We start from the raw sequence: 144,179 nt of genomic DNA, 5'->3' as shown, positions 1-144,179 counted from the left end.
TCAAATATTTGAGGATTATAATATTTATTATGTTATGTACGTAGTTTTGATCCTAATCATTATCTACATAAGAAGATATTTTTTTATATTAAATAGTATATTAACCAAATATGAAATAAAAAACTTGATCAAGAGATAAAGCAAAACGATTTGCTTCTGGCCAACATGTATAAATTTTAGTCAGTTCCTCATCAAACCTCCAAATGTTAAGCATATATCATAGACACAACACATATATATTAATATACCTTAATATTATTGTAACTAACTAACTATGTACTGAAAGTCAAAGGTAAATAACACAGAAAAAGAAAACTCATTAAAAAATTATCTTCTTTTAAAACGCAAATGTTTAAACGATTTTATTTACACCTTTTTTTAAGTTATGTTACATATTGCCATATAAATGTTAATTATCCTATTAAATTCCGTTAATATCCGCCCTGATTACGTGACGGTTAAGTATTGAATATCACCACGTAATAAATTTATTCAGGCAACTTTTCTTAAGTTTTTTCTTTTCTTTTGTTTTTAGATACCATTAATAAATAGAGAAAATATTAACATTAATAACTGATGACAAGAATACGGATCATAATCCTACATTGCTTTCCATCTATCACATTTTAAAAATATTATAATATAGTCTGTTATATTATAGTCTGTATTTGCTACCTCTAAGTAGAACAAATGTATGTGTATGTATGTATATAGTCAGCTTTTAACCATCGTAAATATAGGTTTTATTTGTCTGTTTGTAACTTTTATTAATGGCCCCTAGCTGCATCTGTCAAACCTTTTGGATCTGCCGAATTTATAATTTTTTATATATTTTTATTGTACCTTAACAATTTATATAAAAATTTCTAATTCATTTTAGTTGAGTTTTAGTTTTTTGTTGCATACAAATAATGATTAATTTTCTTGCTTTCTCTTTTTCACTACCTCAGATATAATAACTGACACATTTTTTTTCTGTTTTTTTTCTGATGCTACCTGCTACTAGTTGAGTAGCTTAAAAACTTATATTTATTTGATTCGTAGTATTATGTTGTTTATATAAGTTATTTAAATTAAACTTCACTTTTTAAATTTAAAGTTGCTGCAATTTTACCATTTCATTTTATTCATTAAATTACCTATAATGTTTATTTTTCTCAGAAATATAAAAACTAAAATTTGAATTATCAGATTTTATATTACTAGACAGATTTACCCTTGTAACCTTGACAAGGGTAAATGTTTCAAAATCAAAATGTTTCAAGTCATTAAACATTGGAAAAGTGCTATAGAGATTGATTTCGGTTGGTAAATTTCTGCAACCGTTATCAACTGTAAGTTAACAATAACTGTTCTAGAGGCTTATATACTAGAGGTGTGTGACGTTCGATCAAATATAAGGTACATTAAATCTTGCAGTACTCTGACAGTAAGGGTCTCTAAATGTTATTGGTTTTGTGTGATTTAAGTTACTTTCAAAAATCTGCCTTTGTTCCAGTATTGCTTCTTCCACAAAGTATTTGCTTTAGACCAATATATGTATATAGTGGCCATTGGACCATTGGTATTCTGCTATTCATGATCTGGAAATTTCTCCTTTCCCAGTCGACTTTTAATGTCTTGACTTCCAGTGGTCACTTGGTCTTGCCTATGTATGACTCTCCAAATTCACAGAAGATTTGGTGTACACAGTTCTTGACATCCACTAGGCTTGGTCTTCGATACTAAACCCCGCATTTTGAAGTAAAAACAGTCTTGATGTTGCCATTTCTCCTTATTTTCTCTAAAGTAATGCAGGATCCTCCAGTTACTGTAAATCTTTCCTTAATATTTCTGCTACTTTCCTAATAGTTGAATTTATTAGTTTGCTTGGATACCCGTAATGTGCTTTAATTACCTGTTCAGATCAATATTGTTCTTGCGTATTGTGGGAATTTTTCTACACATTGAATAATTTCTGCCTTTGTTGAACTAGTGTAAATTGGTTGTAATGTATACGATATATTGATGTTTTTAGGCGTCTATTATCGTTCTTTACGACAACATCTAGTCGACCTTGAAAGTTTGGAATTTTTAATTTTTCGGGTATACCCCCCCGTATCGATTTTTTTCACCAAAACTTGATTCTTTTCGAAATCAAACTAAGTATACCAGCGTCTTATTTGGGTCACCTAGATTACGAAAACACCGGGTTATAACAGGATCCGAGCAGAACTAAGGGCATGAGAGCACTTTGAAAATCCTGAAAAAGTCATTTTCGACGTCCGTTTTTGAGGCCAAAAATGGGCATCAAAAATGCCATATCTCAGCTACTAGAAAAGCTACGAGCTTGCGGATGATCTCGTTGGATTCAGAACGAGAAAACTAAGACAAAACCGTTGGAATTTTCCCGATAGCTCCCATAGAAGCCGAGATATCGACCTTCAAAGTTTAGAATTCTTTATTTTTCGAGTATACCCCCCCGTATCGAATTTTTTCAACAAAAATTGTTTTTTTTTCGAAAACAAACTAAGTATACCAGCGTCTTATTTGGGTCACCTAGATTACGAAAACACTGGGTTATAATAGGATCCGAGCAGAACTAAGGGAATGAGAGCACTTTGAAAATCCTGAAAAAGTCGTTTTCGACGTCCGTTTTTGAGGCCAAAAATGGGCATCAAAAATGTCATATCTCTGAACTACCGTGCTGAATCAGTTTCCAACATTATCGTGAACTTGATGTTTGGCCTAATATTATCGATGTGCTCCAGAAAGCTTGTTAGCTCTGTATCCCTTTTGTCCCTAATAGTAAATGTGTCATCGACATATTTTTCCAAAAGGTCTATTACTTTTACTGAGGCTGTGAAAATTAGACTATATCTCAATTTGTCAGTCTTAACTTGATCAACCTTCTGCTTGATATCATATGCCAAAATAATATAAAAAAAATTATAATAAAATAATAGATTTGTGACAGCGAAGTAACTAGCAAAAACAGTTTCCAGATAAATCAAGCAAAGAAAGAAATAAAAGATCTGAAAATGTTATAAAATCAGTCGTTTCTCAAAAACTCTCCCATCATTAAAATGACTCAAACACTGATAATTTAAATGCCACAGTAGCTTCGTTTCTAAATCTGGCTTAACTGATTCCGCACACAATTGTGTGTAAATTTTCGTTTTCCGCCACCGGCTCGCCTCGTACACTAGTTTCGGTTAATTGAAGAATATTTTATCATAAATTTCGTTATTTGAGCGGTCGAAGATTGCCCGGATCGATTGTTTCAAACTTTATGTACCCGGTGCAATTTAAATATAATAAGGACCGATTCCGTGGAAATAATATTTATTTATGTATATCTATTTGGGCATAATCTGCTTGATTGTTATTAAAGACGAAAGTAAAATAACATTACAAATGGCAGTAAAGAACGGATTAAGTAAACAAATGTCAGCACCTACGGTATCACTTAAGGCAAATCCATCAAGAGGGTTTTGTTTGGGTAAAGTGTTAAGCCTAATCCTCACTGACCGTCGGTCATCTGCGTTAAATCCTCAACTGGAACGTAATCTCGACGTTTAGTAATCGGTTATATTAATATACAAGGGCTTATGTATAGGTACCCGAGATCTGTTGTAATTTATTTTAAGCAAATAAGGTATTATTAAGGCTTTAAGAAGAGAGTTACAAATTACGTGAATAATTGGCTTTTTCCAAGCGTGAAAATAAATTTCAACTTTTTTATTTAATTGCTTTTGCGATTTCTTTTTTGCTATCCTAAAAGTTTTAATAGTTTAAGGCTTTTTACTTTTTATCTGATTTTTAAAAGTAATAAAAAATCGAATTATTATAAATATGTGTTTTTACATGTGACAAAATGCATAAAATTTTATATAAATTAACATTACAACATTAAATAAAAATTAAATACCAATGTTCGGACCACTTTGATACCTCTTTATTCTCCAATACAGTGCCGCAAATCTCTACGGACTATAATAATTATACATAATTTCATTGGTGTAAAATATTTGTTTCTATTCAGCTAAGATTCGTTAGGCTTGAGTGCAAAAATCCAATTAGTCAAAATTATAAATGATTTGAAATAAAAAGTGGGAATAAAATATAAAATTTATGTATAGGGAAAATATTTTTTTTGAGTTGTAAGCTCATTAAAAAAGACATCAATTAAGACTCCCCATTAAGAATATTGTTAAAGCTTAAAGTACTTTCACGATAATTATCTACTGTTATTCTTGGCAGGTGAATTTTTCATTAAAATCCTAATAACTCATATTCATCATCTATACCTTAAAATGAAGAACTTGTAGATCCATGTCATGCCAAAGCAAAGAAAACCCCTTTAAAGCTCGTTCTTTATTACCGATCATTAGTATAATTAAAAATTACTTTTCAGGATATTATCAGTAAGATACGAACCTCTTCTAGTTAAGATAAGGGAGGGCTTCTCAAAATCGCAGGAGTACTTCAACCGCCTCCTAATTATTCATCATTACTATCGTTATAAGTTATTTCTAACAGATACTGCAAGTATTTCTAAATATATCAAGAAATATATGGAGTATATTAATTGATTGATAGTGATTAGATTGATATTGACATTAGATTGATAGTGCTTTTGGAAGATGGTAAGCCTAAAACTAAGATGTGCTCATAACATTATTAAGTTCTAAAAGTATTTAAAAAATTGATAAATATTTTCAACGTTGTAACATACACTCATCTTATTAAAATAATAGATCTATTAGCGTTTTCCTTAAAGTGTAAGGAACTTCGAAATATATTTTCAAAAGAAAATTTTTTAAGCAATTGAAGTGATGATATTTGACCGATCCTCCAGCACAAGATTCTATGAAAAAAATGTTAACGTTTTTCCTTACCAGTTTTATACTAAACAAAAAATTTTATACAAACAACCTTGGAAAGGTACATAAAAATGGAAGGCAATCCTGAAGAAATTGTGAATTCTTCTCTGGGACGCAAAATTGTCTTTTCACAAGAAATGGAATCGCTCCTCGCAAAGCATTGCTTAGAAATGGATAGAAATTTTTTTGGTATTACACAAAAAGATGTGTGCAGATTGGCATATAGCTTATGCAAAGCTAATAATATAAAAAATCCATTTAGCGTAGCCAAAGAATCTGCTGGGAAGAAATGGTTTGCCAGCTTTCTGTCAAGGCACAAAGAATTATCATTACGAACTCCTCAAGGAATATCATATGCACGAATTAAATCCTTCACTAGAGAAATTGTTGCAGCATTTTTTGATTTGTATGAGCCACTTCCTGAAAAAATAAATCACAAGCCCGTTAATGTCGTAGGAAAAAAATTAAAAAAAAACAAATCGGTGCTATTACCTCCGCTAAGCGTGGGTCTTTGTTAACCACAGTTATGTGTTTTAGTGCAACAGGAGTATACATACCGCCCTTTATAATTTTCCCACGAAAAAACATGAAAATGGAGCTTATGAATGGTAATCCTCCAGGATCAAAATATGCGTGCCATATATCTGGCTGGATCCAGCAAGAAATATTTGTGGAATGGCTTCGCCTTTTTATTAATCTGACAAAGCCTAGCTCTGATGATCCAGTGGTTTTAATACTTGACGGCCATTATTCCCACACAAAAAATTTGGAGGTCATAACTGTGGCGCGAGAAAATTATGTTCACATAATATGCCTTCCACCACATTTTTGGGAAAGGCTACATAAAAGCGGCCACCATGGACACGGCCATCAAGGGCTTTAGAAAAACTTGTTTCCTCCTGACAATATTCTTGAATGTTCCCTCCTGGCAGAAACATATTTAAAGAACATGACTTTGTGGCAGAAGTGCAGGATATGTCTGGTGAAGAACTAGTAGAAGCAGAAACAGATCAGGAAGAAAATATAGAAATAGAAACAATAGAGGATGAATTAGATAACAACGAGCCAAAAGAAAAAAGCTCCGAGAGACGGATTACCCCGGAGAGACAGATTACTGCTTTGAAACAGGTTACTCCTGAAAATTTAATGCCTGTTCCAACTACTTCTAAAGATTTTATTAAAAAAAAAGAGTACAAGAAGCGGTAAAGCTGCGGTTATAACTAGCACGCCCTACAAAGAAGAATTGGAAAGCAGCATGGAAAAAGAAAATTACCCTCAACTTCGGGCACTAAAAGAAAAATTAGTTATTTAAAACCAAACCAGCAGAAAAAAAATAAATTGTCAGTGGCTAAACAAAAACGAAAAAATAGAAAATCAGTATCCTGCTGTTCTTCTTCTTCAGACTCGGCTCCTGAACCGGAATATCAAGATGAGGAAGATGCGATTTGTATATTTTGCGAAATTCCATTTTCTGAAGATGTCAGAGGTAAGGAATGGGTGAAGTGCCAAGGCTGCTTCAAGTGAGCTCACGTTGAGTGTGCTGGTTGTGAAAGAAGCCACTATACTTGTGACTTCTGCGTTACAAAATAGATTTGTTTTGTCTTTTTGGTTGCATGTAACTTTTAGGTATTTACTTTTTTTTAATAGTACGTATTATTTTTTTAGTTTTTTCTAAATAAATAATACTTTTATACAAAAAAAACAAACATATTTTGGTTATTTTTAGTTTCTACATATTAAATTGGGTACCCCATATTAGGAGACTTTCCTCTACACTCATACAATAAGATCTAAAGAAGACCTAAAACTAAGCGACCAAACCATTATAAAAATGTAAATGGTAGGATGTTAAACCTAGTTTGTTGTGATCTTGGGGTCTTTGCAAACTGAACATCATGTACTAATATATTACCTTTAGTCGATTAAATCTCAGCCACCATTCTTTTTAATTAAATATTATTTTAAAAAACATTCAAACTTTGAAAAACTCAACAAATACTCTGCAATATCATTATGGTAAAACTGATTTTATTGCCTTAAAAAGACATATAAGTTAAATCAGTTAGATTGCAATAAAGATACATGGTTGTAGCAGATTTCAGTTGTTTTTTTTTAAGAAATGTTTTTTTTCCATCTACAGATCTAGAAATAGACGTAATGTTATCAAATATTATATTAGAAGTGGCTTTTAAGTGGTTGTGGTTTATGCTGATCCAACTTGGGCTCTTCCACCGAGTATCTTCTAGGCTTAATTTGCCGCTATCTTCGTCCGTTTACTTGTGAGGTGTAAAGTTTGGATTAAATATATCTTGGCATTATCACGTAGCAGAAATAGCTAAACCGGTTCTCAAAAAAATGGCTGTATAGAGCTCAACAGCTTTTAACGATTAACCAGGCTTAGATTCGTCCATCTCTTAAGTACTGCTCTCATATATGGAGCTCTGTACCAGGTGGTGTACATAGAAGGAAGTTGATGGACCTAATTTTCTTTTATTGATACCATCACGGTAGATGCTCTTCCAAACTAGCCCATTTACTTACAGCAATACACGCAATATTTACTTGACGGGCAGATGCGACTTCATAGCACTGGCGCTACTGGTATGTGCTACATGGTATTCGATTATTATAGGATTTGTCCTTTTATGCCAGTTTATTCTTTAAAATCTGATTCAAGAATCACTTGATTCTGAAACTAAAAAGTATCAGAGTTATGGGTAACTATTCAAGTGGCAAGGATCTACCAATTTTGACACTTATCACCTGGTAAGTATAAACATTTTTTTTGTTTAGTCTGGTATTCCTCAAAGTTAAATTTTTTATAAAATTTTCGATAATCGCTTAACTAAATAAAAACATCTATATACAAGTATATATGTAAGTATGTAACTTCTTGGTTTGGAGACTTTACAATGGACAAGGGAGGAAATCTTAAAACATGATAAGCCTAGACTTAGTATTGCCGTGAAACTATATGCTTATGTAGAAATGGCAAAAAAAACCTTTTATAGTATTACAAACAAATGTCACTTATTTTGGCAGGCACAAAACAATACTACTGTTCCCCTTTATTAAAACCTTAAGCATTTTTTAATAAAATATGATAAAATACTGTAGGCAGAAGTAAATATTCAAAATTAAATAAAACATCGCACATCGACGCAAGGAATGTTTGCCAGTGACGTCGTCAAAAAATATTTAGGGGGAGTATGGGGATAATCGACCACTTAAGAAAAAATCATTTCAATTAATAATATAGTAGGTATTGGGTCCTAATTTTTTCAAAGAAATATTAGTTTTGGGAATAGGAAAATCATGCATAAGTAGCAAAACATGTTTTAAAAAAGTTTAAGTTTTATTGAAAAAAATAGTGTTACCATATCTGGTCGATAATAACCATATGCATTGGGTAATATCGACCGTGCAATATAAAACGAGAAAAACAGTATAAACGCCTTTGTTTGATAAACATAATTCTGGAAAACAAATTACGTTATAAACTAAATAAACTTATATATAATATACTCAAATAAACACTGAAAAATTACCACTTTAGGGTTGGCAAAAATGACATATATACACCTGTATGATTTTCACCCCGGCACATTCAGCGTGCGAAAATTTTCCACAAGGACAGGTCACCCACCATTCCTTATCTTTTCCAAATTTCGTACATATGATGCATGGTTCAGTCGCTTCTTCCAGTTTTTGTACTTTCTTTGTATTCTTTTTTTTTGTTCTGATTACCACTGCTTATTATTTTTCTTTTTGCTCCTTTAGCTTCTACATCTTTCTTTCTGGCTTTCATTTTGTCCTTAACTTCCAATTCTTTTTTATTGGGAGTTGAAGTAAAGAATTGAGAGTGCGCTTTCTTTCGGTTATTTTCTACCGATCTTAAAAAGCGTGGCATTGGTTGAATATCTTCAAATGAGATAGTTGTACCAATAGTCCTGTCTGGTTCATTATCGGTGTCCTCATCGGTGAAAGAGATTAGACTTGCTTCCGAATCGCTGGAATCACTATCACTTTTATTTTGCTGTGGCTTCTTGAACTGACACAATCCAGATGGCTCTGGTTGAGGTTCGTTCATATCAGTAGTTGATGGGCATATGTTTTTTTTTTCTTTGTCGATATTGTTATGTTTCTTCCCTAATGTTTTGTTTTTTACTTTTTCTTGTGTTTCGTTTCCTTCCTCTTCTTCAATGTCAACAAATTCTTCTTCATTTATTACCTCTCGATTCATTGGGAATATTTCTGTGGTCTCAAATCCTTTTACACCCCTTTTGCTATTGTAGCTGTTTTATTGTATGCTTTTTTAAATAATTTAGCAATATCTGTCTGATCAATTTTTTGATAATTTCGAGCCTTTAAAAAATAATCACACTCACGATTATACGCGGTTTTTAAGGGCCCAAAAAAACAAACATCTAATGGCTGCAACCTGTGTGATGTGTGAAGAGGTAGGGTTACTATGTGATTTTAGCCCATCAGCTTCAATATTTTTTTAAATATATTGTCTTAAAATATTTTGCAGAATTCTTCTTTAAAGATACGATGTCAACTAGGTGGGACATTTTTCTCCTTATATTATTGGTTTTTATTGGTAACCGTATGCCGATGATCATAATTAAGTAATTTTTATGACATCTAAATTGAATCTTAACTACATCATATAAATTCGAATATTTCTACCCCAAAAATATTTTGTGGGTGCCACCTTCTCCCCACAAAAGGACAAACGGCAGTCATCAATTACCTCCACGGTCGAGTCACGTAGAAGAGTCCACCTCCTCCTCCCCGATCTCCACCTCCTCCCACTTGGTGGAAGTGGCCATATTTTTCGGTATCGAAAACAAAAGCCTGGCGTCTTCGAGATACATTTTTCATGTAAATGGTGTCCAATATCGCGCATAAAGCCCCTCGTTTACAATACATAAATCCGCGAAATCGAAGTAAGCCTTGGTCGAGGCGTTCGTTCTTGCCGGTCGGTTCTACACACACACACGCTCACACAGAGTCACCGCACACACCTTAAGCTGCCCGGATAAATCCGGGAGATTGCGGTTGGTTGATGGGAATTTTTAAAATGTATATACAAAATATAAATCCTTCTGGAAGAGAGACAGTAGGATTAGGGACGATAGGACACCGAGCCAGCTGAATTTCAAATTTTTCCGGGTCTTCTCAAATGATTTAGTGAATGTTTTGTTATTTTTTCTTCTAGATTTAAATTTTCTTTTGTCACACTTGTACTTAATTTACCTAATAAGACTTACAAATTGAATAAGTATTAAAGTAAAACTTGATGCGCATTAAATGATTAGCCTATTAAGGAGGTTTCAGCTCAAGAATTAAAATGCGCGCCATGCTTGAGAGTCATAATGTCACATGATTCTGACGTGATAGATCGAAAATTAACAGAAGGAAATTAATAAATATGGAGCATTACACGATAGAACAATACATTCTGATCTTAAAAAATTATTTAAAAAATGGTGAAAGTTTAATTACCACTGTTGGCAAATGGGTTCGTAAAGGGTCCAATGTTCGATCGAACTACTGTTCCTAATTCACTTACTGTGAAGCTTTATCAGTTTGGAACCTTTTGGCCTTGTCGGTAAAGCGCTTCAAAGCGATTAAAAAAAAACTCTCTAAACTATTAAGTGTAGTCAGGTCTTGTTACTTGAAGGGCCAAAGTTTAAATGCAAAAGAATAAGAGGATCAGTTTTTGGGCTCTTTGAGATGCTTCAAAGAGCCATGATGTGTTTATATAGTCGCTCTTAGCGAGTTACATAGTAAAAAAGATTTGCAGAAATAACCTTTGAAGATAATATCTATTAAAAAAAATAAATTCAATTTTATAAAATGCATAAACCTCAAATATAATATTTCTATCAGTTCCAGCCAATAGTAAAAAAGTTATATTGGCCAAGCAGCACACAAAGTCTACTACGAAATAAAATTATTTTATATTAGGAGCATATTAAACAATAAAATATTTCTTAACGGCTTTAATTAAAATAATTCCGTCTTATAAATAACCTTATTTTATAACGAAGCTTTATAGATAACTATGTGACAGTTTAATAAAATATTTTTATAATGCAATCAGTAATTTGGTATAAAGCATTTATAAAACAATCTTATATAACTATATTGTGTTAAGCACAATTTGTTATTTAGCTACTTAATTATAATTGTTTTATAAAAGTTTTGTAGTAAGTTATATTAGGTGAACGAAGATTTTATTATAAAACAAATTATTTTTAGTGACTTTATAGTTATGGGCATTATGTTTATAAAAATATTTTATTACACTCTCTAAAATATAATTTATATAGTATTTATAAAAAATTTATAAAATAAATATGTGATTTTATCCACAAAATTGTTGTTTAAAAAGATTTGAATTAATTTATGATATATGCTAAAATAGAATCTGTTTTTGTTTTTCTTGCCAATACGTATTCATAAAATATAATTTTTTTTTAAATGTTTAGAATTTCTTGTTGGAAAAACGTTAAAAATCCTAAAATTTTATAAGGAAAGTAAAGGAAATTCATCAGAATGCTGACAGATCAGATCAATGATAATGAAGTGGAAGCTATAAATAGTACCAATAAGATTAACGAACTTATACTGACATTTCTAAAAATATAGACACCAGGAGTGAGCTAAGGTTGTGGGCAATAAACTATAAAATAAGTCAAGATTTTTAATAAAGGTCAAATATTAAAAATAAATTTCAAATATTATTCCTTCAGATCTCTTAATAACAAATTATCCTCAAATTCAAACCTTTCCTCTTGAATTTTACACCTATAGCAATGGCCCTGCTGTTAAATAGTGACAGCATTTGCGAATCAAACAATTATATTTTAAGCGGATTCTTTATAAAATTAAAATATATATCACTTTTATTACAGATAAAATAATTATGTTATATTGGTGTTTCTTATAAAATTAAATTGATCTGTTCAATGACGCCATTTTTAATGACATTTATTAAGATTTATTTCCGCTATGTTGGCTATTACGAATTAAATTAAATGCCTATGCAATTTTAAGAAAAACATACATAAATTACGACTTAGTGATATTTCTAATTTATAAATGTATATAATATAAATGTATGGTAAATTTACCATTTTTTAAATCTTAATTTTAGGAAATTCTTTTCCACATAATAATCATTACAGCTATGATTAGCTAAGCCGCCATGATAGGTGTGATGTTGTATTCAATTTCGCCATTTATCTTTCGTTAAACTTTGTTAATTTTAATAATCTCTATATATGGATCTCAGCTTAATACAAGTTGTGTTAATTGAATTATTTAAATTATATAATTGTATTTATATAGTCTCAGAACTTAGTTATAAAACAATAATAAAACGCAAATAAAATAATTTTGTAAATGCTTTATTATGGACTTGAATTGATTTTATAAAACTATCTTGTATAAAAGTATTAAACGAGTTTAATAAAGTAAAAATATTTTATTAGCGTGGGCCCTTTTTGAGTTTATACACGATTTCTTTGACAACAAAGTTTTTTATTATGTTATACAGGGTATCTCACGACGAATAGACGCGATAAATATTTCGGAAACTAATTATTCAAAAATTTAGAAAATTTGGCAACATGGCACAGTCGATGGGGGCCACACAACTAAAATATTTTGACAGTTGTGACGTTTCCGGTTATACCGGAAATAGGTGTCAACTTCGTTATTTCAAATGTCACCCTGTATATTTTTACATCTTTGGCTTCCACGTGAAATTCTAGATATATTTTATGTATAATGTCCTATACCTAAGTGTTTTTGACAAATTTTTAATTTCATGTGACAAGCTATGTTTATAAGCCCTAACATAATTACCGATTACTCCCTTTCAGTAGCCTTTATTTATTGGTTAGTTTTGGTTTTATTTGAGAGGAAGGACCACTTTAAAAGACTATTTTAATATTTAACTAAAAAAACGATACAGGGGAGTCAAAAATTAGCATTAAAAATTAAAATGAAAAAAAAATCATTAAAAGTCATTTTTTTAAAAATAGAAACCCCCTATTTTTATCATGCTTCACGTTGCTGTTTTTGTATTAAAAAAAAACTTTGTGTATCAAATTAGTTGTGATCACCCGAGATCCCGCTAAGGTAAGAAGTATTTCATTTTGTGTAAAGTATCATGTACGAAATACCGTTGACAGAACCTTTCCTTTTTTCCCCTTCTCCCCGTAAACGAATATTTTCTGGATTCGCACAGTGGTTCAAAACGCCTGGAAATCTGGCCATAAATCGAATTGTCGGCCGATTTACTTGAAATTTTATATCTTAAGGTTTTTGGGTTCGTTAAATTCGATTTTGACATGAGAATCAATAAATTCAACATGGCGGATCCAAAATGGCGGACATTTCTTCGAAAAAAGATTGGATTCAGAACAAATCGCGCTAAAGGGGGGGTTCTTATGCTCGTTGAATTTGAATTTGATATCAGAATTAATATATTCAAAATGGTGAATCCAAAATGGCGTACATTTCTTCGAGAAAAAATCAGATTCACACCAAATTACGCTAAAGGGAGGTTTTTGTGCCCGTTGAATTCCAATTTGATATCAGAATTAATACATTCAAAATGGCGGGTCAAAAATAGCGGACATTTTTTTCCAAGAAATGAGCAGATTAACACCAAATTACGGTTAAGATGGGTTGTTATGTTCGCTCAATTCGAATCTGACATACAAGAGTCGTTATTGGAATGGTTCTGTTAATTATGAAATAAGAATATCTAATAATAAAAGTATATACAATTATGTTTGAAATAATGTTGATGTATAAAAGTAAAATACTGCTTACAATACAATACAAACTGGTTTTTTGCAAAAAAACGCCATTTTGAATTTAAAAAAATGAATATAATTTTCTAATTTGGCGACCCCGAAAACGTAAAGGAAAGTTGATTTTAATTCGAAACGCTATTTTTTTTATACAATTTGGCCGCCATTTTGTGTCCGCCATTTTGAATTTAGCGGCCCCAAAAACCTTAGGATATGTACATTTGACTTGATTCTCACACGTTTAGGGATTTTGTCCAGAAATATTGGATTTCAGACCAACACTGTCAATATTTCGGAAACTATCAGTTTTTGGACTAGATAACCTTATATAAAGTTAACCTTATTTTTAATTATCTTTATGAAAAATTGTAAAAATATGGGGTTTTTATTTAAAAAAATTGACTTTTAATGATTTTTTCATTTTAATTTTTAATGCTAGTTTTTGGCCCCCCTGTATCTTTTTTTTTAGCCAAATATTAAAATCGTCTTTTAAAGTGATCCTTCCTTTCAAATAAAACCAAAACTAACCAATAAATAAAGGCTACTAAAAGGGAGTAATCGGTAATTATGTTAGGGCTTATAAACATAGTTTTTCATATGAAATTAAAAATATGTCAGAAACGGTTACACTTAGGTATAGGACATTATACACAAAATATACCTAGAATTTCACGTGGAAGCCAAAAACGTAAAAATTTATAGGGTGTTTCATTTAAAATAACGAAGTTGACACCTGCTTCCGGTATAACCGGAAACGTGACAATTGTCAAAATATCTTAGTTGTGTGGCCCCCATCGACTCTGCCATGTTGCCAAATTTTCAACATTTTTAAATTATTAGTTTCCGAAATATTGATCGGGTCTATTCGTCGTGAGACACCCTGTATAGCGTGCTATATGATAATTTCAAGCACATTTGTGCTGCTTGTGTGGTTACGTGACCAAGAACTCTTTGTTAAAAATATGTAAAATGTAATTGTTTTTTTTTTTTTTAAGTAAACCGTAAATACCAAATTTCAACCGTAAGTAATGTACAATTTTATAAATTAAGGGAGAAAAACACTCTTTCTAGGCGATCCAAACACTATTAAGAAAATGATACGATGATATAGAAAAAGGTAGAAAAGTCGAATTCTGACTTATATATCACTATCTCAGTCCGAGAATTAGAAGAGTATTGGAAATGGAGAAATGTTTTTCGGGAATAATCTGACAAATTAGGGAAGAAAAACACTATTCCCAGGCGATTCAGACACTATTAAGAAAATGATGCGATGATATAAAAAAAGGTGGAAAAGTCGAATTCTTACTTATATATCCCTATCTCAGTCTGAGAATTAGAAGAGTGTGGAAATAAAGTTATGTTTTTCAAGTATAATCTGACAAATTTAAAAGAAAAATCAATATTTCCAGACAATCCAGACACTTAATTCTAAACAAAAATTTTCATGAGATCTTTTACCTAAAAATTAAAAAGCAATTGTTTTGTTCCAAAAAAAGAGAACCTGAATCACACAAAAAAAACAACAATCAAGAAAACAACCAAAAAAGGAAGCAACAAAGAAACAATCTTACAATTTTTGTTTCGTTTGGTCTTGCGGCAATATCCACCAAATTGACCCACCTCTCTTCATATCAGGGTTTGCTAGTAGAAGTTTACTTTCCTTTATCAGAACATCTTGTTGCAATATGCCCTGGTTTTCACAAGAGAAACACATACACTATTTTACCTTAATTCGTGGCGTAGTACAGGCGCGATGCTTCGAACTAATTTTATAATAGTTAAAAATAGCATCCGCGTTTAACTGAAGAGCCTTTTAATGCAACGCAAACACTGTTTAAATCTTTTGGAATCATCGCCTGTAATAGTTTTAAAATTCTACGTCCGAGAACTGCTTCTTTTAATATCTCCATAAGGCTCTAACACGTCTTGAAAACATCAACAAAAATTCTGTGCAAATATCCACCCAATAATCATGAGAGAATAGGTTGATCCGCTGCTCCTTTTCAGTGCATATGATAAACTAGTCACCAATATAGTTCCCGATAACTTATCAAACAAACAGCACCATCCTTCCAGATATGTAACATTTGCTTCTGTTTCAGTTTCATTCGTCAGGATATTTTCAGTCGATTGTTGACGGGCTGATCCCACTTCTGATGTCGGAGCTACACTTATTTTTTTGGTGTAAGACCACTTTTTAATACTTGTTAACACAAGAAAATATTAAAGAGAGATTTGACCAATAAAGTAATGCCAAAATGTCGACAATTGTCAGTACTATTCTTGGCTATGTTTCACTCTTTCGAACGTCGAATACTTAAATTAGAATCCAGACTAATAAAGAAAGCTTTAACGCTTTTGTGGTGACGCCGCAATAACCAGGAACTAAAATAAACAAATACTCTAATTTTAATCAAAATTTTATTTGAAATATCTGAAGCCGACATAAATACATAAAATTTTATACTTGTAGTTTAATTAGGAAAATCCAGAATTAGGGTAACCAGATATATATTAGCATTTACAGGACAGAAACTATACAATATTACTAATTATATTATATATTAAATAGTGCACCTATGTTATTTAATTAACCCTTAATATAATTTATTCCATTTAATTTGCAGGCTCTCGTCTCCCTTACAAAATTCAATTTCCTTCTATATCTCTCATCAGGGCGGAATTTTCACTAGCTAAATAACATCGAGCGCCTAAAAGTAATTAAAGCACTGTTGCCACGCCCTTGTTTCAAGGGTGCCACCAATGAGAATGGTTAATTGGATAATTAAAACTTTAGTCTTTATCTCATTCCTCATTTATGGAAATTGCGCCGCCAATAAGAATGGTTGATGATCTTTGTTAGCATTCGATAGGCTAACTTAGAGCACGTATAGAGAGAGATGTTTTTGTTTTAATTATTGTTATGAATACGTTTTACTCAATTATTTATTGAACGAACTACTAACTAGATGGAAATAAAATTTTTAAAGAAAGTTTTAAATTCACCATATAGCACGAATATATATTTCTTTTTAATAAGAGCCAGAAGCAAAAGAAAAAATCTCATTTCAGATCTGGCGTTCACATATTACCTCGCTTTCTGGCAATATTACTTACGCTGTTGCCAGATGCTGAATTAGTAAAAATTGGAAAATAGCATTGATTTTAGTGAAATTTCTCTAGACAATTTTTAAAAGTCTGTTACAGAGTAAAATACGATATTATTGAAAATCAGTAAATTAAGTTTATTATTTAAAAAAAAAAGTTTTTGTAAAATGGTATTTAACACGAAGAAGTTTTAGAGCATATTGTTAAATTCAAAGAACTTAAATTAGTATTTATGTAACAGCTATAATAAGAACACTATAAATATGATACGTAAATGTTAATTTTTGACGTAGTTATAAAAAATACAGAAAGTTTTATTTAAGAAAGAGTGTTCTGGTAAAAAAATAAAATTGATTTTCGTTTGAAATTCACACACTTTTATATTATTATAGACTGATTTGTTTATTAGTAATTAGAAAACATATTTAAGCAACAAAATTTGTAGTTAATTATTTTTTGGAAAAGAATATCATTTAGTGGTACACAATTGTTATTTTAGCAGCGATCTTTATATACTAGGTCTAAACCAGGAAGTTAAAGTAAATTTAGGCTTTAAATAGAAATAAAATCCATAGAAACTGTTTAAATTCATTTAAAAGGCTTTATTTAAAAAAAAAACAGGATGTCTTAGATTTCTCAGATATATGGGTTTGATACAGAATTTATTTATATTATATAGCAGTTAAATCTAGAGGTATCCATAGTCATATATAAAATCTTTTATATAGAGTTATGCGAAAGAAAATTTTCCATAAAAAAAGTTTTATTTTCTAAATTTGGAAAATTAAAAAGAAAATTAAAAAAATAGTAAGTATTTCAATCTATTATACAATGCAAGAAATTAACAAAAAAGTAAGAACCATAAATACAGATTTTTTGAAGACCTTTTAAAAAATTTTAACTTTTTACTTTTGTATCGTATCGTTTTGTAACAATAGGGAAGTAGTTTGTAGAAGTTATAAAGTTTTTCCAGTTTTGAGCTCAAGGTTTCCAAAGTCCAAAATTTTTCAAAAGAATTAAACAATTAAATAAATGCTTAGGAAAAGTTAAAATTATCTTTTTTTCAGTTTCTTAATTCGAAAAATGTATTTCACGACGTTTCTCTTTTTGTTTCAATTTTCTTAAAAATAGAATTATCTAAAGATTTTGTTCATTTATTTATTTTTAATTTGATTTTTTTATCAAAATAGTTTTTTGTAGACGATGGTAGAATTTTAGATGGGATTTATAGGTTTTACCAAATTTTCCGAGATTGAATCTAGAAGAACATCGCCTAGATTAAAAGAAATTTTACCCTATTAATATTTTTGCTAAAAAAATATAGCTACAAACTAAATAAATTTATATATACATCAACATTAAATACGAATTTTTGAATTTTGGCTAAAATTATGTCAAAAAACAGTGATGTCAAATAATTTTTTGTTATAAATATCTTACTTATTATAGGTCCTCATCTACCCTTATGGTTAGCTATATATAAACTAACTTTTTTGCTTTATTAAAGATATATTTATATTACCTTTAATTATAAACCAAATCAGTGACTTTAATAGCACAAATATGATTATGGGTAACTTTGATCTGCTTAAAGACTTCTTTTCTGATGTTAAAATTAAGAGCATTTTAAGCTCCTAAGGTTTTAGCCAAATTGTTAAAATTGCCACTATAAAAAAAATAGAAATTTTATAGAAAAAGTCCTATTGATTGACTACGTTATAACCAACAACAAAAGTTCACTACATTAGTACATTTGCCACCAAAAATTACTGATCATCCAGCAAAATAAACAAAATACCAACGTAATTATATATAAGGATCAAACTCAAACTCAAACTCAAAAATGATTTATTGTCATTATAAACATAGAAGTTGTAGACAAAGCCAATAGACGCACGTAAAACTAATTTAAAATAACATAAAATTATATAAAACTTTGAAAAATACTTAAATGCTAATCATTAAAAAATTCATCTAAACTATTATAGTAGCTTTACTAGCAAGAAATATTTTCGTCCTTGTACGTAGGCTTTTTTCAGTCTAAATTTGTCTTATTTCTAGTGGAAGTTTATTAAACAGCTTTCTACCTCCATATATGATAGAGCTACGGACAAGTTCAAAATGAGGAATGGGTAGCCTCAACAAACAATTTTGTCGCGTATTATAGTGGCTTCCTAAGTGGAGTTCCTGTTTATATTTTCTAAAAACTAAGCAAACTGTTTCCAAAATAAAAATACAACACAGGGTTAAAATATTATGACTTACAAAAAGCGGGCGACATGAGTTACGAGGCTTGGCCCCACATACATATCTAATGGCCCTTTTCTGGAGTACAAACACTGAACTAAAAAGTGACTTTGAACATGAACCCCAAAAGCAAATTCCATATCGAAGGTGCGACTCGATAATCGCGAAGTATGCAGATCTGGCGATGGAGAAATTAGGACTGGTGGCAATAACCCTTAGGGCGTAGCAGCCTGATGAGACTTTTCTACATACATTCACATTATGGTCTTCAAATTTAAGGAACTTGTCTATGGAAAGGCCCAAAAACTTACTGAACGGTGGCATGGTGATGGCTTCATTATTTAAACATATATCATTTGTATTACATTTAAAATTAAGGGTATTTGTTTTGGAAATATTAAATGTGAAAAAATTTGCATCACATCAGTCTTTTATTTTTAACAAATCTGCACGTATATTGGCCTCCATTTGAGAAACATCGTGTCCATCCATAATTATATAAGTAATAAGTTACAAGATTATTTGCTGAAAACAGCTTTGCAACAACAATATATCTATGTTAATCTAATAGTAGATGATTTTGTGACAGATGATACTGCAATCCTAAATAAGATGTGTCCCTTGGGGACAATTGTCAATAAATAAAAATTATTCAACGTATAATATTCGAAGTATGATGCGTGAAGGAAACCGATTATAAAAGGGGCAGTTTTTGTTAAAATTTAAGATACTTGGAGCAAGTATTAAAGAAAAAAAAATTATATAGTGAAAGAAGTCAGAACATAAAAAGAGAGTTTTTTACAGAGGCTATTGTTCAAAATAGAAATAATCCAAAAAGTTATGGAAACACCTAAAGACTCGTTTACCAGGAAAAATAAAAACTATGCCATTATGGATAGCGTTGACAATATTATTCAATATAAAACTCAGCTGTGGTATGGCTGATTTTACATACAAATAACTGCGGATTTAGTAATAGAATAGGCGAAAATTTAATACTACCAAACTCTTAATTTACAACGCCCTTGTACCTGCTCGTTTACAATTTAGTTTGACGTTACTCTATAACTTACGACAGTATAAAATCCAACAACTCGATAAAATTCAAATTAGGAAGATTTTATTTTGATTAATAGATGTAGAAATAGTCAGATTCTTAATTATATTCTATATACAGGTGTATAATAGTTATTAAGATTGAGAGGCTATTAAGAGGTTATATATTATATATAAAGAAATATTAGGGATAATTGATAATTTATTGTTAAATCATTAATTTCTTCAGTTATTGGTCTTGCTTCCATAGTTAGCTCATGCTAGGCCACACAGAATTACAGGCCAGCATGTAGCTCCGTCTCTATCTCTCTTTTAAATAACTCTCAAATTTATCTATATTTTTATGATGTACCTGAAATAGCACAAACTGTCAATGTAAATTGAAATGATCCACCTATGTTAATATATATTTCCGGGTAAATTCTACATAAAATTCTTGAAGGCGTTTTTTGCTATTCTTATAAGGAAAATCTTTAACGGGAAAAAATCCTAGAAATTAAAAATGATCAGAAATATGTATAAATATATATTTAAAAATTTGCGATCGTGGCTTCAAAATCAAAAAGTTTACAGTCTTATAAAGATATTCTCGTTAAACTAGTTAATAGAGCACATAATTTAAGTTTTTTCATTAGGATTGTGAGTTTTTATCAATTAAATTCAAAGTGTTTATAGATTTTACTTTTACAAAACGTAGAGAATTTTAAAACAATTCATGACAAAAAATTATTTTATAGCTTTTTTAATAGTAAAATAGATATCCATTTAACAGTAAAAAAGTAAAATTATAAATGGTGCATAAAAAATTATGAAATAAAAAAGTTAGGAATATTTACCACAAATCACATATCCGGCAACATTGCCACAATCCAAACGAAACAGTGATCCAAAGCCCGCTGGCTGCTCCTTCTTACTTCGAACCCATTAAAATTACCGCGGAGCTTTACACTGTACACTACGTTGCCACATTTATTAGAGCTTTATCTTAATAATGTTTATTTAATTATACAAGATGATATGAAATTCGTCTTTTTTTATTATTTAAATGTCTTTTATAGACAACAGCTAAATAATATTAATTTCATTTATAGGATAAATAAATATTTTAGTTAAAATTTTTTTGGGTGGTTTCAAATTAATTAATTTTTTATTCGTTTTTTTTTAATATGTATTGTAGTGTTGCGGCCTATTTAGGTACGTTAGATATAATTGTTGGTAAATAAATATTGGCTTAAAACACTTACATATTTTAAAACGTCTGCGCTATTATTTTATGAAGGTTAATAAGCTTTAAATTCCAGACTGAAGCTTCTTTTAATTAAAAACCCAAATAGAAGATTTACGGGTATCATTCATTTCTTATTTGAATTTTTGAAAGAAAATTTGAGAAATTTAGCTAAAATTGGCAACGTATAGGGTTGTATGTGTGTATATGATATACATACACACACATGCCGTTAGCGCGCGAAAAGAAGAAGAACGAAGCGAGTGGGGCGGGGCGAGCCCTGACCGGCGCGGGGGCGGAGACAATATGGCGGACGACAGTGCCCCCGTCGCCCTCCCGGGAGAAATTATAATTGCATACATAATGGGGATGTGTGAGTGTCGGGGTCCAGGGTCGCCTCCGTTTTTTTTTCCTTTTTAACTTACCAGTACCCTTCTGTTTGCTATATAATTTGAATTTGGGCAAATAGGGTTTACTTTTTTTAATACTGATAGACTGGTCGTGTTTAAAAATTAAAAAAAAAATTAATTTGGTAGTAGCTCTACTTTCAAAATGTGGCCCACACTGTTTACATTAATTAGATAATCAATTAGGAATGTATAATAAAAAAAAATTTATTAGTTCAAGTCTAAAGGCAAGAGAGATTAATAATTGCGAAGGATGCGGCCAGCGCAATATAAATGTTTGCTAGGTAGGTTATTTAATTATTATATTAAAAAAAATGAGGGTGTCACTGGGTTTCAAAACTGTACTCTCCAAAGCATTTGGATGAGTATGGTGGAAAATTCTTTGTCGAAGATCACCTTCAGATTTCACTGGCGTATCGTAAAGGCGTCATTTTCAAGTCAGAAAAAAAAATCTATGGTGATCTAGCCGGCCACGATACAAGTCCTGATCGGCCTATTCACTGGTCTGGATAAACTCGATATTTAGATGTGCTGTAACTAATAAACTAAAATGACCTGAAGCGTCGTCATCAATAAACCAGATATTTATGCGTGTTTGTAATGAAAAATCTTTCAGCAAAATAGGCTTCAAGAGATTGTAAATACCTTTGACCATTTAGTCAACGTGGTAACTCAACGGGCCCTATTAAATATTGTCCAATTATTCTCTTATAATAAATTTATTTGAAATTGTAGGTGGTGGATTTTTATTGCATAAGGGTTTTCATCTGCATAAATGTAAATATTATGTGAGTTAATCAGCCTATCCTTTCAAAATCATGCTTGGTCCAAAAATAATATTAACGAAGTGTTATGAACAAAATTGTACCCTTGCGTAGTCATTATTCGCCCTTAAACCATGTACTTTTTGCATGTGATATGGATGAAGGATTTCCTCTTGAAAAATGGTATTTACATACCTAACATAAACAGTTTTCAACGACAGAATCTAAAACATTTTTTCAACTTTTCAACATGAGCTTCACTATGTATCCACTAAAATCGTTTTTACTACTCAAAAACTAACTTAAAGTAAGGCTTTAATCGTTTCTTACCGGTTTCTTGTAATCGTTGATCAATATGTTGCAAACTCTTTGGAATAGCCAGGTGTGTCTATTAGGGAATCTGTCAGCGTACAATCTTCGGGCTTCTAAAGTATAATATCTTGCCAATCCATATATTAAATGCATATCAAAATATTCAACAAACTTATACTTCATGATGTTAATAATAATGCCCATGACATTATTATTATTATTATCATTAGCAACCATAGCAACACTACTTAGAAAGCAAGTTGATTATTATGTTAAAAAAATGTGTTATAATCATGGTACACATTGGAAATTTTAAAAACAAATAACTCTTAAACTATTAACCTTAGACACTTCTAACTATTGGAACTTTTATTTTGCGGAGATTTTTCAGTCAGTTGTTGTATACAGGGTAGCACAAGAAAGTTAGGATAAGTTATTTACCGAAATAGTGCTGTAAGTGCTGCCCTCTTTAAGTTTGGAGATAAACGGGCTCTTGACTAAAAAAAGTCTTCCTATACCGAGTGTTATGCAAAAATGTTTCTCAAGCAATAAGAATAAAATAGAAAATAAAATTGTAACTTGGATCTTAGCACTCTGTATCCCGCAAACTATTAACTTTTGGACTTAGTATGTTTGGGTCAATTCACATATTTTGGTTTCTAGTATCTCCAGTTTTGATATTTCCCAATCTTTCGCAGATACCCTGAATATTCACTCATTAATTAAGTTTGATTGAGGATATGAGTCTAAGACAAATGCAAGTCAGAGATATGCATTTACCCTAATTACTATTTATTGCAATTTAAACAAATATACACTTATTCAAAGAGATGACAAATGTCATGCAGAACCTTACCAAAAAAATAATTAAATCACAAGAAAAATTACATTATTGATTTTAGGTAAAGATTTCCAGGTAACCAATTCTGACTAGACCCTATAAGGTCTGGCAAATCATCATTAGACTGCAATGAACCCTACCCAATACCCTATAAAAACCCCTTATATCATGGTATATTTATCAGTTTTGTCATTAAATTATTTAAAAAAAAATAATAAAACATTAGGAAAAAATATATATTATACTATATAATTTACCTCTTGTTCGCCTCCCTTAATAGCCCCTTAGCATACCCTGTGTTTAGAAACTGATAGTGGTTAGTCGAAACTTGATGTTATCTAATAAAAACTTTACTCAAAGGGATTCTTTTCAAAAGACTTTCTAGAAGAAGATCGATACTAGACGATCTTATTTTTCTCTATGTGACTGCATGGTGCATAAATGAATCTGAAAAAAAATAATACATAGGAGTATAATACGACCATAACCATACAGGTCCATATTATCTAGATATTAGCAAAAGTATTATTAAGCAGTTGCTTCTAGCTAGCTTAAGTGAGATTTAAAAGCTGACGGAGATATGAGAAGCTTTATCTGTTAGTACCTCATTTTCCATAAATATGGTTTTTTGCTTCTGGTTTATTTCTACTTAAAAAATATATATTTTCCTTTTATATATTTTACTCAACAATTTTATTTTCTTATATTCTTTGTAAGTTTTCCTAACAAATACCATTTTTTATCATTTTTATTCTGATTCCACTTTCGTCATTGAAAAATTAAGCATGAACATATAGTACATTATTGAGAGATAATATATCTGAAAAATCATCTAAATTGCTGGAAATTTTTTAATAATAAGGTTCAATAAATATGTATATGTTTTATCTTCTTATATTTCAGAAAAATAATCTTTCACCCTAAAACCCAGCTTTTCTTTAATAACAATATATTAACTTAAAAATAATACATTGTGTACGTCACTGTTTTTTCCATAAACGAGAAAGTATAGTCTTTTTCTCTGGATAATTTACGGGAAGCGAGCGCTTTCGTTTCGCAATTCCGTTCGGGGAACGTTTTTTCGGGATCTCGGGACTCTCAGTTTATTGTATTAATTATCATCTAATCAACGTTATTTATGGCCCCGTTCTCAAGGACCTCTTTGTCCCAAGCATGAAATACAAAAAACACGATTGTGTTTCTTTGAGTATTATGGACTTGCAAACAATAGAAAGTTTTTGCAAAAAAATAAAATTGATTTCTTATTTAACCAAAACTTATTCTATTCTACGCTGTTTTTTAGAGTATTATGTAGAGACCTCTTATAAAAATGGTTTCTGGACATTTGTATAATAAACTGTTCATTAAAAATGCTTTTCTATTGAGTAAAAATCTCATGAAAATGCTTCAAATAGTTTTTGAATTATTTAGGACAAAGGTCTAGGAATTATATTTTTTAAGGAGACTTACAAAAACTGCTCTAACTCTCTCCATGTTTGAACTAAAAAAATGTTTTGTACATCAAATCTATTTAAGAACATCCTTTTATTATCCCTTAAAATGCACCAAACTATCTTGAGCAGTTTTTTAGTGGCACTCAGAAATGTATTCGTACTCATGCCTTGGATTATGGACCATAAAACAAGTGTCACTCAATAACTAGTAGAGGTATAAAAGGTATAAATAATAGTTTGCATAAAAAAATTGCCTTAACAGATTAATTTACTTGTATTTTTCTAAATTTTTTGTTGGTTTATTTCATTATTAATATCATTTTCAAGGATTTAGTTCTTGTGGTATATGCTTTGATTTGCAGATGTCCTTTCGTCATCTAAAGTCAACCCTTTAGTCAAAAAGTTTTTTTTATTTAAAAGACCATGAAATTATTAATTCGTTTATTCAACTCATTATTCAAATCTTAAAAGAAATAGTTTAATAAATTTTAAAAAAATTGAAATTTAATAATTTTTTTAATTTTAAAAATGAAAAGTTTCTTATAATTTGGCTATCGTGTTAAATATTATTTTAAATTATTTAAATTATGTCATAAATATCTATTTACAATCATTTATTAACACATAGATAAAAATATTTTAAATTTTAAGTAAAACTATTGATTTAACTATTTTGTCTTATAAAATAATCTATCAATTATAATTTTTAATTGTGATTTTATTCTACTTTTAAGAGAAATTTTTTGTTAAATTAGTATTTTATTCCTTCATTTTCATTATTTATTTGAAAAAATATTTTATATTAATTACTGATTATTTTCATAATTTTCTTAATTTTTAACATAAAAATCTTCCTTCATTTTGGTTATTTTGTTTTAATAGTCATTTTTAAATATTTCGACTATATATATTATAAATGCCTATTCACAAATATTTATTAACACATTTATAAATATTTAACATAAAAAATTATTTGGAAAATTATTTTATTTGACTAAATTCCTTATTTTTTCTTAAATTATTTCATATGTATTTCTTAAATTTAATAATGTAATTTAAAAAAAATTATTTAAAAAAATATTGTAATAAAACATAAACCCTAAAACTTTCTATCCTTTAAACGTTACTTTAAATTTCTTTATATTTAAACAGTAAAATTTTATTATACATTGATTTCTAATTTGCTTAATGTATTTCCAATGCTCTTTTGTGAGTGTTTTTTAGTATTTTTTGTTTAATTAATGCTTAATGTTTTAACAGATAATATAATTGCTTTTCTGGTTAACAGATGATATATTATCTGTTAACCAGAGTGTTTAGGTTCTTTGAAAGTTACATTTTTAAGCAGCGATTACAGAACAAAAATATTAAGTAAAATTTAATTAAAATATTAGATTTTTAAATTTAGATCATTCAAATAAATAATTAATATCATCGAATTGTGTAATTTCCTGAAAGGAATTTTAGTCCTTATTAATGCTCTTCAGATTTTTAAAGTTTACAGTTTGACTATTGGGTTTATTACTAACTAAAGACAAAGTCTAACACACCAAATAATGATCTGAAATATTATCAACTTATTTTAGTGTATCTTAGCACTACTTAGGAGTAAAAAGTTAAATAGCATAAGTACCTTTTATCGTTATTAGTTTAATGAGTTTGATAGTACCAAATTAAGATTTTTTAAAGCTTTTTTATTTAAAAAACTACTTTGTTTGAATTATTGCTCTGTGTATTCATAAACCACTGACAAGGGTAACCTGTGTTTATTCAGACAATTTAATTTAATACTCTATTCTACTGTATTTTGTTGAATAAACTTACTATTATCATCATTATTATTGACGTCAAAGATGCCGTATTTTACATTTAAAAATGTAATATATGTAGTAGCTTGGGATAATAATAAATTGGCTCAAATTAAAATAAACACACACAAAATTTTATTAAATAAAAAATAAAAAATTAAGATAAAAATATTTGTTTATGTCCTAAGTATCATTACTTAATGTCGATAGAAAAAAAAATCTGTTTTTTTACTGGCCCTATCCACTTACCCTATTTTAAATACAAGGGTATAAAAACTTATTAGTTCCCTAATATTTAACATTCAATTAAGTCCTAAAGTCTAATTTTCTTAAGGAATTTTCCATTGTATTTGGTTGACGTAACCTAATGGCTATTATCAAGTGTAAACTGACTGAATTAGTTAATAATGATTGGAGGTGCTCCCTAGCCGAAACGTTGTGCAAAATTTAAAATAAGGTCATTGGAAGCTCGAAAGTTTGACTTTATCATTTTATGAATGTCAGTCACTTAGAAAATTCAATCATATCATAATTTTGAAAAGAAATTAAATCTAGCTATCCCAAGGAATTAAACTTCTATTGTTTCATTGACTTTCATTTCTCATTGGCTAATATTTTGGACGCGTCATAACACGCCGTTCAATCATAATAAACGAATAAAATACCACAAACTATCCTGATACTGGCAAAATCCAAGCGAAAACCCAAAAGAAGACGAAGAAGATAATTTAGCGCTCCTTAATGTATCGCAGCAGCTCGCAGAGAAATGTACGGGGTCTTCGGGGGGACCTAAAGCAAACGGCGGGGGCAGAGCAGGGGGCCAAATATACACCCGAGCTAAATGGGCCCATTTGGAACACAATCGATACGATCCGTCATTGGCCGGGCTTTGATTCAAATCCTATTGGAGATATTTCCTTTTATATGGATTTAGGATAATGGATATTTCGCCGCCGAGCCTGAGTTGCTGCGAGTCTTCCTTTTTCAGGATATATAAGTTTAATTGGAAGTGGGCTACTTGGCTAAAGTTTTATAACTGCAGTTTTCAACTAACGGTGAAGCATATAGTTAGAGTTCTGCATCCTTAAAAATTCCAAGTTTTATTTAAAAATAAGAGGCCAGGTTCATGTAATTTTATTCCAAGAAATTTATTTTACTATATCTCTGCTTTTTTCCATAATAGTAATTCAAAAAAATAAAATATCGGAAAGTCTTCCATTTCTTAACAGTTAGTGCAAGCATCATCCTAGAATTTACTACTCACGAAATACGAATATACACTATAAAATTTTTTATTAAATATTCACCTGAACTCTCATTACTTGATACATTTTCATACCTAAACAAAAAAAAATAAATAAAAAGGGCGCTCTATCTTGCGGTTGACATATAGCGCACCTGTGCCATTCTGCGACCTTTTTATTTACATACAAATATATGTATGGGCCAAAGGCGAGGGCAAGGCTCTGTCTAAAAAGTTTCAGTCAACTCCGCTGAACTTACCCAATATTAAACATGTCTAAGGAAAGGTTTACTATTTAACAAAATATTCAATTAATGTATTTCTATTTAAGAACTCTTACTCCTCTTCCGCTTGTATGTTGTTGAAACTAATATAGTAAAAAGTTGTTTAGGTTCGTGCAGATTTTTCTAAAAAATTTTTTCGTAAAGTATAATGGTTTAAAAAGTTTACTAATTTGAGGGTCATAATATGGTCATAATATTTAGCAATTACTTTATTTACTCCAGCCGCTTCGACTTGACGTAGAATTACAACAGAAAAAAATTAAAACGAATTCTATCAAAAAGCCAGCAGGTACCTACATCCAAGTTATACAATAATGAAAGGATTAAGCTGTTTAAAAAATACAATAATTTGATAAGCATTTAGAAATAACTTAAAGAAAAATTAGACTGTTATTAAGACTTAAAAAAATAAAGTATGAAAAGTATATTTTATGTTTACTGTTAGTAAATTATACTTTGTAGGGCCCAAACTTGTTAATAACAATCTTTAATTACCATCTTTCTTATAAAAGGAAAAGACCAAGTTTTGATTCGATATACAACACTTAAACATTAAGTAGGAGTTCAATATAGTTTTTCTTTATGAAACATCAGCTTTAACAGGTTATGCTGCATCCAACTGGATACTTAAGTATACCTAAATAAAGATCACCCTACGCAAATATGATATACTACTAAATCTATTCTACAACGACTTTGTACATTGAAATCAAAAGCTGATACTGGTAGTTGCAAGGAACTGTAGTTTGGTATATCTATTAGCATCTGTAAAGAAAAACGCAATGTAGTATTAATTTCTTCTGATTCAGTCAATTTTTATCTATGCGCCACCCACCTCTGTTTTTGTTTTGGCAGTCTAGAAGGATCCAAAGAGATCGCCAATCCCTTTTTAATTCTGTCAAGTTCAGATTTAACATAGTCGATAATGTTAAATATAGCGTTATTGATACTAACAGCCTTTTAAAAATTATACTTATTTTTATTTAAAATTTTACTTTCAACCACATAATCAGAAAGTCTGAGACACTTGTCAAATAAGTTTTTTGTTGCAAATTCTCTTATTACACTTAGTTGCCGATAATTTCTTATTTCAGGTTTATTTTCTGGTTTATAAATAGGCACTCAATTTTTTTTTATTTAATTACTTTGAACAGAATCATGGATAAGGATTTAATTTATGATAGGCAAAAGTGGAACTAGTAGATATAAATAAATGTTTTTAATAAGTTATTAGCTAATATTCTCATGACCAGAAGAAGTATTATTTTTAAGAGTTGCGATACATAATATCGTTTCATTTTTTTAATGGCTTTATATCAAATAAAATTTATATTAGAAGTAATACTTAGATTACTTCCATTTTAGAAACTATTACTTTAAAGTAATTTAATGGCTGTTTTTTGTCCTGCATTTATGAAGAAATCAATCAGAATGTTTTATATTTTGAAGAGGTAAAACATCAAATCATCAGATTTTTACTTACTAGAATTTGCCGATTTATTTACTATCTTAAAAATCCTTTTAATATTATTTTTGTTAGCATTGATAATGTCACTGTGTATCTAGATTTTACTTCATTTGTAATTCGTTTTAGGTTGATTTTATAAGTCTTGTATCTACAAGTTTTCATGTTTATTCATTTCCTTTTTAGATAAATCACCTGTCTGAATAGAACTTATTTTAATAGCGCTCATAATTAAAGGTTTATATACAACTCTTTTATTTATGTTAAGGAAATAGTGTTTTACATTTCAAGGCATAGTTATTTACATAAACGACTCAAAACTGTGATAACATCCTACTAAGTTTCATTATCAAAAACTTAAAGGGGCTCTGACTGTTACTGTGTTAAGTTTGTTAATTACCTTCCAAGACATGTAAGATTACTAGAAAGTAAAATGTTTCTGTCTAAAATTAAAAATATAAAGTTTAAATTAAAAATTAAAAATTTAAGTTATTTTAAATATATAAAGTTACTTAATATATTTAAAATAACTTCACTGATATGTGATATATATATTTTTCTTAATTCTCGTTTTGATCATCTGTTTTAATATGTTTAGGTTTTAGTAAATGTAATTCAATTTTAATGACAACTTGTTGTTTAAATATTATTCTTAGTGTAAGTTTAAAAGTTTTACTTAATTAATTAATAGCAATTAAATTTTTTTCTTGCAAATAGAATAACTTAGTATACTTCACTCTTTCACCTGTATAAACATTCTACGTGTGTAATACTAAAAAATATTTAATTGGTTGATTGATAGGTTATTATAATTTTTTATTGTGAAGTTATAAAAAAATTGTGTAAAGGTCAGTTGTATTAATTTTTGTTACTACTGAAAATAGGTTTAAGTTGGCATTACTTTAGTTCTCTTTAACAAAAATATGGTCTCTGCAGGACAGATCCTGACAGTCTCTGCTAGACAATAAGTCATACAAATATTTTCTAAATAATAACTAATTTTTTTCCTGATTTTAGGCCAGTTTACCGTCTCCCGTTTAGTATATATTTACGAAACACCTACGAGGTCTGCTCCTGTCTCTTACCCCCTTCGAGCTGCCTCATCATCATTTTGGACCAGTGATGCCCGACTCTCAGCCCTGCTACTGTCTGAACGGATATCAAACGCGAACAGCCAATTCTCGAAATTGAAAAACCTATTAGGCAAAATGGGAAAACGTATAGTGAAACTGAATATATGGATATATATACGTGTTACTCACATGTGTGGCATTGCGAAAAAGAACGAGCGCTGTCCAGCAGACTGGAGGGGTTTTAATTGACAGGCAGATAAGTGAAAACTGGCAAGGGGCTCTAGGTAGAGTTAAGAAAAAGGAAATGTAATAATAAAAAAAATTATTAAGGTTGTGTATTTTGAGTTAAAAAAAAATCTGAGAGTCAAATCAGAAAACAATATATTTTGTCGGACCCACCCCAGGCAAAGAAAAAGGAAAAGACAAAGAAAACAAAATGTCTAATTTCGCTCCCCCATACCCCAACCCCCATTCCTTCCCGTATCTCTATCATCATATATGCAAGAGTTGTCCGGTGGCGTGGCGTTCCCGTATCGCTATCTCTGTTACACCATCGGCAATTAGGAAGTCGATCCTTTTTACTCCCCGGAGATTCATATTCCTTCATTTTCTTACTCGCTTTTCCCACTTCTTGTTGCCTTTATTTCCTAAAGAACCAGAGGGCCTACTATACATTTTAGTAATAATGCGACAAACATAGAAATTTTTGTAAGTAAAAAACGTTAGGAAAATTGGCATTAGATCATACAGACGGTTTATTCGTTCGAAAATATCGGTAAATAGGAGCTTTGAGTTTATGTCATAATTGTTTGTTTATATTTATCATGAGAGTTATCTTTATTTAAAAATATACTTAGGGCCTAGGTTATAAGTATTACTTTGGGTATCTTTAGGGTATTATTGTTACTACTTATTTGAAAATTTTTGGGTAGTATTACTTTAAATGTAAACATATTTATTGTCATGTAGCGCTTTCTTATTGCTATTAATTTTAACAAAGTTAGAAATAAATACAATTTTATTTTATTATTTATTATGAATATTTTTTTATAATTTTCTTTATTTGTTATAGTAATATTGCAAAAATGGCAGGGCGAATTACAATATTCTTAATATTAATTAGATTTTTTTATATATTTCTTGTTTCGTTAATATATTTTAAATTAAGAGCCTTTGTACATAAATTTAATATATTTTACTAGCAAATTTTGATCTGTGTAGTTTTAGCAATAGATTTTAAACGTAATAAACAAAATCTAATTTCATATGGTTTGCCTATATATTCTGTCTTGCAGTTTTAGGGTAATAATGAGTAAATATAAATTAAAATAAGTTTTGCTAAAATAACTTTCCATTTTTAATTTTATTTATTTATTTTCAAAATAAAGTAAGTCTGCAAAGAATCCTTGATCTATACCTTTTATTAAGTTTTAATTGTTTAGCACAAAACCTATTATAAACATATTTTTTCTTTATTTTATTTTATCCTTTATTTACATTAAAAATATCTTTGGCGCCCAACTTTTATTACTTGATTTAATTAATTCAATTTCAAATAGGTTTTATGAAAAAAACTAGCTTAAAAGCTTGGCTTCAAATCCCCCAAAGACCACATATCAATTGAATACGTGGTCGAATTGAATACTTAATAGAAGGAACATTTATTAATAGTAATGAATTCTAATGTGTCATTTTTGATGTTTACCAAACTATAATTTAAAATGATATTTAGACTTAAGAGAAGAAATTCTTCTAATGTCCTTTAAACCTTAGGTTGCACTAATTCCGAGTATCACATCAATACGGCATAATTACGCACTATTTTTTGCCTAATATAATGGCGATTTAATATATAACGCCTTTTAGCAACCATCATCAATTCCTTTGACCATTTTTTTACTGTACAGCCTGAAATTACGTCATGTAAACAAAAATTTATTTTTTTTCGAATTTCTCCGGAAACTATCGAATTTTTTTTTAAATTTTTAAACGGCGTTTTAAGTATAAGTTAATCAAATTCTGGACCTTCCAACCCCAATTTAAATGACTTTATATCTCCTATGGTTTCCAAGATTGCACTGGTCAATTTTGGAACACTTTGTATATAGGAGAAATATAAAAAAGTACTAGTATTGGAATAAAGTATTGGAATCTTAAAAAACATATACAGTTTCTATAAATATTATTATTACATAGATAAGCAACGATAACCCTAAAAATTATAGTAGAATGATGCTGGTCGTCTGAATAGCTTACAACTAATAAAATAACATTTTATAGTAATTCAAGAGATGACTCAAATATTAGATGCTGTTAAAAATTAAACTGTTCAATATGAATAAAGGAAAATAAATTGATAGTGTTGAGTTTTTGACTACGCTACAAAGCGGCAAAATATTAATATTTTTTTAGATATAGATAATCAGGGTAATGACTAAATGCTTAACTCTTGCAGTAACTGGTTCAAAAAAATAACATTTAAAAATAACGTTTGAATAATAAGTATGACCCAAAAAAGGCCAGGAAGAAAAATTAAAAACCCCAAAAGAAAATACTGTGAATATTTAATATCATTTCGTTTATTTTTAAAAACCGTCACATACATACACTATATATTGGGTGCGTCGTAGTACAATGAAATGTAATTCTAAAATATTATAATTCCAAGTAAATTTAAAATTAATAATATAATTAATCGACAAATTAAATATTAGGTAAAAAGTAATTGCCAAAGTTTGCTAAACAAAGCCAAACAGATGCAGTGAAATAAAAAGTAGGATAACATACAATAAAACCAATCTAAGAGAATACACTATAAAAAAACTGATGTTAATATTATTCTATACCTGGCTTTTGTAATAAGAATTTTCCAGCAGAATTGATTGCTAAGATCATATATGAATCCTACACAAGCGTTTTATATTTTCTGTATACCTGACATTTATTAAAGAGACATAAATATACAATATTAAAGTAATACGAGGGTTGGTATTTAGATTTTCAGCTTTGGCAACGCGTGTGTGAAAAAAAGTTGTCTTAGGTGACTTCAATTGTTTTCAAGAACGTTTTATCATTTAAGCACAACTTGAGTTGTTTCACAATAACTCAAATATACAAACGTTACTCCGTGACATATTCATAGGTTGATATGATACGTAACATAGATGGTGACTTTTGGAGATAATGCTCTATCCCTTAACACTGTGAAATATTGGTATATTCCAGTCATGTTCTATATTGACGTTTGCTCAGCGACTAAAGTCGTAAAGATCGCCTAAAACCAGTTGTTGTTACGGAAAACATTGGTGCTTTGTAAGAACTAGTCAAGCAAAATCGAGCTTGCTATGCGGATCCTATCATGAAATAAAATCATCCGTGGAGATCAGTATGACGAGGATCAATAGATTATAGACGTACGAGTATTTGGTGCGACAAAATATTGTAAAAATAAAATCCGTGAATACCAAGAGCTGGGTATACCATTCACAAAGTGCCGAATATTAGATCTACCCATGAGCTTAAACCAAAACAGCAATCTACTGTATAGGTCCTCCAAGACGAGATAAATTCAACAAAAGTTTGGATTGCTTATTTCTTTCCAATGTTTCCAATTTCCTGGACATTTTACAATTATTAGGTTACCGTGAAAGAGTGAATTCTAAATAATACATAAGCTTTTGTTTGTCATCAGTGCTCACTGAAATATAAAAAAAGAATGAAAAGTAAGTGGCTACGAAGGATCGTTAAAACAATGAAAGCTCTCCTACTTATTTGAAATAACTTCTTACTTGACATGCCAAAATGTTAAATTGATTGGATCTTACTATGGACAACCCTGATTGATTGACACGAAATGATTGGCTAATGAAATTGGCTGATGAAACTTGGCTAATATATAAAATTTGTTTTAAGTAGTCATTGACACTAATTATCATGCTATGAGAAATAAGTTACATCTATGTAATAAAATCTTTATTTCATAGAATATTTAAAATTTCTTTTTCCTGTTTTACCAATTATATTAACAATTTATGCTACTAATTTGCATGTTAATTTTGCATTTAGTGTATGTAGTAAGAAAGGGAACTTTTCTGAAATATATAACTTACAATTTGCAATAGCAGTGAGTTTGAAATACGATATATTATTAAAAATCTAAGGAAAAAAAAGATAATTTTTTCTAGCATGCCTAGAGTGTGCTGGGCGGAATTTTCATTTAACCTAGAGTTTTGCAGAATTAATTATTAAAATCGATAAAGTTCAAGAAAAATAAATGAATGAAGATTCCTTTCTTTAATTATTGTAAGTTATAAATGGCAAAAAAAAAGGTTATTGGACCTGGTAGTTTTATCTACGTGCCAGGAATTTTTAAGGTCGGACCTAAGTTTACGTCGATTTATCAAAATCGTCATTTCCTCGGCGTCCCCTTTACACCTCTTCCCTTTCCCTTCCTTAATTCCGTCGCTTTTTTATAAAAGGTCTTTCCGGTACCTGTCATAAAAAACGTTCATATTTCATATCCCTTGCAAAGAAAAAGGCCTGCCTTTATTAATACGGAGGTATAATTTATATTTGATTGAAGAAAATGGGGCGATTTTTTAAAACCCTAGCTAAAAATATTTTTTTTAGGTTTAAAGACGTTACTTTGACACTGAAACTAAGTTATTTTATTTTTAAGTTAAATTAATAATGCATATATTTAATTATATATCATTCTTAAGGACTTTTAATTATTAAAGGAAGAATCAATAGTTAAACATAGAATATTGATGCTCTCATTACAAGCCAGGGGGTTATTATCAAATTAAATGTCGATATTTTTATTAATATTAGCACGATGATTTTTATTAGATAAAAGTATTACCTTAGTTTTATTGGCATTTAATTTAAAAATTGTGTTGTTTCGAGTAGCGCAAGTTTTAGTTTAGGTCTCTATTTATACTCAGAAACCTGTTATATATTATCTGGATCGAAATAATGAATTAACTAAATATCGTCAGCGTACTGGTACACCGCTAAGCTCTTTACGACTAAAGGAAGATCTGAAGTATATAGCAAGAATAAAAGAGGTTCCAGAATCAATCCTTTAGGAACTTCAGAAATTATGAGGTTTAAATCGGAGTAATTATTATTAAACACCTACTTGTAGAGAGAGGACTTTAAAAAATTATATATAAAAAAAATTTAAATTTATTATTAATTATTCAAAACTCTTTACAGAGTTTTTAATTGTATTTAATTCATTTTCGAGACTCTATAATTTAATTATAGGCGCCACGCCCACTAATCAAGTCATAAGATCTCAAATGTCAGGGTGACCATTAAGATCCCAAAAAACATATAAGATTAGTGAATTTGATGCCTTATTAAATGCCATTAAAAATTTTAGAAATTCCAAATGTTTTTAAGTCAGTTGGTAGAAAGAACGAAAAATAATCTAATATTTTTTTTTAAGTCACCATATCCAGTGGCCGATAAAGTGCAAAGAAGAAAAAAGAAAAGAGTCAGTGTGCAATAAGGATAGAAAACGATAAACTTGTGAATTTCTACTGAGTTTACACGTTAAATTTACGAACTTCTGTAAACAAAATTTGTGTAACTTTTACTAATATTTTAAAATAAATATAATATCTATTATAGTATATAAAATTTAATTATTGTAGCCAACTGTTTTTGAATTACTAGGCATTTAATTTTTAATAATATAAAACATTGATAATTAACAGAGTTATTATTCTATTTATTATTTTAATGCTATGTTGAAATAAAATAAATGTTTTATAATTTTTTTTTTTTGAAAATCTAAAATTTTCTTGACGTGAAATTCCATATATTTTTTTTAAGAAAATTAAGCCAGTTATAGTAATCCGATAGATACAAGATATGTCAAAAATAAGTTTGGATTTAAAATTATAAAATCTTCTCTCTAAATTTTAATTTGAAAGTTTACATAACGTAATATTTTTCCAGATTAAAATGTTTTATCCTGTTTTTGCTGGACGTTTTTTTAATGTGAAATTCTAATGTAATATACTTATAATAAATAAAAGGCAAAATATTATTATTGACAAATATAATATATATTTTAAAGTCAAATTATCAAATTAAGTTCTGTCCTCTACAACAGTAATTTCTCTATTCCACACAATTCACTATTTTGTTCAAAATCTGTATTACTTTCTGATTTGCTATAAGCTCTATTTACTTTAATAAAAACCCTATGAAAAACGATATCCACTGAGATTTCCATTTTTCTTTCAGGAAATTTTTAAGCATTAAGCTATGCAGCTATACTTTATCCGATTTTCCGACTTTTCTGATTTCACTCACCAGTTACCCTTGAAATTGTACATGCTCTACATTTGCTTTATTTCTCCTCTGAAAGAGTTCAGGGATTTTCAGACTTCTTAAAAATAGCTCTATAATGGTGTTCGAGGGTTATTTTTCCGCATGTTAATTTATATCCCATATGTGACTATACTTGACGCCTCCAATCGTAGCCGGCCGCAAAGAAAGAACGGCCCGGAATAATCCAAAATAAACACAAACAAGATAAGCTCCTTTTCCCGAAAAAGCAATCGTTGTAAAAAGCGACCAATTTTTTAGGCAAACGAAGGCGAGAGACGGGATCCGGGAGAGCGAGAACGAGGCGAGGCGGCGGCCCTACGACGAAATATAGAACGAAATCTCGAAATTGCCGCTCTCGGGCATTCGAAAAAGCTTTTGTGCCTTTGATGATTCTCCTGCATCTCATTTTCGCGTATGTGAGAATCGAATTTGACGGCAAAGAGTGTTGAATACCAATTCAGGAGGGTTTCCTTCAGCTACGAGTGTCACTTCCCTTCACCGCCCCTCACTTTCTTTGCCGCCCCTTATCAAATCTTATTTGTTTTTTTCTTCTATGGCGCCCTCGTCTCTAATTTAATTGAACCAAATGCTGTCATGAAAAAAAAACTCAAGAATTGGTACATTTGAAAATTTTTCGGTGTAACAAGAAATTCTGGTTTTTAAAACACTTCTGCCGCTATTAATTAATGCAGGTTTGCGAACACTTCTAAGTATCTTTTCCTATCTCTGGTGATGTGTATTAATTCTCCTGTGGTTCCTATTAATATCGAATGTTTCATATTTTGAAGCTACAAGCCAAAACCTCTTTTTCTCTTTATTTTTCCTTTCATTAAAAGTTAGAGCAAACAGGACTTTTCGTTGCAAAACACATAACCCAGCTGCGGTGTTTTCAAATATAAAAAACAAAAATAACTGAGCAAATAGTACAAAAGTTTAAACTGATACTTTTTTAGGTTAATTTTAAAGTTTGGCAAATTTGTTTTTAGTTAATATTTAACCAATAGTGATGAATGATATTTATTAGGATAGATCAGGAAAAATTATACAGGATGTAATGGTTGATGGTACCTTAGACCTTTAAGGAGAACGAAAAATTGAATATTTTTTGAAAATCTGGCATCATGGATGCATATTTTTCACAATTTTTGTATTCAGCGGTAAAATCATAACTTTTGACCAACCCTGTATAACGTAGAACAAATGTTTATAGTGAAGACTAATGTACAATACTTCCGTAAGTTACACTCATAGTTTCAATTTTCTACGCATTCCAGTGCTGTAGTAATAAAAATTTATTTGCAGCTATGTTTTGGTCAAAAAAATAAAGAAAATAATTAATTTCTCGAAACCCACTAAAAATAGGTATAGGAACAATTTATACAAAAATAATAATAAAGTGATAGGGGATCTAAAACAATATACAGGATATTCCATTTAAAATAACAAAGTTGCTACTACTTTTTTGTATAAGCGGTAACGCTGCATTGCTAAATGTTAAAGTACTTTCGTATATCGTAAATAAATCGTTAGATCACTAAATAAAACCCATGATGCCAAATTTAAAAAAAAAATCAATTTTCCGTTCTCCGTAAACGTCCAGGTAAGGTACCAACAACCATCAATTACCCTGTATATTGGTAACTGTACATTTTACAGTGTAAGTCGTGAGGTACGCACGAAGTTCCAGGTGAGTATAGTACACGTAAAAATTTATTAAAAAACCCATAAAACTCCTATCCGAATCTCATTTGCTTTTTAATTAAATTCTTATTAAATTTTTTTAAATAGTTTAAGGCTTCTTATCACAAATGCTATATGTACCGATTTTTTGGTCTGTTTTGGTATTCTGACATATATTAGTGTCAGTGTCTTTGACGCGTTTATAAAATGCCACACATCTATTTAAATTTAAAATATGCAAATATGGTTTTTGTTTACGGCTTTTGTAATGAGAATGGTACAACTGCTGTTCAAGAATAATTAATTTAGAAAATTTAGTTTGTTTGTAATTACGCTATATTTTGAAAATAAATGAGAATGGCATAAGAACATATGGGTTTTTTTAAAATATTTTTATGTGTTTAATACTCACCTGGATTTTGGTGAATTCCTCCCAACTTACATTGTATATATTATATATAAATAAGTAGTTACCAGATATATTTAAAAGAAAAGCGAATACCGAAGATGTGGAGAAATGTACAAACAAATATGTACAAGCAAAATATGAATCTGGTAACCAATTAGGGAACCTGTTTCAAAAAACTGCCTGGTATTTTGAGGAGAAATACATGTGAAAAATATCTCAATACAGAATACAGGTGAAAAATTTACATTAATACTTTTTTAAAGATTCTTTTTAAATTTATTACCGGATACTTAGTTTTAACAACACCATCATTATTTTTATAAGCCTCATAGAGCAATGCTTAAATATCTCCTAATAAGGTATTATATTTACCCTCTTAATGTCTAGTCATTTGACCACCCTTTTCAACATTTATTGAAATATTTGAGAATTAATAAATTAAACTCTTGAAGTTGGATAGAGTATAGTTATGTTATGAATTGCCTTAAGACTGCGACTAATGTTTCTGCGCAACGTTTATTCATTGGAGATTAGTTTAGTAAGTCATGATATTATGTTACAAGTGAGATAAGCTTTTGCTTAGTAGATACAAATAATAGAATATAATTTTTGTATATTGTATCTCAAAATTTATGATTTTACTCTAAAGAGAATAATTACAATCACTATACCTATATTACCTGTTCAAATGTAATACCATAATATTTACTTTTATTTAATATGTTATTTAAGTGACCTGATAAATTGTTATTAGTTTTAAGGTTTAGTTGGGTAAATAGAGCTCAGAATTTTGCCTTTATGGTTCGTTTTATATTTTTGCCTTCTTCACAGCGATTTTTTTTTTCCTCGGATTATACAACTAAGGTTGGTCTTTTTTTACTATTTATCAAATTGGTTTTATTAATTATAAATGTATGTGCTTCTGAGTTATATTATAAATCATTGACTCTTTAAAACCAGTATATTTTGCACTTTTTGCAATAATATGTTATCCCTAAATAGTCTAGTATTTTTATTTTGGGTAGACAGTGTATATATGCAATAAACTGGTCCCAATAAAAAGATTTGGTCACAGTATTACTGCTTGTAATAATATACATCTGTTTATTATTTCTAAATCGCTGCATTTAGTTTTAAGTACTGTTGTCTTCTCTCAAAGTAACTTTTTGCTAAATTTTTACTCCATAATACTCCGAGCTATCCAAGTAGATATTATAGGAGACCAAATATCCATTGGGATAGCTAAAATACTCTACCTCTGTTCTTAATTTCTAGAATTTTTGTCTATTAATTACTAATTGGGCGCTTATTCTCAATTTTTGCTGTAAAACATTGTTATGTGTTATCGTGACACTCAACTGTTTAAAATATTTAGATATGCCTAAGAAAATATATATTTATATAATTTTGGTATTTTTTAATGAAAATATTAAAATAAAGGTTATTATGAGATGTTTTAGTATTAAAAAAATTGTTAAAGATTGTCATAATAAGTGAAAAAATAAGTATAATAATGTTTTTGTAAGTATTGTTTTTTTTCTCATACATTTTTTGTTCTCTTATAAGAATAGAGCCTAAAGCTTTACCTTCGAATTCTGTCATTTTGTTCATTTTCTTTCTTTAAAAAATGTTTTCTTAGAAACTTAAATATTTTTTTCAAATTTTTATCGGTTCTTTTTTTAAATCAAACATCAATTCATTTAATGCATATATAAAATAATAACCCTGTAATATCTTACTCAATACTACAAAAAAAAATCATTACAATTACGACAACCCTAGCAATTATTACGCCTAATTCTACATAATAAGAAGACAAAAAAAAACGAATAAATAAAACCACCCTTGGAACTCAAAACTATGAGAAAAAAAAGCGGCATCCTAGATCAAATGGATCTCATGTACGCATTATCTATACACCCTGGTTAACCCCTTTTGTTTGTCATTTTGCACGGTTAATACAATTATTGTTCTTACACGCGTTTAGAAAAAAAGGATACACATAAAAAACGCATCAGTTTTTTTGTTCTAAAGGGTCGCAACCCTAAGCAAATTAGCTTGAACGCATGCAAGGGGTTGTATATGGGTGGATAAGGGTAATGCGATCATAATATTATTTATGTGTAAAAATATAGGATAGGTTTTTAAAAATATACAGACTGAACCAGAAATCTTATTTAAATAAGAGTTAATTTGTATCTTTATAATAAAATATTAATTTTAGAATTTAATTTATATTTAACTTATTCTTTTAGCCTGAGATGAGAGCTACAACCTTTTGAACTCCTATAAACTACACAATTTTATTGTTGTGCAAACTGTATATTTTTCTACTATACAACGATTTATTTCGGGGTTTCTACTAAGCCAACTAAGGCGGCCACGTAAGTAATCCCGCGTTCATTTCTTCCCCACCTAGTCGGATACACTTAAGTTTTCACCCCACAGCATCGTCATCAGAACGATATAATAAAACACATAAAACACCGCGCCACAGAGAAAAACAAAGAGATTTAATAAGGCCATAACTCAAATCCTTCATTACATTATCTGGAGCCGAAAAACACGGCTACGGTATTGCTAAAAAAAGCGAGGGTGACCAATTCGGACCGTGGACCCCCCTTACTTCCCCTTTTCTTCTATTTTAGCTTTCTCTTTCGTTAGATGAACGTTAAGGATATTAGGCGAAGCATTGGCGCCCTTATATTAGCTAAATTAGTCAAATTTTTCTTTTTATTTTTAGATTTCACTACAATAATATGTTAACCTTGAGCATTAATAATTAGATAATACTTTTGGTAGCTCCTTGTATTTATGTGAATTCTTCAGAATTTCTTATTTGAATTTTAATTGTACAATAGCAAGTTTCCTTTACCTGATCATATGAATATGGGATTAAAATCTGATTTGAAAAGATCTCTAAAAATTATAGTAACCTTTGCTTTTTTACTCCAACTGCCAGATATCTCAAACTAGGAGAATTAAATCCTTTTTATATTCTATTTTCGTTTATAATATATAATTATATATTATAAATGATATTTATAGTAATAAACGAAATAATTTCCTTTTGTAAATAATTATTTTATGAAACTTAGGATAAACTAAATTGTATCAATTAACGTTTAATGATAAATAATTTTTTTTTAAGTGATTTTTTACATCAGAAGCTGACGTTCAACTAAAATTATCTATAACTTCCATGGATAACACACATAGTACACCAATGATATTTACGTTCAAGAAGGTTATATATTTTTTAGATTAATTATAAATTATAAAACAACGTTTGAACGCAAACTTTTTATGTTCATATTGTCTATTTTTTTTAGTTTGTTTTAGGAATTATGAAATCTATTTAACTTAATTAATAAATATAAATCATTATTTTACAAGGTATTTTTGAAGTAAATATTTTGAATAAACGTCTTTTATTATACACACCAAATTAATATAGTAGGCATAATTTAAATGTGTATGATTTTCAAAAAGATATAATATTAATTATACCGATAACATCATAGCAAAATGCGTAATAGCTTAAATTGCTTTTGCAGACATTTATAATAAATAGTTTTAAAGATTTTGCAATCAACATTACGAACAAAAAGAAGAAAAATACGAGGTTGAATACGGATTTACTTAAATAGTTGTGAACTCTAAATTTGACCATGCTTAGTATGTAGATACCGCTTAATGCTTTAAACCGTTAATTTATTTAGAACAATAAGTCAATGATGAACTCAAGTTGCAGTAATTTTTGCAACTGACATTTTTTCTATTAAAAAGTAGTGCTCAAAATACTATACTTTTTAAACCCAATTTTTACCGCAAAAGCCTCTCTGTTAAAGCTCTATACAATTAAATATAATTGAAATTAAAAAATATATACTTCACTAGATTTAGCAAATTTTAATGATGAAGTTTTCAATAAGGTTTTTAGCCTGCCATACATAGACAGGAAAGAAGAAATTTTATACTGAAAATCTACAATAATTTTTGTTCTTTCAATTAACAAACGACCAATTTATTATGTACGCCCCTGAATCCACTCCTCCCGCCCCTCCATTGCCGTCATCCTGTCGCTAAAGATTATTATAAGAAAACTGCCGCCCGCGTCTAATGGCTTTTCTCCCTTGCAACACATACATGAGTTTTTGTCTTCGTTTATTCCGTGAAACGAACTTGTATTCCTTTTTCAAGTTATAGCCAGTTTTTATTTAGCTATAAAGGTATAAACAATTTTTGCTACCTTTTAAAACTTAAGAACAATTGTAGGTACTTTATGATTAAGTTTTATCTTTTTACACAATCTAATGATGAGAAAGGAGAGCATATTCTTTTATCTCGATCTTGCAGCATGATTTAACGATTTGGTAAGATACATTTTCTTTACATCATTTCTTACTATTCCTTGATATCTTCAAGAAATTTACAAATTATACTACATAAAAGATTGCAACAATAATAACCGATTTCTCGATCAATTTTACCGCAAGCACAAATAAAAGCACCTTGTGTTCCAATTTTGTAAACACCTATTATTGTTTTCTTTTACTATATATCTGTGATCTTAGCATTATTAAAAGAAGTCATTCTATATACAAAGGACGACAGTTACTCTGGAATTAATAAATTATCTTTTAAATTTTTGTCCAACATGGACAGTTGTTTTGGGAGCAATCCATAATATAGTATCATTTTAAACAAGAAACATGTCATACTCAAATAAACCTCATTGATTTTAGAAATATATTAGTTTTATTAAAAACAGTAGAAATAATGAAACGACTTTTTAAGGCTAATATCAATAGTAGTGAGGTAGCTGCCATAAAAGGTTTTCTGTGACTTACCAAAAGCATTCTATTGCACTGATTACCTCATTCTGTTATCGAAGATACCTTTAGAATAGTTTTCATGGTTTTAATCCTGTCCGAACGTTGTCAGTTTCTTCTAAAGTCTCTGATTGGATTTATTGAAGTTCTTTATTGTCTGTCTCAGACTTATTCAATATGAAACTAACTTTTAACTTTGTTCAAGATATTTTTAGGCATTTGAAGTAATTTTCTGTTTTATTGGAGGCGTTTTACGAATTTTTTAATGTTTTCCGAGAATAAGCCAAAAAAATTGAGCGTTTTCTAGGCCTTCTGGAGTATTTTTTTTGTCTTTTATTTTTTTTTTCTTTTTTTTTTTCTTTTTTTTTTATCTTTTTTTGTCTGTCTATCTTTTAGGCATTTAACAAAATTTATTTCTTCCGTTTTGATTTTAGAAACTTAAAATCATTTTTGTATCATCTAAGAGTCAAACATATTTAAGTCATTTTTATTTCATGCTAAGTTTGAAGAGAGATTTATTTTATTTGTTGATGACGCCATTATTATATCGTACAAAAGACTGTAAGACTAAATTGAAATATTCTGTTTAAGTTCTATTGTGACTCAATTATACATAAAGTCAACTTATCAAAAACAAAATAATGCTATATTATTTGAATGTATATAGACTTGAGACTAAAGACCGCGTTTCTTGTAAAATCATAGTTGACTCCAATTTAGGATTTATGCCCCATACTACAGCTCTTTTAAAGAAAACGACATCATCATCATTTTTTTTCTTAATATATGTATACCATTGTATTGTATATAAAAAAATGCGTGTAGCTTATTTTATTTGCAATATACCCTTGTCCAACTCAATGTTAGTAAAGAGATCTGTTTTTTTTTTACGGAATACACTAGCACAAAAACGCAAACCCTATGGTACTCGAGTATTACGAGTAGCATTAGTGCTACGAAGATGTCTGTGGATAATTTTCTTAAAGTTCTGCAAATTGTAATATTCGGGAAAGACGTGCTTTGGGAGCTTTCACTGACTTGCACTTCTCCGTAAAAAGGAGTCCCGAGATAGTGTCGTTTTACGCGCCTGCAGTTGCATTCGATACTCATGAGTCGCATCTGTCTGTCAATATCTTGCGTGTATAGCTCTAGGTGGAATAATATGGGCTAGTTCGGAAGAGCATCTACTGTAATGGTATAGAAAAAAGAGAGTCAGGTCCGCCACCTTCTTACTATGCACAAGACTGTCCCAGCTTTTAGTTATCTCTGGATCTCCTTTAAGACTTTTGGCCCTTTTTCTGATGGATTCAAGCCACTTCAAAGTGTGTTTGGGTAATACTCAAGAGATGGCTCTGATAATATTGCGCCCAACTTTTACATCTAACAAGTGAACTGACGAAGACAGTAAGCAAGGATATAATAAGACTTGGACAGCCTTAATTGTAAATGCAACAGCCTGATCTTAGCTGCGTTAAACTCAATGAGATAGTACTCAACCTACTCCAAAATAACTTAAAGATCGGCATTAATAGTTGTTATCTGGCGACGTCTATATGGCATTGGGTGTTGGCTGAAGTCTTCTGGGTGACTTGAAGGCTAACCCCAATATACTGTTATCAGCAAAGCTATAAATTGGATTTGAAGTCTGGTCAAAAACGTCATTAATATATAATAATAAAAGGGTAGAAGATGCACTCTAATTAATTTGAAACCTGTGCGAGATGTGTCTATTCACGATAACCTAGATGGGTCGGTTCTCAAGGAAGCTTCTAACTCAAGCAATGGGATTTGGTAGCAAACCATAAGAATACAGTTTGCCTAAGAGGTTTTTATGCCAGATCCTATTGAATGCGTTTGAAATATTTAGAGCTATTACATGGGATTTGCACTATATTTTTCGATAGCCTCGGTTCAAACAGGCGTGATATAGGCCAACAGAACCCTAGTAGAATTGTGTTTTTAAAAACCGTACTGACGTTCGCTAATGGTGTTGATGAACGTCTGAAATTTAAAGGTTTGCTAAGTGACAAGTTTTTTCATTACCTTTGTGATTTTTAGATTGGTATCATGTAGACGGTAATTGATGGGCAGCAGCATTCTTCTTTTTTTGTGTATTGGTTGAATCCGTGCAAGTTTCAGGAAACTCAGTTTCCAGGGAAAGAGACAATGTCTGTATAAAAGGGAAAACCGCTAGTACAACAGTAGTCTCAGTATGACCACACTTTTTAATATTGTTAGCAGTATTTCTTCAGGACCAGTGGCTTCTACCACTGGCATCGAGGAGGCTGTTCTTGCCATAGACGTTGATGTTCTGCCTTGTGGGTCTATGGTAGAGTTTGATGCGAACATCTTCATCAAGCAAGTCTGCCTTTGCCATTGCAGTCATTGCAATGGAATTATCTTCGCTAGCCCTAATGATGAAATTTTTGACCTGCAGAAACTTGATCAATATGAAGGTTTATAACCATCTATAATATTTTATGTCTACGAGGTATGGCTATGAAAAACGGTTTTATAATAAAAATTATTCTACACTGGAATAATTATTCCCTTTAATATATTCCCCTTCTCAAACCACAAAACTTTTCATACGTTTTTGTGATCGAAACAGTGCTGGAAGTCTTCTTTGATGAGGGTCCTTAAAAGCTATGTCGTTTTTTACTTTGCTGCTTTCATCGGGCTCCTTTTAAAGTAGATTTTACACAGATTTCATTGCAGTGCGCTTATAAGCCAAATATCAGGTGCATTGTCCTGGTGCAAGATTCACGAGTTGTTCTTCCCCAACTTGGGTGGTTTCTTACAAACTCGTTCTCGCTGTTATTATCAAAACTAACAAATAGTAAGACTGGTTGATAGTCTGATCCTCGGGAACCTATTCAGTCATCACGACACCGCTAATATCGAAAAAAACGATCACCATTATGTCCAATTTTGATTTGTACATCCTTGCTTTTTTGATTCTGGGCTAATATCGAATTCAAAAATCCACGTTTTGTCGCAAGTAATAATGTTTTCCATCAGTGCAAGGTTCTCATCTAACCTTTGAAGAAAATCTGAGCAGATCTATTGATGCAAGAGCTTTTAATCAGTAGTCAGGCTTTTTGGCAAATGCTTACTGACATTTGTTATTTGGAATTCCCCATTTAAAATTGTTCTAACCTCTTTTTATCGGCGTTTACAGTCTCGGCAATCATCGGGATGCTCATTCGCCAATCTGCACGCACAATTTGGTTAATTTTAGTCACTGTTTCGAGAAAAAAACATTTCTTTCAAGCCACTACTGCACAAATACTATAAGAGTGACAAAAACGTACTTTGGTATATAAATCTAGAAGATTTCCAGATATCCAAGGCTTTACTCATTTTGTCCCCACTCCTCTAGGAGGCCCTCTAGGGGCGCACTCTCGCTATTTAATAGCCAGACCTCGTATGAATGTTATAACGAATTCAACTTTTTCTTCTTCATCATTTTCTCGTTCTCCTTCTTTGGATAGCATTTTTCTATAATATTTTTACAAGATCCAAAATTCATTCTTTTTGATTGAAAAACCAAGCCCCTCCTTGAATTTCCTTCTTTTTCTTCTAAACGTAATTAATCTTTCGAAAGACCATAAAACCAATCGCCGCAGTAGCGGTCTTCAGGCAGTTATTCGGCCTCCACCCGTCCCCTCCCTTTTATACCCCGCACTTCTACCGGACATAGCCAACTTGACCGGACACACTAAAACAGATTGCCTAATCAATTCCTGTGTCCACGGCCTGCTTGGATCAATCTAAATTAATCCCCGATCGCCGTTTTCCGCTTAAGTTGGGGCAGTTAAAACGATTTCAGGACAAGCGGTGAGGGGGAGGGGGTACGGTCCGCCATTTCCGGACCCGTGATGGCGACGTCGTCTCAGAAAAAACAATTGGGCGCAGTCGACGGTAGGATAAGATGGATTTTATAATGCGGCTTAAAAGCTTAAGGGGTTTCTTAATTTATTTGATTGTTTGGCTATAAAATGGAAAACGTATTAATGGTTGTTTTTTTAATACAGTATAGAAATAAAGTTATAAAAAGCCTTAGAACATTGAAAGGCAAGAATTAGCATTGCCGTGGAACTATGGGCAGTTTTTTTGCTTGCAACATCTCTGATGTAATGAGGCCAAATGCTTTTGATGAAGAAATGGCAAAAAATACACTTTATAAAATCATAAAAATTTGTCACCTATTTTGACAGGCGCAAAATACTACTATGTCTCTTTAATAAAATATGAACCATTTTTCTTTTCATAAAATATGATAAGATACTCTATAAAGAAGTCAACATTGAAAGTTAAATAAATGTAGATAACGTCCATATAATAGAGAAAAAGGCAACAACATCGCAACGCCGCTCGATAGCATTGTTCATTCCACTGACACAAGTAATCTTTACCAGTAACGTCGTCAAAAAATATTTACTTAATAAATATTTATTATTAATTGATTATGTTTAACTTATAAACAATGTTACCGTTTATAAACTCTTTATGCGTTTTTTTGGCGTAATTCATTAGAGCAAAAGAACTAATCTAATAAAAAGCATTTTTCTGGAAATTAAATATTTTATAACTATTATATATTTCTTAATAATTTTTTATTATTCTACGTTTATGACGACAGTTGTCCCTTGATTTGATGGTATGACAATATCGGTATTTACCTGTGAAAAGATCGGCTTAAATTGCCTTTTTCCCATCGTGCCACGCAAACGGCACAAGTTTTTACTATCGTAACAATTTACAAAAATACTGAAATGACTTAACCTTTTTCCTTTTTTAAGCCGTTTGTTAAGATGACAGTTTGCAAGATGACATCAGCTTTGCCTGCTGTATGGCCATTTCAAATTTTTCTAAGTGGTCTTAGGAATAAGAATTTTAATAATTTTTTTTTGCTTTAAAACACCTCCTTGCCCCTGTGCACATGTTGAACTCAAACAAAGTTGTTGTTTACTAATTAATTCTAGCCTTTCAATGTTCTTAGTAAGAAAGCACTATGAAAATAAAATTTTGAACCACTAAACTATATTTATCTTATTTGCTTCTAAAATGTTAGTGACAACCTGATTGTTAAAATATTTAAAATCTTTTCGACACATTAGAGACAAATACAAGTGTCCCAAAAATATACTGACAAACTTTACCCCTGTAGGGTAGTAGGTGTCTAGTAGACCAAAATTTTCAGGTAACCCTAAAGAAAAAAGTCTAGAGGGTTGAGATCAGGAGAACACGCGGGCCACGCAACGGGACCTCCTCTTCCAATTCATCGTTAAGGAAATTGCTGATCTAAATACCGGCGCACGTTGGCACCAAAATGTGGAGGTGCCCCCTCATGTTGAAACCACATGTTATTTGTATGATTTATAGGGATATTTCGCAATAATCGAGGAAAAGTATTTTATAGAAAATGGAGGTAAATGTTTACATTTAAACGGGCAAGCAGCAAGTAAACAATTATGCTCTCTCCAAAAATACCAGCCCAGATGTTTACAGAAAATTGTTGTTAGTGGCTTTTAGGGGCCACATCGCGCATAGGACATGCATTATCTGAAAATAATATTCTTTTAAAATTAGGCTCGTTATGATTCAAGAACCATTAACAAAAAACCCAACCAGTGGGGATAATCTTCAGGATTTAAAGCTTGTATGCATTTTAAATGAAAAGGGTACATAAGTTGTTCCTTGAGAACTGGATGTGCCGAATTCCTAAATGTTCCTATCTGGTGTAAAATTGCACAAACACTTGTAGATCTAAGTTATCTTCGGTGTATTACTTCTTGTTCAACCTGAATGAGCGTTTCAGTCTCTCCAAGACGATGATGGATATAAGAAGAGGTTGCGAACGATTTGGATATCTCTCTTCATACAAGCGGGCACTGCAAACAGCAATTTATGAAATAAGCCAAATAATAGTACTAAAGACGGTTTCTTGACTCTTGAGCCCAAATGGTTCATCTGCAGAGAGATGTTTACTGAAAAAATATGTTTTGATGTCCTTTATCAGCCGTTGAAGTTTGTCGGTATATTTTTGGGACACGCTGTATAATAACAATAAGAATGATGCAAAACTTAATAAGAAATTGTTTAAGTTTTTACATCAAACATAAATGTTTTTTTTTATTACTTGATTGATGATTTAAAATGACTAAAAAAATACATTACTTGTATAAAAGTACATGCTATTCAACAAATAATAAAGGTAGAAAATATTTCCTTTTTACTTTAATATTCAATCTTGATATTCTCAATTGAATATTCTAATACTGGTTGTATTAGAACCTTCCAAAGTTTTCATATTATTTCTCATACAAATATTTTAACGGAGATCAAGAATTGCAGATGGTAGCTTAGAATTATTGGAGGCTGAGCATTCATAAGTTAGGATTTAATATAAGTCACAGTCTTTATGTCATTTGGTCAATTCAGATTAATTATTCATATCCGTCATATATAATGACGTCTATTTTGCGGTCTTTAAAATTACTTTCTTTTACCATAGGTAAATGTTGAGTATTTTTTCTTACCTAATTCTATCAGTTTATTTTATCCGTTTTGAAAAGCATTAACAAAACAGAAACTCAAAACCTTAAAAAGTAACAAAAAATAAAAAAGAGGACACTATGTCCATGAATAAAACCTTTCTTCCACTTATAAATTGGAGATCAGCAATAAAAATGTATTTTATTTGTATTAAATACTAAAAATTGTTGCTTAATTTACTTGGTAGTCGCAAATCATTTATATAATTTATTTAAGTAATGAATGGAGTATAAACTTATAAAAAAATATAAATTCAATGAAATGCATTGCATCGAGCAATTTAAATTATGAATACATGTTTTGTATATTATTTAGTTTAATTTATAATAGCTGAAAAGGTGGAAGTTAACATTAAGTAATTGTTAGCAAACTGTATTCCCTTAAAATAAATTATACTTTTTTAATATATCTTGAGAAACATTGATATTTTCAAAAAATATATTTTACGAAAAAGGTTTTATAATAAGCGGAATATTAACCTTGTACTTTTTTTATTAGATATTATAGAAACTCCAGAACTCCAGCAAGTAATTTGAAAAAAATATTATATTACCGAAAAAGACGAGAATTATTCGTCAATATATATTTTTGGTATTTCAGGATAAATACGAGTATTTTTCGTATAATATTCAATATATCACTGATTTTTTCTACATTACTGCACAGTACCTGTAATCTCAGAATGACTTGCTTATTATTTAACAATTTTAACATATTATAAGTAAGAATATACTATAACAGAGACTTGCGCTTGACTATTCACTCTATGGCTAATTAAAGAATCGATTGTCAGGTCTGTCACTCGTTAAGGAATTTAACTTAGAAACATTATTCAAGTTTATGATATTTGACACTTTTCACAGTATTATTAAGATACATCTGTAGAATAAATTAATTAACAAAGAAATTTATGCTTTTATTTAAATACTCTGTACGAAATCGTAAGATTCTTTTAAGCAGGAATGGAAAATATGTCTGTATAAATGTAATTATTTATTAAAACAAAACTCATAGACTATTTTTGAGCCTTACTTATAAAATTCTCGCGAATTTCTGACGTATGTTAATATAATTGAATATTCTTGGTATATTAAATAATCCGTAATATCTGAGATCTTAATTTTACTTAACATTGTGACTCTGATAATAATAAGAGATATAAAGATATTAAATCATATAGGTAATAACGTGCAGTATATGGTTAGAAGAGTATATACATTTCAATAGGTTTAATAAAATATGATTGTATAACGCGAATTTAAAATAAATTTAATTTTAATCATTTTTCCTACATAAGATAATGATTTTTTTATATTTGAAATTTTTTCGTACGACGTTTAGTTACCAAAAGCCATCATCATTCTTACATCATTACTTAAGATTTCATTATTACCACTTAATTGACGGATTAATATTTAAATTTGAAAAACACTATGGCCAAAAAATTATCGTTTAATTGAAAGTAAAAGATAAAATCAAATATCAATTTATGTACTAATTTTTTATTTAATATGATCTTTTTTGTTTTTGTCCATTTATATATATCAAGATTTAATAGAAAAAATAAAACAGAAAAAGCGTTAATAAGAAACAGATTTTATTAATTTCTTTAGATTCTGTTGTTTATTTTCCATGAGTCTGAGCAGAATATCTTTTATTCATATAATAAGCAAAGACAATAATATAACATGCATACCTTTTCACATAAATGTGTCTTAGTAAAGAAAGATGTAAACAGAACATATAAATTAACTTTAATAAAAATTTGTGTCATACAAATTGGATGCAATTTCAACATAACAAAGAAATAAAATACACTTTTATAAAATTAATTCTTAAACTTAATATATCTTATAATAACTCATTTATTATATCCTCGCTTTTCCAAAATGGCAGCCGATTTAAATCAGCTTCCATTTTTATTTCTGTCTCTTTTCCATTTCTGCCGTCCCCTAATGCGGGTGTCACACCGTTAGCTTAATTCTTTCCCAAAAACAAAACCTCCCTCTCTGCGAATTTCACCCCCATTTTATGTGTGTTTGCCTCTTATACTTGCAGGAGAGTTTTCGCATAACATATATAAGATGAGTCTATGAGGGTGTGAGATAAATATAAATTATTTATTTCATGTATATACTTTTGTTTTTTTTTTATACAAGGTGAGTCATTAATATTGCAATAAAATTGAACGGTGTATTCCTTAGGTCAAAATATTGGAAAAACTTCCTATAAACCTATGTCCAAAAATGCTTCCCTGCGAAGATACAGGAGGTTGAAATTTTAATTTCCTTTTTAATTTTTCTAAATAGTTTCAAAGAAAACGTGACTAACAATATGAAATTAGGTATAGGCAGGTTTTCTAAGGTGCTAAATTTTAATTTTTTGATAGTTTTGAGGTCACTCACGTATTATATTTTTTAATACAACAATGAAAACAACCATTTAATTTATTAAACTTAATTCTTATAAAATCAAAGGTTTTTACAAAAGGGAAAAGTGAGTAATATGACGTAAAACACAAATTAGGAATAGCGGTTATAAAAGTTGTTGAAATTGTTGCCCTCCAACTTCAATGCAAGCACCTACCCTACGAACCAATGATTGCCCCTCTCGTTCACAAATACCTGCTGTGTTTCGAATTGTTGCGCAACTTGCCACTATCCTATTTCTTATCTCTTTAACATTTTCAATTGGAGTAGTATAAACTAATTGTTTTAGGTAACCCCAGAGTACAAAGTCTAATGAGTATAAATCGGAAGATCGGGGAGGCCACTGTTCTGGACTTCCACTATCATATTATATATTATACATTTACTATCTTAGCTCAAGGGTTCTAATGATACAAGCAGTTCATTTTCGGAGAATACCGATAAACATCTTGAGTTAATTCTTCTGGCAAAAAAAGGACTAAATTCTTTTTGACTTTTTTCCAACAAAAAAAAACAAATAAATTTTATATACCAGGGGGTGTTGTGCTGTAATCAAAACCGGGCGTAAAAAGCGCCAGCTAAGGGCCCATAAGGTCATATATGATCGCGAAATTAAGGACAAAAGGGCCAGAAGAAAGTTTTTACGGTCGGAGGTCCGCTCCTGAGGGACGAATCGCAACGTAGCGTCGTCGCAGGGCCGAAGAAATTGCGGCGGAAGGGCCCCGGGCTGACATTAGGGTGAAATTAAAAAGTTCCAGGCAAAAATTATATTGCGTTCGTTGGGTGTATCAAATTTTTTCGGTTAATATTTATCTTTTGGGCATTTTAGAGACCGAGGGTGGATAGTAAATTAAACTTTGGATGTTTAGATTAAAAGTAAATTGCGTATGGCGGATAAATGAAAAATAATCGTTTAAAAGACTATAGAATCTCTTCTTAATTTATTTCTCAAAACCGGAAAATAGACAGACTATATGTGGGGTGCATGATAGTACGATAAAACCTAATTATAGTTCTGTGTGGTTTGTATGCTTTAATTGTCGGAAACATTAGTAAATTCTTAAACTGTTTACTACATAGTATGTAATGGAATGCTTAGGTCTGATTTACAGTCTAAATTCCTTTGTTGAAATAAGCATTGTTCTTAAAATAGTTTTCATACTTTCCATTCATTGGAAGTAGTTTATATCCAAAAGATTGGCCTGATATTGAGCATAAGAAATAAGGAAGCAGCATGAGTTCTTCACTCAGCACCATCTATTTATTATATGTTTTTGCAATAGAAGTAGTATAATAATCATGCAGGATAATCCCTACACTATAATATCAAAAGAGAGTCGAGTCATAATATGACACACACTTTAAATTTTTCCACTTTCTTAAATAAAACACGAGACTATTAAAAGATATCATATTAAAGATATCGGTAATATGTCCAATATATTGTATTTTTCAGATATTTGTTTAATTCTTTTCGATATAGACATTAAAAATTTTAATAAGTATACACTTTTATTACAATAAATTAAATGAGATAATTTGTAAAAAAAAACATTGCTTTTTAATTAATTCAAACCATTTGCTCATAAATGATGTAATTTTTAATCCGTATTTTGATGCTTACTGATTTACAAAATAACGAGGCAAATATGCTAATTTTTTTTTAAATAAAATTAATAAATCATTATTATGTTTATTTTAAAACTTGCACAAAAAAAGTCGTAATAATACTAAACTGAAAAACCTAAATAAAATAAACGAATATAGCTTGAAGCTCTTTCACAAGTGGTTCTGAAGACATATAAATTCAAAATAAATAAGTGTAACATAATACAAATATAGGTATACAAACTTGGTAAAATAAACGCTACAAAACAGCCTATAAATTTAAATAGGAAAAAAATAAAATCCAAATACTGGCATGCAAAAAAAAACTAAAATTGTCTTACTCGGGTAATTTTAAAGTTTTTCCCTTTATCAAATATCAGAAAAAAAACTTTATCGCATATGTTTATTTAAGGTTTATTAAATCATTAAAAATATGAATACCTTGATTCAAAATCGATACTTGTACCTCTTTGTTATACTTCTTCACACTTGCTATACTACTGGATTTCCTTTATATGATCAGGCATCATATGGATATGCAACACTCATTCCTGTATTTAAATTATGGCTATTTAAGTTTATATTTATTTTAATTTTTCTTAACGTTTTTTAATATCTCGCATATCCAACACCTATCAAGAAATAAGCGATCAGTTGGGTATAGTTTATTTTTACCATAGATTATTTTGGATAGATTAGATAAATTTAGGAAGAATTAGATTAGATTCCATGTTTTTTGCTTAATCCTTTTGCTTTTGCTTTCGCTCTCAGCTCTGCTTGTTTAGAGTGTTGTGTTTGTGGTTTATTAGGAGCTTTTCGAAATTTATTGATATTTAAGTGTATAGATATCAGTGTGTTTTGGTTTAAATTTTCATATTTTGTTAGTAAACTTTATGTATATATACGATTTATTTTTTAGGCAACTGAACTTGTTAAAGTAGGAGGTTCGAAGCCCTTAATATGGAGAATCGCCAACCTAATAATTTCAAATAAGAAGCCAAAATAATGCTATAAAATAGACATCTTAAAGGCACTGTAGAGAGATGCACTCTTTGCTTTGTCTTAAAATCAGCATTTTGTAAGGACCCGGCGTCTTAGAGACGTCTCACATGTTCTGAATATGATATTTGTTTATTTTAGATTTCTATAAGGTATCATTGTGCTATATAGATTTGTGTCAATATTGATGCTAAAAAATTTTTTAAGCTGTACATTTGTAAGGACCTGCGGGTTTCCAAAACTAACAAGGGCTGATTTTTTACTCAAATTTTTACTTCATCTTTATTTTTCATTATCCAAGTTAACGCATGGCGTTAATATCTTACGACTAGCGTATAAATTTATAAAAGTCTGACTTATTGTTATTAATATTGTGACAATAACGTTTTTCTGATTATACTTTATCCACGATATATTTGAATAAATTGTAATCAGAAAAGACTTGAGGTAAAAGTACCATATCTTGCATTTGCCTTATAAAATATTTCCAAGTGTTACACTATTTAATATAATATTATTAATAACTTACCAAAATATATAATTATGTAAATTATAAAGCGCCAAAAAAAGTGTCTTTTTTTATAATATCTATGATATGACAAATTTTATTGCTATTCTTCCAATAGAGTTTTCAGGTTAGATTTCTTCGAAAAATAATTGGAAGAGATTTAATTTAAATGCATTGGATAGAATAAAATGTCTGGTTACCCATAATTCTAAAATAAAATGAAAACTCGACTCACCTCATAATGAAATATCTTTGCTACTCATGATAAATGCAAAATCATGCATTATAATTTATTTACAAGATTCACAGTCAATATTCCGAATGTGAGTTACTAAGCGACCACTTTTTCGAATAGCAATTCTTCCAAACATATTTTTCTCGAACAATATTTTTCTTGAATCACTGTTATTCCAAACAGAATTTTTTCTGAAGCACCATTTTCCGAAACGAATATCACTCGAACTTTTAAATTATGGGGATCAATTAATGGTTGGATAGAAGTGATGAATATCTCAACATAGCAGAACCGGGAATACTTGAATTATTGGATAAAATGCTATTACTCTAGAAAAATAATTTTTCGAGAGAAATAACATTCGGTGAAATGATTTCGAGAAAAGATTATTTAGACAAATGATTGTTTAACAAGTTGATTGTTCGGGAAATAAGTACTTTGATAAAACGATTGTTTGGGAAAATATTTTCTGGATACTAGTATTCGGGACATTTAGTATTCGGGAAAATGGTCATTCGGGAGTCAACATTATTTTTTTCATTTATACCAAAAAACTAAAATATTCATCTGTATAAATTTATATAGAAAAATTTATTTTTAGAAAATGGTTACTACGATGACAATATTATCTGATAGATTATAACGATCAAAAATATACCACATACCTTCAATTCACCATTTACTAAAAAATAAAAAAATAGGCCGTTTTTTTAATGTACAAAAAAGCATTTTATCTAGTCTTTGGTTAATATGCTTGTAATTTTGTATAAGAAAATATTTAATTGATTACAGTAGAGTAAGTTAAATCAATAAAAATGATAAAAAAGTAAAAAACCATGAATTCGAAAGAATTAATTAAGTCAATCAAGTTTGAAACAAAAAAAAATTACGTATAAGGAAAAATGCAAATTTTGTAAGTGGCTTTATAAATTTGTTAATGAATCATAGATTTTTTTCACGGTTTACTAATAACGGTTACTTTTAATATGTAGGATTTTGCAACAAACTAAATTAATATGAAACAAAAAAATATCTTTACTACCTTTAAATATTTGTTATACAACTTATGATTTCTTGCACAATTTGATAATATTAAACATCTTCACCAATCTTTCAGTTACAAATTTTTAACACTATTGGTACTTTTAATAAAATACCAACTACTAACTTCGCGTTCTAAACCTAAACTAAAAGGTGCAAAACTCAGGACCTACCTTTACCCTACCTAACGTTTTTTTATATCCCTTACCTACCCCATAACATACGGCTGAAAAAATAGAACCGATCAGCGATCGAACTATTATCGATTACCCCTCGAATGTTCAACAATGCAGTTCCATATGAAATCCTATTCATAAAAAACCACCCCTCGAGTTTTTTGCACCCTCGAAATCGCGACCCCAGAGATTCTTTACCCCACGGGTTTTTTTTTTGCGCCCCCCCATGCCTTCGGGTTACCGTGTTTTAGATGACTGAAACAGTGGCGTAAGGCGTTTTTTAGCATTAAATTAGTAATTTTCTATAATTTTTATATAAGCTTAGCAAAACAATTTTTGCCAGTAAAATACTTTGGGATGTAAATTTAAGACTTCAAGAGAATCTGATGACTATAAAGTCATCCTCAAGCATGTTATGCTATAGTTATTTTAAATCCTAGTATAATTTTATTCATTCTATTTTTTCTTTTTATTCTAAATCCTTCAAGGACAGAAGTAATTACTACTGGAGGTTCTTAACTTTCTATTATAGGGTCTCATTTACCACCAATAGCAATTTTTCTTACAGAACAGGCATTCATTTATTCATACAGTCGTAATTTTTAGGAGGGACATGCATCTTAGCCATACAATCTCCAAAATAAGACATGATGAGTTTGAAAAGTAAAAATATTTAAAAAATTGTCATTATAACAGATGATCTTTTCATTATAAAATTATTTTCAGAAATGTTTAATAACAAAGATACAGGGTGTTAAAGTTAAGAATAATTATTTGTTTATTTATCATCAATTTTAAACTACCAATACTACCAACAATAACCTACCTCAAAATAAATTAATTTTCGCTTGCAGGTTATTGTAGTGCAAAATTATGATTTAACGCACTGTTTTTAAAATATTTTACTTTAATTGTTAGAAATACCTGCTAAAATGTTGCAAAAAATTATTAAAAAAAAGGAAATCGGGCTTGGTTTGTAAAAAAGTTGAATATAAAAGATGATCAAAAGGTATCTTAAGCAATTATTTTATTTGACAGGTTTAATTTAAGATTTAAGCCTAATTTTCTTTGTTTTTAAGTTTTTTCAGCATTACAATTAAACTATATTTTAAAAACAGTGCCTTAAATCATAATTTTGCAGGAGTAACTTTTTTTTTCAAAATAAATGGAGAATCTAACAGTTGACTTAAATACTTTATCACTACGCAGATTTGAGACAAAAAAGAACCAAGACCCTCCATATCTTACGCCACTGGTATTTTTTTATAAATTGGCTTCATTAGTAATTGATAATTCACTACAACAACCTGCATGCGAAATTTAATTAAAATTAAGCTGATAGTTTAAAAGTTATGATAAATAAACAATTAATTATTCTTTAACACCCCGTATTTTGTTTATTAAAAATTTCTGAGCAAAATTTCTTTCTTTCTCTATCACGAAAAATTAATGACGTTTAAATTGGACCACCCTGTATATATTTTAATTTATCTCTAAATAAAATATTTATCTCTATTCAGATGAAGCATAATTAGCCAGACTATTCATTATCCGCTATAGCTTAATATGACCAGAAAAAAGTAGCGCATAGCTTAATATGTATGTATATCATCATATGTATACTTTATAAATTGTCAATATTAGTGGTTGCAGATACTTTTCTGATGTGCTCTACTCGAGGTCTGAAGAATATAAAGCGCGATATAACTTATGGATACAAAATGTTTAAAAATAAAAAAAAAAATTGCCATGACAAATTCAAATCCAAATTTTACTCATTAAAGTGTATTCTATACCTATAGTTATTTACTGTTTTATGACCGATAAATTAATTGAACTAATTTGAAATTTCATAAGAATATTACCTTTTATAGCCTGTTCTTGCTACCCAACGCATATTAAAACAATTCTAGAATAAAATGACTTATGCAGAAATAATTCTCGAAAAAAGAAACATTCTATATTTATCTTCATGGTTTTTATATACACTAAAGGAGTAGTTTTACTTTATAAGCAGTTAAGGGATATTTCTTCCCTTCTCGAATAAAAGTCTATAATAAAAATTAGAAACCATTTATTTGATTTCCAGAAAAAGTTTATTTAATATTGCATTATTACTAGTACGAAATTTTATTATAAAGTTGTTTGAAACCCTTTTATATAGAAAATCACTCTATTTCATTTTAATCATTTAATTAATTAATAGCATATAAAAAATGCAATATACATTTTGGCAGAATTCAGTGGCTTTAAAAATTTGTTCTTAGAAGCAAATAAATTCTACTATCTTAATCCTCAATACATAAACATTTATGACAATTTGTGGTTTTATTTAAGGCCAAAATAAAAATATAATATAAATTTTTTCAGTATACCAAACCTCGTGAATGCAAAAAAGATTTATTGTACGAATATTATGAAATATAATGACTTCATAATCAGTGCGTAAAATTCATTTGCGCCCTCGTGTATGAATAGGTACAGGCGTCATCTACAAGTCATATTTTAAAACATGAATTAATGTATCTGGAGGATAAAAGGTAAGCTATTGAAAAAAATATCGATTTAAAAAAAAATAAACTAAACTAAGTCGATAGTCGTACAAATAGTTTAGGTCATTTAAGTCGAATTAAATAATTTTAATTATTTTCTGATTATAAATACAGTTATTTATAGTAAATAAGTATTTCTAGTAGTTTTAAGCCGAATTTACACGGATCAAAGAGCTAAAGCAAATTCGTAAATCAAGTAGTAATACAAATAGCAATGTTGATGAGTAAGCGTCTACATTATTACTTTAAGAGTTGTTTTCTTTAGTTTTGAGTTAGGAATAGCCGGGAAAGTTACGTGAAGCACGGTGGAATGGTATATTGACAATAAGTTATTAGAAATTCTTGAAGTGGAAATGAATAAAAATAAGCACGAAAATGGCAAAAGGAAATATACCCTACTTTTACTACTTTGTTGAGAAAATTAGCAATTGAAGACGCAGCAGAGTATAGAAATTGACTGAGGATATCTAAAGAACATTTTTGAATATTTCTAGCTCAAATTGTATCCTGAATTATGAAAAATATGAGATCAGCTATTCTGTCTAAAATAAAATTGTAAATTACATTGTCTTATTTGACCACAAAAAGCAGTTTCCAGAGATTATTTAAGATTGGTACGCGAAGTGTGTAAAGCGATTGATGAAAGCCTGAAAAAATATATAAAGGTATGTGTTTTTGAATTATTCTTATTGTGAAAAAGTTATTGATGAACAAAGTACGTTAAATATAGAAAAAAAGTCTATCCTATCATCTATGATTCAGTCAGCCGTTTAGTTGGCGGTTAAAAGTTGTGCAGAATAGGAGTGGTAGGAGAGACCACTTGCTCAAGTAAATAGAAAATTTTTTATTTGCTTAACCAAATTGTTTACTTGTGCAAGTACTAAATCAAGTTGTTTACACCATGCAAGTTGACTATTTTTGTCTAAATCAGTTGACTATTTTTGTGTATCAAGTGTTATAATAAACTAACGGTAAAACACAATGAATTGGGAGCACTAGAAACACTTATTTACACTGTATTTATTTCCTACCATTTATTTTGATTTAAAAGTCGTGCCAATATTCTGACTTGAACTGGCCTCCTAACGGCAAGGGCTTCTTATACATTGGGTAGACCATGATGCTAACTTTCCATGTACGCCCTGAGATGTCGCTTCATCGAGATGATTCCCGAATGCTGTACAGTATGGTATATATGTCTTTAAAATGTATTGCATTAAAAATTCTACACTTATAGAGCCCTTGTCTAATGGTTCGGGCAACAAAAGACGTCTACTCTACTCTACAGCATAAATTCTTAAGATAGTTATATTCTAAGCGAACAGGTGTATATGAAATGGTATTATGACATAGCTTGGTTAGAGATAATGAATTTGCACAACCTTAAAGGCTTACAAAATGGGAGAAATACTCTTGCAATATTGTTTTTATATAAACTGTAAAAAAATTTATGAATGCTCCGAATTTACTCTGCTAAATTAACTTGTATGCACCTAGGTATATAACACGTAATCCTATGATATTTTATATGAACAGTACTCGTACTAATTATTATAAAAATTTCTCCACTTATTGTTATGTGCCAATTTTATAACCAAATTCGGTCTCATTGTGATTTTTGGAATGTAGAGTCATTATGTAAAATAATACTCTCTAAGATTTGTGGAATTTAATAAAAAGTATCTGTTAATCTAAAATAACCAAGTAGATAATAAGCATTAAATTTTATTGTATTCTTTTCTTTCCCAATTGTGTGTTACTATACAGAATAGTTTTGAGTGTTAGTTAAGTCCCATCTACTCTCTAAATGATAAATAAAGAAATATATTGTAGTTAAAAAAAAATTTAACGTAGATTATGGTATGCTTTGGAATGGAAAAATTAATTTAGGATTGGTCGACAATTAAAATGTCTTACTGAAAAACCTTTGATCTTATAGATAAAATTATTTGAAGTAGACTTCTGAATTAAGTAAAACTTATTTAGTTATTAGCTATGAAGAATTTTTTTTCACTATTCAGAACTACTGTATAGCAACAACCTTTTTTTTGATACTCTACAACAGATAGTTACAGCACTTCGTTCAAATAATAAAATTCACATAGACATTAAAGTGAATTCACGTTGGCTATATTTGCATTAATGGCTTATTAATATTCACTTACACATCTTGCAAATAACTTTACATTTTCCTATAAAAAATTGAGTACAAGATACTAATCGAAAACCTAAAAAAATCTTATAATATATAAAGCTGTAAATATAAACATAATGCCTTATTATAACAACATTTAATACTTACACATACCTTATACCTACGCTCCTGATCAACCGTTGCCAATCAAATTATACACGCTTCATATTGGAAAAAAGTGACTGCCTTTAACGGTATTAATTCTTAACGATATTTCTGGACCGCATGAGCATTACGGCTGTAATCCCCGGACTTTTTTTGTAATTTTTTTATGGTCGCCCTATATGGTCATTCATTAAACTGCGCCAGGCGATCTAAATGGTCACTAATCTCATTGTTATGCGTCAGTTGGCCTTTTTTTGGTTTTTGCATATCATTTTAATGCGTGATTTATTTGGCATTAGACCGACTTTTTTTTACGAGAGGGGAGAATTGGAAAAGGGACGTTGAAAGGTGGAAAAAAAACTTTGGAGGACTTTTATGTAATATGGTTGCATTATTGGGATATAAAAGTTTAGCATTTATTTCAGAAGTAAATAGATAAAAAGACACTGCTAACCTAAATAATAAAGAAACTGTTTATTTTCTTACAGTGACATCCCTTATCCGATTTTTTTTTTACTTTTTTCCCAGATGCAAGACTCAATGATCATATTTTTGGAAATAAAAGGCAATTTCATCACACCTGCGAAGCCTGACATATAAGAAAAAACCAATACCTATATATAAAATACTAACATATAATATGGTAAACACACGAATCCTTTCAGTTTCGTGAAAAGGTTTTCAATTTTTATTCAGTTTCTCCCCATATCTGCCTTATTCAAAGACAACATAGAGATGTTACTGTCATGTATCAAAAATAACTTTCTTTGTGAGGAGTTTTCGCAAACCGACATTAATAACTGTTTAATTTTTTTCCTTAATAAAAGTGTTCCATTTTAAAATTTAAGAAAAATATATTTAATTTGTCCCAGCAATCAGAGAGTAGACTTTTTTTAAGTATTTTAAATTTCATATGACTTAATGAGACTTATTTATATTTTAAAAAAACATGTTTTCAAGAAAATTATTTAGTGATTTACATCAGAAAATAGCTCGAAGATAAAAATTATTTATATTAAAAACGAGGAAACTAAGAGGCCGTCGATACGAGCAAAAACTCCGTAAACGTGAAAAAAAACCAGGATTTTTGAAATTCACGCATGAAGTAACGCTTTCCAAAAGTAACATGTAGAGAGCTTTTAAAATATTCCCCATTAGTCGACAGGAACGAGGAAAAAAGGGGCCGATTTCTGATTTTTGATGTGTTCTTAAATTTGGGGTTCCTTTTAGCTTGCGCTCTATGGTTTCCCTTACCCTCTAAAGGCCTGTTTTAATTTTTGATGCTGCTTACGAACGTAAAATATGATACGGATCGATACGCTTTTTTTTAATATAATTTTACTTTTGTTAAATATGATTTTTATTAAATATTATTTTAACATTTAATATTAATTTTTATCCAAACTATCGAATTTTAAAGTACCTCTTTTGCGGACAATAGGATTTTGCTTTGGCATTATGAAGATGCACATATTCTTTTTGAAATCAGGATGTATCCAACATAAGAAGATGGAGTGACAGTAATTATTTATCTTTTAATGTGACTAAAATCAATTTGTTAAATTTTAAATGTACTCTTGATACTATGAAATACCGAACCTCTTATGACAGTAAATTATTATAAATAAAATTCTTAGATTTAGTAATAGATTAGAGACTAATATTTGGTAAGCACATAGAGCATAGAGCAATTATTATATATCAAACAAGCATCTGATTGAAGTAAGAACTATTAAGATGAGACTTATTAAGCATATAGCGGAAAATGCGTACTTTGCTTTATCTGCGATATGAAATTAGCTTTAGGGAAACCTGTGCCGGATACTAATTTCAATCAATATTTATTTTACAAAACGTGCTTTAAGATACTTATGTATCATAGAATATAGAGAATCTTGAATACCTTATTTCATATCTGAAAAAATCTGAACTTAAATTTTTACCCTGGAAACATTATGCCTAATGCATAAGAAATACGCCTCTAAAAACAGATCTGAGAAGATTAGTAATACACGTTCGTTACCCAATTTCATCACCAGCAAAGTCTTACAACTTTATTTTTAATATAATTAAAAAAGTTTTTTTTTAATCATCTGCTAGCTTCAGTAAGGAGTATTTCTAATTATGTTCATTTTAAAAGGGTAGTTAGGAACATTTTAATTAAAAAACTTACTATAAAATTGATGAGTATCTTTCAGAAAATATTTAATTTTCAATTTTTTTATGCTATTATATCTGCCTTTATTTGACTTATTGTTTTGATACATAATGGCACTCACATAACGTTTAATTATAGGCCTATGATAAATACCAAAATCTCAACCGCTCTTCTAAACGAGACCAACATACAGAATTGGCGAAAACAAAGAAAACACAAAGTCACTATCTCACATCACAGGCTACACGTGTTTCGCTCTAACTAGAGCATCATCAGGCCTTTAAAACCATACAGAACCTTCATTGCTAATTTAAGTTGATTGGGATAGATCCAAAATTTAAACGAATTGTTCTTATTGTATTGTATGTATATACATAAAAGTATATAGTATACATCGAAGAATAACTGTTTCTTATATAGAATTAGAGATGTTTAAAATTTTTGTTCCTTTACCAAGGGAGGATAAATCTTCAATGTTTAATAAAGGAAAATTCGACCAATTTCCACATTTGATATATCCCTTCCAAGCCCCATCCGTCCTTTGTAACTAGCCTACTAAGATATACACACATAACACACAAATATAGATTTTTTAGGGGGGATTTACTTTAAGACACCTCCTCAGCAAAATCTTCAAATACTCTCGAGCCGTTTGGCAATTTAAAAAATGGCACAGTATTCATTTGGTCGACTGTAGGTCGTATCAGGGGTGAAAAAAATGCGAGGGTGTATTCGTTAGGGAGAAAAAACTCGATTTGCATCGTTCCGCGAAAGTTATTAGAAACTTCGTTTTATTCTGCTGTTTCTTTTGATGGCGGGTTTCTATTATAAACCTTATTTGAAGATGCTTTTTTGATTGAAAATTAAAAATGAGTTTATTATATAAGTTGCCCTATAATTTAGATGTTTTTTAATAATTTTAACTTAATTTAAATGTTTTACTAGGTTGGGCAACTAGGAGTCAAGATTTTATAGATCTGAAATGTACAGTGCATGTTTTTCCAAAAATAGTAATAGATTGGAATGAAGAAAAGGACCAGTCAATTCATTTCAAACCAAATTTACTTCTACTTATTAAAATTGTAATTTAAATATTATTGCATATAGTGGAGAGAAAAATGTAATTAAAACCTTTCATAACTTTTAAATTGGCAAAAAATACCAGTTATGAGAATAAACAAAGCACGATTCACCGATTATATCATATTTTAAAAAACCCGGCCATTTGAAACAAAATGTTAATTATTAAGAAAAAAATTCAAAATTTTCAAACGAATTAAATATAACAAAATTAATATCATAGATTTTAAATCTCGACCTGCACAGCATCAAAAGTCGGTAAGAGAAAATTAGTTATAGATACGTTCGATTGTGTTACTTAAAAAATATTGATATTAGGAAATACTGGTACATGTTAAGTATATAACACTCTAACTAAGTATAAAAATTTTTTAATGTCCGCTCTATGCCGCTCATATCAAAGAAAATAGATTATCATTAACATCAACTGTAGCAATTAGGGTTTTTCACTCAATAATTTTTTCTTAGTTTCCTGCTTCTTTTTTCTTCTTTGTGAGGCCTTTAATTAAAATAATGTTTTTAGGAGGTAAGCTTCTTAACGCGAAATATCTTGTCTATGTCAGTAAATTTTTCATTCCCCTTAAAATTGGGTTTTAGTTTAATAAGTGCTAAAAATCAAGAGTCTTATTTATGTTAATAATCTGCCATTAGTAATATGTAACAGGCATCAGTAATGTCCTTAGAGCACCCCAACGAAAATCATAATTCTTTAAATCGCTTTTAAAATACTTGGTATAATTCCGGCATTACTTGGTCCCAATATTTATTTAATTTCATAAGTTATCTTATTATATTGTAATTTCCTAATACTACTTCATGAATTATTATATTGACGTTATTTATCATTATTTTTTAACTATAACAAAAAATCCAAACCCATTTAAAAATTAAGTAATACTTGTATGCGTTTTTCTTGTTACATTTATTAAAAAATTTTATATTATCCATGGACCATCGACGTAAATTTTATTTATATATAGAGTTTTTAAAAGAAAAATGCCATCTGACTATCCTGATTTGTATTAACTATGTATATCTGCGTATCAACTTTATCAAAGGGGTTAGTCGTTATATAGGGTACTATTTAATACCGGCGTTCTCAAATCTAGTGATAAAATATTTAGCACTACAGAGATTTTTAAGATATATAGAACCTTAATGTGGAAATTAGAAAATGGTCAATTTGTATTTTATAACTGAAACTGTTTCACTTGACAAATAATTTTGGGATGCATCAATATTTCCAAAAGTAAAATCGTTTTATTATGAATCTCTTTTTTGAAATTTTGACAGTAGGCTTAAAAGAAATCTACCATTAAGAGAAACCTACTCTAAGTATTATAATTACATTTTATACTTTATACTATAGAATAAAATGTAATTTACTATATACCTTATATAGTAAATTACTTATTTTTATTATACTATATACTCTAATTTAAGAGATATAAAATGGGTATTATACATATATACCATGTATAGTCTATGTTAATTGTATGCAGAAATTAAATAATAGTATTATTATCATTAATAGTATATTCCAATACTAGTAATTAATGATGACAGTGGCGTATCCAGGGGGGGGCAAAGGGGGCAATTGCCCCCCCCCAGAAAAGCTAGGGAGAAAAAACATAAAAAACATATATTGAGTTCTGCTAATAAGGCAACATATTTAAGTAGTACAATACAAAACGAAATAATAAATGCATGTAACACAAATATTTTACGAAAAATAATAGCAGAAGTAAAATCTGCAAAATATTATGCAATCTTGGCTGATGACACAACTGATATTGCCAAAATAGAGCAGTTTGTTCTTTGCGTTTGGTACGTATGCGATAATTTATCTATTAAAGAGTCCTTTCTTCAATTTATTCCGGTAACTTCAACGACTGGGCATAATTTAGCAAAAACAATTATCGAAAATTTGACAAATGGGTTTAGATTTAAATAATCTTAAAGGCCAGGGTTACGATGGGGCAGCGGCAATGAGTGGTCAGTTTTCTGGGGTACAGGCTATTATAAGAAAGGAATATCCTACAGCTTTATATGTTCATTGCGTCTCACACTCCCTTAACCTTGCTATATCCGATGCATGTTCTGTCCAGTCTGTACGAAATTGCATGGGTGTTATTGAAAATGCTTACAATTTTTTTAATACTCCCAAACGTCAAAATATTTTAACTAAAAAAGTAAATGAAATGCCGGATAATGAGAGATCAAGACGAGACAGATTAAAACAACTTTGTGCTACTAGATGGGTTCAAAGACAAGATTCAGTAAGCGTATTGAGAGAGCTTTTAAATTCGGTGGTATTGGCTTTAGAAGAAATAGCTGAGTGGCCAGACAAAGAAAAGTCTACTTGTAGCAAGTTGTTACTAAACACCTTAAGTACATTAGAATTCCCCATTACTCTTTATGTAATTGAACATGTTTTTGCATTTACCACTCCGTTATCAAAGTTGCTGCAATCAGTTAATATTGATTTAGGCAAAGCAATATTACTGGCTGAAGATTGCTTAAAAGAGCTTAAAGATTTACGTCATAAAGCAGATAATAGTTTTGCAACTATTTTTGCAGAGGCAAAAAAAAATATAAACAAATTATTTGGTTTAGAAATAACAAAACCACGCATAACTAGCAGACAAAAAAATAGGGCAAATTTTGAAACTAACACAACTGAAGAATATTTCAGAATATCAATATTTATTCCGTTTTTAGATTGCGTCTTATTACAATTAGAAGAGAGATTTGTTAAACATAAAGATATATTACAATCATTTAACTGTCTGAGATTCCATCAGTAAATAAGAAACTTGATAATCAACTTCAAAGTCTTAAGTATTTGGTAAATTTTTATAAAAATGATTTAGAAAATTGTTCATTTAGTATGGTTTCTGCTGAACTCAAACTTTGGTATAGAAAATTTGAAGCCTGTGCACCAGAAAAATATCCGAGCTCCGCTCTCGATGCCCTAGTAATGTGTGATCAGGATATATTCCAATATATTTATACTGTTAAAGATTTTTTGTACTTTACCTGTAAGCACAGCAACCCCTGAAAGAAAATTTTCTACACTTAAATTGTTAAAGCCTTATTTACGAAATACAATAAGTGAAGACAGATTAAATGGTTTTACTCTTCTGTATGTATATCCAGAAATCTCAGTTAGTGCCGAGGAAGTACTTAACGAAATGCAGCTTAAATCGAGGAAACTTGATATTGTTATTTAGTTTTATTTGGCTTTTTTTGGTGTTTTATATAGATACCTAATTGAGTTTTGATCTTGTTTAGTTTTTTTAGGAGTCAATTTGTTTTTGTTACTTTAGAATAATTTTTTGTTTGCCTTGTGCCTGTTTTACTATCCATATATTATATTAGTATCTTTTATTTTTCTTTATTTTTGTAGTTTTTAAATTAAAAAAAGCATTTCAAAAACATGGTAATTATTTCTCCCTTCCTGATGAATAAATACCATATCTCCGATGATAGGCCAAAAAAATTAACTAACATACACATACATACATATGTAAGTATATTGTATATTAAATGGTGATAAACCATGTTGCCCCCCCCAGGAATGAATCATGGATACGCCACTGAATGATGATAATATTTATATGATAACACCGAAAAACCAGCTGATTCTCCGTCATTCTAAAATGACGCAAGAGGCACACCGCACAACGTTTCGAAGGTTGACGAGAATTTTCCGGAACAGCGTTCTGCCGAGTATATATGGAGCCGCATCGCCGATGGAGTTGTCAGTTGTCATTTCAGTGAAGTATAGTTCGGAATAATGGCGCGAGATTTAAATAAATACAATAAAAATAAATATCTCTAGTAGTTATGAGTAATGGTGTTTTCGTAGTGGAGTATGTAAATAAATTAGTTGACTATTTTCGAATGTTTTAATTCTCACCTAATGAACGAAAAAAACGATACAATATTATAGTTTATAATGGTAATACTGTTTTATTCATTTCCATTGGTTGGGATTAACATTTTTTTCTGAACATATCTAACCTCGACGCGCTGCGTTTTTAAAACTTGTTAGATTTCTCGAGAAAAAAAGATAAGTTTTGCACCCTATAATAGCTAAAAGTACTGTCTTACCTATTATTTATATCAAGGATGAACAAAAATATGTAGTAATATAAAAAATAAAGTAAATTGAATATTTACTCCACATTTCTTAACAAATCGTTAAAGTGATTTTTAAAATATTGTATTTAATCTAAAAAGTAACAAAATCAGTTAAAATACACTCAAAAAATAATCTTCAAAGAATTCTCCTCGAAGGTCTCATTACTTTTTTTTTTATTTTAAAACATAATAGGCAAGTAGAGCTTTTTTGATCTTTTAAACGTTAATCTATTGCGGGATATTTACCATCCCAGTTGCAAAAAGCTCTTTTGATTTTCGCAGATGCTGGGATTCTCAGCAACCTCTGCGCAAATTCTGATAGTGACAGGTAATCTATTTTCACCATGATTTAAAATATTACAGGTTTTTCTATATTTTTTACTTTACTATTTTAAAAATATCATTGTTATTATTAAATGAATCCAAATTTCTTTCATCACAATTTAGATTATGTAAGATAAAACTGAAAACTTTTCTTTTCACTTCGATTTCAAGTTCTGTCTACATATTTTCCACTGTTTACATTGTCTACGTATAGTTTACGCATAGAAGTAGAAAATTAGTTTCGTATAATATCCCATTAATGCCGAATAAAAAAATATTTCGAAATAGATTAATAAAACTGCTAGGAAGACCTTTCGCATTGAATTGAGATCTCAAAATTAAATGCTTCTTTTTTTATACGGTTTGCACACATATATTTTTAAAAGATATATCTAGACATCTGTTATTTTACTTTTTTGAGTTTTAAATTATTTCCCCTTTACACAGAGATTCAAAAAGAGATTTATTGTCAAAAAAAATCTGACAATTTTAGGTTAAAAAACAGCAGATCTATACCTATAATTTTTTAGGAAAAAACCCGTGAAAACTGTATAGAAATAGAAGCATCCAATTTTGATCAATTTTGAATTTTTCATTCAATGCGAAGTCGTTGCCAAGCATATGAAAGCTCTTAAAGATCAGCTGTTGCAAGAACAAATTAAAGTCTGATGATTTTTTTTGGTTTATTGTTGTATTAATTTATTTAGATATTGCATATTTTAAAAAATTGAGTGGCTGAATTAAAGTTGATATTTGTTATTTAAAGTATATAGTTTGTAGAAATTGTGATTTTGAAAAATTTAATTTTCATCCTTTTTTTCAATTTAATATTTTAATATGTTGATTGATTAATATGATGTACCTTTCCCTTGAATGATCCCGTAAAGCCATATCTGTGTAAATCTACTTTGATCTGGAATATCTGTATACTGGAGGCCTTTTGATTTTTATAATTTTGAAAGCAATTTTTGCATTTTAACTCCCTAGTAGGTAATACAACATTTTATTTTAAAAAAAGGCACTTCTGGCTAATATTGATAAAATGAGCGTTTTTCAAAGAAACATGTTCTTCAATGTATCTTTTAAAATTTATTTTTGTACGTAAATGAATCATCCTTCTAAAGCTAACTAACTATTTAATCAAAAAATTGTTGGATCCTCCACATTTGTACGTAATTTCCTATTCCCTATTCCTGGACTGACTGAAAAAGAGAATTTCACGACTTTAAATTCTAAGATTTTGTATTTCCTTTTTATAAAATAAAATGTACCTTAGAACAATTTTTTGAGGATAACTTTCTAAAAGTATTAAAAAATATAGAAAAAAAAATTTGGTTCCGCCCGGGATCGAACCGGGGACCTTCTGCGTGTAAAGCAGACGTGATAACCGCTACACTACGGAACCAGTTGTATTATATTGTGGTTAGAATATCCACTTATTAGTCATATAATATCTCTTATTTAATAATGCTGATGAATAAATTTTTGTATCTGTTACAAATGATAATACTGAGTTATGTTAATTGAAATTTATTTATGTTCTAGTACAACATGCTCATCATGTAGTTTCATATCTAGATCATCTTTATATAATTTATCATAATAACAAATAGACATTAAATTAGAATAAGAATGATGTATCTTATCTTCTAAATTTGTTTACTTTGTATAATAATCTTTGCATATTAATACACATTTTATGGGTAACAAAATGTTTCCAAACCGCACCACAATATACACATTTTGCGCAAAATTCTAGAGATCCAAGGAAACTGTAAAATTTATTGCTCGTACTCGGAGCTCTTCAAAAATCACTTTTCGATCCCGTTTATTACCGAATAAAACCGCAGTTTTCCTAGTTTTTATATTCCGATAAAATTTTATTTTAAATTCTGAATTGTGTGGCGTCATCTATTAAGTCAAGCTATGATTTTATTGGTGCTCTATTGCGGTGGCATCTCTTGACGAAAAGCGTTATTAAATTGTAGAAAAATGTAATTTTTAGCTGCGGTGAACGTTCCTATGCTGTATAAATAGTTATAGCGTTTATTGAATATTTAGGGAATTTTCTGTGGTGGCTGCGATTGGAATATATTTCTAAAGAGTCACAGCAGAACTCTGTAAAATAATAAAACTTAAAAGCAATAATAAGTTACAGATTTTAGATTACAGATGGCGATATTACAGATATCGACTGACATTTAAATTCTTAGGTCAGATTTTCATGTTTACGGTGCTGAGTGTAAAATCGTTGTTTTCCTGTAAATTAAATTAACGTGAGTTTTTGTTTTATGGGTTTTTATAAAATGGAAATAAGATTATTAGAAGAACTGTGATATATAAATTCATATTTTTGCTAGAATTATATTAAAATTGGTAAAAATATGTATTTGGAAAATTATGATTCCTAATGACTTCGGTGGGCATAAAGTGACTATACTATTGATTCCGTTTGGCGTTTATGTGCATTTATTAACTGCAATCTTAGAGTGAACTATTGCTATTTAGGAAAATACATTTTTAATTTCAGATTTGAACAAGAAGATAAAAAGCTTCTATTGTTATTGGAAGAGGAGCAGTCAGATATAATATAAGCGATATCTATAAAGACGATTTTGACCAGGGAACGTTCCTTCGCTTACAGCAGGAATTTGAAATCTAGAAGAGTCAATTTTATCTAATTCAAATTTAGAGGTAGACAACGACGAAAAATTGTGATGAAGGCAAACGGCAAGTCTAAGAAGACTTATATTAGTTTTTTCTAATAATTCAACCACACTTTCATGTGTTAAGTAATTATTTGATAACAGTATAATGTAGCCTACTCTGATCGTTGATTGAAAAGGGATTTTGCCTCTTCAATCAACGCTCTGATCAAACAAATTTATATTCGACACAGCAAAATGAAGCAATACCACATGCACAAAAATCACTCGGTTTCCAGGCATAAACATCTTATCTGGAATAGTTAGGATGCCCAGTTACCGTATAATATATATGATAAATTAAGACCTTAAATACATCTCAATGACAACTCGGGTTTGCTGGCTCGTTAAGATTACGATAAACTGTTCAAAATTCGCCCTCTAATAGAATCAGATGTTCTAAAATTTAACATGTCAAAAATTGCACAAGAGGAGTATAAGGTGCAATAGACGAAAGCATGGTACCTTTCAAGGGAAGAAGATCTTTTAACAAATATGTTCGAAATTGACCTCTTAAATGAAGAATGATAACATTTGCAAGAGCGGAAGTCGTATTATATACAACTTTGAAATGTACTGGGAAAAAATTAGGTATCAGTGGTGATATTGTTGTTAGACTTGTGGAAACATTATCTAAAAACTTAACTTGTATTTTTTTTACAGATTATTGGTTCACATCCTATGAATTGCTGTGTGAATTAAAGAAATAAGGAATACCTGCTTCGGGAACTGTAAGAATTACAGGACTGTCTGGATGTAAATTGAAAAGTGATTCAGAATTGAAAAGAAAGGGTCATGGCCCATTTGATTGTTGCACAGACGAGTGGCAAGAGTGAGACTATCTTTGCCATTAAATAGTTAGTCAATAAAGCAATGCATATGGTTTCTGCTTATACAGGAGGGCAGCTTTTACAAAATTTAAGAGATGATGGTCTTTGTAGATAAACAAATTTATTGACATCGCTCAACGGTATGCTGTTCGTATATAAAACAAATTTATAGGCGGCGTTGATTTTCGACTTCATCGAAAAAAGTCAAAAGAACTGGTTTTTTGAAAAAAAAAATAGTTTGGGCTTGAATGGATTAAAGAGCACCTTTATCAAATAAACAGCAAACTAGAATAATGGTGGATGCAACCTTAGTGTGTAGAAGAAAGCAAATGGTGAGAAATTCATTTCATTAGGAAAAATTCAAAAAATTGTGTTACAGACTTTGGCTTCTTCTAACTTTGTCCACGTTGAAGATACATTTAAAGAGTTACCTAACTTAAGGTATAAATATATCTAATAGTCCTAAATAATTAAGCTAACATGCCCCATTAAGGTCGTTAAGGCAGTTTAGGAATGCTGTAATAATAAAATAAATGCAGTAGAAAAAGAAACTTTTGTTTCAGATCTTTATACTAAATGAGTCAAGGTAATCGTATCCAGAGTTGTATATAACTAAAAATCTTGTATTTGTGGAACAATTTAATCAATATTCGTCAAGCGAATCATCAAGATGTATACTTGAAATAAAATATAAAATTGCTTCTTGGATCCTATATTAAATTACTTACAATATATATTTTTTAAAACTCTAAAAGATTTATGTACATATCACTGGAAACAACCCAAAAACTACATTTGCACAATATTGAAAATGCGCTAAAATACTTATTAGATATTTTAGCACGTACAGTATCACTGGTGACTCAGTCCCTATATTTTTTTTACATATATATACATATAAGCTACCTAAGCAATAAAGTTTGTACAACATTTATAATGTTAAACATTTATGAAAATTATACAGAATAATATAGTTATTAAATAGAAATTATACATGATAATAATACATTACATTTTAAACAAATTTTAAATTACTTATTTCCTAATTTAGTTAAAACATCACAGCGTTATTGTAGTTAATAACTTATTATTTTCTTATCTGAAGTTCATCAAAATTAAAATTATTCCAATAATCAAATGCCTAGCCATAACCCTACTTGCACTGCTATACCCATAAACCCAATCACTTAAAATATCCTTTAACTCCTGAGAATAAGCCGGTACTTCCCCACATTTCACAAGCGGTAACTGAAAAGCCGAAGGCCTATTTTCCGCATTTAAGTTCACATTGTCAGTGTCCACTTGTCCTAAAAATAACAAACAGGCTCCTCTGTAATCCATTTCGATTTTGACGACATCATAATGAATAGAAGGAAGAAAAATCCCCAGTTGGATACACCCTCCTGTAACTGAAAGGTCTTTTGGAACATTAACTTGCCAATCACCATCTCCACAGTGACCACTTAAACGCATGTCATAGATCATTTTTTGATCCAGAACTGTTAAATTCGCTCTACGAATTTGAAAATCTATGTTGGTGGTGCCCTTAAGTTCCTTGTTATTGCCTGATAATCTAAAGCGACCAGCAGCTGTGGCAATAAACTTGGGAATTTTACAAAAAGGATCAGAGAAGAAATTGTGCTCGCCAACCCAAGTTTCATCTTCAGAGAAAAAGGTAAATTTCCTGGTTAAGTAAAGCCCCCCTCCTGGTCTCGCTTCGCATCTGGTAGAAATCCATTGGCCCCAAATGTATGGAGGCAAGTGAGGCTTCTCGATTAGATGAGGAGGCGTTTTGGAGTTTGTAAAAATGTTTGGAGGTATTGCCAAAGTGTTCTTTACCGAATATGTGCGATGATCTAAGTAGATTTGGGTCGATTCTTTAACTTGTTTGACTAAAGAAACTTGGAAGCTTGTGGGATTGTAGTATTCACGTAGGCGGTAATTCGTGTGGATGTCCCCTAATAGAAGTTCAATTTTAACCTGTAAATAATGCTTAAGTTAGTTAAAATCATGTAATAAATGAGATACTTGTTTCTTACTTCTCTAGGTATTTTCCTCATATGTTCCATAATCGGTCGTAACTGTATCTTAACCAGTTTGAGTTCATTAAAAGCCCATTTTAAAGATCCCAGGCAAGATATATCACTGAAGTGAACATTTCCTTGGCTGTTTACTGAATGGCCGCCGGTTTTGTGTCCATTGAACCATAGTTTGAATGATTTTTTCTTTTCGTCAAATTTTGAGTCGTAGACGGTATGTTCTTCGTATTTTCTCCACAATTTCCAGGTTTGACCTGAAAAATTATAATAAAATATAAATAATGTGGTCAAAAGAAAATAGTTTCCAAATGTTGAAAAATTATTTCCAGGATTTTCTTATTTGTTTTACTTGGATTTGCTTACCTGGACATTCCACAGATACAGTCCGATCCAGTTCCCTCGCTGCATTTTCGTCCTGTGGCACCACAGTTATATTGGTCACCTTGATTGTTCCAGAAGCCGCTCCCGGTTGAACAAGAGAGTTCCTTAACTGTATTTTCCCATGGGAATGTACAGAAAGCTGCGAAGATGAACAGGAATCGTCCCAGTAGTGATGCTGGGTTAAGAAGTAGCGCCCATCTTCCTCGAAGTTGTAGTAGCGAAGGACGTATTCTGGACCTGGACGTGTTTCACATCTGGAATAAATGAATTAGTTGAAATTATTATTGGCAGTTTAAACAATATTTAAATTTAGATATTAAGGAAAAATATTATGTTTTGTCTAGTCTGTTATGTAGGCAGTAAAGAAAAGTTAAAAAAGTATTTTTTCTCAGGCGTCCTCAATTTCTTTCCTATATTTAACATAAGTCGGATTAAATGATTTGAAGCTTATAGTAAGCCAAATTACATTACAGACACAACTAAATTTCACCAAAGAAATAGAAATGTTTAAAGATTTTTCTTTCTAAAATAAAATCACAGGAATGAGTATCATGGTTAATGATGACAAATGTCTGCTGGTCGTAAACAGAAATTTTGACTAGATGAAGAAGCTCTAAAAGTGCAATACTTTTGCTCTTTTTAGACGTGGATCCGATTGTAGATGAGTAGAGCATCATAGAGGATCATAAAGTTCTTTTGTAGCTATGATTAAATGATTGCTTCAGCTCTCCGTATTGCGATAATTGCTACAAAGGTGTCAACAAGCATTCTGAAACTTTATATTTTATAATTTGCAACTCTTTATATATGTTGATATATATGGCATACCATACATCAAAGTAAAGATAAATAGCGGTAGATTGACAAATGTCTGGAATTTCTGCCATAAACAGCTGCTAGGTTAGTACACCTTATTACGAGGTTCCTAATTTTTCGGACATATTTTAAATAGGACTCTATTTTCTTCGATCTAAAGCCGCAATAATTCGGCCGCATAAGATCTTCTACTAAGCAAATTTTAAATTTTGAATATAACTACATTATTGTAACCACTTTGATATAAATGAGAGGAGTAAGTTTGCCTATAGGAAAAGAAAAAAGTTAAAATAAAATATTTCATAAATTTTCAAATTAGACTTTTTCGTTTTTTTTTTGCTAATAAAGCTTCATCTAAACAGAATAAAATGGTAAAAACCTTGATAACGAAGTTTCTATTTTCAGGTTTATTTTAACCAACTCTTAATTTAATTATGTATTTTAAAAATATAGATTAAGAAAATTCGTTACAAATAATTGATATAATCAATTTTCTTATATATTAAGAAATATATATTTTTTACTAAAACTACAATTATTTTAATAAAAAAAATTAAAAAGTTATTAATTTATAATAAAAGAAAGAGAAAAAATCTATATCTTTAGTAACTTCTTCGTCTTTTTAAGTATACATATATTATATTGTACCATTTGCAATATCTTGAATATAAAACAACAGTTTTTAAGCAGAAATAAGCATATACATAAAGAAATCGACAACAAAGATTTTAAATCCGGTCTTGTGTAGCTGTAAATAAGCGTCGATAGTTAAATATTAGCTCGGTAGGGATTCTTTTTGGTGTATTAATATATTTATTAAATTAATGTAAAAAATCTTCTTCTTTAGCGCATTATTTTTGTGTTTTTATTTTGTCGATGCATTGTGCTGTATTTTATACAGAATTTTAATATTTGTAAATAATAGCACATGTTAAGTATACAGCATATAAAAATTCTTAAATCTCCGGACTATGCCGGACAGATCAAAGAAAATAGATGATTGACACAACTAAAATATCATGTGAAGGGCATAGTCTTAATTTCTGTAGCAATTTCTCGGTTTTTAATGTCTGCCCTTTGAGGGAGCTTTTCAGTAATGGAAATTAAAAAAAAATCGCAAGGCGCTAGATCTGGTGATTATGATGGTATTTGATTAGTATAAATTATATATAGTTATTGCTAAATATCTAAGGCATATTTTGTTTCAAGCATCTAAGGTAACCTTCAGATTTCGAACTCACTAATTGTTATTTACTTATATTAATTCCAAGTAAAACGGTGTTTAGGTTTGTTCTATAGATGTAGGATTAGGTAATTAGGTGAACTAGGAAAGAGAGTATAGTCGCAAGTCCACGATGGTTAATTAGAGTGATTTGCATAAATTAACTAAAAGATTTTCCACTCTCATTATTTCACTCATTTAATGCGTAGAACTCGTATGGGTAAGATATCAAATACTCAGGTAGAGGGGGCTTATTGTCTATTGTATCAATATCAAAAATTTAATATTCTTTTCCCATACCGTTTGGGATATTCGTGGAATATGGTACATTGGAGATACTCACATGTTGGGCGCCAAACTTCCACCCACTGTTCTCAAATTGGAATTTTTGCCAGGAATATTTATTATTCTACGATTTGGCGTAAAAATTAAAGTCTAAAGGTTTGTTCAAATCTATGGTATGTAAAAGATACCTTTTCAAGAAAATAAGGATACTAATTGGGGGTGGGATATTTTCCCGATAGTTTCAATACTAAAAATTGAATATTTTTTTCTAATACTGTTTGCGATATTTGCTAAATATAGTCCATTCAAGATTCTCAGGCATTGGGCATCAAACTTCCACTTACTTTTAGCAAATTGGATTTTTTGCTAGGAAAAGAAAATATTTATTATTCCAGGATTAACCGAAAAAAAAATTGTTATACCCCAAGAGGTTCTAGAAATATTCCCACAGGAATAAAATTACAATTCACATAATATTTTTATCAAGAAAAGTATTTGTTAGGCAGTTACAGCCACGGGTGAGTGAGCATTCTTCTCAACTGGCTGGAAGAAATTTAAAAAAATTACATCTAGGCACTTAAAGCCACTTTAATTTTTTTCCAGGTAATTAAATAGGACGAGGCTAAATATCATTTATAAGATTGAATAATTATCTTTAATAATTCAGGATATTATATTGTTATATTGACACCAGTGTCGAGACGTATGACATGCTCGCCGTATATTTTCAGTCATTTGTGCAATTTAAATGCTTCTATGCTGCAAAATATTCTGAATAAAGGCATTCGAAACTTAATTAATTTAGTTTGTCATTTTATCACTAATAAAATAAATAAAAGGGACAAATGTCCATATTTTAACTATTTTTCAAAACCTTGGAATTTTGGAGGATATAGGTATATTCATAATAAAATTATGCAATCATATGTAGCAAAATAATTATATAAGAAAAAAATAATATTTTAAGGTGACTTGGCAGTACCGGTGAAATAGAAGTAAGCAAATTAAAAAAAATCAACATTTTTTAGACATATTTGATAAATTCAGATTCAGATTAAAATTGTTTAATTTTATGTATAATTTAGCGACGAAAATAAATATTATACGAGTAGTACCTATGCTTATTTCATATATGTCAAAAAAATAACTGTGGATTTTCTTACAATAAAGGACAATTTTTTGTAGATTGCAAAGTATATAAGTATAACAAAGTGATTAGGCAACAAATGGGCGAAGAAAGGTTCAAAAAGTCATAATTTTCCTAAATATAGGCTTGACACACTATACAATCTAGACGTTTAATAATAAGTACGAAACTAATCGTTTTATATCTTCAACCCGATAAAATAGAAACGTTTATAATACCTATACCAAAACAGCCTGGCCGACCATCATATTTCAAAAGCGACAGGGGGCTAAGCAAACATGGGTCTGCAGACGACCACCTGATGAAAAAATTAATATTAAAATGATTTTACAAACCTTTTGTCGAGACCTCGAGGGACTGGCTGAATCATTTTTAGGGTTTAATTTTTTTTCTTTGATTGATTTAGTGTGCTCAAGTAACATTATGTTTGTTTAAGAGTGAAGAATACCTTTAAGAGATCTTGTCTTAGTTGTGAAACTCGGCTGAGTGGTTTGGATTTAAAATAACTCACAATGGGCATTAAATTTTTAGAGAATATTGAACCATGGCAAGATTTTATGCAGTATGTATTAATAGAAAATGAATCCTTAAGGAGTAATTAAGAATAAAAATTACTGCATAGAGAGGTAATGCTCGATGAATCAGGGTTTTTTTTTTCCTTTTTTTTATAAACATGTTATTTATTTGTCCTCACTAGAGGTAACGTGATATACATATAAACTCTATTATATTTACCATTTAAAAGGAAGCCATCCAAGCAAGATAAAATATCTCGTATTTCTACCACTAAATCTTCAGCAACCCAGCTTGATGTCCCCGATATCAACAGTGCCAATCTCGAAAATTTACATTGGCATCTTGTCTAAAAAAGAGACCGAAAAGACAAACTAAAGAGACAGTGGTACTCGGGGTACCATAGTCTGGTCTCGGCTACCATAAATCTAAAGGTGTATTTTCGAAATGCCATTTGTGGACATTCTTTTCGTGAACTGAATTTTCGGTTACGACGTATCGAATACCTTCAAGGGAGATAAGGAGACACGTTTTTCTTGTAAAAACTGCTGGGGTATATTGGCAGTTTCTCTTATATGCATATCGTAATATACAAGGTAATATGATATAGAGTTAGATTTTTACTAGTATTAATGATGGTTGAATATATTCCAAATTATAATAAATAAGTAGAAATATGCGTGTTAAAAGATTTGGTTCAAAAAATTTGGTTAATCCTCAAAAGATTTTTTTTCCGAATAGTTGAATTATGATTGTCTAATTTCTAGACAAATTGGTCTTTTTTTTTTTCAGGCAGTTATTATAATTTATTATTTTTCCAAATATATACTCATGATATTTTATGCTAAGTTCAAAATTTGAAGATGGTCTTTCGTTTTTGTAAAATTGCCAAAAAATCATATAAAATTGACACCACAAAGTAGCATTATCATAAAAATATGGTTTAAATTACATAGTATTCAAGATTTCATATATTTGATAATTTCGTTATTAGAGAAAATATTACAACCTTAATTAATTATTATAACCTAATTTTTAAGCCAACCCAACCCACCCTAGTATCAAAATGGTTAAATTAAAAAATAGTATTAGGAGGAAATGTGTCTAGAAAATAATATATGATGCCACAAAAGAATACCGAATCATTTCATAAAATACATGGCTATGTCTATGTATTTTATGTTTTATATTTTGGTGCAAAGAACAGATACATCTATAACGTAACTCAGGCTAGTAAGTATCAAGTAGGAAATGCTTATTCCAAAAAAAAAATATGATTGATGGCTGTTTTTATTCTTGCAAAATCAAAATAACTATTTAGCAAGAGCTATACTTCTGATGATCGACCAGACCTTAGCTATTATTACATATATTGAGCTTTTTTGGAACAGCCCATAAATCACTTTCTATTATTTTATTTCTTCTGTTTTAAAAGCTTATTACATATACACCTACCAGAAAGTCGAAATTGAAGTCAGTAATTAATTAAAAGAAAAATTGCTAATTTCTCCGATATTATGAAAAACTTATATTAATAGAATTACTTAAAACTGATAGTAATTCAAGGTGTGTTAGTTTTATTTTATTAAGTGAATATAAAATAAAACTGATACACTGTGTCTTAAAAAACTAAGCATTTTAGAACCTACGTTTATATGAACTTTTCGACTTAAAATCGGTCCAGGAATGCTCTTTTTATCATTTTTAGCTAGCATTGAATAACACCCTGTTTATAGGAAAAACTTAGAATTGGACACACAATAGATTTTACATGTTTTACACATATTTGAATAATACATAGTTTTAAATTTACTTATAGAAAAAGCACAGCAGAAGAAGCATATGTAACTCGTGTTCCTCCTCTAACTCAATAAAACTCTTATTATTATTGTATAAACGAGTTTAAATAAATATCTGAATAACCCTTCAATAAATCAAAACTGAATGAAACACTTTTAACATTCTTATCTGCTGTTACACATCGACAATATATTCTGTTCTATTTTTGCTTAACATAAGGGAATTAACCGCAGCAAAGCAACGAAATAATCACAACGAATCGACACACATTAAATATACATAAGCAGATGGATTAACAACTATACCTTAACAAACCGTAAAACTCAATCTATTTATTTACACTGTCAGATTTGGATACTACAATAAACATGTTTGATAGCAACAGGAAGATGGATGAGCTTGTTTCCTTTTTATTTTGTATGGATAGCTTTTAAGTGATTTTATCAATATTTGCTTTCAGAAATATGAAATTACAATGTTGCAATTATAAACTAATAAATAGTCATCATAGATATAAGAACAGAAACTTGTATTATTTAAATTTAATATAGTACTCACCCCTCAGATATCCAGGTTCCCGCCAGCATTTTCAAATTAGTTTCAACCATAGTGCTGCCATCTTCCATGGCAGCAACCGATGTCATTTGCTCACAAGTAGATCCATTAGTGAGCTGTACCACCGCTGTCACAAAAAAAAAGAAATCATTACTAAGTAAATCCTTCTTAAACTTCACGACCCATCAATGCCCAATAGTTATTCCAGAAACATTAAAACGTATTAGTGGCGTCCTTACATCCAGAGTTACGACCCCCAAAATCCATAAATCACTCCCGCAAAACGATCAGAAACCGTCTGGTTTTGGTTTTCTTATTCCACATCCTGCATTCTTGAGTTACAGTTAACCAGGAGCCCTAATTTATCTAAATTATAGTTTGGCTGTTTTTAATTATTTTGTGGTGCCGCCTTGTGTCCTGTTATAAGTGTGACATTTTTGGTATAAGAAAATTAGTTTTTTTTTTGTTTAAAACAGACGCAACCTAACAGGAAGGAAATGTATAAAGATTGAACATTCGATCATATACGATATAGAAAAGAACGAACGAAACAACAACTCCTATTGTTTTTAAATATATTACAAAATTGCTGGAAATATGAACTTAGCAGTGATATTATGGGTTATGCCTTATTTCTTAAGATAATATTTAATACGCATGCCTGCATTTTAATTCATAAAAAAATTAGCCAGTTTTGTCAGGTTTTGATGCCAAATACAAGCAGCTTGTGCCAAATATGGTTTTCTATTGGGAGAGCGATAGTGAAGTTTGTGGTGTAACATATCAGATTCAGCATATTATAGTATCATAAGCAAAAAATCACAAGCATAAGGTCATTGAATTAAAAAGTCGATTTCAAAACATATATCGCAATTTTATTTTCCATCAAATACTTTGACATTTAACGTACTTTTAGTCAAGAAAATATGATTTACTTTCCAGAACAAATCAATTTTTGCTCCAAACGCATCCTTTTTACATTCATTTTATTACTATCTTTCGTACAAAATAGTAGAACCTTGGTACAGTAAAATTAGAAATAATTAGAGATCTATAATCATCCCACTCTCATCTCAGTTCTAGTGTATTTAATATGCTAAGGTTACACGCCAAGCATTTTACATTTTTGGTGAAACAGAAGAATTAAACAAGCAAACAATCACTATTTTCACAAGCCGTTAACGGTCTATTTTATTGTTGGCATATGCAGAGAAACTGTCGACCTAAGGAGCTTCAAAACAAACAGAAATAATTTTCTGGTTAAATAAATCTTGTGATGGTGTAATTGAAACAGAAAATAATACAGATTTTTTTTAATATAGTTCCTTGAAATGTGTGTGGTGCCAATGAGATCGGTGGCCAGGAAAATCTTTAGATATTGTGCGGCTGAGTTGTAGTGGTAATTGATGAAGATGTCTTAAAAAAATTTATTGAACGTATTACTTTAGAGTCACATTTTTGGAATTTTACAAGATTGTGGGTTAAGATATCAGTTAATTTTGGACACTGTGTTATATACAGCTCATTTTGGAACCGTAAAAAGGTATTAATCTCTTAAACAAAGGAACATCTGAGAGCCCTTAATTATGAAGAAATCAATGGTATCGAAGTGCAAACATTTGCATATGTCCATTCTCCATTTTTAAATAGGGCAAAATATTTTAACTAATATATGTGGGGAAGTATTATATTTTAACAAACTTCTAAAATAAAAGCGGTACTGGTGATGCCACTTAATTCTAAGAAAGTGCCGTTATCATTCTTTTAGGACAAATGCAATTGAAAGACGATGAATGGAAGGAGGAATTCCTTGATTTACCCTTTAGCCACCCAAAACCTATAGGCAAAAATAAAAATAAATTAATAAATAAAAAAAATATTGAAATAAATTATCTGCAACACTTAATTTTTTTATTATTTCGGAATAATAATAAGACAGGGTGGCTTCATATGTTCAATTTTAATTTGGTGAAATTGGGTTGAGCAAATTTTTCAATTTCGAAAAGTACTATTTATAACAATTAAAGAAACAACTTTTAAAATATGGCGACGATAAGATTAAAATGAATTATTGCAAAAGTTGAAATTATATGTACATTTACTATCAATTTTCATAAGGTTCCAAAAAAGAATAATAAATTCCAGGCTGTGAAGATAAAAGTCAATGATTTTAGATCATGTCTCAATATCAGAACTTGATAGAATCGCCTGAGCATATTTAAAATCTATGTCCTTACCTTAATAATCGTTTAATACTGTTTGTTTTCCAGATTGTTAATAATTATATAAGAATGGTGAGAAGCAAAAAATAGCGTCGAACCATCAAGCCGTCTTTAGAAGAATTGTTAGTTTTTAACGAATTACAAAATCCTTTCTGATTTTTAATTTTGGTTTAGAAATAAAAGATCCACATAGCATGCAATTAAATCTTTAACATCTCATATAACTGATGCAATGGAGAACAGTGAAGCTTGTCTATGCCTCCTCTATCTTACACACTTCTTAACATAACGCACTTCTTAATAAGGTTAAAGGCTTGCGTGGTACAATATTCGGTATATTGAATAGTTATTTATCGAACAAAAAATCGTCTAGGCAGTTGAAATTGTGTTTTTTCAATCTCATGCGGTTTCACAATCTCAAATTGCCTGAAATATTTAGGAAAGAACAATTTAATTCGTCTAGACAGTTGAAACTGTGTTTCTTTAATTCCATGGAGTTCCAGAGTCTAAAATTGCGTAATATAGTTTCTTTCTCAACTGTCTGAAACAAATAAATAATGATCTTAGCCCAGGGACTTGGACAGACAACCTGGAAGAAAATATGAAAATAAGAAGAGGAAGAATAATGTAATTCGTAATTAATAGGGAGTTGAAACTATGTTTCTTCAATCCCATGGAGTGTCACAATCTTAAATTGTCTGCAATATTTTCTTCCTCATCTGTTTGGAAGAAGTAAATAAAGATCTTAGCCCAAGGACTTACAACCTGGAAGAAAATATGAAAAGAAGAAGAGAAAAAAAAATTAATTTGTCTAGGCAGTAGAAACTGTGTTTTTTCAATGTCATGTAATTTCACGATCTCAAATTACCTGAAATATTTTATTTCTCAATTGTCTGGAAGAAACAAATTAGGATCTAATCCCAGGGACTTACAGCCTGGAAGAAAATATGAAAAGAAGAAGAAGAATACTTTAATTCGTCTAGGCACTTGCATCTGTGTTTTTAAAATTCCATAGAGTTCCATAAACTCAATTGCCTACAAAATTTCCTTTCTTAACTGTCTGGAAGAAATAAATAATGATCTTAGCCCAGGAACTTACAACCTGGGAGCAAATATGGAAAGAAAAAGAGGAAGAGTAATTTAATTCGTTCAGGCAGTTGAAACTATGTTTCTTCAATTCCATGGAGTTCCAGAGTCTAAAATTGAATAAAATATTTTCTTTTTCAACTGTCTAAAAGAAATAAATAATGATCTTAGCCTAGTGACTTGGACAGACAACGTGGAAGAAAATATAAGAAATAAGAAGAGGAAGAATAACTTAATTCGTGTAGGGAGTTTAAACTATGTTTTTTTAATCTCATGGAGATCCGTAATCTCAAATTCCCTGAAATCTATTCGTTCTCAACTCTCTGGAAGAAATAAATAAAGAGCTTAGCCTAGGGACTTACAACCTAGAAAAAAATATAAATAGAAGAAAAGAAAGATTTAATTAATTTGTCTAGATAGTTGAAACTGTGTTCTTTTAATCCCATGGAATTTCACAATCTCAAATTTTTTAAACTATTTTCTCTCTCAGCTGCGTAGAAGAAGTAAATAATAAAAAATATGAAAAGAGAAAGACTAATTTAATTCATCCAGGCAGTTGACGCTGTGTCTTGTAATACCAGGGAGTTTCACAATTCCAAATTATCTGACAAATTTTCTTTCTCAACTGTCTGGAAGAAACAAATAATGATCTTAGCCCAGGTACTTACAATCTAGAATAAAATATGGAAAGACGAAAAGAAAGAATAATTTAATTTGTTGATTTAATTAATTTAATTAATTTAATTATTTAATTGAAGCTGTATTTTTTCAATACCATGGAGTTCCACAATATCAAATTGTCTGAAATATTTTCTCTTTTAACTGTCTGGAAGAAATAAATACAGATCTTAGCCCAGGAACCTATAGCCTGGAAGAAATATGAAAAAAAAAAGGAAGAATAATTAGTTTAGACTGTCATTCGAAATAAGTTGATTTCTCAACAGCTGAGATCTATTTAAAAGTAAAAATTAGCAGCAAAGATAATATTACCAATGTCTGGACGTTTTTGATCTATTTAAATTATATAACCTTCAATTATTTGCACTCCACTTCCATCAAGTTTACAGTTGCTTGGACTGTCTATAACTTAATCAATTGTCATTGGGTTGTCAGTTCATATTTTTGTCAGCTGTCATTCAAATGGTAAACAAGTTGATTTTTTGACAGCTGAGATCTGCTTAAATATACAGTGCATTTTTTTAATCTCGGGTCATAGGGTTTCACGTGTAATATTTTCAACCCCATGTCAGAACCTGTTCTATTTAATTGATAGGATTGAAACTTGGAACAAGTGAAGTTTAAGTTAACAGACTTTAAAAAATCCCATTATTTTGCAAAAAAATGTGCGAGAAACCTATTTAAAATACGTTTTTCTGATGAAAAAGTTTGCTTTTTCTGCACCTCGTAACCTTCATTACCTTTACACTTCAAAGCAGGTAGACAAATATCTGACAGTGACACAAAATAATTTCCTCAAAAAATAGGTTTCTCGCAAATTTTTTTGTAAAATAATAGGATTTTTTAAAATCTGTTAACTTAAATTTCACTTGTTCCAAGTTTCAATCCTATCAATTAAATAGAACAGGTTCTAACATGGGGTTGAAAATATTACACGTAAAACCCTATGACCCGAGATAAAAAAAAATGCACTGTATATTTTCGATGTCTGATAATTTATGATCTATTTAACATTAAGGGTAATTTGAGCGACGAAAGAACTGTCAAGTTTGATGTACCACAGGGTTCTCTGAGAGCTTCTAACACGTGTTTCACTCAATTTAGGCCATCATCAGGCCTTAAAACCACCTACGCACTTTTTATGCTCAATATCAACTTGATGACGTATATAGAAATGCTAACAAGTTTAAGAGACTTTTAAATTGTTAGCTTGTTCTATTTAACAAGTTTATGAAATTAAAAAAAAAATACCAAAATATATCAAAGCTTTAAGAACACTGGAATTGCTAAATGGTAGAAATAGCAACTAAATGGCTGTAAGAAATAACAATTAATTTGTGTCATTTCTTTTAGGGATAACGCATAAAATGAACCAAATATAACATGACATTTGCAAGAATCAAGCAAAATAAAGCCACCTATTCAAATTAAAAGTAGTGTAATCATCTAAAAACGAAATTAATTTTTTAAAACTTGATAATATAACCAAATATAATTATATTTAAATATAATTATATTTAAATATTACTAATAACAAATATATATAACAAAAGCCATATTATTTATTAATTCTACTTACCAAATCCAGCAAACAAAAGCACCCACAACATCTTTTATGCGATTTCAAAACAACTTTTAAAAATCCAATTTCTAATAACGAAACATTGAAGAGCGTAAAACACCGGCTCACATGTTGCGCTCTTCAGAGCTAAAAATGGCACTGCCTTTCTTTACAAAAGCCCGATCGGTTCTAGTGGTGTACGAGCTTTTCGAAAAGCTTTAAAGCTCTTTGGGTACTGTTTTGGAAGCTTGAGGCGGACGTTAAATTGTCGTCTATCCTTTTTGTTCTTGCAGAGGCAGGTTGAGTAGAGAAGAGAAGGGAGGTTTAAGTAAATCTGTTGTGCCTCTATATGCGAGTACTCCCGACACATTTCTCAAAAGTATGAAGTGACAAAGGAAGTAAGGGATTTGTTTGACAGTTTTACTTGATTTATTTATTGGGCGTGGTAGAAGGCGTTTGTGATAAGTTTGTCATAATATTATTTCCTACCTAGGATTAGTATTTTTATGATTTAATAGGGTTTTTTTATTGCTGTGATAGGTAAAAATGTAACTTTTAAAATTGGAATATTATAATATTAAGACAAGGATATAATTAGTCCTAGGTTATGAAAAATACATGTATATCCAAAAAATATTTCTTTGGCGTAAATTTTGTGCATTTTTTATGAATACATATTGCGTCATATATTTCAGATAATGGCTATAAGATGTAGATTATAGATGTAGATGATGTAGATTATAGCCATAGATAGTATTAGATATACCTTAATGCTAGATATTCCCGAGATATTTCAATACTATCTCATGAAGATTTGCGTGTGAACTAAAATGCTTGTATTTAAATTTTCGTGAGATATCTGAATATAAGTTAATGATAGATAGGCCAGATGTTTAAGTATGTAAAACATATTTTTGTTTGTATATTTTTATAATTTTTTTTGAGATCTAGGCAACAGGAACAAATTTAGGCATTTCGTTGTCATGAAATCATAAAATAGAATTAATACAAATGTTTAGATGTCTATTAAAAGTAAACGTCCTCGTTGCAGTGTGGAATACGTAAAACTTAATCAAATTTACAACAGTTTAAATTATTCGAAACAAAGTTCTTATAAGACTATTTAATCTTGAATATGAACTGAAGATCTATATAAAATGTTAAACAGCCTTTGAGTAGTATCCTAAGTAAAGAGCAGGCAAATCAATCGCGGTAATTCAGTAATTCAATCTAATCAAATTTATTCTCATAACTTAAGAAATTGTAGTGACATTAAGTTAAGTAGGTAATGTTAAAACTTATATTGTACTGCATAATTCTAAAAGTCCTATAAGCTTAACGAAGTGTTGAAGTTCTAAATGAATGTTATATTTATATTATTATATTATATGAATATTTGCCTAAAATAAAAATGAATTCAAAAAGTACGCGTTTTTAAGGAAAGACTGAATATTTAGTTATAGAGAGCTATTATAGAAATAAAATGTTATGCGCTTCGAGCTCAGTGTCAGACAAGATGTTGAATACATCTTTCCTGCTATGTAAAAGTGCATCAGGCTTTATGGATAATGTATTAGCCCACAAATAGATAAAATATGAAAAGACGACTCACATGCGTAATGTAAGTCCAAAGGTTCTTTTTTATACATTTATAGCAAGTTGATCTCTACGATTTATAATTGTGAAATTTACTTGATGTCATAATTCAAAACAATATGTTTTTTTATGTAGTAAATAATTCATATTATTCTATAAGTATTCTATAAATATTAAAATCCTTTTTCTAGAAGAGACTATTGTCATAAAATAAATATTTTGTTTTTTACAACGTAAAATTCTAAAATACTAAATAAGATTGCCTGATGGATTGTTGATGTCTTTATTAGTGGATTTCTAATACCTTAAAGCTGAACCACATATAATACCTTCATAAGAGTTGTATAACCAAAAACAATTTCAAAACTAATTTTAAAAAAAGGTACCTATGAGTATTATATCTAAATAGATTTACAGTATAAAATAAAACTAAAACTACACGTGGTATAATTATACCCGTGGTTTTCATACGTTAATAGCTCATAAAGAAATCAAAAAGGAAAACAAAATAAATCCCATTTACCCGGTGAAGAGCAATATTTAAGTATAACATTAAATATTTGTGAAAGCAATCAACATATTTTTCGGTAAATATAAACGATTAAGGAGCAAGAAGCGAATTTTAGGGTCGTTTGTCTGTCAACTGATGTTTCTGGAGCAGTCGCTAATAGTCTGTTTGGTTTAGTATTGGTACAACCCGTGAGTTAATATCTGTACCTGTATATACATATTCTCTTGTGGAATTTTTACTCGACTTTCGAAGAACATTGCTAGAGGGTTTCATTTACTTTATGTTCACTTTTCTGTAACATCTAGTTGAAAAAAGCTTTAAATAACTTCAAAGAACAGCATACCAAGAAATATTATGTAAGCGCTTTTATAGAAATGCAAAACAAAGGAAAGAAAAGTCTGCAGTGAGTTTGACGAGAGTAGAAAACAATAGCAAATAGAAACTGGTACAAATCTAATAGCAGAATCAGGGCGTCAATATATCAATTGCGTACTATGGCACTTTCATAGCTCTAATCTGGAGAATGTGAAAGATCTTGAAGTAAACGAATAGATCTTGAAAGATGAAGTAAACGCAACATATTTAAGAAAGAATTCTTAAGAAAACATCATAGTATCATATAAACGACTGATGCAAGTGGACATAAACTATTCTTAGTAGTAGTTTCGGTATTTACAAAAAACAAGAAATATATCTAAAGGTGCTCAAAACCTAAAACTAAAATTATTAAAAAGAAAAAATAATGTCAGAAATGAGATTCTCAATTGAGTCGAAGGGGTATTTTTTTATGTATGGTATGTAATAGAAAACGACAGGTACTGATGCAATATGTTTAACCCAAAATAAATCTTTAAGGCATCGAGACACGTTACAACAAAAAAATAATATGCTTTACTAAATCTCTAAATAGAGCGACTGATATAAGTAGTAAATCATTCTGAATAATAACAGTAAGTCTGTATGTAATACTTACTATAAGTCTTTTTTAAAAGAGATCAAATGACAAATAAATAATTTAAAAGATGAATGAATGATGGTTGAACGCAGCTTATTAATAACTACAATAGTCAAAAAGGTTGCTAAGGTTTCGTCAATCCAACAAGAGTGCAAATCTATTGAAGAAACATATTCAAGCCTTAAAATCCAGTGCTAGGGAAACTCAATTTCTTTGAACATGTAATATTACCTTTATGCTACAGATGTTTAGCAATTAATAGCATTAAATGACGGTAATGAGTGAAAAAACTGGAATGCGTACTACTATATTAAGGATATCTCTCTCGACCACACTGTTAATATTTGGACATGAGAATATATTTAAACAAAAATTACACCTTAGAATCCCCGTAGGCATCTCAAGGATAAGCTTTTGATAATCTATAATTGGCCTATCTGAGCCGATGAAATAATTGGGAGAAATTAAAAACTCTCAAATCAGCTACTGCCATTGCCAAATCACTTGATACAGCTAACACGCTGGTATACATTTAACATTTTATCTATCGAGGCATTTTAAAAGAATTGTATACATACCTCGTAAATTCAACGTCATTTCCTAAATATTCCTGACTCTTCTTCCAGGTTTTTTTAAATTTCCCTTAAATATTAAAAGTAGTTTTCTTTTCAGGTTACAATACATTTTTAATTTATTTTGTCCCAGGCATTTAATATCTGCTACGAGTTGAATATGATTTTCCTTGTCTGTTGGGATTTTTCGTTTCATTCTACGAAGTTTGTGTTTTCTTGAAATTGCAATAATGTTACAATAAAATTATTTTTTATGCGCTTTTGTCGTAATTTTCTATGTCTTCCAGACATTTAACGTTATTTTTGGGCTTTCATGAACTAGAAATGTTGTTTTGCGTTTTTTTGTCTTCTGGCGTAGTTTTTTACGTCTACCAGGAAATCGACATTATCATTCTAAATAAGTAATTTTTGTTCCATATTTTTATATTTTTTTCCAGACTTTTGACATAATGATATTTTCGTATTTTTTCGGAATTGTTATACATTCAAGGATATAAAATATATTTAATGTTGACGCGCAATTTTTATTTTGTATTATTAACGTATAATAAAAATTGAATATTGTCTTATTTGAATAATCTTATTTATTAATATTATAAAGTCAAGACGGTATAGCTAACATAGTAACATATAGACCTCCCACAAAAAAATTTCTCGACTTGATTTACCCTATTTAGCTGATTTACGATTTAGCCCTAAATAGGCTAAAAGTACCATGAAGTATATTGAAATTTCCCTTATAAATGAAATAAAATTTGAATATATTAGATATTTCTCTCTCGACCACACCGTCAATATTTGGACATAAGAAATGAATTAAACAAAAATGAAACCTTAGATCCCCCGTAGTGCATCTCAGGTGGAGATAGCATCGGAGAGAACCCTCGGCCTTTTTAAAACTAATGTTTCTTCTTTTGGTTGCTCATATTTCAAAAGACTGGGCAGTATACCTGGCCATCATCTTTTCAGAATTTATGACATTTTTATCGGATTAAGATTTACGACAAGATGTTTAGGGTCGTTTAAATGGTGACAGATTTTCGGAGATTTGTTAAATGTCTTTATATTTTTAAAAGGTTTAAGGTATGTTAAAACTACTTTCATTTCTATACTCTATTTTTTCTGTATAGGTACAATTAAATCATGGGGTGTTATATTTGGCGTTTTCTTATGTAAATTATATATAATTTTTAATTAACATATCTTTTTCTTTAAAGCGTTTTATTTATAAAAAAATAACTAAAAATTTAAATTTAAATGGTCATATAGATTAATTATGCAACTTAAAACTAATCTAATAGACCTAAAGTTACAAAACAAGTTTTATTACTAACCGAAACTCATTTCATTCTCAACACGAGTTTAGCTAACGACGTTAGCTAAACTCGACGACTAAACTAAAGTTTTACTAGCTTAAAGCTTATGATATTTATATAAATTCATAGAGCTTCGTTATAATAAAAGGATTTTGCTGCCCGTTTGCCAATCAGCGGAAATACTAATCTTTAAAAACAAATGTTGCTTAAAATAGAAAGAATTAAACCTAGAACTACTAACTCTGGTCTGCGAAATAATACCTACCTACACGTAGATGGTTTTCTATTTCAACGTAATATAACATATACAGGATTGTGATTTAATAACGAATAAATTAATTTTTTTTTTTTTAATTGCGTTTTCTCGAATACGTAGATTTTATTTTTGGTTCTGACATATTTTGTCATCAAATATAAATAAATATACAGGGAAATATGTCGCAAAAAAGTGGATATTTTTTTCTGAAATGGAACCTCCTGTATATTTTTACATTTTCTTATTTCACCGGAAAATTCTGTACATGTTTTTGTATAATGTATTTTACAAAAACATGTATGTATTTTTTTTACATAACCTCAAAGAAAGTAGTCCAATCACGAACTTATAAATATATATAAGTTTATATTAGTATATATTACGTATATTTATAAGTTCGTGAGTCCAATGCATTAAGAATTAAGATCGGTTGACCTTAGTGGCCACCTAGCCAAATAGCACAAACACATTACATTCATGTATCCAGAATATCTAATTCGAATATACATATGTACCAGGAATATCTTCTTATTTTCTATATATGTTAGATATATTTGTTGGGAATATTTAATCCATATCCCTGCAATATTTTTTCATCTTTTAAAATATATTCGAGGCATATCCAATTACTTATACAAGGTGTCAATTTGAATAGTGTCAATGTGAAGATCTCGCACAATCTAAGAGATGAAAGAATGCGATTTGGAGTAACTGATATTGAGGTCGAAAAAACTAGAATAACCATATTTTGATCAAAAGTTGAAGAACCATCCACTTTTGTCATATTTTAAATTAAGGGTCTCTCTTTGAGTAGGATTCATCTACATAAGAAAAGTTGTCCCAAGTTGAAGGTTTGACAAAAGGAGTTAAAATAAATATATGGTGGTTCTATAGTTCCATCAACCTCTCTGATAGTTATTCAAAACTGCATTTTTACAACTCAGATATTTTTTGCATTGAAAGTGGTCAAATGGACACCCTGGATGTACGTTTACGTTTCCTATTTATTTTTTTTTAATTTATGAAGACTCAATTTCTTATTTTTTTCCTAAAGATAAATTCCCATCAAGATACTTTTGTAATAAATATTAAAAACAATATAATACTGAGCAAAAAAAACTATAAATGTCACTTGGTTTAAATTGAGAACAATTGTAAATAAATGGATTGAGAAACAAACTATTGTGTAACAAATACCATGTTTTATTATTTTTTTCTCAAAAGATTTAAAGTGTCATTCTATTGTAGAAAACAAAACAAATACTTTAAATATATAATGATCTTGAGAACTATAAAAAAAACTATGTAATTTATAGGTTCTCTTTGACTGTAGCTAAAAACTGAATTACAGCCAAAAACTAAAATACTTATCATGTATTATACTTACAAGGTATTAAAAATATTTCTTTGAGATACAGAAACATAGGGATTTTTCAGATATTTAAAGTATTAATTAACTAGTCGCTTAATGAGCCTTATAATACACAGGTAAAAACTTTAAGCAATCATTACCTAACTGTAATAAAACTAAATACAAAGAATAATCAGTCACATTTTTTGCTATTCTTTATAACTATTTTATTTTTCTTAGAGCTGGCTTTCGAGAGCACCTACCTCTATTTCTAAAAAAGAAAAATAAACATCAATATTGCTAATGAATAATTAGATAAATGCTTGCAGAGTAACCGTAATGAAACCAGATGAGAATTACCCATTATCGGTACCTACATTTCTTTCTGTTAAAGAGCTCTGATGCTTTAGCTAAATAAATGGCAACCGTATCTTCAACTGATTTTCAGTGACCATCTCAAATTTTGGATTTGCCAAATATCTAAAAAAATAAATTATAAATATTATGACTTAAAAATGAATTTAGTAATAATTACAATTATAAGAACTCTATTGATCCACGTCTGCCTATCCAACAGTTTGGAAAAACATTATTTAGGAATCTTCTAATAATCGCAGTGTGTAGTATGGAAGCGCCCCATCCTGTTAAAACTATAACGATTGCTTTGTTATATCCAGGTTATTTTGATTAGGACAAACTACTAAACTGAAAAAGCATTGATAACGCTGTCCCGTCAAATTTCCCTTAAAGAAGTATTATGGTCCTATTACTCAGTTATTAATACGTATTATTGCCTTTTCATAATTCTGTGAATGCCAGTGTGGATTTTCAGGTACCCAGTATCTAAAACCATGCCTATTAATTTATCCATTACATGTTTTGGAATCTGAATCATCTTTTAGTAGCTCTCAAAATTTTTTTATAAGGGTGCCACTTTCCTTCTTTAATAATTTTGTTACAGTTGCTCTATGAAGCGTGTTATCCAAAGTGAGCTGAGTACTTCTGAAGACGTTCGGGTTTTTGTATAATAAAACCAGGATATCCAGTTTTTTTATTATTGTCTACCAAGATTCTTAACAGTTCTAGTCTCAGACTATTGTACTGGTAGATTAAAGATTAATTGGACTTCGTTCGGTGTTCGAGTTTTCTCACCATAGCCAAGCATAATTAATATTTCGATTTTCTTAATCTCAATAAAACGCTAAATCTTTAAATTCTAAATCTTTTCTAACAACACAGTTGAAACTTAAATATTTGACACTTATTTGAAGACTATGTCAAATATTCACTAACAAAGGTGTAGGTAATTGAAATGAATGGTTATAACTGGTTTGAAATGCTCTTAATGATGACCACTTCCACCATTTGCTAAAATACATTTTAGGAATGTGAAATGTAAATTATATTAATTTACATCATGAGCCTTTGAAAGTCATAACAGGCACGTAGATACTACATGTGGGAACTAAATTAAGTACAAATTCAAATTTGTCAAAAAACCCCAATTTTCGTTCAGAAATCGGCATTATTTAGGAAATTATGAAGAAAAAACAAAAATAAAAATAAATCTTTGTCACCCTGTATCTTGAAAACTAATTATTTTAGACCACACATGTATAGGCACTTTTTATCTTCTCCTTTTAATCTCCCTGTGAAATATCGGACACTTATAAAATAACACCCAGTATATGTACCCATATGATACACCACAGTTTATACTAGAACTGATAATACTGATTTTAAAAACATTGAGTTTTTAGATAGATTACTTTCTAAATAAAAAAAGCGTTCGTTCAAAAACAAAAATATATTATTCCAAAATACCTACCTGCCTAATTACATCAATTATTCATATAATAATAATAATATAATAATTATCATATAATAATAAGTAACTAATCAGCAAAATAATTTAACTTAAAACACTACTTATAGATAGTTATTAATTATACATATATCACATGATTTAATAAGTAAATGAAGTGTAATACTTATACTTTATAACCTATTTCGATTCGATTAGTTCTGGAAAAAGTTCTAATACGATAATATCAAGAAGGTTATAAGCAAGCTAAAAATATAAAACAAGTATTAAACTAATTAAACATTATAAATACTAATAAGCTTACTTGTTTATTATAATTAGGATTCTGTAAAATCTCTAGAAGATTCACCAAACCTTTATTCACTTGCCCTCCCAAAATGTTATTGACAAAATTAGGACAAAACTGAATGTCTTTAAAGGCGTTCGCTTTTCTTTCGGCTAATCCTTGGGGGGTGGATTGTGAATTATTATTAAAAATTACACCTAAAATATATATTGCATCAAATTATTTAAATTATATATTCAGTAGTACCTTCTAGCAAGCCAAGAAGATATGCCAAATTGTGTTGGGTCAATCCGGCTTTAATTTTCTTGTCAATAAACAGTTTGCTCAGTAGGTCAATTATTTGTTGTGCTACATTGCAAAAGGCCACGTAGATGCGTAGTATTACTGGGCGAATTTTAAACACATTCTTTACTGAAAATTAAAAAAAAAATATTTTATTAATAATTTATTTAACACCTGTTAAGGTCAAACTTTTTGCGAGTAAACTAAATTCTTTCTTTCTTTTAGATAAACGTATCTTAGAGGAAATTAATTTACGTTCAGTCTTTATTTAAAGGAAAAATATCTTAGAGAGATTTTTTAGTTACTTTATTGTTTTATTTTAGTACCTGCTGTACGTAATAAATACACTAAAAAATAGCCTTTGTTACTCTGTTTCTGTCAGGCACACTAAAAAAGTAAGAACTGATATTTGAACTTTATTTTGCGTTGAATCCAGTGTCGTACTCAAATTTTCATTAGAAGTCACAGTTTTTGAAAGATTGACATAATATATATTGTTGAAGTTTTAACACACAACGAAAAATACCATCGTTATTTAGCCTTAAAAACGTTAATTACATATTTTTGTCAATTATTTTAGAAATAACTTAGTTATTTATGGAGATACGATGGAAAAATTATAAATAAAACTTATAGAAAATATAGTTTGTTTGACTTTGACGGGCTCTATCTTTATTCCAAATGACGGCCAAAGATCACGTATAGGTGAAAATTGTTCATTAAGAAATGCCCTACAATATTAATAATAACTGTTTTTAATGCAAAATTATAAATAGAGACATTATTTGCATTTAAAAAAAATAACTACGCTTCTTTTTGATTATTTTCAAAAATCCTGAAAAATTGAACCTGACATGACAAGTTCAGTTGGTTCATTTCTTCATACACATTTGACTGGACTATACAGGGTGGCCATTTGAAAACGAAACAGAGCCTATTTTGGGTCACTCAGAACATTTGCGAAGAAATCCTCGGACCCGTCTCCCCTTGAATTTTTTGATTCAATGGGGAAACATTTTTTTGCTAGTTTCGCCCCCCTGAGGGCAAAGCCCTAGCGGGAGTGACAAGGGCCCACAAAATTTTAAATTCAACGGGGGGTCGAGTGATACCTTATTTTGAATGTATTTTTATGTGGATTATAACCCTAAAGTTTTAAATCGTTACTATTTGCCTAGTCGATACCGGGGCTAATAAAAGTGACAAAAAAATGTTAAAAAGTATAATTTTAAATAAAGGGCTTAAAGATAAAATCAATCAAGTAAATGTTCAGAATGTTGGCCTTCGACTTCCATACAATAATATAGGTTTTGTTCAAACTTTTCCCGTATATTTTGCAAAATTTCTGGAGTGATTTGACAACATTCATCATTATTATTTGTCGCAAATGGTCTAGCGATGTTGGCTGACTAGCATACATTTTAGTTTTTAAATGGCCCCATAAAAAAAAATCTAACGGGCTTAAGTCCGGGGAACGAGGAGGCCATTCAATAGCTCCTCTTCTTCCAATCCAATGTCCTGGAAACGTTTGGTCCAAATATTGACGAACCCTTGCAGCATAGTGGGGTGGCGCCCCATCTTGCTGAAATACTAGACGATTTTCCAAGTACTCGTTGTTATTTTCTAGTATCTCCACTAATGCTGGATGAATTGTATTTTCTAATAACTCCAGGAACATCTCTCCTGTTAAATTGCCAGGTAAAAAAAAAGGGCCTACGATATGTTTACCAAAAATGCCAGCCCAAACATTTAATTTTTCAGGATGTTGTGTATGCACCTTACGAAATATTCTGGGATTTGAATCAGCCCAATAGCGACGGTTCACAGTACCGTTTAGGAAAAAGGAGCATTCGTCAGAAAAACATACATTAAATAGAAAGTGTGGATCATTGGCGGCTTGTTCAGATATACGAGTAGTTTCACAAAATTGTACTCGCCTATCAAAATCGTCTTCGTTTAGTTCTTGTACGAGATGTATTTTGTACGGATGAAACTTGTTTTTTTTTTTAATATCTTCTGAAAACTGCTTCTCTTAATACCAGACACGGTTGATAACTTCCTTGTGCTCAGTGTAGGACCTTGCACAATATGGCCTAAAATAGCTACTTCTGAAGCTTCATTCACCACTGGATTATCTATTTCGCGTTTTATTAGCCACCGACCCAGTTTCCCCAAATTTTTGAACAAGTCCAAAATGTACTTGCGATGGACCTGCCAATTAGGGTGTTATAGTGTGTTAAAGGGCAGTTCTATTAGCATTTTCATTGTTCGCAAAGAAAAGAGAAATTATTTCAACTCTTTCAGCAAGTGAATAAACCATTATCACACTCAATGTTGTAACTAACTAACTTAAGAGCTATTTGTTTGTAGCTAAAGAGCTATTTGTTTGACACACTATGATCTGACAGCAGTAATTGACAACCACTATTAAACTTCAAAATATTGCTATAATAACAGTCTCAACAATAACCAAGAGTTCCCTTGCAGAATTGGCATAGATACCTACGGGTATTAAAAAAAAACAACAGAAAGTACGGTTCACAATGTAGGAGAACAAAATTTTTTGTATTTATTTAACTGCTAAATTTACAAGCAAGTTTGATACAGTTTATAAATTCTTTTAAATAGAATTTCTCAAAATAAATGATTGTCCTTATAATTCTGCAAAAGCATTTTGATATATGAGGTTTTCTTGACTTCAAAACGGCGAGTTGTGTGTATTAACAATTTTCGAACTTGTGAAATGTGCGTCATCTGACCAAATTATATTTTCTTCAAAATTATAGCTAAGAGTTTTCATATTTATAAACCTATCTACGTTCAGCATCACCAGGGTGTAGATGATGTTTTACATGACGATGATAAAGTTTATACTTGTAAGATTTATATTTATGTTTTCTTTTTAAATCCTTGGCACTTGTTTTAGAGACACCGGTCTTTTGATTGATTTTCCTGCACCAGGTTTCGGATACTTGGAGTGTCTTAGACAACTGCTAAAACGTTGATCTCTGATTCCTCGTTTACTTTGTTGTAAACTGGAGGTCGAGATTTGCAAAACATGCATGTTTGCGAAGATTAAATTTTAATTTTTGAAATATTCTTCTCTCGGGCTGTCTTTCTTTGGAATATCTATATGATAAAATAGGTATCAAAAAAATGATAAGGTAAAGAATAACTGACCTGTTCAGACAGTTGTAAGACCAGGTATTAATATGATATTTCTCAAACTTTTCAAATTTTTTGTTTCGAGTCATATTAAAGATAGTTAAGCAACAAGAAGGATAATATAATATAATCACTATAACGATAATATAAATATAAACACTAAATTTGGAAAAATGTAACCAGGAATAATTTTAGAGAAACAGAAATCTCAAAAATAAAATATGTATCTATGTAACTAATGACAGAATATTTTTTTTTTGCGTTATAAAAATAATTATGGACTATGATATATTTTAGAAAACCTCTTGGCAAGTAGAAACAGTTTTAATTTAAAGAAAAAAATGTTATGTCAATATCTCAAAGAAAACTCGGAACTAGAATTCTACGCTAAAACTTTACATACAAATATCGGTTTTTACTTTTTTAATATGTCTGACAATAACAGAGTTACAGGGAATGACTAAAAATGTAATTTTTTTTCAATATCACCCTATTTTATCAATTTTAGTACAAAAGCAAAGTAGACAAATTTAATTAGTGGATCATTGGTTTCATTCAAAAGTAGCACAGTGTCACGAAAACCGCCTCTCTCTATCTCTTTCCATAAACTAGAAACATATACATATAAAAGATAAGACATACGAAAATGGGACACACTATAAACCATTTTTTTCTCATTTGAGTAATTAATAGAAAACAATTTAAGCTGTAACTAAAAATTATTTGGTTAAAAATTTCAACAGTCAAAAACTGTGCTAATAATGCAATTAACAAAAATATTTAAGTATTTTATGTAGTTTTAATTAATTCCATTCTATTGACTATATTTTTAATACTGCAATTATTTTTTTCTGGTTCAGATCTTATCATATTAAGTACTCACATAAATAAAATAAACTCTCTGAAAACATACTGGGGCTAAACGTCCCATTCGAACTTCCAGACTGCAATTTATAAGATATTCCGAGGTTATCCTTAAAAACGGCACTCTTAAATGTTTTCGGTATTGGTGGGGTACAATCAACCGGTACAGCTAATTCCAATCCCTCTTCTGCTAAGTCAATTTTACTAATAAAATAAGCAGAATTTAAAAATAAATAATTAACGTTTAAAAAACATACTCATTTTTCTGTTTCATAACTGAAGTTACAAATGTACTTATAAAACTGTCCAAGTTTTGTCCCTTTTCTTTTCTCAGCTTGTAAGCTACAGACTGATAAATGTTACCTACGTCTTGGTTATTGGGAGCCATCGTAGAAATAACTAAGGAAAAATAACTTTTAAAAACGTTCTCACTAAATAAAGTACATGGTAGGCAAATTTGATGATTTTTATAGAGCAAAAACCACTTTTTGAGATACTCCATAAAAACTACCAAATTTGACATCTCTATAAATTTTAATAAAACGGACCTAAGGTAAAATCTTCCTCACTAGTAAGAAAAGTATGAAGCAAATCACTCCCTCTCAAGCTGGGCTTTTGCAATAGTTTTGTCACAAAATCTTCGTACTTTGACATTCTTGACTCAATCATTACTCCGGCTCTAAAAAAAGCCTATAATATTTCCTATAAATATATTTAAACACCTACTTTCTTGAAGGTAATGGAGAGTCACAAATTTCATTTTCCCCGTGAAACTCCACTAATTTTGCCTTTAAAGTAAAAAAATCCTGATCTTTTCGCCATACTATCCAGTTGTTTACTTTACCTTCAGGTAGGCTCGTATCCAGATGCAGAACGTTTAGACAGAAGTATGTGATTTTATTTGCGGGAATCGTCTAAAAAAGTCATTTAATATGTAATTGGCTACTTTGGTTGAATAAACCAGTAAATAGTACCTAATTAATTTTCGATTCTTATGTACATTTTCTCAAATGTTCATTAATCAATAGTTTAACAAAAATTCGATATAACTTTTTTTATTTCTAGAAACATACAGTGGTGTGCATAATAATAGCAGTGGCAACGAAACTTGTTGAAACTACATTTTAATAATATGTTTCTCTTAAAAATATGCTAAAACTGCCTATGACGGTATTTTAACGGAAACAAATGTAAAGAATGCAAAAAATACCAGTAAAAGACTATATGTTCTAAAAAAAGTAAAAGCAACGTATTTTCTTTATAACTAGCAAATTCATTATCAGGCTCAACGGCTATCCATCCTTAAGTGTTGGCAAAGTTAAATTCTGACAAATTGTTTAGCGCACTTAAAAGTATATTTTCTTGTGAAATTTATCAATAACAATCGGTCGTGCGACGCACTATATCAGAAAAACGAAAAATTATTTTGAATTTGTTAAATCAAGGAAAAAGTTAAATTTATTTAGCAAATACTGTCCTATTCGGCAAAAATGATTGCAAACGCAAAAAACTGGAAACTTTTTGTCGAAAACCGAGGCCAAAAATAAAAACCACTTTAAGTGAAAATAGTAAAATAGTTTCATGTGCAACTAAAATGCCTTTTATTTTTTCTGGTCAAATAAAAACGGATTTGGATCTTACAATAATCAGTTCAACAGTTTTGAGACAAGAAGAAGGCTGATTTAAGCAGATGTAAGAGCTATTAGATGACTAGACGACCTTATTGAATCAGAGACAAGTAAGAAAACAATTAGACTTTGCTTAGGAACATGTTTTATGGGATTGTTCAAAGTGGCGACATTTTATGGAGCGACGGATCAAAAATTGTTTTATTTGACTCCCAGTTCTTCCCAGCAACATGTACGAAAACCACCTACACGGTCAAGAATTTAACCCACGCTTTACAACTAAGACAATAAAACATGGTGGCTCCAGTATAATAATTTGGGGTTGTTTCTCCTGGTAAGTTGGTCCGGTTGACGGGTAGTTGAGATCCTGCAGAATGTTCTTCTCGCTTATGCCAAAGAAGAAATGCCACTTAGGTGGATATTTATGCAAGATAATGACCCGAAACATACTTCCCGTAAAGCAAAAACATGGTTTAAAAGGACACAAATTAGGGTTTTAGACTGGCCGGCGCAATCACCAGATCTAATTCCTATCGAAAAAATCTATGGCAGTAGTTGAAGCAAGCTGTACGGGCTGCTAAACCAACCACTGTTCATGAATTGTGGAAAATTTGCCAGACAGCATGGTACTCAATTCCTGTTGCCACTTGTCAAAGGCTGATTGAATCTATGCCCCTCAGATGCCAGTGATCAAGAACAAAGGACGAGCTACAAAGCCTACTGATGTTATTCAACACTTTTCTTTCACTAGCATATAATTATACTTTTTTTTAAGTCATTGCTATTTTATTGCACAACATATTTTTAAAGAATACCAATTTTGTTCGTATAGACTAAATAATGGTAGTTTTTATATACATATATAGATGTTATATCATCTAGGTGCTATTTAAGTAAACTTATAGCTAGTACTTTTAAGAAAGGAGATAGTGGCAAAATAGAGAATTATCTTCCAGCCTTCTGTTTTATCTGTGTAAACTAGTTACCAAGACTATTACCAACAGATTGACCAATAATATTGACGCATATCAACAAGTGGAGTAAGCGATGGTACTCAAAAGGGTCCAATAGACAAAACAACAGAATATAACGCACCTCTCCACTTGGCATTTATAGACTTTCATAAGACGTTTGATTCAATTGAGGCGTGGGAATTCATCTAAGAAATAAATGATGCGAGAATAGATTCTCCTTATACAAACCTATTTAAAAATATATACAAGAATGCCATTATGTGTGTCAAAATCAAGCAGGATCTAAAAACAGATAAAATCAAAATAGAGGTGTACGTCAGGGCGATACCATAGCCCCAAAATTATTGATCTTAACTTCTCGCTAAAAAATGCCTTTAAATCACAATAGAAAACAAAAGGCATAAAAATTAACGGGGTCCTTTTTAACCAACTTCGATATGTCGAGTGCATCGTCCTAATAAGTAACAACATGCAAGAACTAAGTGTTATGCTGGAAGAATGTTAAGAAAGAACTTAAATCATGAGTAACACCGCAGAACTTATATACAGGGTGGGCCAATCAAAACGAAACGAATCAAATCAAACGAAGGCGGTTTTTTTAAACACATACAGGAGTGGACAACAGAAAATCGCTAAGAAAAAAGAAAAAAGTTGTAATCTACCTTTAAGCTGATTTTGTTGCATTGTAAGTATACTTTACACTTTGTAATACTTTTCTTAAATTATATTAATTAAACTGAATTCTACGATTATCACAAATAATGATTGTTATTTCTTTGATTGATCCCTACCTGGTACGTGGGGATAGTTATTTTCCAATTACTCAAATCTCTATGATTTTCATTCAAAATAATTTCCTCGGGAAAATCTACATCTACAGGTTCTAGAGAGCCTTCAACGGGAGTCGATGCCTTTAAAACGCCTTTAATTTTTCCGAAACTACTGCTGAGTTTTGACACCGATCGATAGTTAGATTGTTCGTAATATTTTTTACTTCTAAAAATAAATAATTAGTTATTAATAAACTGATTTATGTAAATATAATTTTATTTACCTTAGCTTCGAAGGGGACGTAAAGCAAGTTAATAAAGGGTTTCTGTGTTAGCAGCAAATAGTGATTTACTGTTAATTTTCCATAAATGAATATGATAAATGATACTACTTACTTAATAGAAGCTTTGCTATATGTTGAAGTTACTTTAGTTCCACATATGTAATTATAAAACTAAAAAATCATAAGTTATGATATGAAAAAAAACTTATTCCTACATACCTCATTGCTATGGAAGAACTGGGGCATCCAAATACTTTCCAAATGATTAAAAGCAAAATCATAGGCCTGATACAAAGGTTTTGATGTTCTCAGTTTGGCAACGGTATAAATATCGTCAATTAGTTCGCTGAACTCTTTACAAATGGTGTCTGAACAACCAATGAAGTTATATGAATCATCATTAAGATATTCTTTATGTAACTTCAGTGCCTGCTCGTGTAGCTCCTTAAGTTCTTTTTTAGAAAGGTCTGGGGTTAACAATTTAGTGTTAAAGTCATCTACAAATGAAATCCATATATGCATACGATCTAACTCAAAAAACATGTGGTTCAAATAATTCCCAAGTGTCATTAGCCAATTATAAAATTATCTGCATATAAATTAAGAAAATGGTGGAAACTTTAAAGCTCATTTTTAGCAAATGTATGGTTTCAGGTAATTGATGATAATTAGATTTTCTTATTTTTTTTGAAGAAATTTCACTATAGCTGAGACAATACAGAACATTGGCGTGTTCGATCGTCGGATTTAAAATTTCTAGATTTCGGCGTTTCTACTCTTGTCGAAAATGTTGATGACCTAAGAAATCCAACTATAGGCTTGAAATAAAAGAATGAAAACTTGGATCTTGTATTTAGACTATGGAAAATCATGTTAAAGATTTGTTGTAGATTTGCACCTACTTAGAATTTTATAAGTATTACTCTCTATCACAGTTCTGATTTAATGTTCTATTAAATTTTTCTTATTAATGCATTAAAGAAATAAAAACTATGCTTAGATGTTTTATTTTTTTTACATAAAAACAGCACTTTATATGCTTAATTATTATATAAAGTTGTTGTTTTTAAAATCCACAGTTAGAGATCATTGAACTATTTTTTGCCTCTTTCCCAAAACTGGATTGTTGAAATTGCCAGAAATATATTTACCCGTAATCAAATGTCTTACATTTAGGCTTAATCTTTACCTATGAAGAAAGACTTAGTTTCTAAATTTTGACTTTCTTTTTGTGTACCGATTTATCAACACTTTCCTTGTTGCTAACAGTCATGTCCAAGTATATAACTGCTTCTATGGTTTTGGACACGTTTGTGTGTATAGTATTTTTAATATATTTAATACAATTGTAAAGAAATCATTTCTACAGGATAAAATAATTAATTTCCTTCTTTATTTAAAACCCTAAAGTTTGAAACGTAAGATATTTAGAAAATGTGTATATCTATTCATATGCAGAGCTTATCTTATTATAATTTGAAATAAATATTTAAAGGTGGTATTTAAAAATAGATCTAAACAAGTATGTACAAATTAGGTCAAACCTTTGATCATATTATAATATTAATATAATTTTATTATGTATAAGATATATTAATTATTTTTAGGTATTTTGACTCACCAACATCCAAACAAAACTGCAACAAATGCACTTGCTCTTGCTTTTTTAAAAACTGCATAAAAGCATACAATAACTCTGTATCATTCTTTATTTTACTCAGGCTGGTAGCAAATGGAGAAGTCCTTAAAGGCTCAACTTGAACAAAATCATGTAGAAACTCAACTTCCTTTATTGGCTGCACATTTTTTTGAGATTTGTTTGACTTGTAATTCACAGCAATTATGACTAATGAGTTTATAATATTTGGATCAGCTAGTACATCCATTAAAGGTAATAAGACCCAACCAGAAAGAAGTTCTCTTATCAATACAGAAGAATTTCTAAACAGAAAATATAAAAGCTAATTAGCATTATATCAACTTAGAAAGCTACAAAGCACTTACTTGCAGTTAGTATAGTACATTGGCAAAAGATTTTTTATAATTTCACTGCTTAAATGTTGAAGATAAGCCAATTCATTTCTTCTATTTGTTGTAGCTGGATGTAAATTCTTCCCGAGATATTCTACAATAACATCATTAAATTTCACATTTTTAAGTGTAGCTATTTGTTCCATATAAAGATAGTCATCTATATGTTTGATTGCCTACAAATTGGTAAATAAATAGTAAGTAGAAATTGGAATAAAAAGACAATAATATTTACCTGCGGAACCAGCTTGTTGGTGATAGTATCAATATATTCAACTTCAAAAATTCTGTTCACCAAGGTAGCAGTGCCATGTCTAAGGCAATACCTCAGTTCATTTAAAAATTCTTTATTTTCAGTAAACTCACTGTACCAAGAACATATAAAATTGTCTAGGATTCTATTATAAAACTGAAAGACATAAACATAAAATTATTCATTAATATTTAGATTAATCAACAAATATACAGAAGACAGGTTTAACAAATTAACAACCAAATGATCAGTTCTTAACAAGGTAATTTACTGTACAACCTGTCTGTATCTTTTGGTGTTTTTAAAATGCCTTTCAATGTTGCTTATATTTAATTATAGAAATCCAAGACATAAGTAATCCTGGTTCAAATCAAACTTAACTGAAACCTACCAACCACTTAAAAAATTTATACAAGTTACAATATTTGATTTAATAATTACTATGAATAAACTAAGTTTCCTTTACAAGGTTTGGTTAGCTTATGATTTTCGATTCTTATTAGTAAGTTTAAAATTAAAAATGTTTTTAAATTCAGTATGATTTAAAAATATCATTTTCTTAGGAATTCTCATAAGCTAATAGTTATTAAATAACAGATATAGATTTATGAGATACCCCATTGTAGGTTTAAACATTCTGTACAAGTAGGGTGAATTGGGGTAAATGTAAACTGGGGTAATTGTAGACACATCTAAAATAAGAAACACAACTACATTTAGGTTTCAAATTTGGCGCGAAGCTCACTATTCGAGTCGTGCCGACGTCGGGCGAACTCGGTTTCCCTTGAAATTTTACTCCTGTTTGTGTTCTTCTTGCATTAGTTGGCTGATGCAATTTGATGTGTTTGGTGGTTTTATGTTGAATTTCGGCACTGAAGTTTTCGAATGCAAATCATCGAGGTAAGTTAGATATCTTATTTGGACATTGTTTGTTATACCATTGTGCCTATTTTACGCCTAAATGTTTGTCGACAAATTTTATAATCACTAAAATAATTCAGTGTTTACATTTCCCCCTAATAAATTTGTTCTTGGGGGAAATGTATACACACTTTTGGGGTAATTGTAAACATAATAAAATTAGTGTCTCGCCGATAATTTATGTAAAATGTGTAATTTCTTTGTCTTGTTGCAGTGTAAAGATGCCTCGTACTTATGTAAGGAAAAAAGAAGCATCTTCTTATACAACTGAAGATGTTGCGAATCCCGTTGCAGATGTCCAAAATAAAAATAAAACGTCAAGCAAAAACGTTCTATGGTGTTCCCAGATCAGTTATTTACCAAAGGATAGGAGAAAGAAAGACTCCATTAAATGTGACAAAGGGTGGACGTTCCCAAGTTTTATCCTCAGATATCCAAAAAGGAAATAGTGAAATGTTTATTGGCACGTACTGCGATGGGTCTACCATGTGACAAAGCAGAACTTAGACAACTGGTTGGAGAGTATGTTACTGCAAAATGTTTAAGAACACCATTTAAAAATGGAGTACCGGGAGAAGACTGGTACTAATCATTCATAAGAAGACAGCCTGAACTGTCTCTTAAGAAACCGGAACATTTGCAAAAACTGCGGAAGGATGCTAGAAAACCTGAGATCGTCTACCATTTTTTTGATGACCTGAAAAGAATCATTGATGAAAATAATTTAGATGATAAAGGAAGCTTTATTTTTAATGCTGACGAGTCAGGTTTTAATAATGATCCCTATCGTATTAGGGCAATTGGAGAGAAAGGAAAGGCCCTGTGCTGGATATCTGGAGGCTCTGGAAGAGAGTCGACGACAGTCTTAGGATGTGTTTCTGCCGATGGAAAAGCACTTCCACCGCTCATCGTATTCAAGGGAGCTGGAGTTCAGGCTCGTTGGACTTCCCATAGCGCCTATCCCATAGCGCCTATCCAGGAACTCTATATGCGGCCTCCACTAATGGATGGATGGAGGAGCCGCAATTTTTCCAGTGGTTTACGACAGGGTTTATACCTCACATTAAAGATTTAAGAACTTCCCAAAACCTTCTAGATCAAGCAGCTCTACTGTTGTATGATGGTCACAGCAGTCATATGAGCGTCAGAATTATTGAAGAGGCAATGTACAACAATATTATTTTGATAAAGTTTCCAAACCATCTTACGGATAAGTGTATGTTTGGACCCTTAAAGGTGAACTGGAATAAACAATTGGTGAAGTTTGGTAAGGAACAAATGGGACGAGGGTGTGGACGGCTAACTAAGGAAAAATTTACCGAAGACTTAGCCAAATACGAAGCTGCCCTTAAAGCTCCGAAATCTGTAACATCCGATGCTATTATTGTCCAACCAGTATCCTCTAAATCAACTGTTGTTGCAATTTCTGAACCAAACCCACTTCTACCCACGGTCGACGATCAAATGCCTTCAACTTCATCATGTTGTAGTCAACATCGTTCAGTGTCATCAGCTGAAAGCTGACAGCAGCCTTCTACATCGTCAACTGACTACCAAAAATTATTAGTGGCATCTACCCATAGTCCACAACCACCGACGTCATCATCTATCAGTAAATCGACAGAAATTACAAACATTTTCTTGCCACTCAGCCGCCGTGAAGATATTGTTGAAGAGAAAGAACAAGTCATACCGACATTAAAGCAACAAAGATATGGAAAGGTATTAACAACCAACCAAGTCTTGGAAAGACTAAAAGAAGCAGAAAAGAAGAAGAAAAATAAAGGAAAAAAAAAGGCTAATCCGAAAACGGACAACAAAAAGTTAGAGCCGAAATTGAAAAAAATTAGAAGTTAACCAGTTGCAGAGTCTGAAAGTTCTGATGGAGAAATAAGTCTAGGTGATACTGATGATGAAATAGATTGGGCAGAACCGGAAAAACAAGATATAGACCTTAAATCAGTCGAGAGTTCAGACTTGTCCACAGGGAAATTTATTCTTGTGCAGTTCAAAGGTGGAAAGAGAAAGACTACTCTTTTTAAATATGTGTGTTTAATTGAAGCTGTGAATGAAAAATTAACGGAAATCAAAGTGACTGGTCTTAAATCCTGGGATGCATCAAAAATGCTTTTCAACATTGTTGAAACTGATGTCAGTTATATAACCTTGAATCAAATCATTGGTGTGTTTCCCGATCCTGGCATTCAAATGAAGGGAGAAAGAATACTATACAACTTTCCAGCAATAGTTCCTGTTTATGAGCAAAACTAATTTTTTATACCTATAATATTATTATAATTACATACTTAGAATAAATTTCTTTTATTAGCGTTCTCAAAAATAGTTTAGTTTTAGTTAAAATAAACAGAACTATTGGAAAATATTTACTTTTATCTCGATTTTTCATTTATATTGCAAGCAAAACCTTTAAGGTCACATTATTTTGGGGTAAATGTAAACACAACTTATATCAAAAAATATTTTGCTACACAGCGACTTTATATAGTTCGTTTACATTTGCCCCAGGTTTTTTTCTGGTGGAGTAAATGTGTCAAGAGATGCTTGTTTACAATTACCCCTAAAGAGTAGGGGCAAATGTAAACGGACAAGCATGTTGAATATATTTTTTTTATCATTATGTGACTTGTAATTACAGAAAACCACTAGTAATTATCAAAGAAGATACTATGAGCTATGTGACTGCTAATTTACATATATAACATAATGCGTGATGTCCACAAAAATTGTTTAGCAAGTCAAAACATTAAATATCGTCCACAATTACCCCAATTGACCCTACCTCAGTAGGATGAGAGTAAAGCTAACTTTTTTTAAGGTGTAAAAAAACTGACCAAATGAAATGCTTAAAAATGTTTAAGTACTTCTTTTACTATTAAGGTTTCCTATCTTAAATAAACTAACTTTTTATATGCTGGCTGTTAAGAAGCCTTAGAAGTCACCAGAGGACAAAAAGAGACTAAACATATGGGGTAATAGTTCACTTAGAGAGCAAACTTACTCTTTAAGACAACAGATAGTATGCAGTCAGGGCCATAGGAATACTTTGTGATGAGTAGACCTGTTAAAGAAATTTGAGTTCAAGTTAAGATCACATTTGAGGTTATAATTTGAAGCCTGACTGTTTCTTTCCAGAAAGTGAAGTGCAAACAGATTAATTATATTTTGACCTGGGTCTGCAGACCTATCACCTTACATGCTATGCTAGTGGGATAGGAGTTTGACTTATGTAAGATGTGTATTTATTAGAAACTTAAATGTTATGATTTTAGGAAAAATACAAACATGTACAATTGGGCCAAATTAAGTAATCAAGAACACTATAATACTTGTGTACCTCCAGGTAGTCTTCTTCGTGCTTTAATATTTATAATTTTTTTGAATCATATACATTATATTTGGGGACTTGTGCTGATGACACATATAAATTATTATAAATGAAGTTTTCTTTTTACTAAAGCTTAAAGCACAAAACCAATGAGGATCTCCACTTGCCATAAAACTAAAAATGCAAACATACAAATCTATGTTGATTGTGTACACAAAAAATATCTTGAATTTATGTTCTAAAATACATTTTCCCTAAAAGATCATTTTATGTAGGTATATTCAAAAAAAAGGTAATAAAGAAATTATTTTTCTTTATCAGAATTAACGATAATTTATCATTATTTCCAAGAATAGCTGCTTTTAAAGCCATTATACAATTTCATAATTGTTGGACAATTGGTAATTATAGGATGATGCTGTTTCTATTCGATAAATGCAAATATTGCATGATATAGGCACTTAAATAAGTCCTAAATGCAACTAATACACTCCTATTAAAGTTATGCAATCTATATTAGGATGGTTTTAAATAAACGAAAAATTATACTACCTCACAATGGTTTTTGTGGTTGAAAAAAGGCAAGTTACTAGAAAATTTGTATGAATTTGTTCTACTGGCAAATTCACACATATTAAACAAGCAGTACAGTGATGTCACAACTAAGGTTGCTGTCACAGTGATTACTTCTAAGAAAACATTGAGAATTTATGTTTTTGAATTTCAAATTGTCTACAAGAACATGTAATTGTATTATTAAATTGTATCTAATTACTGGCAGTAGAGATTCAATAAACCATTTTATTTCAGTATAAATTGGAGTGAGGGTATTCTTAGAATTTAAAGTGTCTTTTTAGTGTTATTCAACTTACATGTTCTACAGCTGAATTTAACTCCTCACTGATCCTAATATGCTTCCAGGGTGCCAAGCCCTGCCCAATTTGATGCCTTTTACAGCTAAGGTCATCACAGACACTACATGATCCTCTCAATTTGTTCTTTGTGGCAGATCTTATTGAATAAAAACTGAGAAACCGTTCAATATATGTAGTAACATAATGGTGATATTCTATTAATAAATAGGATCCAATATATCCCAAGATATATGAAGAAATTATTAAAAGGCCTAAAAAGGAGCTAAAAATGTAATTTATTTTATGAAACTTGTCTAGAGATACTTGCTTCCTGAATATTACCTGTAAAAGATGCTTGTAATTAAACATAGTGTGATTATGACACTGGCAGATATTCGAATGTATTTATCTTTAGACACCAACTTTAAAATTTCGGCAATATTCTGGTAAAACATGATTTAAATTATTTATTCTTATATTAATTATTCTCTTCCATTTTCCAATGTTTACGAATAAAGTATTTAATGTTTACATATAATTGCTGACATCCCTTTTGACAGAAATTTGACATTGCGACCTATGACATTTTACCAAGGAGACTAAAGATAAGGAGAGTCATCTAGATGCTAAACGTGCGTGGACAAAAATGCACGGTAATTAGCTTCAGAAAGTAGCCACAACGGCGCTGTTGCCCAGAAATGTACCTCACTCTTATTAATTCAACCCATCTTTTGGCAGTTGCTAGTTTTATGTGTGTAATGGCTTGAAAATACTATTATTAGTCACTAAATATTAAAAAAGGATTTTTTCATTGCTTTTTCACGTCATTCGAATCCACTTCGTTATTCTTAGCACATTGTAAATAAGCAATTGCAATTAGGGATAACTGTTTAAATCTTGGGGTCACACTGCAATCTAATCTAAAGTTTGGTGCGGACTATTCACATATAAATCTTGATGCTGAGCTACTTCAACTGGATTTAAATAGTGTTGCTGAGTGGTGTAATAGCAATAATCTGGAACTGAATGTAAAGAAGTGTGTATGTATTTCGTTTGGTCGTTTTAATAAAATTATTAATTATCAATACACAATCAACAATAACGAACTCAAGTCAGTTGATACAGTTAAAGATTTAGGTGTTCTTTTTGATACCAAGCTAACTTTTTTGCCGCACATTTTGAATATTATTAACAGGAGTATGGGTAGTCTTGGTTTTATCACTAGAAATAGTGTACATCTTTCACCTTATTGTTTCAAATTACTCTTTGGTGTCCAATTTAATATCCTTAATCTTGAAGTCAGACGGCATTATTCTGATGCTTTAACGTTTTATAAGATCTTAAATGGTTTATATCATTGTCCTACCATCTTGGAAGCAATTCCTTTTAACACCTGTCAAAGAAGGATTAACTCTTCTATGTTTCGTTTACTCTTTCATTCGGCCAACTATGGTTTTTTTCTCCACTGACTAGGGCCTTGCGTTTCTTTAATGAAAATAGTTTGGATCCATTTTCAGGCGGCTTACGGTCATTCAAATCAAAAAAAAATAATCTTACACTTTAACCTACGTTCCCTGGATAGTGTAAAGTTTTTAGTTAAGTTAAGTTTTAAGCCCTGTTGATGATTGTTTTTTCAGAGGTTTAATCTTGGTATATTTTTTTTGTAATTCTAGAATTGTATTTATATTGTTATATTGTCTAGTATTTTGTATTATCTATTTTGTTTTTGTAAACTGGCTCTGCCGTATATTGAAATAAATAAATAATTAAGAAGGCCTCAAGCGTTCTAGGTTTTATTATCCTGAATACCGAAAACTTATTATACCCATTTTTATAAAACTCTTTAATACTTTAAGACCACATCTAAAATATGGTGCCGTAATCTGGTCCCCACAAACAGAACTTTTTTAGTAATGAAATAGAAAAGCTATAGAAAAAAATCTTAGGGTTTCTATATTTTGAACATGGCAATATCCAGGGCATATTTTCTATATTTCTAATACTAATCCAACTGAAACTGTCCAGTCGGAGACGAAATCAGCTTATAATATTTATTTATGATGTGGTCAATTATTGCACAAAATTATATCTAATTATATCAAAATTATATCTAAGGCAGTATTTATACTATTTTTAATCATAAATAAATAATTTAAATTACAGATAATGAGTACATCTGAACCAAAAACGATTTTTCTTAGATTTTGGTACACTTCTGATCTCACTTAAATAATTAATCAATCATCTGGAATATAAATATATAAGATAATACTTCGTGATGACTTACGTATTGCCACTGATAATAATTTGGGTTATACAAATATATTGACATTCGATCAATGCTAAATTCAATTACCGATCATAATATTAATTTTGCTGTTGCAAGTACTGTTCGAATTGAATTTTTATTAAAAAGGCAAATATGCCAATTATCTGATAAACAGCATTAATTAAATCTTAATAAGAGTTGATGAAGGATTTCAATCAGGGACCTCAAAATTTGATGAACTAACTGCATAAATCCACTTACACATATAATTAACTCCAGTATATTAGAAATAACATTCCGAGCATTATGGAAGAAAGCTATTATTAAACCTATTTGCAAAGTAGGAGATGATTTGGGCAGCAGTTAGATTCTCTTACAAACTTTATTGATGATTGTTTTAAAGGATTCAATAATGAAGCCATTGGTATTTTCAATTTATGTTTCTGATAAGTAAAGATCAATTCTAAACTCTAAAACACACCAATATATTGATGACTTAGAAGCACAGATTTCATTCTTGCTGTCAGATATGCGGTATATTAACAGCAAGTTGAATTACTCACTTAACAGGTAAGGACATATAATCTTAAGTTTAAATCAGCATCGGATATTAATTAGTAATAATCACAAAAAATTTGTTATGTGCAACTTTATTTTCAAAGTTATAATATTAGAACAACTCACGTATTTGAAGGCCTTGTCAATCTAATTACCAGCATAATACCGACAAATATCTAAACGAATTTCATAATATCCCAACTTGGATCAAATTATATATTTTTTGGATTTTTTTTGTAATTTTTTATAAAACTAGTAGAATAATTTAGGATAAGCTCTAAAGATGAATCGTCATAAAAAGTATAAATGACATTTTAATATGCTAATAACTTATTACATTATAAGGTACAAAATTCCGAAAAACTGTATTGTAACTAGAGATATTTTATGGAAACGAAAAGAACGAGGCGTCTGTTAGCAATGAGATAAGACTTTTTGGAACATACAGGAAATACAGGAAAATATTTCAAATATTTAGGAATGACATGCGAGACTTTAAATACCTTATTAAATATTGTGGAATCTAAATTACACATAATTTCATTGCTTAAAAGAGTCAATATCTAGTAGTGAACGACTTGTATTAACATAAAGGCGTGAATAAGTTATCAATATAAAGAATATATATTTATTACAAATAATTTTTGCTGCCCTCATATACCTCTTCTAACATCAATACTAATTTCATTAATAAGACTAATAATTTCGTAATGACGTCGATCTAATCGACAACTAAAAACTTCAAATAAATAAGTTTAAAGATAAATTATCGTCTAATTAATAAGAATCGTCTTTGTCCGGTCGTGTGATCGTATGACGCATGCATGAAAAAACACCTTAACCCGAATTGACATTGACGACTATGATATATAGACATTGACATTTAACATAACCTCCATAATTTGTTTACTTATTTGAATATATTTGTGATTAAAATTTTTCAGGCTTATTAAAACCTTATTAGAATGCTTAAACGATTAATACAATCGCGGAGTATCAAACTATTTTGCCAGAGATGTGTATTAAGCGAACTTGCCACTACCCAGCAACATATAACACACAGAAGTCAAAATGAAGAATTCAAAGATCAAGAAGTTGCTTTACCAGACAATAATTCATTATTGGAACCACTTTCTGAAGATATTTCTCACGTTAGCACCTATTTAAAACCCACATTTAATTTGGCGGCGTATGCAAATAAATCAGAAATAATTCAGGAATTTATTAAGCTTGGAGTAGATCTGCATTATATTGAGACAAAAATTAAGGACTCTGTTCCATTTATTTTAGGACTCAAGTTTGATAATATAAAGGACCATATTTTGTTTTTCAATAATTTAGGGGTAGAGTTTACTGATATAGGTAAAGTTATTACCAAAAATCCATTTATATTTAGAGAACGGCTGGACGATCTTGAAGTGAGGGTAAACTATTTAAAATTTAAAAATTTTGATGCTGAGGCAATATCTAGAATTATATCCGTGAATGCATTTTGGCTTAGTTATAGGTAAGTAATACATTGATTATGTAAATGAAAAAAGGGTAGAAGAAAGAGGTTCAAAGTTAAATTTTAAAAGAAATGAAACTTGATATCATAATACTATTAACTAAAATGAAAAACCTTTCTCCCACGAAAAAGTTAAAACTATTAAATTTCATTCAACTATTTATGTAATTAACATTTTTTATTGGTGCTAAAAAGCATGGTCTTGTGAACTAACGATTAACTATCAAACATTCCTATGCCTAAGCTAGTTGTGAAATTATGAAAAGAGGTAGAAAATGTTAGGAAGCAAATAGAAAATTCCATTTAACATTATGTTTTGCTTTGTCTTTGATAGGTCTAAAATTTACTTAATTTAAATTTGCACAACTACATTTTTCAGGTCTGACTTTACTATTTTTCATCATTACTTATACAGTTTATGTACCATCCACAATTTAAAGAGTCTGGAAGGGACCTCATAGGAAAAAAAGCTTTATTTAGATTAAACTGGCTTTTTTGCATTCCATCTATGTCAATAAGAAGTAATAAAAGTAGAATTATTTAATTATTTTGGTAAGACTATAGGCATTTACATGTAAGAGTTAAAAGCATTACTTATCCCAACCAATACTTTCCATTGAATTTTGATACATCAAATCAAGATAATCAATCATAAAATACCCCAATTAAACCAGGAAGCCAATAATTGCTATTTTTTGTCCCCTAAATACTATAATCTATTACCAACTAAGGATTTATTTATTTATAATTGACTGCCAATACAGGCACACACTTTCTAGGTGATTTCTGTACATTGTATTTATATTGTCTTTTTATTGTTTACCTATTTTGAATAAATGAAATTTCAGCACTCAAGATATAGATCAAAAACTCGGATTTTTTCAAAAAACGTTTGAGTTAAGTGGACCAGAAGTACGGCTTGTAGCTGCCAAAAAACCCCAACTGATCACATGTTACCAGCAAAAAGTAAAGGAAATTATATTTACCATAAAAGAGGAAATGGGCTTTTCCCAAGAGAATCTTAAGCACATGATTTTAATAAAACCTGCAATATTCATGACTGGTAATACATTTGAACACATATTGTTACTTAATGCTAATTAACACTTTCATTAAAATTAAATCTTTTAGGGCAACATCAGCTTATAGCCACATTTGACTATCTGCACAATACCATGCAGATTCCTCACGAGCAAATTCTACAGGAACCAGCAATTTTAAGATGTAGACATAGGAGGCTAAAGGAAAGGCATCAGTTTTTAGTGAAATTAAAAAGGGATCAGTTTAATCCTAAAAAACCAAATTACATAAATTTAATTACCATGGTAAAGGATACAGATGCAAATTTTGCTATGGAAGTGGCAAAGAGTAATGTAGAAGAATATAACATGTTTTTAAAAACCTTATAGAAATATTTTTAAGAATAAAGACACTACTAAAATATTAAAAAACAAGTTTTACTAAGGGTTCATGTTTTCGCTGCCTTGGACATTAACAGAAGTATAATTAGCTATTTCCATATAGTAGACTGTAAAAATCAGTTCCTTTTCTGACCCATTAGCTGCATGTTCTGGAGTAGGTAACTCATGACATCCAATACATTTCATATTTACTGCACCACCATCTGGTGTCACTTTTACATCACAACTAGTGCATACTGCATCAGTTGAAGAAACTTGTGCACTGAAAAAATACAAACTGGAATTATTATCAAATTCATTAACTTATTGTGCATTCCTAATGATTCTTTAAGTATTTGATGGACCTTACTCTAAGGGTATTGGTTTAGGACCAGGCATATGGGAAAATTCTATACAAGGCACATAAGGGTTTGTTTGTTTCATATCATTTGGATCTGCTGGTGGATAAGGACAGCGGCTATATTCTGGAATACGATCTTCTAAATCGCGACATACTACCTACAAAAAAAACAGCCTACAAATAGTTTGAAATTAATAAAATACCATATTTTTTTATATAAATTGTAATAGCATGTCTTACTACTACTAAAAACTACTGAATACTATTAATTACAAAAGCAAATTATTTGAAATACGTAAATCATAAAAGTTAATAATAAGCTTGTGTTTTGCAGATAGGTCTATAGTAATTTTTTAAGGAGTTTAAATAAGTCTATCATTCAAGAGTTTTTCTACAGAATTTTAGTCTCTCCAAGTAACTGGAAAAGGTGTTTAACACTATACCATATACAGGTGATTTATCAGTTAGTTATGGATTTTTTGTTATAGTAATCTCATTGTTTACTAACTGTGAGTTTCTAGAAAACATCCATAGTTGAGTGAAGGGATGAATCCAAATTGAATATCAGATAAGATGTTTAGTTTATTTAAATAATTTTAAAATCTTAAGAGCTTTTTCAAATATTTGTATGTAATTATTTATGACAGATATTAGATAAGAATTTCGCACATATCCAAAGTAGACAGATTAACAGGAGACGACTGTTTGCAAAATGCGATTTTTACCGATTTTCAGCGTATGCGATTTGATTATTCTGGATTTAGTCCAGCTTTTTGAATTGTCGGAATATTTCCATTAAAAAAAATGCTTTTTTTTGGAAAATCAAAACCAATTACTACACTCAGTTTTGAAGGAAAAATACAGCATCTACACTAAGAAAGCACAATCTTACTTTATAATTCCTATTTCGATTAAGTAAAGTTACGATTTTAAAGTTTGCGATTATTCATCGTTTTCATTTTCGTTTTTTTCTCTGCTCATTAAAATCTACTGTTTTGTTAGACGAATGAAATTCTTGTTATTGAAATTCAATTATTATAGTTTCCTTATATTGCTGTTATCTTCATTCTAATACAGTTTCGATTTTCTAAACGCAATTATTTAATACACTGGGTTATAACATTACCTTATAGAATTTTAAGATTTAAATAAATTTCTTAGTTTTAATGCCCAATCCATTAATATTTTTAAAATTAGGTGGCAATATATATATGTTCCTCATGACTTTAGAGGCTCGTTGACTTTTGTTCATAGAATGTAAAAAACCTTTATCAAGAAATACCTTGTATTTCTGTTTAGGTATAGCATCTTTTTGCATTTCTCTGATATGCTATATTTTGCAGTAACATGAATTAATTATTTAACTATAATTTCTAGACAGGCATCAATTTCCTTTTACCAGTTTCTTTACGTCGTTAATGTAAGATATTTATTTTAATTTCATACTTACTGTGTTAATATCGTGTGCAGTAACATCACAAGCCATGTAATATTCGTCTCCATAAGGAAATTTTATGTTGCCTGGAGCCACATATGTTTTATTGCAAGTGTCACAGCCTGTTGAATTTTTAATTAAACTGAGAAAAAATATTATAATAACGGTTAACCCTTTAAGAGTCATTTTCACTAGCAATTTTGAATATATTTTTGAATGATGTGATTTAGTTTATAAATATTGACATGTTAGTGGCAATATTAAATTGTCAAGTAAATTGGGGGTAATCCCAAATAACACAAAGATCTTTCAAGGATATTCTCATGTTTTAATTTACTGATTCAAAGATATCCTTAGTTCTGAAAAAAAAAATGTTGAATGTAGTGTCTAAACAAATTGCACCACTTGGAGACATTATAATGACTTTGTTTTTTGGTTAAAAAGCTTGACACTCATGAAAACCTAATTTAATTACCTTAATACTATCAACTTTTTAGTAACATTATAAAGAATTATATTGTATTCAAAAATCATTTTTATAAGCCAAAAAAATACCATTTTATTGTAGAAATAAAGACCTCAGAAACATGGATATTTAATATTTTAGAGTCTGTAAATAATGATCCTAAAGCAATAAAATAATACATCTTAAAGGCATCGGTTTCAGGTCTCAAAACATTATGAATATGAAAAAACGACATGAATATTAATTATACATAAAGAGAGATTCATACAGTCAAATTATTTGGAGTATGCATATATGAATATGTGTCGTTAAGACATTGCAGGGAACTTATTATGTCAAAATTATTCTAAATATATGCTAAAGTTGTTTTCTAGTGTAGCTGAGACAACCATACAAAACCATACCTACGACCAATGATTGTTCGATGAAGGCACTTAAGGACCAAATTATTATTCCTTTTACAAAACTTCAATACACTGGTGTCTTTCCTTCTTTTATAGATTTAGAATCATACCAAGTAGACAGTAATTAATTTTTTATTGCAGTTGCTTAGTGAGCGTAAGCAGAATTTTTAATGAAATAATCTCTGATGAGACAGAGCTGATGTATGGAGTTCCTCAGGTATCAATATTTGATCCATTGCTTTTCTTGATCTATATTAATGACATCCATCACTCAATAACTTAATGCAAACTTGTATTATTTGCTGACGACTCTACCTTTACCGTCAGACATTGCGATTAAAGGAATCTTAATAATCAAGTGAGTACTTTTATAGGTATTTTTAAGGGAATGATATCGGGTAAAGAAAGTCGCAGTAAATGAGCCAATGACTGAGAGGTGCTCAAGCTTTGGATCAAGATATATTCTAGGGCAGAACATAACTGAGTTGCAATTTTTGAGAATATGATACTGAAAATACACCCTCATTAGAATGCTGGTGTATAATTAGGATTGGTCACTGTTTGAGTTGCCAATTAAATTTATATTGAGTTTGATTTTTTTTATTTATTTTCTTTAAGAGGTTTTGGCATTGAGGGGACGATATCTTGATCCGATTCCACCTTAAAGTTTGATAAGCACATTGACATAACTACTGGTCGTTATTATCAAAAACAATATTTATTTAAATAACATTTTTGTCCTTCCGTTAAAAAAATCTAAACATATTCAAAATATTATTTCTATAGATTGATTTTAAAATATCGCCATCTATTGAACAACTTTAAAGCTTTACTTATTATCGATATTTTTCTTTTATTACCGATTCAACTATAAGAGAAATCTGTAAGATTATATTTGGCTATTTATATCAGGTAGTTAATTTACTTCTGTAATTCTTGATCAGATGCCAGGAAAATCTCGAAAGACCAGAAGTTTTGAAATGTAATTTTATTTAAACAAGTTATTCATCATTCATTACAGTTTATTCATCATCACGTTCACACTGAGCAATATCAATCAACTCCTTTGGACATTCAACTTGATAAAAAGAGACGCTGGGGTTGGAAACTCCTTCCATAAAGTCCCACCTCCAGTTACATCCAGGTTGAAGTGCTGAGGGAAGCTCACTGCATTGATCTTGAGTAGAAATGCCTCCATAACTAACAATAGAAATTAATATTAAAGTGACTCATTTATAAGGGATATTTTTAATGGTTTACTTACGCCTCACCCCATCCTTGTTCTGGGTCAGCTCCCCATTGTCTGTAACACCCAAGCGGGTAAATGCCAACTCCACCTCCGGGAATTTCTATATCAAACTGGTTTTGCGCTAAAGGTTCTCCAGTATTGGTAATGAGGGCTAGAAGAGATTTTCCTGCCAGATCCCCCTTAAAGTTCAAGAGAAGGCAATGGCAGCAATGGCTGTTATCAACTCCACCTATTAACCAATTTAAATTAAATTAGTTTTCTAATTTATGAGTAAATGCATTATAGTCGGATTACCGAACAGATGGAGTAAATGATGTGTACGAAATATAGGCCCGCCCATCGATGCAACCTTGGCAGATTTAGACGAGGAGAATTATGCCTACTTATTTTAAATTATTTTACCGTACAGCTTTGCTTTGTAAGCAGCTTTTTTAAAATAGTGCACAAAATTATGCATTTTGCATAATACATGCATTATTTTTGTTTTATTTGGTGAACGTATATGTTTTTTGTAATGTTCTGTATCTGATGATGGCTGTTTACACAGCCGAAATGCATAATACATTTACCTAAGTGACCTATATGCATTTTTCTTGGAGATAAAGACTTCCCCTATTTATAATCTTTATATTTGGGTTTACTGAAAAGGGATAGGTAATCCTTTTAAGTAATCGTGCCAGACATTTAGGGTGTAATTGGCCAGGTTCATCAGAACCGAGCGCTACCTGAGCGCTGGAAGTTTGGCCTATAATAGTAAGGACCAATAAAAATTGTCATACCTGAGCAACAATCGAGCGCTCAGGGAGCGCTTTTTTCTGATGAACCCGGCCATTATAAAATATAATTTTATGATCATAATCTGGTTTTGAGAATTACTTAAGTCGCTTTTATCTTTTTTTAAATATGTGTTTTAAAATGAAAGAAGGAATAACAAGTTAGGGGCTGCGCTGGTAGGCCTGTGTGGCCCATTTAAATTAGATATAAGCACAATCTCAATTTTTCAATATTGCGAAGATTCAAATATTCGAATAGCAGAAAATTCAACCAAACCGATCTAAAGCCGCTCGACTAATAAAATTAAATAAAACCTCAAGTCATGAACCCTATCGAGGCTCTAGGTCTCATCTCCGGCGCAGAACGATCACGTGACCACTCCGTGTGTTGGGTAACCCAAGTATAGATTTGAAGAATAAGGTTTTTTTGTTATATCTGTTGAGTAATTTATAGTATTATATAAATGCAGAGAGCTGCACAAAACGTACCAGTAAATGAAGCAGCTACAAATCCGTATGATAAAGTTGAATTTACGATCCACGGTTGTTGATTGTTGCAAGTAAAGGCATTTCCGCTATAATCTTCAGCACAACTAGCGAGAAAATCTTATGAATATGGATAGTGACAAAAAAAATTGGTTTTTACCCAGATTGAACACTATCATTTACAGGAGTCACTCCATCAATGTCACATGTCAGAACGGCCTTTTTCTGATTAGTTTGGTAGCTCCATCCACAAGACGGTTTACAGCAGTCCCAGTATCGCGTGGTGAGACCATCCCCGGATATTCCATTGGGAATAGGGACGATATCGGGAGAAGTCTCTGCCAAAGCTGAAAGCAGCAAAAAGTGTGTTAAATTAATTGTTGAATCTATTTCTGACAGAACTTACCATATGTTGCTAAGCAAAGAGCTATGAATAAGGAACTCATTTTGAAAAATACACTTAACATTTGTAAAAATGTTTTGGTTTCCTATTGTTATATAAGGTCTTTATCTGTAAATTTATATCTGATAACGTTATTATAGGTACTTGAAGTTCCTTGTTCAATATGTAACACCTACTTAAAATTAATTGAATTAAATTACTATAAATAAATCATTTAAGAAATTTGTTTTTGTTTGCGTAGCACTTTTATAATTTTCATATATGTTCTAAAAGAGTTACAGTTAGTTATTATAATAATTTTAAAATTACATTTTAAAAACTGTTTTAAGAAATTTCTATTGAAAAAAAGCTTATTAGACTGTAAGGAAAGCATGAACATTATTTACGATCGCTAAAGATATTTTTTGAAATTTGCATTTATGGAATATATAATCCAATAATATTCCAGTAGAAAATTTTTTGGCATAGGTATTATATTTTGGGTATATTTCGAATTTATTTCTTATATAAATTTATATATCAGATCATCGATCAAAAAGTACTTTTTGATGATCCGATAAAATTTCAAAAAATTCGCATAACTGAAGTATCTGAAAATAATTGCATTTTCTCGATGAGCTTTTTTATTCATAGTCATTATCGCTAAAAATTGTTCTCAAAATCTGATGATACAGTTCTTAAAGATAATATTATATCCATATTATGAGATTATAAAATATTTCAAGCTATTATGAATAAAGTAAGTATAATGATTGTGAGATGAAAGATAATATAATAAGCAATAAAAAATTCTTTAATAGGTTGCAGGGTGACACTGAAGGCTCCAGTAATATTCCGCCATCATATGGGTATCCCACTTCCTTAGTATCTCTCTTCCATATTTGTGATGTCGTGATGTAACTTCTTCTGCATTCAATTCGAAAGGAGATTATTAGGAGGGTAGTAAAAATTACTGTGCAAATAATTCACTTCGATATTCATTTTACAATATTCATCTTGGTTGGAATCTTTCGTATAACGATTATCACTTTACACAGACCAAAACTGACTCAAACTATTTTAATCTTTTCCCGAAGATGCTAACTTTGTTAGCGAAATACATGCCGAGAATAAAATAAAGAGTTTTGGCCTATTTTCTGACTTATAATACAGTCGAATTTCTTAAAATTCATTAGCAAGGTGCTCACTAATGCTTTGTAATTAGTCGACTTATATTTAAATCTTGTACTATGGATTCAAATGATAACCAAGCGCGTCTTTTCTCAAATAGCATCCGTTAAGCCACTGGATATCAAATGGCTGTCCCCCTTTTGGATATACTGTCTATCCTATCCACATCCGAAAATAGCCCAAAAGAAAAAGATGTTACAATGGACAACGACACAATCTTGGACGTCCATTTCGAATCCATTATTATTTGTCCTATAATGGACACTTATTTGGACCATTTTTGAACACATTTTCTTGATGTGGTTCAAAACAGAAAATTTTCTTAAAAGGGTTTTCGTATTAGAAAAAATAGCCAAAATAAATTTATTCTTTATTATTCTTCATTTTTGAATGGTATCTTTTCATTAGCGCGTCGAAGGTATTTTCATGATGTAGGTATAGGGAAGAAGCTGCTGGTGTAATTAGTTCAAATCCCAAAAAAAATCAATTTTTGGTAAAAAAATTTAATACGGGGGATACACGAAAAATCACAAAATTTGGAGATCGATATCTCGGCTTCTATGGGAAAACGTCGCGAAAATTCCAACGGTTTTGACTTAGCTTTGTCCTTCTGAATCCAACGAGACCATTCGCGCGGTCATAGCTCTAATATTAGTCGAGATTTTGCATTTTAGGTGCCCATTTTTGGGCTTAAAAAACGAGGTCCAAACATGCCGTCTTCCGAATTTTCAATGTGCTCTCATCACCTTAGTTCTGATCTAATCCCATTATAACCTGGTATTTTCATGATGTAGGTGATGAGAACAAGCCACTGGTATAGTTAGTTCAAGTTCCAAAAAAATCAATTTTTTGTGAAAAAATTCGATACAGAGGGGTATACCCGCAAAATGAAAAATCCCAAACTTTGCAGATCGATATATCAGTTTCCATGGGCACCATCGGAGAAGTCCCAATGGTTTTGACTTAGTTTTGCCCTTCTAAACCCAAGGAGACCATCCGCGAGGTCGTAGCCTGCATATTAGCCAAGATCTCACATTTTTAGTGCCCATTTTTGGGGCTTAAAAACGAGGTCCAAAAATTACTTTTCCAATATTCAAATTGCTCTCATATCAGTTCTGGTCAAATCCCGTTATAAGCAGGTATTTTTCATGATGTGGGTGATGTCAGACCCTTAGTTTTGATCCAATTTCGTTATAACCCGGTACTTTCTAAGACCAAATCATGACCGCCGCTAATCCTGCAAATTTGAATTATTACTTATCCTCCATTATCAGAAACACCGCCGTCCTCTTTAGATTCACCTTTATAATGCCATTCTTTACCCATACATATAAAAACACATACAAAAATTCAAAACATAAACACATTTGCTCATAGTAATACTAAGTTCTAAGAACTATCCTAATACTTTAATGATATTCTAAAATCATTAATTTTAATATTACCCCTACTTTGATTGTAGTCATTTTAGTAGAAACTTACTAGTTTGCATCCTTGATTAGAAATATTATGCGATCTTAAGCATTTTTTCTTTTTCTTCTATATGAATATATCATGATTATTTTTCTTTTACTAGTCTTTTCCTTTTATTATTTCTTTCAAGATATTTTAAAAATAAATAGAATATTGACTAAAATATTCCTAGCGGAAAACGTATTCCGACGGCAAGTCTCATCAATTATTTGTTATTTTTTCCACAGAGAGCGGCGGCTTCGTTTTGCCTGAAAAGGTATTGCACCAATGGAAATTCAATTAACTAGAACCAATTTAGATTCAAATTTTAATATAAAAATAAAGCTTTTTATGAAAAAAGAACCGAAATTAAATAAAGCGACAAAAAACTATTCTGAAAATAATATATTTTTCACTTTTTGCTCTTTCGCGACCCTCTCGGGCTCGAGAAGTATTTTTACGACATAACCGCAAAATAAACACCCAGTAGTCATTTGTTTTAATTACACTGTCCTCTAAAACTAAAATATGCTTACACTTTACAGTTTTCTGTGCGACGCTATGCCGGCGGCCGCCATTTATCATTGGTCTGTCCTCTTTTTAGTCTCTAAGGGCGTCAGCTACAAAATTTCCCCAGAGGGTATATGGAGGGGATTACTTTATTGCATTTGACTTAGATTTGTCAGCACATGTTGTGTCTTAAGAGGTTTTTTATATTTTTATTTTTTCTTCATTAAAAGGGGCTCAACTTCTCTCCTGCGTTCTTTCTATAGTTGTACTTGTCACATAAGTCGCATTGGGTATAAAAACAAATAAGTTCCTTTTACTAAAATAAGTTGTATTATATGAGTATAACTTAAAAATAGAAGGAATTAACTGTTTCGGAGATTACGTTCGAAATAAGAAATAAAATATATTTTTCTACACTCTCCGTGGTTTTATTAGCGAAATAAAATTCGCTTCAATTAGTCATAGGCAAAAAAATTACATGGTTGGGTTTTGGCTAACATTATTAAGTCAAGTATTTATATGTTTTGCTTGAATCATAAGAAAAAGCATCCAAGTAAAATACTGCTTATTGAAAAATACGGATCATAAAGGTATATAATGGTAATAGTATTTAAAGTAAAAAAATATGCCTTGTTTGGAATACTATATACCATTAGGCCTGGTCTACAAATCGCTTACCAGTATCTTTCACGTAATTAATACCGGATCCGATTTGAATACAGAAGGTTCCGGGGTTTAAATACGCTTAATCTTTATATATAATTTTATTTAAGAACGTTAGTTGGTACAAGAAGGAAAGATTTTAGATTTAAAACATTCATTTATTAATTCATAATGTAACGATATTGGAAACGCCCAGAAATTCCAACCGTTATCCGTTATTCAAGAATTACGTAATCGACACACCGCACGACGTCTCTGGAGATGCGTGGAAGGTCATCGAATCTTCCGGAATTGTGGTCTGCCGAGTATATAAGAAGTTGCTGAGAGTTAATTGACAATTCAGTGCAGTGCAGTTCGGAATATTGGCTCTAGTTAATTGAATTTTTTAATTTGTTTCAGTGCCAAAATAAAACAAAAATATAACATAAAAAGAAAACATATTTTCCTGTTATCAAACCAGGCTATAGAGGTTTAAAATTTACGATACTTATAATAGTAATAATTCGAGGAACCCAGCCAAATATCGCCCTATCATGTGTCTGTCTGCCTTCCTTCCTACAACTTATAATCTGTAACCGGTGCAAGGAGTTCACTATCGATGGTAGATTGTAACATGGTTTTCGATTCTGTACTTTACTGGTGGCTACTAAAGATTTTTAGCAACGATAAGGTAGATCCTAAAGTAATACATTTCTTGCAAACCACAATGGACAACTGGAAAACTCCAATTATCGTTGACTAAAAGATCCAAACTAATAAAATATCAATAGAGAAGCGAATACTAAGGTGTTTTAGTGCACTGACGTTTTGTCTATGTCTGTTTCTAAGCCCAATCTCGAAGGAATTGAATTGAACCTCGTACAGATACAACAGAAAACAGTTCATTTAGGCTAAGTCATAGCTTTACATGGCCGACATAAAATTATATGCATCAAGCAAAAACCTTTAAAATGAACTGACTAACTAAGCCAAATAAGTACTGACATTGGAGTGACGTTTGGAATTTATGTAAATTTATGAAGCGCTTCAGAAATCAGAATCTACAAATATCAGTGTTGGATACAGAGGCCTACAAATACCTAAACATGTTACAAACGAACAAGATTGATCAAAAGTACATAAAACAGTAACTAGAACAAGAATTAGGAACTTCCCAATAAGCAATTTTTCGACGCGACAACGTTGTATTGTTACGTTTTCTTAACTGTAGAGACAAACCCGTTTTACACCAATTTGAAAAAGAGAATTATTTGGTTGTCTCAACGTTACGCAGTGACTATATCCGTTAACTTTCTAAACGCTTTTGCAACGTCTTTAGAGTTACTGATTTTTGGACGGATGGACGCCATAATAACAAAAAAATTAATTACTTTTTTAAGAATAAACTAATAGGTAACTCCAGTAGGCAGCTACTCCAAAAATACAACCGTTTTAATCCATCTTTTGAACAGTCCTTATTAATATTTGTTTTGTATGTAGATTAATATAGTGAATTATACAGGTAAAATACCCGTTTTGAAAGATTTACAAGCACTTAATTTATAAACGGAACATAGTTTATAAGTAATTTTTTTTATTGGAAACCCGCTGACGTTGTCCCTGGTTAGCCTGAAGCAAGAGGAACAGAGAGAACGGATGGAACTAACCTAAAATTTTAATATTTCAATTATTGTTTGCAGTTTGTTGCTGCATACGCACGTTCTTTTACAAACTTTAATAAACAAAAACTTTAACTTTTAGAAAAAAATTCATAAGCTCTTCGAAAAATATAAACCCAGAATGTAATGTCTCATTGCTGCTGCTGCTATATAAATCCTAAAAAATAAAACTTTATAAAATTTACCATTTTTAACAAACTGGTTAGTCTTGTGTAAAGAAAGGCTATAAACTAGGATATAGGAACCATGAAGGAAACCATTTACAAAAAGCAAACCCAGTATTTTAAACTTTAAATATGTAAAATTTAATACAAACCTTTTCACTGCTATCTTCCGCCACTTCCATTAATTCTACATAATCCAAATCAACTTTAGGTAAGCTAGTGGTAGGCATTTTTGCATCCATTGCATTTTTTCTTGCGTCTGTAGTAAGTTGCAGAATATTTAGCATGCAGAAGTCTTTATATCTCTTAATTTTTTAAAGCAAAACGAAAATAATAAATCCCAATAATTCCAAGCAAAAAATTTATTATAAAAATAAAAATATATATTAAGTAGGTTATGTTGAATACTTTTTCTTCCTCTTATTGCATCTACCTTTGTTTTTCATCTTCTGCTTAAAACTCTTAACATGTCAAAAAGCTCCCTCTACAGCGACAAATGCTCAACATATACGATCAGGCAATGTAATACCCATTCGGTAACGATGAGGAAACGTTGTCCTTGCTGGGTTATTGATTCGAAAAATTGTACACGTCTGCACGTCATTGTTTTAAGTGTAAAATACTACTGCTACCATCTATAGTAAAAAAATACGTGTTAAAACAGCAGAGTTTTACAACAGTTGCGATACAGGTGCAGTACGTCGAAGTTTGGTCGAAAATAAACGTCGTTGCAAAACCAACTAAATTTTGCACTAAAAACAACGTTGCAACTAGTGAAAATAAGAGTAACTTAGGTGACTGCAAATTGTTACTTGGGTTGACTCACGTTGATTATGAAAACAAAACTAAACTCTAAAAACCTCTAAAAAATCCTTCAATATGTATGGAATTCAGTGCTTAACATGTCTAGTGTACCACTGACCTAAATAGCATTAACAACAAAATAACAAAATTTAGAATGAGCTATCCAAAGTCCGCGATAGAGGGACATAATTTTCCAAGAGAACTCGGTGAAAAAAAAGGGACAGATATTAAAGAACTCTGCACAAGTCAAGTTTAACAAGTCAGACACTTCTTTCACAACAAAACTAGTACTGTCTATGATGATATCAAGAGAGTGGACAAAAATCTTACAATATTAGATCCATCTAAGAAAATTCATACTTCCTAAGGTGAAATACTTTCTGTAGAAGCTTTGACTATACCGTAAAAGTTTATGGCCGATATCTACACAAATCTAACCAACGACAACATCGATTCTAAAGCTTCTGTAGGCGGCTTGTCGAAGGTTCACTATTCCAAGAGACAAAATGGCTTTCTCCTAGCAATTCTATTTCCTAGACTACTTAACAGATGGAACCTACCTAATTTGATAGGCATGCTGTTAAAATCTTTGTGTTAAAATACTATTGGGAATTGGTGACCTAAACTTATACCAATAATTTATATGATATTTCTCGTATAAACAGTGATGTCAATATCGTATTTTAATTTTTTTATTAAGTGGATGCTCAACCAATAAAAAATATTTCTATCTTGCCATCTTGTGATGCCAGATAACAGAAGTGTCATATGCAAACAAGTAAATAATCCTTAGACGTGTTATAGTGAATATAAGTCAACAGAGAACCCAAGACTATCCCCTAAGGGACACCTCAGTTGAGGTCCATAAAAATATCTCGTACCCCCAAACATATAACAATCAACTGACAGCAACCTTAAGTATCACTCAAACCATGATAATCACTACTATTCAAGCTTCTGCATCATTTATCGTATTTATCGTCTGTAATTCACACAATCAAATGCCTTCCATAAATCATGAAATACTGCCGCAACCGAATAATCTTCGAAAATCAAACTGCTTAGGAGTAATCAATTTGCAATCTGTCAGATAATCCCACGTTCGTTTTTTGACCACTTTTTCGATATTCTTTGAGAATGTTGACAAAAGGGATATTAGCCAAAAATATATTATTTATTATAACAGCTCCTTTGTGAACGAAAATAACGTCAAGATCCCTTATAAACAAACGACTCATTTATAGCACAAGGCAATAAGAGCACTATTTTTATCAAAACGTATGCAGATTCTTTATCCTTTTCGCAAGAGTTTATGTTCTTGATTTTCTAAAGGTTAAAAAGAAGTTCCTCGGCCACAACAGTCAAAATTTTGAAAGACTGGAGAACCGATGTATCTGTCAAATAGCTTAGTGGTTCCTTACCACCAAGAATATTCTGTGTTATAGTACTTGTGTTTCTATAATAAAATTGACTTAATATTTTGACATTAACTTAATTTTTGTGAAGTATACCGGGTGACACAGGAAAAAGGGAACACTTAAAAATTTTTTTACTTTTTAAGATAAACAAATGAAATTTGGTATATCAATAGAATAGTCATGAGAGCATCTTTTGATATATTCTATTATTTTTTATTACTTCCTGTTTAACAGGTTTAAATGTGATACTAACTTTTTTATTTTAAATGGGATAATGGGTATATTATTACGTATTTTGATAGAAAATAATATTCTGAGAATAATGATACCGCGTTTGCCACTCTTTGTTTTATGTTCATAAAAAAATATTTTTTTTAAATTTTTGAATAAGGTGTCATAAATGCAGTAAAAATTTTAATTTTTAATCAAATAATTACCGAAAAATAATAATTTACATTGTGTTTTAATACTTAAATTAATTTTATAGAAATACAGTCAGCAAGCATTTCAAATTTTAGTAGACGTTGAAATTTTTTCAAAAACGACGGCTAATTTAGTTGAATAACAAATAATAATTGAACTTGAAAGCTATTAGATTATTATTAGACTTGGAGATTACTATTAGATTATTAGACTGCTATTTAGAAAAATAAAGTAAATGCTAAAATTAATGGTTTGGACATTTTAAATAGGCGTGAAAAAGATTTAAATCATAAAATATTCTAGCGATATACTAAATTTCATTTGTTTATCTTAAATAGTAAAAAAGTTATTAAGTGTTTCCTCTTTCCTGTGTCACCCGGTATATGCAACTTTATTATGAAGGCCATTTATTTTGTTCTAGCTTTTTTGCTGCTATTTTTATAATATGATCTTTTGCCATTTTATTTAACCGTTTATGCAAATTACGATAACAATTACAATATCCTAAAAACCAAATTACCCTTATATTTAGCCTATAATTTTGCCTTAAATAACTTAACGAACGAAGGCTGTTATTTATTCTCTTTAAGAAAATGCATTAAGACTACAGTTATTAAGGAAAACTCCACGAAAGGCATCCAATTAAATATATCAAATATAATTATTCAAGATTCGGAATATGAAGGTCTTATGTATTCAGTAGTCAGCAATTAGTTAAAAAGCAAAGAAAAATAAAAGAGCATTCGACGTTTCATCAAGACGAAGTTCCTTCTTATTATAAAAGCTTCTGCCTGAACGTTTTCTAAAAGATGAGTTAAAAGGTTCGTCAGATAATCGATTCGAAAAATGTTATGCAACTGATCTGAAGTTATCATATCATTTTCTCTCTAATTGGGAAAAAACAGGAAGAATGCCATCCCTGCAAGACTTAAAGTTACAGTTCTGGCATAAATGTGTAATATACATCTCCATGAAAACAAAAATATATAAATTTAAAATTTATTAAGTTGTCTATTCAACCATATGAATAAGAATCAAATTAGTTGACGTGTAAGGGAATGGTAAGCAAAAATGTGTGTTAATAATGGATATTTTATCGACCCTAAGCATCATTTTAAAGGGCATACAATGCAGTGCTGCTCAACAGGGTCAAAAAATTAAAGTTAATAATCTTATAAGCATTTAAAGTATGAAAAGGTATGTTAAGAATTAATAGTTTATTCAGTTTCAAGAAATTATTCTATTAATGGTCAAAATGATTGTTATTACTTGGTAGACAACAATCAAACCAATTTTGAAATTCTTTACGAAAATTGGTAAGGAACAAGAACAAGATTGGGTTCAATTAAGCAATGATATTTTAAAGGAACGTTGTCTCATAAAACAAGCAGTATTTTCGGGCTTGCTTGATATACTGTGATCATTTGTTGTTAGTTGTGACCAAAGAAAAAGCTTTAATCAAGTTAAGTCTGGAGTTCATGCGGGCCATTTAATTACACTACGTGTACCAATCAACATTTCTGGAAAACGACTATTGAGCCACTTTCAACTATCGGAGCGTTATATAAAAAAATTTTATCAGGATTTTTAAAAGGTTGATTGACGGAAGCGTATATTCTGCTTTCTAAAATATTTAAATAAATTTGCCCAATTAAATTATTTAAAAAAAATTACCCGATGATTTCATTTCCTTTCTGCTATTAGCACATTAATTTTTTAGAAATATTGAGTATTTTTGGCAAATATCGTAAATATTTTTTATTTAAAAAAAATATATTTCTACTTAATAAATTGAGTCTCATTTATCTTGTAAATTGGTTCAACTTGGATTAGTTTCCTTGGCGAGTTTTGCTTAGTTCCTTTCTTAAAAAGTTAACTCTAATCTAATACGAGAATAACACTCACCAAATACCTATATTACGTCCAATTTAAAAAATAACCTAGTTCCAACTTCTGCGATTCCCATGAGGTCACCATCTAATGGGGTAAAAACGGCGCTCGAAAAACTGCCGCTCTCAATGGACCTCTAATTTCATTCAAGTTGTCGATAAAATGGTCTGATTGCCCTTTAGCAGTTGTAAGCTATTATTAGGGGCTGAACTGGGAATTTTACCTTCTAAAACGGGCCCCGGTGGTAAAATTCGCACGTCGCGTCGTGATATTGTGCTGCTGGTTACAAATTATTTTTCCTATAGTGGGTTTTACGTCGAGCTGTTGGTATTTTTATACATTGATTGGAATAGAGAGTTCAGTAACAATACGCTTTCTGTTTTAATTGTGTATTTTAATTGTTCAGTTTTGCATTTTTTTTTGTGTGAATTAATAACGTACAAGTAGTAGGGAAAATAATTGCACTTATTGAAAAAATGTTTAATTTTTATTTCATTTTTTACGATATGGAGACGAATTCTTTGAGGATTTTCTGATCTTTGAGTTCGGAAGTACTGTTTTTAGAATGTACCTACATTATTATACAGTAAGACAATTTTACTTTAAAAGAACTATTTATATACTTTATATAATATATCTAATATATCTCTATATATTTTCTATGATTTTGGTCTTTTGAAATTATAAGAGACGGAACTTAAAGGGAGATTAAAAGCAGAATAGAAGAAAATTGAGTAGTCCATACAAGATAAAATCGAAATTTACTAACAGTAAATACTAAAGTTATTTATAAACTTTTTTCTAAATTAAATTAAACCCACGTCGACCCTACTCTTTTGATTGAGTTCATTTAACTTTAATCCTGAGTCAGTTTTTGTACAAGAACATTAGCAGATAATAGATATAAATTAAAAACATATTAAAAAAAACATTATAAAAGAGTCACGCGACATTTTAACGAAGAAGTGAGTGAAAATACATAAAATTATTTTTGTTTTAATCTCACATTGGCTAATATACAAAAGAGCTTTTTCAACCCACTAATGTTCACAGCTCCAGATCCATTCCTTTATTATTTACTTATTTATATTTTAAGCATATATTTAATTCACCATATTGTATCAACTTTAAGTAGTTTTTGCAGTATATTATGTTCTCTTGTAAAATTTTCCAACATAACTATCCCTTACTCATCACATTTTTTTTATATACATATACAGAGTGCTCTATTTGTCCATGTGTGACTATTGCTATTTCCGAAACTATAGGAGATACGAGGACGGTTAAATTAGGAAAAAGTTACGAATTTGCTGAAATAAGTTACAAATGATGCTTATTCTAAATCATTTTACAGCGTTGCGAAATGTTTATTAGTTCGTGAATTACAGGGTAATTTATAAGAAACGCCAAATTCTAGTTTAATTATTATTTCCAAAACTTTTGATTCTAGAAACTTACTTTTAATTACAAAGTTTTATAATTTTTTGTGCTCTACAAAACTTGACCTTTATTTTTTTATGACTTTTAGTATCTTCAACGGCTATTGACTTTTTTATTTGAATACCGGCCTGCATTTTTTATAATTTATTTTAAAATCATTTTTTATTCCTTTTAAAATTATGTATCATTCATACGTTTTTTTCCTTAATGTAGGTCTGATTTTATTTAAATTGTAAATCAATTATTTATTAATACATTAAAGTTTATATTTTTTTATATTTATAACACTATAAAAGTGGCAAAATTAATAATAATTCCGCTTAAGATCAAATAATGACTTGGTTTTTTAAATAGCCTTTAAAGAGTGTACCATTTGTTGAGCTGTCATCGATTTCTTTATTCAATAATCATCTGCTGAATAACATTATTGCTACTAAATATTAAAGAAAAGTATTAAAAGGAGCTATTTAAAAAAATAAATATAACAACAATGATCTGACTAACTTTATAATACATTTATTTTTAATAAACAATATAATAATGAACAAAAATAATTCCAGAACTTATTTAAAATAAATAAAGGCTCTTAAAGATCAGTACATAATTATAATATATTTTTTATTACCATTATTTTGTAAGCGTTTTCGCTCATTGGTTACAATGTTTCTTTGAATGTTCCTTAACATTTGCGGATTGCAATGTTAAGGAACATTCAAATTTTATAGCACGCTTCTCTTATTTTTAAACTTGGATCCTCTAAATTTTAAGCCGTTGTTTAATAAACCTGGTCCTTAATAAAACCCCATATGGAAAATTCCATGGGTGTTATATTGGGCGATCTCGCGGGCCAATTTATAGGACCGCTATTACCAATCCAACGATTTGGTTTAAAATTGGTACGAAACCTTGTACAGCATCAATCTCGATGTGCCGTTATGTTGAAGTTATTCAACGTTTCTTATTACTTTTTAGCAATTAAAAAAGTTAGATCTGCGCTAAGAAAAAATTCCTGATGATCGTCATTAATACGTTGAAACGTTGGGATACACATGAATGAGATACATTATTTTAAAGGAAATAAAAAATAAGATTGCTGAATCCAGTAATTAGGCAGACTTTTTCCTTTCTTTCTTCCGTTTTGCAAATTGAGTTCTTAATCAATCAGTTATTTCTCAGAAGATTACAGGGTTTTCTTAAATTGAACAAGTATCATTAATACAGTTTTTTGGAATTTTGGAATTAAATATGTTTTCTATGACTAAACGCACCAATTATCCAGCTAGATCCTTCAAGGCAGAAGTATTTTTTCCTAAACTTTTAGCTGCTTGTTTGTTGATCATTAAAATTAGATGTCAATATTCATATTTGCTGCGTAGAACTTCATTAGTAAAAGGGTAGCAGAAAGAACGTTATCATTATCTTTTTAATATCTGAGTCACTTCATAGGTAAAATGTTGACTTTAGACTAAGTGCATCCTTTTTACCTTAGTTTTTCTATTTAATTAGACCTTTATTTATTTGCATAACCTAACTGCATATTTTTTGATAAAGCATATTTATAAAACAAGATAAGTATCATTATTATGGCATTTTCGCCTTACCCTTTGAGATGAAAAATCTATCGAAAAATAGCTCACGATTCACCGAAAATACTTGGACATTACGCAAAATATAGGCATTATGTAAATAACTTCCACATGTCTAGTTTTCCGGCATATTATCGTGGCAGTAAAGCAATGGCGTAACGGAAACTGAGCAGCGAGGAATCCACATAAACTTTTATTGTTGCCTACCTCTGATTTTCATAATATTCATAAATTCTTGTTTTACCGGAAACATAATAAAAACCCAACATGGAGCTTTAACATTACGACCGGTATATGCAATATAAGCTAAGATTTATGAGTTTTAAATGTTTATGTTAAAAAGTCAAATTAAAGTTTAACATTAATGCCGTAGACAGATTTAGGATTAAGACAGTGCCAGCGCTTTATTTCTAAACTGTTGAGTGTTTCAGGTTTTTTTTTATAGATAAAGTCGGGTATTGAATCGTAAAATCGTAAGAGATCAATTGGGTAGAAGCGTTTTTAAGTTATAAATCAAAAACTAAAAAATTGTTTTTAATTTTTCATACTATATTTTTTATATTCTGTTTTGACTCCTGATAATGGGTAGTTTTTGCGTTTTATTTATTGAGCAATTGTTATAACGAACAAGCTCCTTTTAATATTGTCTTAAATTAGCTGTATTTAATTTTAGTATTTATCTGAGGATGGCTGTTTACACCGTTTAGCCGAAATGCATAATACATTTAACTAACATGATCTACATGAATTTTTATTTAATATTCCCAATTTAGAAATCTACATATACACAATATCCTACAAAATATGGATGTCTATTCAACTACCAAATTTTGTATTTATCCTATAAGTATATTTATTATATTTATTTATAAGTACTATTCCTGTATATTAAATATCGATCATAATGTGCCTTTGATATTACTTACTTTTAACCTACAAATGCTCTATAATTCTAAGAGGTCTGCTACTGCTAGCTGAAAAGCCTTTTAATTAAGTAATATTAGACTCTATCAACAGTCCATTCATCCAATAATCGTGGTTAAATAATTAGACCTATTCCTGATTCTCAAAAGCATACATTTCTGCAGAAAAATAAAAAAAACTTTGTGTAAACATACTCAATCACTTTAATTTAACTTAAGAGCGGTAAGTAGTATCAGTCTTTGCTCGCTTTTTTCAGTGTCTACATTATTTTTACACTAATGCTTAATTAGAATTTGAATGTAATCTGATTCTAGTATTGTGTATATCCCTACTATAACCACAGATAATATTATCTCTAGATTGTGTAATAGAATGTCGTAAATGTATGCCTGATTCTTAAAAAGGGATTTTGAGCTTTTTTTTTTTGCAAGATCTGTCTTGACTTTCTGTAGATCAGCATGAATTTTTTTTCCAGAATATCTTGCATTACAAATCTTTGCCCCTTTTCTCACCATTTTTGTGCAGTTCTCAATGAAAAAGGCCAATTCATTAATACCTCATTAATCAGGATCAAGTTCGGCCATTTTAATAAAGCAAGTAAGATACAGAAAAATATTTGAAACCAAAATTGTTTAGGACACAGGGAGATATGTATCTGTGAGGAATATTTTAACCTTGAGGTAATTTTTTAAGGTCAAAGTAATTTTTTTAAATAGCAAGTTTTAATTTTTGTAGTAGATTTGAAGAGAAGCGAAAATTTTATGTTTAAAATGATAATTGTTATTGTAACCTTGACAAGGTCAAATTACAAAAAAACTGCTTTCTATTAATGTTTCTGTTTAATTTAAACATTTAAAAAGTACTTTAGAAGATGAATCAAGTAGCGATGTTTAAAACAACCTTAACCATCTTAACCTTGAAGTTAATTTCCATAGTCATTTTAAGGTTGCAGTGATTTAAAATGGCCGATAACTTTCCTAATAAAATTATGGAGATGATTCTGATTTTGAGAGGAGTAATAATAATGGTAATGCTGCAGAAAAGCTGTAGGCTAAACGTTCTCCTGATCGAAGATATCCAACTAATATTACTATAAGCAATTTAACTGAAAGAGCTTGTGATGGACATTTTGTTCGTGAATGAAGGCGTCACGAGAACAACGAAAACAATCCTCGTGTTGTTGCTGTATTTGTTATTATTTGTCTCGATTTGCATACTAGCAGTCGTTAAGTCGAATGGGAACAGGGTACCAGATATACCAAGACCAAGTTTTTAAGATTTCTGAAAGTCAGATAGTGTAGACTTCTGTAACTTTGTCTTGTTTTCTGATTAAGCAATATTGATGACATAATTGTCATTTTTGGTCAAATGAAAATTCTCTGACAGAGAATTAGATTATCAACATCGATGGAGCTTTTGGTATATTGTGGGATTGTAAATGGTTATTTGATTGAGCCTTACTTCTTTAAGGTTAATGTTGATTAATATAGCTACTTGGAGCTCCTAAAAAATAGTCTACCAGAATTATGGGCAGACCTCGACTTTAATACGAGGTAAAGAATGGTACTGCACTACAGATGATGCAGCACCGCATTTTACAGTACCTGTTCGTCAATTTTTGTACGAAACTTGCGCTGGGTGGATTGGACGTGGAGGCCCGGTTAACTGGTCTGCAAACTCACCCGATCTGTCTGTCTAGATTTTTATTTGTGGGGTTATTTGAAAACCGTGATTTTTTAGTACCGACCTACGTCGAGGCATAACATGCAAGCTCGGATACGTGAAGCATGTACTGATATTCCAAGACAAGCTTTTTCTTATTAAAAACCGTACACGAATTTCAAAGGCGCTAAGCATTGTGCTTTCAAGCAAATGGAGGCAACTTGGAACATGTGCTTTATTGTTAAATTAATGAGAGGCCAGGGGACTCATGCTAAAGAAGCACCCCAGAGGATATAGAACTTACCACGTCTACGTTATTGTCTTCGAATGAATGAAATCACTCGAATCTGAACATGACCTTGAGGTCAAGTCAAAATGGTTAAGGTTATTTAAACATTTGTGCTTGATGCACCTGCTGAGGCTCCCATATAAAAAAATTACTCTGGCCTAAAATTGACCCTGAAAAACGTCCTCAAGGTCAAAACCACTACCACAAATACATTTTTCTGTATTTTGCTTACTTTCAGAGCAATTTGGGTGCATATTGAAAAATGGCTTAGCCTGTATAAAAATTCATGGATTATTAGATCCTGTAGCTTTACCTTCAGGTCTGCTACAAGCATCTTCAGTTCACTTCTGTCCATATGCTTATTTTTCCTGAAAAAGAATCTTGACTTCATTCTGAATGTCGTGCCTTATCATAGAGCTAAAACTCTAATTAACAGCAAGTTGTTTAAAAGGGTTTGAGTATATTAGTATTTGTAATGACAACCATTTAGAATTTCTTGTACTATGAAGGCCTTATCTTATAGATTTGTAAGACGGCTTAAAAGTGATAAAATCCGTTTTGTCAGTTCATAGAAGTCTCTTCCTTCCGAAGTTTACGAAGACCTTTAAAATATAATTGATAGTCCTTCTATTGTGCCACAGCTATATTTTTACGTCCCTTACTTGTTGAATATGTTGAAACCTGATTTTAGCTTTGTTATGCGTATATACCTTTTAATGAACTGTGACTTACATTATTCTAGCCTACACGATTGTTCACCTCAGATTAAAAAAGCAAAGAAACTCATTAGAAAATCAAAAAAACATGATAAGCTTAAAAAATGTAATTTTTGCAAAAAAAAAATAGACGCTTTATCAAAAATTACTGCAAAAATTCGCCGAAAATCATCCCACTAAATCACAGACTTTTTACTTTTACCCCAAGCATTTTTCCGCGCACATCTCGTGCAATAATTTTCACACATATACGACATTCATACTTTTTAAAACAGGCGCGAAATCCAATAAAAGCCCGCTCAGTCTTTGTCGCTTCAGTTTTTCCCCGTTTGATTTATTACTGCTCTACACCCGCGTCGTTTACTTGGTATCGCTGGATGTCGGCAGTTTATTTTTTAATTTCGAAGAATGGGAACGTTTCCCGGAAAAATAATGTCCGTTTCATTTTTCTGTTGAAAAGTTGGCAAATAATTGATGCACACTCCCTTTACCGAAAAGCGAAATATTTCCCGGAAGATGTGGTTTAATAAAGACCTTTTTTGAAATGGTATACGAGGCTGTGTTGATAAAATATTCACACCGATTATGCCAAGCTTGAAATTATTTTTTAATAGAATGCTCCATGGATCGTTAAATTTCTAATCAGAAAGGCGGTTTAATCTATTGGAAATATTTACTTTATCTTGTAAAGTTTTGTTATCAGTTATTAAATATAAAATTAATTAAAGCCTTTTCAATCTCGTTTTAACAAAACAACTTACAGGTGCTGCAAAAGAGCGGGTTTTGGAGCTACAGTGTTATATTTTGCCTGAAATACTTTTTTTTTAATGAACATAGGCAGAATATTCTATAAAATTATAGACTTAGTATCTAATCTGTATAGTTGTTTCCAAATTGGTACATATACAGTTAGAAAAGAAACATACTATTAAAGAACATATTAAAGAAACATACTTCTAAGTCAAAAATATATTTACAATTTGTTGCTGAACCTTCAACCATACATTTAGTCTTTAAAGAATTAAGTTTTAATCTATTTTTGCATAGCCATAGTTTTACATAGTCGTACAGCACATCAAGCTCAATATTTAATAAATATACAGTTTCTCGACATCGTCCACCTTTTTTTATATAATTGTATCATTTTCTTTATACTGTCTGTATCACCTGGAAATAGTGTTTTTTTTATTATGTCAGATTATACCCGAAAAAGATCACTTCGTGCCCATACTCCTCTAATTCTGTAACTAAGATAGGGATATATAGCTATATAGGGATATATATAATTGAAAATTCGACTTTTTCACCCTTGTCTATATCATGGCATCATTTTCTTAATAGTGCCTGGAATACCTGGAGATAGTGTTTCTCTCCTTTAATTTATCAGATTATACTCAAAAAACATGACTTTCATATTCATCATTGATCATTTATCATTTCAAAAATATTACATCATCACAAAATCATATTTGCTATAGATTATGATGCCTTTTTTATGATATCTCGTAACTAGGTAAAATATTGAAGACATCCCTATTTCTTTTTCGACATAAAAGTTGTACCTTCCAATAACTATTCTAGGAACATCAAAAAAAAAGTATTTGTTAATAAAACTTAATAATTTATTGAGATACTTCAATCAATATTAAGCAAAAGCCATACAGGCATTAAGCGCTAACCGTTCCCAATCAATTTAACTTAAGACTTACCCTTAAATTTATTTCGCTACTTACATATGCCTCACGTCGCAAACCAAATGTAAATTCCTTCCTCTCCATTTTATCTATATTGTCACAGTTCCCCCGTTTAACTTATCGCCCCCGATAACTGGTGGAGCGCCTAATAATGGAGCCTAACCTGACGAACCCGCTATACCTGCTTAATACGTCTAATTTGAAGTTAGCAGCGAAGAGTAATCGTCTTTGGATAATTAGCCACTCACTCTAAACTTACTAACGCGATTTGAGTGTCACTTTCGTGATACGAAGCTTCAGTTACCCCAGAACCGTATAAAATTTATAATTTAACAAGATATTTTGCTAATACTAATTAGATTAGGTAATTTATTGTGATGACTAAGGGTTTTTGGTAGAAGCTAGAGTAATTGCTGGCCTTAAGTGTTTAAATTTTTTTTATACAGAAGCTGTTTTTTAAATATTGCGTCAACATTAAAAGATCTGTTGAACAAAAACAAGCAAAATTAGTCCCTATGTTATAAACGTCTTCGATTGTGAAATAAGCAGGGTGGTAAAAAAATAAACTTTTTTTTTCAATGCATTTCATCTCATTGCATTTTATATACATCTAGTCATTTTTCGATACAGAATTAAAATTTTTCGTATTCGCTATAGCGTTTGTCCGAATTTAAACTAAAGTGTATATAAGCGAGTTTTTAGAGCATCATCGGTTGTCTCTCGCATCCTCTCTATGGCTTTATATCCAGCCGTCTTCATTTTTTTTCCTTTTCTCTATATGTCCTTTCTTATTTGTTTTAACGAATCACTCTTCTTTTTGATAAGCCGTCGTTTCTCCATTTATTATAATATAGGTGTTTCTTTGCCTATTCTACCAAAAAATATTGCCCAATTGCAAATTTAATTCGATAGAAGAAATGGACTATATATTTTAGAAAATGACACAAAAATCCACATCGTGACTTAACATATATTTTTTAAGCAGCCTTTTGGTACCCTACACTCTTTGGCTGAAATCTTCTAACCTTTGTCTATCTCTTTTTGTGAGCCCTTATGTTTCTGAATCGTATATTTTGTACAATAGTTTCATATATTTTTTTGTTCGTTTTTTGTATATTAGTTTATTTATTGTTTCTTTTTTTTAATTTCTGAGATGGATTATTTCTCTCTAGTTACTTAAAAAACACCCTGGGTATATGCAAACAATATTTTGGAAAAAGGCTTACTTATTGAGAATTAACTTTCTGAGCTATATTAACTTCTAATTTAAACTACTCTTTACATAAAAATGAATGACATGAAACTAATGTTGCATTTTAAATAAACCAGTATAAAGAAAAGTGCAGACTAATATATCAATTTTCTTTATTGAATATGCATCTCTTAAAATTATGAGTTTTGAAATATACCGTGACTTTAGGTATATTATAAAAATGTATTTAATTTTTAGATAATAAAATTGCCTACAAAAGCTCAATAAATTTTATAAAATATTAAGTTATAAGCGATCGATTTCACATAATTTCCGACAAAATCTATTATATTTTTTTCAAGCATACTGTTAATTTCGTAGTATTATATTATATAACATTGGCCAACTTTTTACAACGAGATTTTAATGAGCACTCTCAAATTTAGGATACCTTGTATATATTATTGATATATTTTTTTAAATTTTACTGCTTAATATATGTCAGTAGCACTGACACTTATTTGTGACTCTCCTGGTATATTTCGGAAAACTGTTCGAACACAACAATTTTGAATTCTAGCCGATATCTCCGGATATAAGTCTTCTAGATTACTTTCTTTAGGGTCATATGATTAGTAAAACTTTTAGTACGAAGCCAGATTTTTCCAGCGAATTACGGCTAAATGTAGACAAATAAGTGAAGACATGCGTGAATGTGAGAAATAGATTCGAACAAGATGATTATATTATTTAATGGAGGTACACGGACTTCACTTTGAGCAATTAATACCACCTTGACGTTCATTTCTATATCAAACTAGTTTTATATAAGGTCTAATAAAATTGATTCTCATTTACAATGAACCTTAGCAAAATTTTATGATAAAGGTATCCTTTTAGAAAAAATTGGTAATTATTATATGATCTGCACAAAAGTTTAGACTATAGGACCTTAT

The 144,179-nt window shown here is 30.2% G+C and overlaps 5 protein-coding genes and 1 non-coding gene across 8 annotated transcripts; 1 reads left to right on the top strand and 5 right to left on the bottom strand.

Annotated features, from left to right (window-relative positions):
* Window positions 1-71,712: 71,712 nt before the first annotated feature.
* Window positions 71,713-71,785, bottom strand: Trnav-uac (transfer RNA valine (anticodon UAC)). Its single transcript has one exon. It is a non-coding gene; the product is annotated as a tRNA-Val (tRNA).
* A 3,051-nt stretch (window positions 71,786-74,836) lies between these two features.
* On the bottom strand, window positions 74,837-88,430 carry LOC126739363 (protein APCDD1-like). Its single transcript, XM_050445010.1, has 5 exons — window positions 88,239-88,430; window positions 82,677-82,800; window positions 76,318-76,589; window positions 75,955-76,208; window positions 74,837-75,895 (listed from the first exon to the last, which is right to left on the bottom strand). The coding sequence occupies exons 1-5, from the start codon at window positions 88,267-88,269 to the stop codon at window positions 75,011-75,013; spliced, it is 1,566 nt and encodes a 521-aa protein (XP_050300967.1). The 5' UTR covers window positions 88,270-88,430; the 3' UTR covers window positions 74,837-75,010.
* An 8,139-nt stretch (window positions 88,431-96,569) lies between these two features.
* On the bottom strand, window positions 96,570-112,789 carry LOC126739737 (sorting nexin-14-like). 2 transcript variants are annotated; one of them, XM_050445534.1, is made up of 16 exons: window positions 112,600-112,789; window positions 112,276-112,540; window positions 107,119-107,292; window positions 106,857-107,059; window positions 106,474-106,793; window positions 105,072-105,349; window positions 104,965-105,023; window positions 104,853-104,894; window positions 104,590-104,794; window positions 101,923-102,110; window positions 101,745-101,875; window positions 101,454-101,595; window positions 101,216-101,400; window positions 97,135-97,299; window positions 96,907-97,085; window positions 96,570-96,848 (listed from the first exon to the last, which is right to left on the bottom strand). In XM_050445534.1, exons 1-16 carry the CDS (start codon window positions 112,710-112,712, stop codon window positions 96,783-96,785), a joined length of 2,715 nt encoding a protein of 904 aa, XP_050301491.1. In that variant the 5' UTR covers window positions 112,713-112,789; the 3' UTR covers window positions 96,570-96,782. The 2 variants fall into 2 exon arrangements, with proteins under 2 accessions (XP_050301491.1, XP_050301492.1); XM_050445535.1 differs by lacking the exon at window positions 104,853-104,894 and having other exon boundaries at window positions 112,600-112,788.
* A 3,190-nt stretch (window positions 112,790-115,979) lies between these two features.
* LOC126739853 (transcription termination factor 3, mitochondrial) lies at window positions 115,980-118,045 on the top strand. The gene is made up of 3 exons (XM_050445671.1): window positions 115,980-116,591; window positions 117,440-117,654; window positions 117,723-118,045. Exons 1-3 carry the CDS (start codon window positions 116,050-116,052, stop codon window positions 117,998-118,000), a joined length of 1,035 nt encoding a protein of 344 aa, XP_050301628.1. The 5' UTR covers window positions 115,980-116,049; the 3' UTR covers window positions 118,001-118,045.
* Window positions 118,033-120,058, bottom strand: LOC126739854 (uncharacterized). 2 transcript variants are annotated; one of them, XM_050445673.1, is made up of 3 exons: window positions 119,803-120,058; window positions 118,362-118,510; window positions 118,033-118,274 (listed from the first exon to the last, which is right to left on the bottom strand). In XM_050445673.1, the coding sequence occupies exons 1-3, from the start codon at window positions 119,971-119,973 to the stop codon at window positions 118,052-118,054; spliced, it is 543 nt and encodes a 180-aa protein (XP_050301630.1). In that variant the 5' UTR covers window positions 119,974-120,058; the 3' UTR covers window positions 118,033-118,051. The 2 variants fall into 2 exon arrangements, with proteins under 2 accessions (XP_050301630.1, XP_050301629.1); XM_050445672.1 differs by having other exon boundaries at window positions 118,362-118,506; window positions 119,799-120,054.
* A 1,570-nt stretch (window positions 120,059-121,628) lies between these two features.
* Window positions 121,629-123,736, bottom strand: LOC126739823 (endoglucanase-like). The gene is made up of 5 exons (XM_050445645.1): window positions 123,572-123,736; window positions 123,326-123,512; window positions 123,169-123,272; window positions 121,922-122,135; window positions 121,629-121,857 (listed from the first exon to the last, which is right to left on the bottom strand). The coding sequence occupies exons 1-5, from the start codon at window positions 123,630-123,632 to the stop codon at window positions 121,680-121,682; spliced, it is 744 nt and encodes a 247-aa protein (XP_050301602.1). The 5' UTR covers window positions 123,633-123,736; the 3' UTR covers window positions 121,629-121,679.
* Between the last annotated feature and the right edge of the window lie 20,443 nt (window positions 123,737-144,179).

Source organism: Anthonomus grandis, chromosome 8 (assembly GCF_022605725.1).
Source record: "Anthonomus grandis grandis chromosome 8, icAntGran1.3, whole genome shotgun sequence".
NCBI classification, from domain to species: domain Eukaryota; kingdom Metazoa; phylum Arthropoda; class Insecta; order Coleoptera; family Curculionidae; genus Anthonomus; species Anthonomus grandis.
The sequence above is the reverse complement of the archived record's forward strand: the minus strand, read 5'-3'. Positions and strand labels throughout refer to the sequence as shown.

What these genes read in the sequence shown, in the direction of transcription:
- LOC126739853 (XM_050445671.1), top strand. Translation starts at nt 116,050, where the DNA reads ATGCTTAAACGATTAATACAATCGCGGAGTATCAAACTATTTTGCCAG. An exon ending in GCATTTTGGCTTAGTTATAG is followed by an intron (nt 116,592 to 117,439) that starts GTAAGTAATACA and finishes ATGAAATTTCAG; the next exon opens with CACTCAAGATATAGATCAAA. An exon ending in ACCTGCAATATTCATGACTG is followed by an intron (nt 117,655 to 117,722) that starts GTAATACATTTG and finishes TAAATCTTTTAG; the next exon opens with GGCAACATCAGCTTATAGCC.
- LOC126739823 (XM_050445645.1), bottom strand. Translation starts at nt 123,632, where the DNA reads ATGTTAAGTGTATTTTTCAAAATGAGTTCCTTATTCATAGCTCTTTGC. An exon ending in TCTTTGCTTAGCAACATATG is followed by an intron (nt 123,513 to 123,571) that starts GTAAGTTCTGTC and finishes TGCTGCTTTCAG; the next exon opens with CTTTGGCAGAGACTTCTCCC. An exon ending in GAACAAGGATGGGGTGAGGC is followed by an intron (nt 121,858 to 121,921) that starts GTAAGTAAACCA and finishes TTCTATTGTTAG; the next exon opens with TTATGGAGGCATTTCTACTC.
- LOC126739363 (XM_050445010.1), bottom strand. Translation starts at nt 88,269, where the DNA reads ATGTTGTGGGTGCTTTTGTTTGCTGGATTTG. An exon ending in GGAACCTGGATATCTGAGGG is followed by an intron (nt 76,590 to 82,676) that starts GTGAGTACTATA and finishes CATTTATTCCAG; the next exon opens with ATGTGAAACACGTCCAGGTC. An exon ending in TGAGGAAAATACCTAGAGAA is followed by an intron (nt 75,896 to 75,954) that starts GTAAGAAACAAG and finishes CATTATTTACAG; the next exon opens with GTTAAAATTGAACTTCTATT.
- LOC126739737 (XM_050445534.1), bottom strand. Translation starts at nt 112,712, where the DNA reads ATGTTTTACCAGAATATTGCCGAAATTTTAAAGTTGGTGTCTAAAGAT. An exon ending in TATAGCAAAGCTTCTATTAA is followed by an intron (nt 104,895 to 104,964) that starts GTAAGTAGTATC and finishes CTGCTAACACAG; the next exon opens with AAACCCTTTATTAACTTGCT. An exon ending in AGAGAGTTTATTTTATTTAT is followed by an intron (nt 97,300 to 101,215) that starts GTGAGTACTTAA and finishes TTTAATTTTCAG; the next exon opens with TAAAGAATGTGTTTAAAATT.
- LOC126739854 (XM_050445673.1), bottom strand. Translation starts at nt 119,973, where the DNA reads ATGACTCTTAAAGGGTTAACCGTTATTATAATATTTTTTCTCAGTTTA. An exon ending in CTGCACACGATATTAACACA is followed by an intron (nt 118,511 to 119,802) that starts GTAAGTATGAAA and finishes TTTTTTTTGTAG; the next exon opens with GTAGTATGTCGCGATTTAGA. An exon ending in CCTAAACCAATACCCTTAGA is followed by an intron (nt 118,275 to 118,361) that starts GTAAGGTCCATC and finishes GTATTTTTTCAG; the next exon opens with TGCACAAGTTTCTTCAACTG.